Source organism: Elgaria multicarinata, chromosome 3 (genome assembly GCF_023053635.1).
Source record: "Elgaria multicarinata webbii isolate HBS135686 ecotype San Diego chromosome 3, rElgMul1.1.pri, whole genome shotgun sequence".
Classification (NCBI taxonomy): domain Eukaryota; kingdom Metazoa; phylum Chordata; class Lepidosauria; order Squamata; family Anguidae; genus Elgaria; species Elgaria multicarinata.
In genome coordinates this window covers 146,219,038-146,362,154 of record NC_086173.1, presented here as the reverse complement: position 1 = coordinate 146,362,154, position 143,117 = coordinate 146,219,038, and the positions used below count along the sequence as shown (strand labels likewise).

General features: G+C 45.2%; 7 protein-coding genes and 3 non-coding genes across 11 annotated transcripts; 7 read left to right on the top strand and 3 right to left on the bottom strand.

Moving 5' to 3' along the window:
- Positions 1 to 14,460: 14,460 nt before the first annotated feature.
- Positions 14,461 to 14,548, bottom strand: TRNAY-GUA (transfer RNA tyrosine (anticodon GUA)). Its single transcript is given in 2 exon segments — positions 14,461 to 14,496; positions 14,512 to 14,548. It is a non-coding gene; the product is annotated as a tRNA-Tyr (tRNA).
- A 6,128-nt stretch (positions 14,549 to 20,676) lies between these two features.
- On the top strand, positions 20,677 to 42,907 carry RNF39 (ring finger protein 39). 2 transcript variants are annotated; one of them, XM_063122250.1, is made up of 3 exons: positions 20,677 to 21,046; positions 40,014 to 40,039; positions 42,318 to 42,907. In XM_063122250.1, the coding sequence occupies exons 1-3, from the start codon at positions 20,696 to 20,698 to the stop codon at positions 42,319 to 42,321; spliced, it is 381 nt and encodes a 126-aa protein (XP_062978320.1). In that variant the 5' UTR covers positions 20,677 to 20,695; the 3' UTR covers positions 42,322 to 42,907. The 2 variants fall into 2 exon arrangements, with proteins under 2 accessions (XP_062978320.1, XP_062978321.1); XM_063122251.1 differs by lacking the exons at positions 40,014 to 40,039; positions 42,318 to 42,907 and adding an exon at positions 21,618 to 22,098.
- Positions 42,908 to 48,849: 5,942 nt separating this feature from the next.
- Positions 48,850 to 48,937, top strand: TRNAY-GUA (transfer RNA tyrosine (anticodon GUA)). The gene is given in 2 exon segments: positions 48,850 to 48,886; positions 48,902 to 48,937. It is a non-coding gene; the product is annotated as a tRNA-Tyr (tRNA).
- Positions 48,938 to 54,091: 5,154 nt separating this feature from the next.
- PPP1R11 (protein phosphatase 1 regulatory inhibitor subunit 11) lies at positions 54,092 to 61,698 on the bottom strand. The gene is made up of 3 exons (XM_063123477.1): positions 61,453 to 61,698; positions 58,031 to 58,139; positions 54,092 to 55,211 (listed from the first exon to the last, which is right to left on the bottom strand). Exons 1-3 carry the CDS (start codon positions 61,516 to 61,518, stop codon positions 54,997 to 54,999), a joined length of 390 nt encoding a protein of 129 aa, XP_062979547.1. The 5' UTR covers positions 61,519 to 61,698; the 3' UTR covers positions 54,092 to 54,996.
- Positions 61,699 to 65,694: 3,996 nt separating this feature from the next.
- Positions 65,695 to 129,852, bottom strand: POLR1H (RNA polymerase I subunit H). Its single transcript, XM_063122252.1, has 6 exons — positions 129,849 to 129,852; positions 72,954 to 72,977; positions 71,283 to 71,433; positions 69,489 to 69,586; positions 66,951 to 67,060; positions 65,695 to 66,046 (listed from the first exon to the last, which is right to left on the bottom strand). Exons 3-6 carry the CDS (start codon positions 71,410 to 71,412, stop codon positions 66,022 to 66,024), a joined length of 363 nt encoding a protein of 120 aa, XP_062978322.1. The 5' UTR covers positions 71,413 to 71,433; positions 72,954 to 72,977; positions 129,849 to 129,852; the 3' UTR covers positions 65,695 to 66,021.
- On the top strand, positions 75,724 to 75,824 carry TRNAL-UAA (transfer RNA leucine (anticodon UAA)). Its single transcript is given in 2 exon segments — positions 75,724 to 75,761; positions 75,779 to 75,824. It is a non-coding gene; the product is annotated as a tRNA-Leu (tRNA).
- LOC134396874 (putative olfactory receptor 2B8) lies at positions 93,003 to 97,159 on the top strand. Its single transcript, XM_063123476.1, has 2 exons — positions 93,003 to 93,012; positions 96,240 to 97,159. Exons 1-2 carry the CDS (start codon positions 93,003 to 93,005, stop codon positions 97,157 to 97,159), a joined length of 930 nt encoding a protein of 309 aa, XP_062979546.1.
- Positions 104,303 to 105,247, top strand: LOC134395500 (olfactory receptor 2G3-like). Its single transcript, XM_063121664.1, has one exon. The coding sequence runs from the start codon at positions 104,303 to 104,305 to the stop codon at positions 105,245 to 105,247; it is 945 nt and encodes a 314-aa protein (XP_062977734.1).
- Positions 120,513 to 121,664, top strand: LOC134395499 (carbohydrate sulfotransferase 6-like). The gene has a single exon (XM_063121663.1). The coding sequence runs from the start codon at positions 120,513 to 120,515 to the stop codon at positions 121,662 to 121,664; it is 1,152 nt and encodes a 383-aa protein (XP_062977733.1).
- LOC134395498 (ubiquitin carboxyl-terminal hydrolase 19-like) lies at positions 128,828 to 137,753 on the top strand. The gene is given in 7 exon segments (XM_063121662.1): positions 128,828 to 128,947; positions 129,215 to 129,554; positions 129,557 to 129,823; positions 130,987 to 131,548; positions 131,653 to 132,784; positions 134,862 to 135,650; positions 137,712 to 137,753. Coding segments are annotated over 7 exon segments (3,252 nt in total).
- The last annotated feature ends 5,364 nt before the right edge of the window (positions 137,754 to 143,117 follow it).

Here is a 143,117-nt window from a genome sequence, read left to right as displayed (position 1 = left end):
CATCAGCTGAGCCAATTGTGATGTTTTCCACAGTCGGGCAAGGTCATTAAAAACAAATTAGAAAACCTGACGGGCCATAGAGTGTGGAGTCATACAAACTGACATGCAATTAAATATGGAAATAACTGACACAATCACTTGCAGGTTTTAATTTTTACAAATCTTGGTGATCCCTGAATTATTGTGTGTGACCTTGAGGCCACGGTGTACAAGCCCATGTGAAAGAGCCTGCAGAGATTGGAAAATATTTGAAAGGGACCTTGGAGAGCATCGAGTCCCATCCCTTGCCCAATGCAGGAACTGCAATGAAAGCATCCCAGACAGATGGCCATCCAGCATCTTCTTAAAAACGTCCAAGGAAGAAAAGTCCAGCATCTCCAGAAGCAGCTTGTTCCGCTGTGAAATTTCTCTTAGAGTTAGGAAGTTTCGAGTAATGTTTAGCTAAACCAGCTTCCCTCAGATTTACATCCATTGGTTCTGGCCCTGGCCTTTGGAGCAACAGAGAGCGAAAACTATTTAGGGAGGTCGACCATGTTCACACAACATACTAACCCACACTCAGTGGTTGACTGAGGGTTGTTTATTGAACCATGATTTAGCATATTGTCTGAACCCAGAACATTTTTCACGCAGTTGGCTTGTCAACCATGCAGTGTGGCCTTTTTTCCCCTCGAACAAGCCACCTTAAGAACCCATGGTTTGTTCTTGGATTATTCAGGGTGGTTAACAAGCCACAGTGCATGGTTAACAAGCTGCCCTGTGGAAAATGTCCTGGGTTCAGACAACACACTAACCCATGGTTCAACAAACAACCCCACACTCAACCACTGAGTCTGGGTTAGCGTGTTGTGTGAACAGGGTCACTCCAAAATGGGGAAATGTGCATTAAATGGCAGGTGTGGTTCAATTTAAGCAAGTGTAAAGGGCTGCACTTTGGAGCAAAACAATCCCAACTTCACATGTATGTTGACGGGCTGACTGACCAGAAAAGGGGATCCTGGGGTAGTGGTGAACAGCTCCATGGAAATGTCCACCCATTGTGTGACTGCTGTGAAACAGGAAATTTCTATGCTGGGGATCATTAGGAAAGGAATCAAAAAATAAAATTGCCAGTATCATAATGCCTTTCTGAAAATCTGTAGTTGTGATCACATTTGGAATACATGCTACAGATCAAGACAAAATGCAAGACTCGGACAGCTTCAGGCCTCTATCATTGCAGAGAGGAAAACCATGTGCAAACGAGTTCATTTCCCAGATTGAACCAACTGTATTAAAGAGTGCAAAATGTGTGACGGTTCATGAGGACTAGCATGCTGTTGCCATATTCATAGAAATGAATGCTTCTTGTGAACAAATGCACCCTCAGTCCTTAAGGCAGGGTAAGAGAAGGGGTTGGACTGCAACAGCATCCCACACTATTGGCTAGGGCTGACGGGAGTTGCAGTCCAATAACATCCCTGCATTAATCCTTGTGTTCTATGGAAGTATGTCCAGGGTGTCTGCACTGCAATAGGTTTTAGAGGAAGGGCAGAATAGATTTGGTGTAGTGTCACTGATGCTCTGTGTAACTAATGTTTACTATGGCCATCTTTTCGGCCAGTATTAGTTCCAAAAGAGCTTTAGAACTAGAATTCCACAGAAAGGTACTTTATACTATGGATATGTTCAGGTGTTTATGACAGTCCCCTCTGGTCTCCGGTAGTTGATGTCATTGTCCAGTTTCCTCATAGTTAGGGTGACCATATGAAAAGGAGCTCAGGGCTCCTGTATCTTTAACAATTATATTGAAAAAGGAATTTCATCAGGTGTTATTTGTATGCATGCAGCACCTGGTGAAACTCCCTCTTCACCACAACAGTTAAAGCTGCAGGAGCCCTGTCCTCTTTTGTATCTGGTCACTCTAGTACAGCTCCTGCAACTGGAACTGTTGTGATGAAGAGGGAATTTCACCAGGTGCTGCATGTATACAAATGACACCTGCTGAAATTCCCTTTTCAATACAACTGTTGAAGATACAGGAGCCCTGTCCTCCTTTTCATATGGTCACCCTACTCGTAGAAGTAGCTCCCATGACAATCAGTTGAGTGTGCTTTCCGCTTTATGAACTCTACTTTAGATCAGGGATCTGTTCTACGTACCAGTAGATCAAAGGGTGATTTGCAATAGGTCAAAAAAGTATTTCTGACTCTTAGGGAATAATCCTATCCCAGCATTCCCCAGCCAGGCACAGGAGTTTTTCTGTCTAATCAGGCATAGAATTGCATCCTTATTTGTTTAATAACAACGTGACTTTACCCCACTAAATCTAGCTGCTAAAATGAAGACTGTTTAGGGTAACCTGGGGTGGACTTTTATGTAAGCTCAGCTCAGTTCTGGCACTGAAGAGAAATTCCTGGGCTCACAGTGTGCTCAGAGGCACTCTGTTCTTTAATCCTTGCACCAGGCTCTAGTTGGTGGCTCTTAGGTTTCTAGTAAGAAACAAAAGTAGATACAACAAACCTGAAATCTGCTCACCCCTGTTTTAGATACATATGGGGCTACCCCCACCCCCCAAAAAAACCCAACCATGGGTCTGTGCAGGAGCCCCATGTCCTGTGTTTTTGACCCTAAACGGTTCCCCTGTGCAGTAGTTCATCAATGCACAACAGTCTGGTTTCCCAACAGAGCAGTTGTTAATGAGTCAGATCTTGTTGTTCTATTTATACAGGTGCACCAGTTCTTAATAAACAGACATAACTACTCTTTCCCTCGGGGATCTTAGGCAATGGCTCACAAACAGCTCCTCCCAAATGTGTCAGTTGCAAGTCGTTGACTGATTTAACAGGAGGCCACAGAACAAAACTGTGCCCCCCACCCCACCCCACCCCGCTCTCCCTTGGCTGGTGATTCTCAAATTTCTTTTTGAGCCTGTGGGTGGGTGGAACCCCACTAGGGTGACCATATTTGGGAAACCAAAAAAGAGGACACCTAGTGTGTGTGGGGGGAAGCAGCTTTCTGAGTCCTGCAGAAAGCACGTTATTCCCCTGCCACCTTAAAGAACCCGATTGGAGTGGAGGAGGGGAAAGGATTTCATTCTGCACCACCACCATCCACTCCAAGTGGGGCCTTTTCTATAATGTCCACGAATGACCCACTTTCCCCTTTAAGACCTCAATTGGAGCTCGGGGTGGGGGAATGATGTGCCTCAAGAAAGCATGTCATTCCCTCCTGCCATGCTAATGGCAGCCTTAAAGGGGAAGGTGTGTCATTCCAGGACATTTTTGAAAATTATAGAAAATCCCCCCTGACACCATGGAAAGAACAAAAACCAGGACAAATCCAGGCAAATCCTGACAGTTGGTCACCCTAAACCCCACTTCATAACCTTCTTCTGCTTGCTGCACTCCTAAACCAGTGCCTGCCCATCACCTACCCCGCAGCAGAGAGTGCGGAGATCCCTGCACATGGCAGTGCATGCGCACACACACCATGCTGTGTGGATCAGGGCACTAATGCGACACTGATGTTGGAAAGGGGGATGCAATACGATGTCTCTGATCTCTCATGATTCACACAATCATTATAAGTGAAGCAGCAATCCTTCCCAAATCAGGATGAAGTGATGGAGCACTTTTGGGAGAAACTCCCCAAATCATAGAATCATAGAATTATAGAATCATAGGATAGTAGAGTTGGAAGGGGCCTATAAGACCATCGAGTCCAACCCCCTGCTCAATACAGGAATCCACCCTAAAGCATCCCTCACAGATGGTTGTCCAGCTGCCTCTTGAAGGCTTCTAGAGTGGGAGAGCCCACAACCTCCCTAGGTAACTGGTTCCATTGTTGTACTGCTCTAACAGGATATTTTTCCAGGGTTATCAGATGAGGATGACCTGTGAGAGGGTGTTCAACCCACCATGCCTTGGCTAGTAAGGGGAGGAAGGTTATTTATTTGTGTGTTGTATTCCTGACTTCTTTAGTATCTGGTCAAGAGGGCAGGGCTCCTGCAGCTTTAACAGTTGTGATGAAGAGGGAATTTCACCAGGTGCTGCATGCATATAAATAACACCTGCTGAAATTCCCTTTTCTGTACAACTGTTAAAGATACAGGAGCAAGGAGCCGTGTCCTCCTTTTCATAGGGTCACCCTACTTTTTGCCTTTGGCCCTGCTCACTGCTCAAACATGGCCCCATCCTACACATGCGTACTCAGAAGTAGGTCCCAATCCTGTAAATGTGTATTGGATTGCAGCCTGAAAGTGCGTCACGGTTCACAATTATACCAAACAAGACCCACCACTTCCACTCCCACCTCTAAAGAGAAACCAGGAATCTGGTCTCCTCACAAGTTGTGAGACTTTTTGTCTGTCTAACCATGTGTAGGATTCTACCCCAAAATAAATATATATATTGCAGATCTCAAGTTGAAAATTCAAAATATGCAAAATATTTAAAGCCTAGAGTATACATTTTAAAAGTCAAAATCCAACATTCAAATTTTGGAGAGAGATTCTAGATCCTGCCATAGAAATTACATTTTGAGGAGTGGGTCCTGGAAGTTTAAAGTTACAAAACTCGGCATTCTTGTGTTGACATTACAATGTGGATATTGAAATTTGAGATGAAGTTTTAAAAGATGTTAATCCAATTACTTTTTAAAATTTATTTATTTAGATGGCATGTCAAGCTTTCAACTGAAGCAAGAATTTGGTTCAGCTCCAACAGTATTTCAGATTGATAATTGTTTCAGCTTTAACCAATGTAATTTCACTTTAGCTATGGAGAAACAAAAGCATTTCCACCTTTCAACCGCTGAGTGCAAGTTCCACATGGTTGTATATTCCAAGAGAATGCAATCTCTCCATCTGAGAACAACCATATTATATTTTTATATTCTTTGTTGCCTTCCCAAAAATAAAAGGGAAACTAAGCTGTGTAGCAGTGCAAATGATCAGAGATTAGATGAACTTGAGTGCAGAGTTCTCTCATAGTTTCACTGGATTTCTTGGTGGGGGTTTTCTGTTTACCTGGGAAAAGAGTTAATGAAACATACAAGGATGGGGTGGGTGGGGAATCCAACATCTAGTGTTGCATGGTGACTTGAACCAAAAGCCATTGGAGGTTCGACACTGAATTATCTTAGAAATAATAATAATAATAATAATAATAATAATAATAATAATAATAATAATAATAATAATAATAATAATTTCTTTATTATTATTGTTACCTGCCTCTTCCTCTGGATCAAGGTGGGGTACAACATAAATGCAAATGCCATAAAATACATATAATTAAAACATTTTAAATTAATACATTATTAAAAGGAGCACATTATTAAAAAGGCATCTTAAAATTCAACTGGGTAGGCCTGCCGGAAGAGATCAATCTTTGTAGCTTTCTTAAAATCCAGAAGACTGTTAAGTTGACGAATCTCTCCTGGCAGGTCATTCCATAATCTGGGAGCAGCAGAGCAGCACTCATTAGCCTCCCATGAGTATACATTGTTAGGGTGACCATATGAAAAGGAAGACAGGGATCCTGTATCTTTAACAGTTGTGTAGAAAAGGGAATTTCAGCAGGTGTCATTTGTATGCATGCAGCACTGGGTGAAATTCCCTCTTCATCACAATAGTTAAAGCTGCAGGAGTTATACTCGAGTGCACAGATACAAAACAGGGCAGGGCTCCTGCAGCTTTAACTGCATTTAACTATTGTGATGAAAAGGGAATTTCACCAGGTGCTGCACGCATACAAATGACACCTGCTGAAATTCCCATTTCAATACAACTGTTAAAGATACAGAAACCCTGCCCTCCTTTTCATATGAACAAGAACAGACAATGCTGAAAAGCATACAACTATACACAAGTAGAATTGCTTTTATACAATACAACGAAAGTTTTATATAAGACAAAAAGTCAAACTATGTGATATCACACACATCTGTTAGGTTTTTTTTTTTTGCAAAATCATAGGTGAATATAAAATAGAATAATTGAATAAACAAGTTGCTTTTCTACAGGCATCCGGTGTAAATCCTGTTTTGTTTCTCACAAAACTTAGTCAGAAAAACAATGTCATTATCGTTGTAAATGAGCTATGCCGTGGCAGTGTGGGTTTGCAGACTTTAAATTGTCCTCCCCTACTGTTTTTAATTACAGCCCTCCAAAACAAGTTTTTTTTCTCCATCCCCGGCAAGTAATCCAAATGATTCAAGAACGGCTGTGCTATAGACAGGTGTATTCACCTACAGTGACCATATGAAAAGGAGGACAGGGCTCCTGTATCTTTAACAGTTGCATTGAAAAGGGAATTTCTGCAGGTGTCATTTGTATATATGGGGAACCTGGTGAAATTTCCTCTTCATCACACCAGTTAAAGCTGCAGGTGCCCTGCCCTCTTTTGAACCTGGTCACTCTAGTATAGCTCCTGCAGCTTTAACTGTTGTGATGAAGAGGGAATTTCACCAGGTTCTCCATATATACAAATGACACCTGCTGAAATTCCCTTTTCTATGCAACTGTTAAAGATACAGGAGCCCTGTCCTCCTTTTCATATGGTCACCCTAATTCACCTATGATTTTGTAAAAAACTAAGACATGTGTGTGAAATCATGTAGTTTAACTTTTTGTCTTATATAAAAACTTTCATTGTATTGTATAAACAGTTGTGTGCTTTTCAGCATTGTCTGTTCTTGTTCTCTGTGCAACTGTTGCCCTTTTGCTGTGTTAGTTTTACTCTACCCTGTGCCTGTTTACTAGGGGTGTGCATGGACCCCCCGCTCCGCTTCACTTGCAGATCCGCCATTTTTCGGATCGGGCCGCTCCGCCCTGCCCCCGCTGTATAAAGTCAGTATAAAGTCAGAGCAAAATCAAGTTTTAAAAGCTTTAGGAAAAAGAAAAAGCTTTAGGAAAAACTTTATCTTTAAGCTCTTTATCTTTAAGCTGGACTTGGCTTGGACAAGCCAAGCTCCCCTTCCGCCAGAGCACTCTCTTCTGCCGTCCACGACTCATTCCAACGCTTTGGATTTGGGGTTGCAGAAGCTGAGATCTTTTCAGGAGGCATCTATTTCTTTTGGATCCTTATTTAGAGATGTGGCTTTATGTTAAGGTATATCATTGAAATAGAAGCATTGAGTCTTTCCTTTCTTTTTATTAAAGGTGTTTTGAACAATTATAATGCTTACACGGCATGCTTTAATTTTCTTGTTTGTTTTGTGTTGGATTGCAAAACGCACGCACACACACAAAACAGACAAAACACAAAAACAACCCACCCACCCACCCCACACACACACGTAGAGCATATTGTAACATGCTCTGTGTGGAACTGCCCTTACGTGTGGTCTGGAAGCTGCACTTAGTGCTGAATGTAGCAGTGAGGTTGTTGTGTGAGGCGTCTAGCAACATGGCTGTTGAAAGAACTGTACTGGTTGCCAAATTGCTCTTGGGCCAGGCTTAAGGTTTGGGCATTAACCTATAACGACACAAACAAGATATCTGAGAGAAGGCCTCCTCCCATTTGGAGCTGCCCAGCCACTATTATTATTACCACAAGCTCTCCTGGTTGTGCCACATTCTACAGCAGCCTCCCCCAACCGAGGGCTGTCCACATGTGTTGGACTACAGCTCCCAGCATCCCCCCAAACAGCCCAATTGCCCAAAACCAGGAAGAGGGTCTTTACTGTGGTGCCATCGTTTGCCTCTCTACATAAGAACCTAAGAAGAGCCATGCTAGATCAGACCATCTAGTTCAGCACTCTGTTAACAGGCCAACTAGCTGTTGACCAGGAACCCACAAAACCTCAGTGCAACAGCACCCTCCTCTCACCCATGTTCCCCAGCAACTACTGTACATTGGCATAGTGCCTCGGATACTGGAGGTAGCATAGAACTATCAGGACTAGTTGCCACTGATAGCCTTCTCCTCCAGGAATTTATCCAACTCCTGTTTAAAGCCTTCCAAATGGGTGGCCATCACCACATCCTGTGGTAGTGAATTTCAGAGTTTAACTATGCACTGTGTGAAGAAGGACTTCCTTTTATCTGTCCTGAATCATGGGATGTCTCCCTGTCCATATTCTCCACACCACGCATAATTTTGTTCACCTCTATCATGTCTCCCCTTAGCCACCTTTTTTTCCAAGTGAAACAATCACAGGTGTTGTAACCTTTCCTCATAGGCGAGATGTTGTAGGGCAGCCTTCTGCAACCTGGTGCCCTTCAGGTATGTTGGACTACAACTCCAATCAGCCCTAGTCATGCTGGCAGAGGGTGATGGTCCAGCATATATGGAAGCTGCCATGTTGGGGAAGGCTTGTAGGGGATCCAAATACCTTTCCTCCACTAATTGGAAGGCTTTAAACAGGGGTTAGATAAATTCTTGGAGGAGAAGGCTATCAATGGCTACTAGTCCTAATGGTTATGTGCTACCTCCAATATCCGAGGCAGTAAGCCTGTGTGCACCAGTTGCTGGGGAACATGGGTGGGAGGGTGCTGTTGCACCATGTCCTGCTTTGTTGGTCCCTGGTCAACAGCTGGTTGGCCACTGTGTGAACAGAGTGCTGGACTAGCTGGACCCTTGGTTTGATCCAGCATTAATTAATTAAATTTGTATACTGCCCAATAGTCAAGGTTCGCTAGGCAGTTCATCATACATTTGAAAACCACCACCAAGGAAGGCTTTTTATATGATGGTCTTTCTTGACTGGGACAAAGAAATCAGTAGTGAGCATGAAAGACAAAGATTTCCTTGCATGGAGCTGCTGTGATAGGGAAAAGCTTGCTGTGTTGGATCGTGAACTACTTGTATCACATAGCAATTAAGAGCACAGGAACCTGGTATTCTAAAATACCTGAGGCAGGCCACACGACCTACCACTCATTCAACAAGAGGGCAAAAAATTTAGCCATCATCTAGCTGATTCATCTGTCATGAGGCTATTTCGAGTCTGCTAAACCTCAATTGATTTATAATGAACAAACCTCTGGGAGATCTAGGGCTGAAAAGGGAGTGGCCGCCAAAGCTGCTCAGGGAATTAGCTTGCTTAATTATCAGTCTAATTGCTCCCCCAACAACACAGGTGTACTGTTCCCAAGACTTCTGGCCTATTATCTCATCCTATCAGAAATCAAAAAAGCACAGGTAAGCTGTGACAGGAGAAGGAATATTTGCACCCCTGATTGCGTTGCGATTGTTATGTAACTACATTCCAAAAACTCAGCTTTTCTGGTTCTGCCAGAATGGCAGAGACTAAACACCTCGCCTTAAATAAGATCCCGTGAGAGTTTATCAGTCATTCAACAAAAAGGCCAGTGTTAAGATGAAGGTGTATTTATTTATTTGTTTATTTGATATGCTGCCCTATAACGAGATGTTCTCAGGGCGACTCATACTGCAAAATAAACAACCTTGAAGACTAACAAATTTATTTTAGCATAAACTTTCATGGAAGCTGCCTGCTTCATCAGATGTGTGAAGTGTTATCCTCAAACTAGCAAAGTTATATACACATGATGGGGTGGGTGGGTGTAAACTGTGTTGTCAGAGGGAATTGAAATGCTAAAAGTACAGATGGTGATGATTCCCTTAATGGTTGCAATTCACAAAATCTGCCAATTGTAGATTAACACTACATGCATCTGATGAAGTGGATAGTGTCCAGAAAAGCTTGTGCTGGAATAAATGTGTTTGTCTTTACAATTTCCTTGTTAGTCTTTAAGCTGCCACAAGGGTCTTTGTTGTTTTCGCTGCAAGAGACTAACATGGGTACTCTTCTGGGAATTGTTATAGTAAAACAGGTACAAAATAATAGGGGCCAATCCAGATCCTGAGACTTGCCCTGGAAGACATTCCAGGTTGTGGTTCTGGTAGCTCACCATAGGGAGCAGTTGTGCACTCACCTTTAGGGTGACCATATGAAAAGGAGGACAGGGCTCCTTTATCTTTAACAGTTGCATAGAAAAGGGAATTTCAGCAGGTGTCATTTGTATATATAGAGAACCTGGTGAAATTCCCTTTTCATCACCACAGTTAAAGCTGCAGGAGCTATACTAGAGTGACCAGATATAAAGAGGGCTGGGCACCTCTTTATATCTCTTTAACCGTGCGAAGGACCACACGGTTAAAGTTACCACTTGTGTCATCAGTGTGTGTGTCCGTGTCCCCCCACCCCACCCCCACACAAGGTTTTTGTTGAGTTCTATATTCCTGGGCTGGGCAAGAAAACCCAGAGCACCTTTCAGTCTGGGCCTCAAACTCCTCAAGCAGCTGGGCAGACTAGGTGGGTCAGAAGGGTCCTCCTGTCTGGTGGAAGCCTCTCAGGAATCCATGGGCTGCTGCTGGTGACTCTTGTCAGTAAGAGGACTATCAGTAGGGAAGTCATGCCCACAGCAAATCCGTAGCACCGGCCCACAAATATGCAGAGAGAACTCCCCTGCCTTGTCATTGCTGTCCTCCTAAATGTTGTTACCATTTAAAGGTTGCCTGCATTTAATTAAGAGAATGTCCTGTTTAATCCAGTGGGAATTATGTCTGAGGTAAACATGCATAGACACCATTAGACTGCATGTAGTGGCTTCAAACTGGTGAGGCGTGGTTAACATAGACCACACGTGCCTCCTCTGTTTTCACTGCATTGTTGTCTGTGGCCTTAGCTAGTGCTAAGGTTTATCCCGGGGTCGTCCCTGCCTACTTCCGGGATAGCCTGTGTGTCATTTACATGAACAGGGATGACCCCGGGACAATCCCAGGATAAACCTTCGGTCTAGCTAAGGCCCAAATTACATTGATAATCTGCAGTTCTCTTCTAAAGGTGGTGCTTCTCCAGAGCCTCCTGTGCTCTCGGGCAGTGCAGTCAGGCTTCCAAGCAGGGCTGGAATGGTAATATATCCTCTCCTCAAATGTTGCCTCCATTTCCTGACTCAGCGTCTAAAATTCTGGTCTGGTCACTTCCGAGCCTCAGTGTCGCCACATGTAAAATGGGCATAAAGCGATTGCCTGAGCATGCCAGGGAAGTTAATAAGCCGGCATGCACGCCAAGACAGAAATAGCTCTGGGTTATTGTGACGGCCGCTGTCTCTCAAATGAGCTGGGATGCCAAGGGACCAATCCCTTTTGTGGCATTCCACAGATATTATACATGAGAGAAGCATTTCCGTCTTGGAGGAAATAAAAACTTCGAGGAAGTTCAAAAGCCACAACCCAGGTTCCTTTTAAAATAAGATACACAAACTGCATTGTCCTAAAACCCAACACAGTGCCAATTATGATGAATCATGATTGTGAAGCAAAGGGAAAGCAGGTATTTTTCAAGGATCTGCACAGAGAGGCAGATTGCCCACCCCCATGCCCCGAATATTTATTTATTTATTTAGAAAAAGGTATTAGAAATCAAGCTATAACAGTAATGAATAATTCATTCAAGTACTAACCTTTCCAAGAATGTGGAGCTGGAGGCAAAACTGTATCACCACCACCGCCACCACACAGCAGAGATATATATCAGCAGATACCCCAGGGTTTGATCTTTAGGGGGAGAAACCCTAAAAGGATGGGGGGGGGGACAGTGACCTGATAATTCAGTGGCACGAAATGTTACATGACTGAGAGGAGGGGGAAACCAGGTGGGAATCAGAAATAGAATGAAATGACTGAAAAAAGAGAGGGAGGAGGAGGAAACACATAGAGATACAAAGAAGGTAGAAAGAATGGTTTATTTATCTGGATAAATCAGTTCCTGGTTCACATGGATAAGCTATTTGTGGCAATGGGGATCATGTTTCCTTACTGTTGTTTTTTTTAGAGAGATTCCTTTATTTGCATCAGCCACCGGCCTTAGCATTTGAAATGAAATGTACAAAAATAAAATAAAAGCAAGATTGTACTTGATCAAAATTACCCAAGTTGCATTCTAACAAATTGCATTAAATACAAATTCCCATGATGCTTCCTTTTTCTTCACACAGGGAAAGAACGTGAGAGTAAGCAATGACCACGTGGCCCATTCAGTGGGTGTTTTTATCGCACTGCCTTTCCTGCACACAGCAAGAAATGGTAGCGCATTCCCCCCCCCCCCAAATCGGATCTACCAGGGTCTTATTTGTGGCAGAAAGAAGACCAGGAGGAGAGGGAGAGGTGTGGGAGGCGGACGTCTGTCATTGTCTGGCGACACTCTATAAGTTCTACAAAAGTGGGGGAGAAGAGGTCCTGCAAAAGGCACAAGAAACAAGGGCGAAAGGACAGAATGGAGCAAAGCATGGAGAGCTCTGAAGGTATGGGTGAGGAATTTGCGCATGATAAGAAAGCCAGTGAGATCTTTGCATGACCTTACTCTACAATCTCTGGTGTTTTCTCAGCTGTTTCCTCCTGGATGAGGTCTCACTTCTTTAAAACTGTACCTTTTCCTCTCTTCTGATACAAGTAAAACCCTTGTTCATTCTTTTGCTATTTCAACTCACTCATTTACTTGGACTTCCTGCTTTCCCCCCCCCTCAAACCTCTTTCCTCTGCTTTGAATTTTCTTTCCTTCCCACCCTTTCATAACAACAGCAAAATGTCCCCTGCAGCTGCTATTATTAACATTTTAAATATGGGCAAGGTGGTATTCAAGGATCTGCAAATTGGCACGTTTAATTTGGTCCTGCGATTGTAAGCCTGGGGGCAGAGCCGGTGTGCTATTTTCATCTTGTGTAAACCATCTCGTGTTTGTAGCTGCACTAGAGTGAAGATAATTGAGGAAGATAATCATACAGATGCTCAAGGCCTGCTTTGCCTCACCCTGAGTTCCATTTATTGGCCGAACCAGCTACAATGTGACAAAGAGATGGAACTCCGGAAATGGCTTTGATGTGGGTTGACTAGCAAATGCCTATTGTTGTGATGGGTGAGGTTTGCGTGGAAGGACACGGTGGTGGTAGTGGTGGTGTCGTCTATTTTGCAAAGCACACTGCATGCAACATACGTACACACCCTAAGCCCCCTCTTAGTTAGTCTGCAAAGGGCTTTCTACAAATCTATGGTGTGACCACACTTTGAATACTCTGTACAGTTCTGGTAATCCCATCTAAAAAAAAAAGATATGGTAGAGCTGGAAAAAATATAGAGGGCAACTAAAATGATCTGGGGCAGATCTAGACAGCGTCCTGAAGTGCGCCCCAAAACTCCTTGTGTAGATCCTGGAGGCGGAGGAGGAGGCATCGGCGTCGGCCCCCATCGCCCCTCGCGGGGATGGGGCAAAAAGTTTCCGGCCTCGGCGGCTTCGCTGGGGAATCCGGCCGCCGCCGCCCACCTCCCCGCCGGCCTCCTGCTGCCGGCGAAAGAGCTACCCAGGGCGGATTCCCCAGCGAAGCCGCCGAGGCCGGAAACTTTTCGCCCCATCCCCGCGAGGGGCGATGGGGGCTGACGCCGATGCCTCCTCCTCTGCCTCCACAAGGATCTACACAAGGAGTTTCGGGGCGCACTGGAGGCGCACGCAGGCGCCTTCAGGACGCTGTCTAGATCTGCCCCAAGTGGCTGGAACAGCACCCCTATGAGGAATGGTTTCAGCAACTGTGATCGTTTAGTTTGGAAGAAAGGCGAGTAAGGAGAGACATGATACAAAATTTATGCACAATGTAGAGAATGTGGATAGGGAGACATTTTTCTCCTTCTCTCATAATCCTAGAACCCTGGGGTCATCCCATGAAGCTGGTTGGTGGGAGATTTAGGACAGATAAAAGTACTTCTTCACACAGCACATAAACTATGGAATTTGCTACCACAAAATGTAGTGATGGCCACCAATTCGGATGGCTTTAAAGGGGGTTTAGTCCAATTCCTGGAGGAGACGGCTATCAATGGCTACTAGCTCTGATGGCTCTCTGCGACCTTCAATATCAGAGTCAGGATGCCTATGTACACCAGTTGCTGGGGAACATGGGTGAGAGGGTGCTGTTGCACTCATGTCATGCTTGTGGGTTTCCTTTTGACAGCCGGTTGGCCACTGTGTGAACAGAGCGCTGGACTAGATGGATTCTTGGTCTGCTCCAGCAGGGCTCTTCTTACTCTCCTAAGGCGGAAACAAACTGTGATCAAGCCTTACTATGATGTTCTATGAACAATGAACATCCAGCCTAAGGTAGAGATTGGTGTGATCTGAAAGCTCACATATCACACTGGAAGCCATGATTGGTTCTGTTAAAAATATTATTTTATGACTTCTGGAGATTTTTGAGGATGCCAAAATCTGTTCCAGATCCCAGATCCCACATTTCCATAACTAGCACAAGCAGGGTCTATGACTTCCTGTTTATAGCTTCTCTTTGGTTAGTGAACTCTAAATGCTGCTAATGTCCACCTTGCCTTAAAACTATGACTGAATGCAACAATCATATTTATTGTATTCCATACAGGTTTTACACCTCTGCATTATCATGCTGCAGTTTTCCTTCACTACCTTTCCAAGAAGGCTTTGCCCTAAGAAGAAGGAAAATATTCCTCCTTCGAGCCGGAGTCGAACCAGCGACCTAAGGATGACTAAGGTAGCACTCTACAGTCCTCCGCTCTACCAGCTGAGCTATCGAAGGATTGAGAAGAATCTCCTGAGTCATTCCTCTTCACTTGAATTTGTGGCTTGCCTAACACCACTGGTTCATGTGGCCTTTATCTGGTTTTGACTCATTTCCTTTTTAGATTACTGTTATTCAGCAGCCTCTGCTTGAAAGGAGGGATACAACCAAGAATTAGATACAATTGTATGCAGGGCTTTATTTATTCCCAGTGTCTTATGGGAATAAATATGGGTGTGCATTAAGGGGTGGGAGGAAATCTACAGGGTGTTTTCTTTAAAAAAAAAAAAGGGGGGGGAGGGAATTCTCAAGGTTTCTGGTTTTCAAAATGTTATCCATGAGACTCTGAAATTGTTCAGAAATGACTCAGGAGTCTTGGTGAGATCAGTAATTATGGACCAACTTTCATGAAAGGTAGCTTGCCCAAGACAATCTCTTTTCTCCTGCAATGGCTAGTCTCAGGGTCAGTTCTAGGGAGCCTTCTCAGTGCATGTGGAGAAATGAAGGTGGGGTCATCTCACATGGTGGACTGAGTGTGTGCCATTGCAGACTTCACCTGGGTTTGCATTAGCTTCCCTGCTACACACAGGTCGAGGGGCTGTTTCTGATCTAATGTACACACATGCCTTTGGGGTTGTTAGAACTAGAAATTATTACCAGCACCCTGCCAGAGAGCACATTGCCCAAGGCCCATGCTGTCTGGGGATGATGGTTGTAGTCTACGCCCTCTCTCGACTGATTCAGAGGCCGATTCCAAAGAACTGAACGACTTCCAAGGAAGAAGATCCTTCACCCTATCTGAACTGACTAGGGAGGAATCCAGGGAACAAAACTGCTTCCAAGAAAGACTTCACAACTATTTGTGGGTGATGAGCAGAATGTGATTTCTCAAGCATGTACCCTCCTGAACTTTTAGCTGATCATTTGCCATCTGGTTCTCAAGGGAGAGGCCAATTTTCAATCTCAAAATCAAGCCCTGTAAACATTTGGCACAGGTTAAATCCATGTTTTTAAATGGATACTGTTGTTTTATACTGTTTTTATGTTTTTTAAATTTTTGTATACTTTTAATGTTTACTATTTTTAATTGTTGTGAACCGCCCAGAGAGCTTCGGCTGTGGGGCGGTATATAAATGTAATAATAATAATAATAATAATAATAATAATAATAATAATAATAATAATAATAAAAAAAAAATAAAGTATGTAACAACCTACAAGTCAGGCTCATGGCCATAAGTAAAGGATGCCCAATGTTTGATCTGGCAACTGTGGGGTTAAAAATCCCAGCACTAATCAAGTCTCTTATCTTTCATCACCTGCAAATTAAGAGTGATGAGGGAGATCAGGACAAACTGCACCTTTGGGTTAGGGCGGCCTACACAGAGCAATTAATGATGACAATTTGGGATCACTCTGAGCAAAGTGCTTAATTACCCCCAGCACGTGCTTTCTGCTAACCCGCTGGAAAGGACAGTTCTGTAATTTCAGACCCTGGGCTTAACGGACTTATGCGCCAACCCCACTTTAGATGGTAATGCGTATTATTTCTCTTTCTTCCCAATATGGTACACCAGCTCTGCTGTATTTGGGTGGATCTCCTGCTCATTCTGCTGTGTGGGGTCCTGGACATTTGCCCCAAAGTCCTACCCAGTGTCACGACTAGGCCTGTTCCCCTTAGGCTGGGGGAAGGAGTTCCAGGCAGTCAGTCGGAATCAGATTCTGAAGCAGAAGAGACAGCGCCAGAAACATACCAGCCTACACGGGGAGTGGAGGAGGTGACTCTCACGGGCTCTTCACCAGCTGGGAATGAACTTTTGCCAGACCTTATCTCTGAAAACGTTAACAACACACAGTCTGTGGGAAATCAGTATTCTTCCGAGGGGGAGGGAACTTCCAGGCTAGCTGATCTTAGAGTACGCCGCAGACTAAAACGGTCAGCCCGGCTAGCCTCTTGCCAACAGCTTCTCCAGAACCAGTCTCCTTGAAGGGGAAAGGACTTTCCCTTTTTCTTGAAAGGACAATTGTCTCGCTTAGTTTGCGTAGTTTTTCCTTGAGGAAAGTTCCTAGAGGTTAGACTCTCTTCAGGTGGGAAGAGACGTTTATTGCCTGAATAAAGCTTTGCGGATTACACGGCATACTTCTTTATTGTCTGCTAATAAGGCAGGAGGTTTTGGGGAAACTTGACACCCTGATGGCACCTCTGTCTAAGACTGAACCTATTTGGAATGAGACACCATTTGCTTCCCATGATGAGCACAACAGGAAGTGTAATTGGGAACATCCTTATGTAGCGAACTATCTACTTTCTCTGTAGATTGTTTTATGAATTCTTTGGGCAAATAAGGAACTTTTCAAACATCGTCATACTATCATGATAGTGTCTGTCTGCCTCTCCCTCTTCTGTATTGCTTGCTTCTGGTTCATAGAGTAAAGGATCACTCCACTGGGTTGTCTTCCCTGTTTATTGCGTTCCTTGTTTTCAGTAGACTCTGGCCTTAGCTAGACCAGGGTATATCCCTGTGCATCCACATGACGCACAGGGGATCCCGGGATCAGGGAGAGATCATCCCTCCCTTGCCCCAGGATACAGCCCTACACTTTGGGCCTGCTTTTTCTGCGGTTTCAGGCTGTGGCCCATTTCTGCAGGTTTACTCATGCGGAAACGAGGAAAGTAGTTAAAATTTAAAAAACCTTACCTTTGCGCATGAGCGTTCATGCACTCTGTCTCCTTTAAAAATAAAAAATGGTGGGTGCAACGCCTCTCTTCCTGAGGTCGTCGTGCCTTATGTGTAAACGAGGGTGAGATCTTGCGTTAATCCCAACACGAGGTCTCCCCTCCTCTCCCCCAGACTTCCAGGTAGATCTAGCTAAGGCCTCTGAGTGTCATCCCCTGGAGGAAAATCATGTCCTCCATTACTTCCTTTTTCTTCCTGGAGAGGAAAGAAGTAAACAGACCACATGGCCCATTCAGGGGGCGTATTTATCTCGGCGCTTTTCCTGCAGACCTTTTTTTTTACAAGTCAGATTAAAAGGGATCTATTTTGCAATGGAAAAATGAGCGGAAGGCGTGCGGGAGGCAGACATCGTCATCTAAAGGATGCGCGAACATCCGTAAGTGGGCAGTAGCGAGGGTGCGATAAAACCCTTGTCTGATGACACCGTCTGTTCACATAAACCTCAGAGCCTATAGCAGCTGCAGTTTAACTTCATAATTAACTTTTGCCCTGACAGTGTAGTAACATTGGAAGCGGCCTAATACTGAATCCATCTAGCCCAGGATTGTCAACAGTGTCTGGCAAAAATGGCTGTCCAGAATTTCAGGTAGAATCCTTTCTCAGCCCTAGCTGGAGATGTTGGGTATTGAACCTGGAACCTTCTGCATGCAAAGCAGGTGCTCTACCACTGAGGCACCACTGAGGCACAGCATCTCCTTATCAATTCATGAGTAGTCGACATGTGTGCTCCACTCCCCTACGTAAGGAAGGGAGCCCACAGAAACAGTGATATTTAGGGCGGAGAAGCGCCACCACATTCACATTACAAGAGTGTAACTGGAATATACTCAGTAGGTAGGAGGCTGCCAGGAATCCTGAGCCACAGTTTGTTCTCCGGTCTGCCAAAAGCTGGCCAAGCTCCCATGCAAATCTTGTCTTCTGCCAATGTATCACCATATAAGGCAATTTCAAGATCCAAGCTCTAGAGACCAGTGGGTGAAATTCTGACTCCAAATGAACTTACTGGCAAATCTACGCTTTGATGGTTTCACTGGAACTTGTAGTTCACCCACTCCTTTTACGTGTGTGTGTGTACACACTTAACTAGGCTCACACATAGTCAAAAAAACAGCTAGTACAAAGCAGGGCAAAGGAACTCCTAGGCATCAGAGAAGTCAAACCACTGTGCAGGTACTGAATCATAGAATCATAGAATCATAGAATAGCAGAGTTGGAAGGGGCCTACAAGGCCATCGAGTCCAACCCCCTGCTCAATGCAGGAATCCACCCTAAAGCATCCCCGACAGATGCTTGTCCAGCTGCCTCTTGAAGGCCTCTAGTGTGGGAGAGCCCACAACCTCCCTAGGTAACTGATTCCATTGTCGCACTGCTCTAACAGTCAGGAAGTTTTTCCTGATGTCCAGCTGGAATCTGGCTTCCTTTAACTTGAGCAGGATCTTTTTTTATATCTTCTCCCAGGCAGTTAACAACATATGCTGAGTTTTTTAACTGACCCCAGAATAGTTTGTTTTAAATGGATATTGTTGTTTTTATGCTTTTGATGATTTAATTTTTTTTATATTTGTTTTTAATGTTCACTGTTTTTAACTTTGGTAAACCGCCCAGAGAGCATCGGCTATGGAACAGTATATAAATGTGATAAATAAATAAAATGAGGTGTGTTTTTCTTTTTTATGTGTAAGTGTTATGTCTGGTTGATTGCAAGTTATTATCTTGTCCATATGAATTGTTCTGTCCCAGTATATTTTAGGGTCTTTGTTGTTGTTGATACAGCAGTGAACACAGAGCAACATATGCAAATTTGAGAGCCCCCTGCTCCAAAGAGCTTACAAGCTAAATGTTGACAACGGGACAGGAAGGGGATGCAGAGGCAAGAGAAGAAACCAGAGAGAGACGCTGGGAAATGGTGCCATCTGGGCTGGATGTAAGCAAGCTAGGTTTTGCTTCAGTTATCTGGGGTATAATCCTATGCATGTTTAGACGGGGAAAATGTTCTACAATTCCTACAAAGGCTGGCTGGGGGTGGGGGGATGCTGAGAGTTGTAGGGCTTTTTTCTGTTTAAACCTGCAAAAGATTGTGCCCTAAGCCAAAGGCATCATTGGGAAAGGTAGGTTGGGCAGAGTTGAAGGAAGAGACTGTGGGTGTCCAGTGGGGGAGGGGGGTTCCAGGCAGAAGGGGAAATGAGAGATAATGAGCAGAGACATTGAAGTGGGCAGGAGACCTGAAGGCTGGTAGATTTGGAAGCATGAATGCCATTCGGGTCACGTATCTCAAGAACCAAGGCTAGAAAGACAGGGTGGAGAGGTTTTAAAACGCTCCCTTTTGTGATAGAAAATTCCATTCTGTTGCATTCAGAACATACTATTGGCAAAACAAACCGTCCCGCAGTTGCCAAACAGCTGGGGGGAATGGAAGCACTTGACAAGAGGCAGGTAAGCAGACCCACCTTGGGTGGGGTTTGTTTCTCTGTTGTTATTGCCATCAAATATCCGTAGAATGGTGTCATGTTATGAGTAACATCGCAGGATGTGGCCTCCATTGTCATCGCTTTCCTTTCTTGACAAGTCCGGTGCAATTTTGCCATTGCCTAGAGAACTTCCAGTGTGTCTAATGCCACATGCACAATATCTCAGCTTTGAACTCTGGATTCACTAATCTGGAATAACAGTCACCACCGCCCTAGTTCTAACCTCTATCACAGCCCCCCCCCTCTCAACATTTTGCAAAGGACGAGCTGGTGAACTCCATCCACTGTGCTGTTATACCTTGCTGAAGAAGACTACACCTCCAATCATCCCCAGTCATTAATTCATTCTGCAGACACCCCTGGATTATACTGGATTGATTTATTCTGCAATATGCTGGGTTGATTTGTTCTGCCATAGCCCCTATCCTCCATTAAAAGCCCAGAGCATGACATCTTCGGGGGGGGGGGGGGAGGAAGGTTGAAACTGCAGGATGTGCACTGCATGGTGCCTTAAGTAGTTGTGCGCCTGAATTTATGCAGCAGAGGCGCTTAGCTCCATTTCCAGTTTGGGACAGATCTACGAAGGAGGCGAGTGAAGACGGGAATCAGGATTCCTGCCCTAACCCTGGAGATTAAAAACCCCAGCTGCAGCCCTGGCCCGGTTCCATTCCTCTTCCCCTTTGGCGTTAGCAGCTAGGAATGATCAGACGGCGAAATCTTTCCAAAAGCCAAACAAAAACAAAAACCCGTCTTCCACCCCAGAGGCTGTTCCTGCCACATTTTGGCACAGGAAGCCCGAGTTCGCAGAGTGGAAGGACTGGCCGGTTATGCAAGTGATGTTTACCTGCAGCAGGGAGGAGGCTCCTCCTCAGCCCTCCCTTGCGCCTCCGCCCCTTCCATAAAAAAGAAGGTACTTAGCTGGCATCAAACCACAGAGCTCAGCTCATTACACACACGCCATGGAAGGCAAAGGGCTGGTGGCTGAGCTGCAGAGAGCGGCAATCTGCCCTGCCTGCAGGGGTCACTTTAAGGACCCGGTGACCCTGGACTGTGATCACAGCTACTGCCGGGCCTGTATCACCCGCTACTGGGAGGAGGCCGCAGCAGCTGGCAAGGGCCCCCGGGTGCTGTCCTGTCCCCAGTGCAAGACCGTTTTCGAAAGGAAGAACCTCCGGACCAACGTCAAGCTGGCCGTGGAGGTCAAGATCACCCAACACCTCAATGCCAAGACAGCCCACGTGCCCCTCGTGCCCAAGTCCCGGAGGCGCCGTGGCGGGTGGGCACCCACGGCCAGCATCCAGGAGAAAAAGGTATGACATGGGAGGAATTGGAATTGGGGAGGTTCAATTGCTTAGGTCACTGCCAGGTTTCAGTCCTCCTGGAACATGTCAAGCAATCTTTAAAGGAGAGAGCATCTCTGAACATGTGCAGAGTGCCCCTCCTTCCACCCAGCCTCTAAACATCTGGGTTTGGTTATTGGGAGAAGGGCTTTCAAGGCAGAACGTTTGATTTCCAGTTAAGCATATATTGCAGCACCTTTGCTTTTAGAAACGGACACAGTGCAATTTTTTAAATTTAATTTTTACAAAAATGTGCTAAGTTTTGGCAACATTCAAATGTGTATTTGTTGGCTTGCTGTGGAAGTCAATTGCCATATCCACATTTAACCTTTATTTCAAGACTTACCTTTTTCTGAGTGTTAAAACATAAACAAAATAACGCTCTAGGGAGGAAAGTGGTAGGAAGTTTCTCAGCATTTTTGTCCCTTTAACAGTTGTGGGGCAGGCAGAAATTCAACAGGTGAAGCTTTCCCCCCCCCCCAACCCATCAGTGGATTCGGAGAAAAAACAGCTCATGTTAAATTTCTGTCTGTTACCCCAGCAGTTAAAGGCAAAGGAGCTCTGCTAGAAGAATAAGAAAAGTGACAATCCTGAAGGCAACGTGAACATTTTCTTCCTCTTGAACCACGTGTGTGATCATCAGCTCAAAATCAGAGACTTGCTAATGTCAGGAGGCTTCTACAAAGAGGAGGCTACAAAAGCTACTGCTTCACGTCCTACTTGTGGGCTGCACATGAGGTATTTCGCTGGCCGCTTTGTGAACAGAATTTTGGACTAGATGGACCCTTGGCTTGATCCAGCATGGCTCTCCTTATGTTCTGATGTTCTTACTGATGGAAATGCACTTATGGACCCAGTGAAGAGGATGTCGAGCAGGGCTTGGACAGAAGACGGGAAGATGACTATTGCCTATAGTCTCAATTTTAGGACAGGCTTGTTGAGATGACAGAAACAGTAGAGACAGGTGGCTCCGATGTCAGTGGGGTGGTGAATCCGTTCCAGGTTTCAGTCAGAACTCTAAAGGAGCTCTAAAGGAGCTCTCCAAGGTGCGGAAGACTGGAGAGGATTCACCATCCCACTAATAGGGGAGACATGAGCCTCCACTGGACAGAAATGTGTACCCTATTTCTAAGATTCTGAGACACACTTTTCCCCCCATATAAACATCTCTAAAAACAGGGTGCGTCTTAGAATCGCGGGTGTGTCTTAGGGTTTTTTCTGTTGGTGGTACTGAAATTAATGTGCGTCTTACAATTGATGGCGTCTTACAATCGAAGAAATACGGTAATTGGGCCCCCTTCATTTTGGGCGAAAGGCAACCAGAGGGAAAGGGAATCATGTGGATCAATAACATAGTGCCAGTGGACTTGGCATCAGGAAAAACTTCCTGAGTGTTAGAGCAGTACGACAATGGAACCCATGACCTGGGGAGGTGGTAGACTCTCCCACACTAGAGGCTTTCAAGGGGCAGCTGGACAACCATCTGTCAGGGATACTTTAAGGTGGATTCCTGCCTTGAGCAGGGGATTGGACTTGATGGCCTCATAGGCCCCTTCCAACTCTACTATTCTATGATTCTATGCGGGGGGAAGTCATGCTCTACCCCTGTTTTGCTTGTGAAACTCCACTCTAAGTTGCTATTTGGTCATGAGATTTCTGAAGTGGACCATTTTGTCTCGTGTGAGCCAGGGGTGAGGCTGTTCCTTAGAGTCAGGGCGACACCTTTTGCATGCAAAAGATCCCAGGTTCAGTCCCTGGCATCTCCAGGTAGGTCTGGAAAACAATCCTGCCTGAAATGATGGCGAGTTGCTGCAACTGCCAGTCCGTGCAGGACGGGGCAGGCAATGTGGTGCCCTCCAGATGTTTTGGACTACGACACACATAATCCTTGTCTATTTGAGCATGGTGCCTGGGGTTAATGGGAGTTATAGTCCAAAACATCTGGAGGGCACCAGGTTGCCTGCTGCTGGGGAAACAGCATTGAACTAGATGGGCCAAGGCATGGTGTGAGTCAGTATAAAGTACTCCAGATGCAGGCTGGAAGTTGCGAACAGTGGTTGTGTAGTGGCAGTTTCTCCCTGTCTGAGCTGTCGGTGTGGGAGGCTCTCTGCTGACATAGGCAGCCATAGCAGGAGAAGAGCAGCAGGATTGCAGTCATGTGGAAAAGCTAGAATGCCCCGAGTGGAGGCACCTTAGAGGAGCACAAAAAAGAAATATCCAAGAAAAACTACGGTACCAGCAGGATGAATGGACTATTACAGAGTAGCATAACCTGGAGGTGGGAGACATCTCTACGGAACTGAAACAACTTCATCTACCAGCCTCCCGCAACTCTTCAGATCTGTTGGACTACAGCTCCCATCATGCTGACTGGAGACGATGGGAGTTGTCGCTATGGCTGCTCTAGAAATCTGCAGTGGATCCAAATCAGTTCGGATTTCTATAAATCCAACTTGCAGATTTAGTAGTAGACCGGCTTTTTCTGAGTTGTGAGAATCTGTGGGGTTGAAAAAAACACAAAAAACTTTGTGAGGGTTTTGCACAAATGCACACTTTCCAGTGGAGGCTGGTGGCACTGATGTCAGTGGGGTTGTGAATTTGCTCTTGGTTACCGTCAGAATTCTAATGGAGCTATCCAAAGGGTTCAACCCAATCCCCAAAATAGGTTCAGCACCTTGTATAGCTCCTTTAGCGTTCTGACTGAAACCCAGAGCGGATGCACAGCCCCACTGACATCAGAGCCACCAGCCTCCACTGGCACATATGCTAATGTGCATTAGAAGTTTTCAAATGCTCGCTCTCTAGAATACCCTCCCCCCAGAAACAAAACATGCATCAACTCTGCTGCTGTTTAGGCGAATGCCAAAAACTTTTTATTCACCTCAACATTTATCGATTCATGACGTCTGGTTTTTCTATTTTTAATATATGGCCATTGATTATATTGAAAAGCTAGTTTTATTATTATTATTATTATTATTATTATTATTATTATTATTATTATTATTATTATTATTATCCACCCTGGATATGCTGTTCAGGACAGGTGGTAGAAAAATGTTTTAAAATAAATAAATAATATTCTGTCTTCTTGCACATCTACCTGTATGGCGAGTTGTTGTTGTTGTTAGATGCATTAAAATTTGCTCTCACTGTGATATCTTATCCTGGTGTAACCGACCTATTTGCATTGGTAATGAACCAAATTCATTAATGAACCAATTGCAAACTCAAGATTTGAGTTTCGACATTCCACCTGCTGGATTTCTATTCTGAATTTTCTGTTTTCCAAGAAGGAAAGCCTTGCCAGTCTCAAAACATGCGTAATCTTGCCAAAAGAGATAGAGAGAGAGAATCTGAGAAGATACAGCCTTCCTTATCTTGTGCTTACTAAAAATAGAATATGAAGAAGAAGGTCATTGGATTTGGGATGCCCAGTGGTAATGCCCCAGAGTCTGAAAGGAAGAATCCTGTGCTGTGGGAATTTCATTCATGAGATCCGCCTTTCCCTGATTGCACCAGCCGTCACTTATCTGTTGCATCTGCAAATACTTTCTCTTCTGTTGCTTCACCTTCTCCTGCGAAGGTGGAGACAAGAAGAAGAGTTGCCTTGCAGTTCTAGACGGGCAAGATATGTAAAGCGATACCGGTGCAGCAAGAGACAAGTCAGAGTTGTGAGTGACTGACGCTGACGTCGCTGAAACTCAACTGCTTTGAGCCTTTCGGGTAGGAAGGCCAGAAAAGTTCCACTTTAGGCCTTGTTTCTTCACAATGCTGCTTTTGGGCTCTCTCTATATTACAAGTGGGGTGTGTCTCCAGGTAGGCCCTTCACAAGATCTACTGGGCTAGGAGCGCCTCCCTGCCTTCTTCAGATAGGAGACAGGCCCTGTCCAGAGCACTAGTTTAGCCAGTGTGGTGTAGTGGTTAGAGTAGAGGTAGGAAATTCCGGCCCATGGGCCAGATATGGCCTACAGGGTGTCCCTATCCAGCCTACCAGCTTTCCCCCCAGGACCGGCCCTCTCCGATCAGAGATTTTCCTTGCTGCCCCACTCAAGTTTCAGCTGTTGGGAGGTTTACAAATGTAATAACTCAATAAATAAATTTAGGCAATCTTTTTAAGCCTAATGTCAGTGTGTGAGGGGCATTTTGGGGGAGATCGCTGCTGAGTTGCTACTGACTCACCCTCCCCAATGACACAAACCTCCATGGCCACTTTTTAAGAGCCTAATTGCAGTGTGGTGGAGAATATTGCGGGTGGGGAACCAATCGGGGCCAGGAAGACTTGGGTTCAAATTCCCACACAATTTCGAAGCTCACTGGATGACCTGCGTGGATGATGTGACCCACTTTTGTTTTTGAGAGACATGTTTGTAAAATAAACATAGGAAGTTGTGATGCTGTAGTCCTGTCCCTTTCCCCCTTTTTCCAAACTCTGATTGCGTTTCACAACTGTAATAGTTTAGTTGTAGGATTCAGAGATGCTCAACGATATCATACTTTATTGACTTTTAGATTCTAGTTTACAAGTCAATAAACCAGACATGCGACCAAGGCCACACCCCTTTGGGGGCGGTTATGTCAGGATGGGCACACCTTCTTGGGGGCTGGACATGTTGGGTTGGGCACGCCTCTTCGAGGGTCGGCCATGATGTCCTCCTTTTTGGTTTCCAAAATATGGTCACCCTATGCTTGGGCCAGCCAAACCTACCTCTCTGCGTTGTGATAAGTATAAAAGGGGCCGGGGGTGGGCAGCATGTATCCTGCCCTGAGCTTCCGGGAGGAAGTGAGGCAGGGGGAAATAATGGATGACTTCTGTGATACTTAGTATCCCCCTCCGCAGGACTCCTGTACTCTGGAAGAACAGTGAGAAAGGTTGATCAGGGATTGTGCTGATGCCGGGGCTCAGTTCAATTGGCCTCGTTGGCCATTCACAGCCGCTGGCATCTTGGGTGCTGAGCAACCCCACCCACCCCATTTTAAAGGCTGTTGCAATCCGCTTTGTGAGGGCTTTGTTTCCTGAAAAGTGGCTTATAAATTAATTAAGCAAGCAAGCAAAATAAATAAATAAACACTTTATGTAGACAATATCACTCATCAAACGATGCTAGACAACAAAGTATAAGTAGCCCATCCCAACCTACTCTTCCCACCAGCATGAAAGGAAGAGCCTTTTAGAGCAGCCTTCCTCAGCCTGGGGCGCTCCAGATGTGTTGGACTACAACTCCCAGAATGCCCCAGCCATGTGAACTCAGAGAGGCTGCCCACTCGCGGCCATTGCCACCAGCTGCTTTTGCTCCTTCATCCTCTTTCTCGTGGTTGCATGACAGGCATTGAGCCAGTGAACCAGTAGGCCGTGGCATCGGCTGCTCCTGCTTCTCGTTGCCTCTGATGTCTAGGCCAGAGCGAGAGGCAGGGCAACAAGGAGGTCGCCATGGTGAGGAGGAGCAACTCCGGGGGTCTTGTCAGTGGGCCTTGCTGGTCTGTCTGTCTGTATTATTGCATTTATATCCCGCCTTTTTTCGTCCAAGGAACCCAAGGCGGCATACATAAACCTCCCTCTCTCCATTTTATCCTCACAACAGCCCTGTGAGGTAGGTTGGGCTGGGAGCCTGTCTCTGGCCCAAAGTCACCCAGTGGGTTTCAATGGCTGAGTGGGGACTAGAACCCAGATCTCCTGACTCCCAGTTTGACACTTTAGCCACTACACCACACTGGCTGTGGTCCTTGGCCATGGCCCAACCTTGACACCAGCCCTATTCCCAGAAGAAGGGATAGGAGAAAAATATGTGATTAAAGTTATTTCTTTCTTTATTACATTTATATACTGCCTCTCTGGGAGGTTTACAAAGATTAAAAAGACTAGATTTAAAAAGCTGAATGTTAAAAATCAATATACAAAATTTAAAAAACAAAAACATAAACACAGCTAACATTTAAAACAATTTTTAAACACTCAGCCAGGCCGAAGCTCATTTTGGAGTCAGTGAAAACTCAACATATGCTGTTAAATGCCTGAGAGAAAAGGAAAGTCTTCACCAGGTGCCAAAAAGATAACAATGTTGGCGCCAGGCGGGACTCATCTGGGAGATCGTTCCATAATTGGGGGGGACAACACAGAAAAGGCTCTTTCCCTTGTTGCCACCCTCCGAGCTTCCCTCGGAGTAGACACCTGGGGGAGAACCTTAGATGTTGAACGTAGTGTACGGGTAGATTCATGTCAGGAGAGGCGTTCCGTCAGGTATTGTGGTCCCAAGCCGTTTAAGGCTTTATAGGTTAAAACCAGCACCTTGAACCAGACTCGGAAACGTACAGGCAGCCAATGCAAGCGTTCCAGAGTCGGTCTTATATGTTCAAACCTTCTGGTCCCTGTTACCAATCTGGCCGCTGCATTTTGCACAAGCTGCAGCTTCTGAACCGTCTTCAAAGGCAGCCTCACATAGAGCGCATTGCAGTAATGTAACTAGGTCAACCGAAAAGGGGAAACCTTTAAGGTGGCTGTGGCTATATTTTATACATTATAACAACTGTAGCAGTATGATTAACTCCACTCAGTCAAAGCAAAGATATTTATGCCTTGGCGTACATTTCTGCTATACATGCCCATTTAAATTGTTTATAATGAACAGTCACTCTGGTGCATAGAACCAATACGTTGGCAAAAGAGGTAGGTGTTTCTAAGGCATAACCGCATATATCATCTGAAACACAGGATGTACGTGCGACTGTCCCCTCTCCCCCGTTTCCTCATGGTCATCGCTTGTCCAGCCACCTACCTATCATCATATTTAACAGGGCTTTGTTAATTGCCCATCGTTATACAGGTGCAAAGCACAAGCACCTGGGACAGCAGCTCCAGGGCCAGCCTGCTTGCTGGACATATGAGATCATTGTCCCATGCCCTGGTAGACTTTCCATCTGCCCTAGATATATATCTTTTTGCTTCTATGCAGAGTGTGATGCATTATGTGCGCAAGGTGTGCAGTTTATTTAATTGCCTTGCGGCTGATCATTCACCCCCAAAAGCTTGGGCACAGAGCTTGGGATCATCTACATCCTTCCTCCAAGAAGGAGATCTAGATGATTCAACAGATTATTATTATTATTTATTTATATAGCACCATCAGTGTACATGGTGCTGTACAGAGTAAAACAGTAAATAGCAAGACTCTGCCGCATAGGCTTACAATCTAATAAAATCATAGTAAAACAATAAGGAGGGGAAGAGAATGCAAACAGGCACAGGGTAGGGTAAGCAGGCACAGGGCAGAGTAAAACTAACAGTATAAAGTCTGCACAACATCAAGTTTTAAAAGCTTTAGGAAAAAGAAAAGTTTTTAGTTGAGCTTTAAAAGCTGCGATTGAAGTTGTAGTTCTCAAATGTTCTGGAAGAGCGTTCCAGGCGTAAGGGGCAGCAGAAGAAAATGGATGGAGCCGAGCAAGGGAAGTAGGACAACAAGCCCGTTAAACCATGAATAATTGTGTAGAAGAGGGAGTGCAGGGGTGTGGTCGTCCTGCTTGGCAGGGGTCTACCCTGTTCCAACTCTTCCGCCATGGGTGGGCAGAAAGTAGGTCTCCAGATTTCTGCATTTCAGTTCCCAGTATTCCTAACCACTGGAGATACTGGCAGGAGCTTCTGAGAGTTGAAGTTCAAAATGTTGGGTGATCTACCTCCTGGACACCTCTATGCAGCATGTCCTTTCACTTGGATAATAATGGTGCGATCAGAAGGAAGTTCCACTGGCTTCAAAGGGGCTTACTAACGCGAAAGTGAGTTTAGGGTTGCAGCCTCCCTTATTTGGTTCAAGAGATTGGTTTGATGCACCCTTACAAACAGGGTCTGGAAGGACAAAAGAACAAGATCTCACACAAAAGAGAAGAGAGAAAGTGAAGAGGAGAGACAGGTGGTGGAAAAATATATCTGGCAAACTGACAGATCTGTGGGAGGCCAGGATTAGGATCCCTCTGATGAAGGCTCATTTCTTGATCTGGTTGAGCCTGTCCAGAGGTGTTCTGCAAATCTAATGATCGCTGGTCCCTTGGGAAAGGATGCATTTTGAAAGCAATGTCATCATCCAACGACAGGTTGAATGGCCTTGGATCATTTTGTTACAAAGGAGACAGAATATATGAGCAGAGTCTTTCGAAATAAATAATACATAAATAATACATGGATGGAAATAAATTATGGCAAACGGGCTCAAAGTTCCACATCAGTGGAAACGTTGGGACTTCAATAATGAATGAGGACAAGATGGCAAGAATCATTGACGACATGGAATGGTGGAAAATTGTAGATCAGATACAAAATATAAAAAAAAATAGTCAAGGAAGCACCACAAGAGATGCAGAAATCGCCATTTTAAGTTCATAGAATCATAGAATAGTAGAGTTGGAAGGGGCCTATAAGGCCATCAAGTTACATCAGTGCTTCAGTTTTCAACCACTACCACCTGCAAAATGGGGAAAGCAGGAAGGAAGAAGAGACAGGTATGTACGGAAGAGAACTGTGCATACAGCCAGATCTGTGTTTGGTAGTTTACACTGAAGAAGTCCCCCATTGCCAAAGAGACAAGTCACCCCCTAAAAGTGAATGGGAGCTTGTCTCTTTGACAGTACAAATAGGCAAGCAAATTTCTGGGTATGCAGAATTCTTGCACGTGGATGTCTCTTCTTTGCACCACCACTGTTTGGACTAGATTCTCATCTTTACCACCTTTGGATATTACCTACCACTTTGTTGCTTGCCTTTGCTCTGAGCCCTTTTAAGCTATGTTGGGTTACATGCATTGCATTACACTGATAATTCCTAAGCAATGGTACCAGCTGCAGGCTTAAGTAAGGTAAGTCTTGCAAGATCTGAGCTGCCTAATCAAAGCACAGGCCCTTCAAGGCCTAGTCAATACAGGTTAATTAAACACAAACAAGACAACATGTATTAGAACTTACAGCAGGAACAACGGCCACTCTGACTTACATTTAGGGAATTCGTTTATTTATGTACTTAATCATTTATATACTGCTAAATATAATAAAATCTCTAAGCAGGTCACATATAAATATTAAAAATTAAAATGCAATATTTAAAAGCACAACATTAAAACCATCCCAGTTACAATAAAAGCAAATACAATGAGCAGTGAGATGGAGCAGCGTGATTAATTTAATTACAGCCCAGAGACAGCTTGGATGAACAAGTTTGTTTCCAGGAGGTGTTTGAAAGATAAATGAGACCACACAGGTGGTTACATCCCACTCCCAGTTGGACGGAAGATGTTAACTTGTAACCTATATTCCTATCTTTCTACTCCCAGACTACCACTTGGGGAGGGGGGTGGAAAGCATGCCACTAACCACAACTTCCCCCACCCAGACTCTCACCCTAGGTTAGGGTCATAGGCCTGCCTCTCACACAGGAACCTGGTAACATTCCAGTTCCCAACCAATGGTGGTGGTGGTGGTGGTGGTGCAGTGCCTTCTTCCACGTGGCTCCCCAAAATGGCAACCCAAAGGAGAAACCTCCCTTGGATGTCATTCTTTTAGATTCAGTCCCACCACTCACAGAGGGGCTGATTTTATGGGATGATGATGATGATGATGATGATGATGATGATGATGATGATGATTCCACAAGGTACACTAAAATATGGTGGGAAGATGTAAAGGTACTGGAGCACACGCCCAACAAATGCATTTAGGAAGTCAAGAATTTTATACTGAGTCCCTTGGTGCATCTAGCCCAGTATTGACGCTGACTGGCAGTGGATCTTCAGGGTTTGAAGTAGGATTCTTTCTTAGCCCTCCTTCGAGATACTGGGAATTGAACCTGGGACCTTCTGCATGCAAAGCGAGTGCTCTGCCACCAAGATACAACCCACTCCGTGTAGTTGAGGATCGCAGCCTCAGTCATTGCATAGAAAGGAGAAAGACCCAAACAACTCGCCATGATGGACTGCGGAGTCTGTGACCCTCCAGGGTGTTATATAGAACTCCAGCTCCTATCGTCCCTGAGCATTGGCCATGCTGGTTGGGGCTGATGGGAGACTGAGTCCACAGGAAGGCCACGGGTTTCCCCAGCCAGGGTGCAAAGGATGGGACTTTTAATAGAAGAAGCAACCAGGTATAGTGTGTTGGGAAGGGCAGAAGAAATCTGCCTTGGATTCTGCACAACAGTCTACAAAGGCACAAGAACTTGGCCTTCCTTTCCATCTGCTCTAGACCGCAAACTGCAGATTTGCCTGTGCTCCTTTAACGACCTTATACCACCATTCCCTGACCTCGTGCCCTCCAGACATGTTGGACTACAACTCCCAGCATGGCTGGAAGGCACGAGGTCAGGGAATGGCCTCCAGGTTAGGAAAGGCTGCCTTACACCAAATCAGATGTTTATCCATTTGTCCCAGTGTTATCCAGTCTGATCAGTGGCATCCTCTCCCCCAGCATCCGAGCCTGGGGCAGGGCAGGGGGTGTCTTCCCCCTGCTCCCAGATTCTTTTAACAGGAGATGCAGGAAGTCCTGGCTTCAATTCCTGGCATCTCCTGTTAAAAGAATCTGCACATGCATGTCTGTCATGCATGTGCACTACCCCTGAGCTCTGCTTCTGCTCTGAGGCAGCTTTTCTCATCTCCCACCCTTCATATCCTTCCTTTCACCAACTACTGAAATGAGCAGGACTCCTTCTGTGCCATCCTACAGATGGGGGTGGGGGTGGGGGTGGTAAAAGGAGACGATATGTTGTTACATTTATATCCCACCTTTTTTCCTCTTGCAAGGAAACCTAGGCAGTTTACATAATCCTCCTCCTCTCCATTTTATGCTGACAACAACAACCCTGTCAGGTAGATTAGGCTAAGAGTCAGTGACTGCCCCAAAGTCACCCAGCAAGCTTCATGGCCAATTGGGGACCAGAACCAGGATCGCCCGACTCCCAGTCCAACACTCTAACCACTACACCACACGGGCTCTCTGCTTTGCTGTCTCGCAACCCAGATACTGAAGATCTCCCTTTAAGCTTTCCTACGGCAATGGGAGAGAGGGCCGCTACAGATCCTCCTGCCTGTTTTCCGGTGCCAGATCTAGGGGTGAGCAAACTGAGCGCTCGCCCCTTGCCATTAAGCTGAAGGGGGTGCCAAGCTGATCACGGTGGTGGTGTTGCTTTAGGGTATTGTCTGCAGTGAGCTAAGTGGGCCAAAAGCCGTCAGTCCCTTTAACTTTCTCTCTCTCTCTCCAAAGTTCTATAGTCATTTGGGTACTAATAGGGTGGCCATATGAAAAGGAGAACAGGGTTCCTGTGACTTTAACAGTTCCATAGAAAAGGGAATTTCAGCAGGTATCATTTGTAAATATGGAGAAAGCGGGGGAATTCCCTCTTCATCGCAACAGTTAAAGCTGCAGGAGCTATACTAGAGTGACCAGATTTAAAAGAGGGCAGGGCACCTGCAGCTTTAACTGTTGTGATGAAGAGGAAATTTCAGCAGGTTCCCCATATATACAAATGACACCTGCTGAAATTCCCTTTTCAATACAACTGTCAAAGATACAGGAGCCCTGTCCTCCTTTTCATATGGTCACCCTAGGTACTAACTACAAAAAATGAGCTTCCATCAATTAACTTAAATGTTGTTGGGTGGTTTGTTTTTTTACATTTTCCAGTTTGAGGTCATCATTCATTCTAATTAAAAAGCAGCAGAACACGGTTTTACATTGAGGCAACTTTACTAAGAGCTATAAGCTCTGGAAATACAGTAAAACAGGCCTGTTAAATCTCAGCCATGCAGTGCAGAGCTAATGTAGCCCACCTGGGGTCCCAATCCACCTCTCCAGGGGTCCCCAGATGGCCACACACCCTTCCCCATGACTCATCCTTTCCCCAGTGGAGGCTTAGCTCTGGTGTCACTCGGGCGGTGACTGAAAGCCTGAACAGATTCATCAGCCCACTGACATTGCAGCCAGCAGCCTCCACTTCCTTGTAGGACACACAGTGACATTTGTTGTGGTATTTTAGATAATGTGGAATAAAGAGGCAGGAAATAACACTATGGGGACTTCGACACAGGCGCTTTACCCTGGGGTAGCTTTGGAGTGGCGGCAGGTGAGTTACATGACGACGACGCCACTCCGAAGGGATCATAGAATCATAGAGTCATAGAATATTCATGCTATTCTATGATTCTATGAATAGTATTGTTGGAAGGGGCCTACAAGGCCATCGAGTCCAACCCCCTGCTCAATGCAGGAATCCACCCTAAAGCATCCCTGACAGATGCTTGTCCAGCTGCCTCTTGAAGGCCTCTAGTGTGGGAGAGCCCACAACCTCCCTAGGTAACTGGTTCCATTGTCGTACTGCTTTAACAGTCAGGAAGTTTTTCCTGATGTCCCGAGGCAAAGTCCCAAAGCTCCACACTAAAAAAAAAGTCAGGGACTTACCTGTTTATTAATTTTTAATCTTTAGATGCAAGGGATCACATCTTCCCGTCTCCCCACGCCCCCAGTTAGCTGTAAATGCGAGCCTTTGCATTTACAGCTTAACAAACAAACAGCTTTTCCCATTAACCCCTCCCCCCACACACACTTACCAGAGAGGATGGGGCACAGATGCTCCGAGGTGCCTCGGGCAGGCACGGCAGCAGTGCCTGTAAACCCACAACTGCGCTCCTTCCCATATAGACACTAGGAAGGCGCGTCAATGCAGCTGCACCCTGGCTCACTCTGCCGGGCGCAGCACTACCGCCGTCATATAGACGAGGGCTATTAAAGTGGTAGATGGAATATGTATGTGGCCCAACGGTTATCAGTGCACTTCAATGCCACTATAAAGCAGTAATCTAGATCTAGCACAGGTTAGGAGGTGACACCTTGTCCAGGATTGACATAAGTGCCTGCGGAGACTGAAGCCTGACACTAGGAGTGGGGAGGAAGTAGATTTTGGATGTTTTGGACTTCTCCTCCCAGCATGCTGGCAGGAGCTTCTGGGAACTGAAGTCCAAAACATCTGGTGATCCACTTTCTGCCCACCCAGCCTTCTAATAGAACGAGGCCTGTCTCCTCACACTGAACTCTGCATCCCTCTTCCCTTCGAGGCGATGCAGTCCGCTAGGCAGAACAGAGGTTGGAAACCAGGACGCTACATGGCAATGGAGCATGCAAGGGCCACGTCAGGCCAGAGGCCTTGTAATATTTCAAACATGAGGAAGTGCCAGGTAAAGACTTCCGCACATTAGCTCTGTGCGACATCATCCCCAAACAATCAGGAACAGCATCCGATACTCCCGGGGGGAACGCAGAGCTGGCACCACTTCAGCAGTGACGTCATGTGAGCTCGGATTGCAAACAAGCCCAAAGGTTTCTGAGGCAGGAATAGTATCATTGGGTTCTACGTTTTGAACATCACCTAATATACACAGATGATGCTGAGCTACATGTCCCGACTGAGCTAAACTATTATGGCTTGTAGTTAATTTAGGGTGACCATATGAAAAGGAGGACAGGGCTTCTGTATCTTTAACAGTTGTGTTGAAAAGTAAATTTCCTCTTCATCACAACAGTTAAAGCTGCAGGTGCCCTATCCTCTTTTAAATCTGGTCACTCTAGTATAACTTCTACAACTTTAACTGCTGTGATGAAGAGGGAATTTCACGAGGTTCTCCATATATACAAATGACACCTGCTGAAATTCCCTTTTCTATGCAACTGTTAAAGATAGAGGAGCTCTGTCCTCCTTTTCATATGGTCACCCTAGTTAATTACAATTGATTATAATAGGGGAAGGAGATCAGACGTTTCTGGTTCAATGCCAGATGGCAACCTAGATATTTGTACCTTTAATTAACAAATAGGATACAAAGTGTCTGAGGTTCACTTGCCTGCTTCCTTAGATCATGAAAGGGCAACTTGTGGCCATCCAGATGTTGGACTGCAAGTCTCATCATCCCTCACCATTAGGGTGACCATATGAAAAGGAGGACAGGGCTCCTGTATCTTTAACAGTTGCATAGAAAAGGGAATTTCAGCAGGTGTCATTTGTATATATGGGGAACCTGGTGAAATTTCCTCTTCATCACCACAGTTAAAGCTGCAGGAGCTATACTAGAGTGACCAGATTTAGAAGAGGGCAGGGCACCTGCAGCTTTAACTGTTGTGATGAAGAGGGAATTTCACCAGGTTCTCCATATATACAAATGACACCTGCTGAAATTCCCTTTTCAATACAACTGTTAAAGATACAGGAGCCCTGTCCTCCTTTTCATATGGTCACCCTACTCACCATTGGCTCTACTGCTAGGGCAGATGGAAGCTGTAGTAGCGTGACCTTATGGAAAGTTGGACAGGGCTCCTGTATCTTTAACAGTTGTATACAAAAGAGAATTTCAGCAGGTCTCACTTGTATGCACGCAGCACCTGGTGAAATTCCCTCTACATCACAACAGTTAAAGCTGCAGGAGCCCTGCCCTCTTTTGTATCTGGTCGCGCTAGCTATATTCTGCTACAATGGAAGTGTTGCAAGGGCTCTTTAACTAATAAAAGCAACAGGATTTATTGTATTTGCTGCAACAGCCTAGTATAGCTACTTGCGCTGGAAATTATTAATTTAAGAGGTCCAAAGTGCAGGATCAAAGCTCAGGGCACGGTCTGACACCTCTGCCCCAGACAGCATCATTAAAGCAGGCAGCTTGTAAATTCCTAGAGGCTGAGCTGGGTGTGTTTCATGACCTCATACAGCATGGGGTAGGGCTGGAGCATGTCGCAGTGCAGCAAGGTGACTGTACCATTCCAGGCACAGCACGTGCACAACTGATTAGAAGGATTTCAGGGGCACCACCCTCCCCGTGACTGATAACTCGCAGGCCAACCATTAGGTAAGGCGGCCCGGGGCAATGGCATGTTTATGTTATTACTCCATGCCTCAGCTTGGATTGTAGCCAGCCACTCCTGGTTCTCAGGAATAAACAGCACATGGGATGCCAGTTGAGCAAGTGGCATGTGGAGCCATGTAGGCCTGTCAGAGGAGGCTGGTGTCTCCGATATCAGTGGGGCAATGACTGCGGGTTTCAGTCAGAACCCAGAGCGGTTTCACCACCCGCTGGCATTGCACCTACCAGCCTGCATTGGAGTCTGCTTAATGTCTCCCTGGAAGGAGTGCCACCTTCTTTTCTGCCAAAGCCACTGTGCCTATAATGAATACACAGCAGGTAGAAATTCATCAGGGGCCACACTTTCCCACCGCAAAGATGCCAGGGGTGGGAAGTCTGCATTATGCGTTGAATTTCAGCCTGCCTTGCTACTCTTAAAGGCACAGAGAAGAAGCGGGGCTATCCTACGTGTGGCGTAGTGGAAGAGAGAAGAGATTTTCGATATCCGTCTGTTCTTGGAGGATGGAGAATAGGGTGACCATATGAAAAGGAGGACAGGGCTCCTGTATCATTAACAGTTGCATAGAAAAGGGAATTTCTGCAGGTGTCATTTGTATACATGGAGAACCTGGTGAAATTCTTTCTTCATCACCACAGTTAAAGCTGCAGGAGCTATACTAAAGTGACCAGATTTAAAAGAGGGCAGGGCACCTGCAGCTTTAACTTCTGTGACGAAGAGGAAATTTCACCAGGTTCTCCATATATACAAATGACACCTGCTGAAATTCCCTTTTCAATACAAGTGCTAAAGATACAGGAGCCCTGTCCTCCTTTTCATATGGTCACCCTACCAATGGAGAAACTTATTGCAGTCTTCTCCAAATTTATGAATCCTGCCCTCAAACCAACCAGATTTTTCATTAGGTGGACAAGAAGATTCAAAGGAGAACAGGGCCTTGGAACACTGTTGTATAAAAGAGGAAATTTAGGCAGGCACACCTGGATATACCGAGGTGAGAGACAAACTGCACTTTCTGAAATTTACTATCATTGCCGGCTTCTGGTTTTTGAAGGCCTTTTGGGACAAGGCCTCCTCAAAGGGCCCTTCCCTCAGTGAGTTTACCTGCTTACTGCTATTTTCACCAGCTGCTCTTGGTCCTCCTCCTCCTCCTCCTCCTCCTCCTCCTCCTCCTCCTCATTGCTACCACTGGTCTGCTTGACAGGCAGAAAGCAAGTAGGCTGTGGCATCTACTCATCCTTCTCAGAGGAAGAAGCAAGTTGCCATGGTGAAGAGGTGGAGCAACGCCAGGGGGATCCTGTTAGTGGGGGCTCTGCTGTGGCGTGGGCCCACAGCAGGTGCCCGACCAGGCCGACCCTTGACCCCAGCCCTGTACGCTATCCTGCAAAGCAATTTGAAGGTACTTGGGAAACTGTTCTCCTTTGGCAGCTGATCACCCTATATTTCAGATACGCACACACCAGGGGCTTGTCTATACGGGTTCTTAACCCTGACCTAAACGTGCAGATTCACATTTCAGGACACATGACGCAGCCGTCCATTCGCCGTAGCGCTGTTTTCTTAATGCGATAATGCACATATTCGCAGTTGCTATTTACCGCGACTTTTGCATCAACATCTGAGTTTGCTATGCGTTATAGTTCTGTGTCATTGGGGGAGTTAAATCGCATCTTGACATGTGAGCAGGACAAAGTGATTGGCTGGTTTCCCACCTTCCCACCTATTGCATCCTCCTCTGGCTCCCTCGTTCCTTCCCACCATTTTCATTTTAAATTATATGATTCTGCAGAGCTCTGCAAATAGAGCTTATAATATTAAACAAAGAGGGGGGAACAGGCAGCCAGAGGGAGGAGGCATGTTCAGTCCTTGTCTCGCTCCTTGGAGAAAAGCCTCCATTTTCTTTTTGGAGGGTTGTCATTTCCAATGCACTGCTTTCCCCCCTCTCACATCCTCTTTTGCTGCCTTGTTCCTTCTCCCAACCCCTGTCAGTTTTTCTCTTATGTGAATCTGCGGAGGTCCACAGATAAAATTTATAGCTTCACTCCTCTATCCTCCATAGCATCGTATGTGCGCATTAATAACTGCACTATTAAAAAAATCAGGAGATCGCTGTTGCTGCTGCAGTGTGACACTCTTTGTGTACATTCGAATCAAGATAAATTCGGGTTTATATTCAATGAGGACCAATCCCGTTGTCGTATAGAATCATAGTATAGTAGACTTGGAAGGGGCCTCTAAGGCCATCGAGTCTAACCCCCTGCTCAATGCAGGAATCCACCCTAAAGCATCCCTGACAGCCCTTGAAGGCCTCTAGTGTGGGAGAACCCACAACCTCCCTAGGTAACTGATTCCATTGTCGCACTGCTCTAACAGTCAGGAAGTTTTTCCTGATGTCCAGCTGGAATCTGGCTTCCTTTAACTTGAGCCGGTTATTCCGTGTCCTGCACTCTGGGAGGATCGAGAAGAGATCCTGTCCCTCCTCTGTGTGACAACCTTTCAAGTCTTTGAAGAGTGCTATCCTGTCTCCCCTCAATCTTCTCTTCTCCAGGCTAAACATGCCCAGTTCTTTCAGTCTCTCTTCATAGGGCTTTGTTTCCAGACCCCTGATCATCCTGGTTGCCCTCCTCTGAACACGCTCCATAAATACCAGCTTAATAAACCACAATGTGCCCGCATCCTGATTGCTCCCACTTTGCCATTAATGTTGGGTGCTGTGGGTTCAACTGGGCTGCATCAGGGGACTTGCCTTCAGACCTCTGCTGACCTTGGTTAGATCGCTTGACTTGCCTAGTTTGCAGTCATAACAGCTCTGCCCTTGCTTGGATGATTGGGAAGCTGTGCAAACCTGCCTAGATATGTATCTTGCACAGATCGGTGCACTGATCTTTGTGTAAAAAATCACGGGGGATTTTCCCATTTCCCACTTCACGGATCCTCTAGTCCTGGCATGAGTGCTGTAGCGGAGCCAGGACTTGTAAAGCTGGGACATTTCAATGAGCAGGGAGGATGACATCATTTGCCACCCCTGGGCTAGGAAGGCCAGGTGCTTTGCTTTACAGAGAACAGTCCTCTACTTGAAGCTCCGTCAGATGCTAGCGCTTTATTTAAAGAGCTACCTGGTCTCAGTCCAGATAAGAACCAAAAGGAAGGAGAGCAGCCAGCACCTGGGCAACAGGCTGAACCTTGCCACAGGCTTCCCCATTATGGGGCAATGGATTGTATATCTATTTAAATTATAACATTCCCCCCTCTAAATTTGCACCTATACATTAGTGTATGCAATTTTCGTACAGCCTTGTGCCCTCTCTTTTGGCAATGGGTAAGAGGCCACCCTACACCTCCGTACTTCCCTATTACTACCCCTGAGTTTAGCTGCAATCCTCACAGTGTCCCAATTCACTTGTGATGGCAGCATAAATCCACGATTTGATGCAGCATGTGCCACTGCCATTTTGAATATGCAGCCTCCGATCTGAGGTTGGTCTGTGACATGCGAACCCAGACACTATGGGTGAAGTGTGGGTTAAATGACCCAAAGTTAATTGTAGGTTAACTTTGGGGTGTTTAACTCATGATTAACCCATAGTGTCCAGGTTCACATGTCACAGCCCAATCTCCAATAAGGCTGATTAGAGGCTGTGTATTCAGAATGGCAGCAGCACAGGACCCTGGCAAATTGTGGGTTAATTAATTAACACATGATTTGCCAGTGTTATGTGTGAACCAGGTGAATACCTGGGGAGGAGAGGGGAGGGGTGGGGAATGGATTCTCCCAGGGACAATATGTTGCTGTAAGCACTGTGTTGTAATACAAAGTATTTTGAGGTGATTTATTCTTAAATTGATAATTAAGACTCATTAATTATCAAAAGGCCTGCTTCTGGTGGAAATGAAAACAGCTAGGACTGGTTTGTTGATATGGAAACACAGCTGCCTGAATTTGGAACTCCCCTGGTGGGTGCAGCTATAGAGTGTGTGAGGAGGAGTGTCTGCAGAATTTACCACTGTAGACAAGTAAAGATAACCATCTGTGACCGATCCATCTAATACCATCTTTTCTCTCTTTCTCTAGGAAAGCATCAGAGAAGTGTGCACATGGTAAGTCTACATACTTTCTCCTTTTGGGGTACTTTATCACTGAACCTGCCAGGGATTGCAACTGAAAGTCTCCTGCATACAAAACCTGTGTCCTATCAGGCAAACTTCTGGCTGTCCAGATGTTAGACTTAGTGGAGGCTGGTGGCTCTGAATTCCATGGGGCTCTGAATCCATTTGGGGTTTCAGTCAGAACCAGCCAGAACTCTAAAGGAGCTTAACCTGTCTTTGGGCTAGCATTCATCACCTTGGATGTCTCTTTTAGAGTTCTAACTGAAATCCAGAATGGATTCACAGCCCCACCAAAATCAGATCCACCAGACTCCACTGGTTGGACTGCAACTCCTGTCAGCCCTGGGCAGCTGAGCACCACTTAGGTATCATGGAATAATAGCAGGCTGGAGAAGTTTTAGAGCAGCCTTCCCCAACCTGATGCCTTCCAGATGTGTTGGAGTACAACTCCCATCATCCGCTGGTCTTGAGGGTACATGGTTGGACAAGGCTGTTTAAGAATCTCCTTACCTGAAACATTTTAAAGCTGCAATCCTATACCTAGGACTTAATTCTGAGTATACATGCATAGGATTGCGCTGAAAAAGAGGCATATGTCAGGGATCGCCGGTTAACAGTTTTGGAAATCTGGTGCTGGAGCAAAGAATTGCAGTAACCTTATGGTGTTTCTTCCAACATATTTTCCATGCATGAAACTTAAAGAGTGTTTTTTGTTTCATTCAGTTTGCCATGTGAGTGTAAATCCCACACCGTCCAGAATGCCCTTTTGCATAACAAATGCCCATCTTCCTCTTCTCTCCAAATAGTGAGACCTTGAAACCCACATTTCTCAAATTTCTAATAGCTAGGGTAGACTTTTTTTAAAAATAAAATAAAATAGGAAGCACTTGTACCCAGAAAAGGGGCACTTATTACATAGAGTGTGAGAACAAGAATTGCCCACCCTTGGTGGAGTCCATCCCCGGAGCTTCTGCTGGAGTTGTTGTTTGGAGGCACCTCCTGATTGGAAGATGGCATACTCAGTGCAGTAACTCATACAGAGATGCACTGGGGAACCTCCCCTGAGGGTGAGTAATTCTGCTTTCTCTGGATTATTCATTTATTTCTGGTGTGATCATAGCTGCAGAGACACAGCACAGCCATCACTCCCCATTGAGACTGATGACTGGAAAGAAGCAAGGCCAGAATAATGAATCACACAGAGACACAACACAGGAGCAACATTTGAAGCTCCTTTATGCCATTCTCCATCCATCTCAGTCCCATGTGGGCTCTGATTGGCAGAGGACAGGAAAGAGAAGGATGTTTCTCTTTCCCATCACCTGTGATACTTCTAACACTTAAATCTAAGAGTTAGATTCGAACTGGAGGTGAACTTGGGAACTCATTCTCCCTCCCCGATCACTGACTCATGCGGAAACACATGGGTGGGCTTCTCTGCGGGTGGGCAATCCTTACTCCTATACACTCAGTCTAAAAGCACATCTTTGCAGCTATTAAAAAGGGAAGTGAATTTCGAGTTTTAATTCAGAATAACATAAGAAGGTGCCTTCTACCAGGTCAGACTGTATATTCATCTAGCCCAGCCTTTCCCAAACACAGATGTTGTTGGATTACAACTCCCATGATCCCCAAAGCCCATGGTCCAACATCTGGGGTCCCGAGGTTGGGAAAAGGTATTGGCTACTATGACTAGCAGCAGTTCTTTAGAGTCTTTCAGGCAGAGAAGTTTCATGTCATCGTCCACCTGAGGTCCATTATCGTCATTATCATTGTATTAATTGCTGATAGAACCCAGGACATTCTGCATGCAAAGCATGTGCTCTGCCACTGAGATATGCCACACACACCATCAACATTTATACTAACTGGATGCATTGATAACTAAAATGTATTTATCACAGCTTAGTAACAGTTCCCTTAGTCATCGCACAGTGTGTGCCCCACCAAAGAAGCTGGTCAGTTCTGTGGCTCAGTGGTAGAGCACCTGCCTTGCATGTGGAAGGTTGCAGGTTCAATCCCCTGGTTCTTCAGGTAGGGCTGGAAAAGCTCCAACCTGCAACCCTGGAGATCCACTGCCAGTCAGTGTTAGCAATACTGGCCTAGATGGGACCCAAGGTCTGATTCACTTAGAAGGAAGCTTCCTATTTTCCTAGTTACTCCTTGAAAGGGCATGAGATTCTCTGCTCAGCAACCAACACAGACAAATGCAATCTTCTCCAATACCGTTTATCTTCATCATTTCCATTTCCCCCTTTTCTCCCTACAGCTAATGTGGTTCCATCATTCCCCAGACAACCATTTCACCTGAACATGCTGGAAATTCCGCTAGGAGCCCCTTCAAGTGGGGACTCCTGCTTGGCTAAGGCTGGGGAGCATCAACAGAATGACTCAACCAAGACTTCTCCAGTTCAGGCTGCAGCATGGAGGCAGCCGGATTTTGAGGAGAGGTGAAGGAGGCGGGAAGATGTTGAGGTTGTGGCCAAGCCTCAGGCTTTTGATTCAGAAACGGACCTGCAAGAGTTAGGGGAAATCTCATCTTGCAAGGCAATATTAAAAACAAAACCAGAAGCTCAAGCGATGGTTACTTGGTGACAAAATGCACTCTGCACATGCCCAGAAGCCCCTTGAGTGATTTCTTCACATCTTCTATGAATGAAACCTGATAGAATTGGATTTCAGTTGCCCCTGGTTCAGATTAAGCCCCATCCTGATAACTGAGCGGAGCAGATTTAAGTTAGGTTAAATCGGGAAGAGGAGATTGGTTTTGCTTTTGGCCAAGACGTCAGAACCACTGCTTGGGAAAATCCTGGGAAAACCTTACCCCAGTATCTTTCGACGTCACTTGGCATGGGAGGAGTTCAATACAACCGCTGAATCTTGGAGAGAAGTTGCTGATTTTTTTAATGATACTATATTATTGAACCCACATCATAAGGGATTGTTTTATCTTGCAGCCATGGTGGGTGTGTTGATGCAGCAGGATGTGATCTTTGCATGTAAACGGACAAAACAATGTATCTCACAGCATCACCTTTTTACTTCATCTTCCACTAGGAGGCAGGCAGGAGGGAGCTCCATCTCATTGGCTGCTTTCAGGGTTGAGTGGGTGGCAAAGGCTCCTGTGCAACCTGGCTCTCTCCTGTATCCTCCCTGTACTCCTTTTATCAATCTCTGATATCTCCCTCCACCACTTTGCCCTCTTGATGGAACTGCACACTGCCTAGACAGGGGACCCCATTGTTTCTATGTTCTTTCCAGCAGGGTCAGGCCGAAAGTAAAGTTGGGATCTACTGGTAGAATGCGAGGTTATTTGCAGTTGATCACCGAAGGGTTCTGAATTCCAGCTTCCAATGGCAGAAGAATAGCAACAACGAAAATCTTCTTCTCCCCTGCTAAATTAGGCTACCAAAATCAAGAAAGCTCAGGGAAACAGGAGTAGATGTATCTGTGGAAGGATTTGTGTGCAAGCTCCGGTTCTGGTACAGAAAATAATTTCCTGGGCTGAGTTTGTGCTCAGAGGCACACCTTGAATGCATCTTTGGGAAGGGGGATATAAATTAAATTATTAACAACAGCAGCAATAATTATAATAATAGTTCTGCAATTCTGCATCTCCTTCTTGAGCCATTGTGTTGTACCTGGTTCCTGCTGGTGGTTCTAGTAAAAAAACAACACTGAACTCATAAGCCTTAAGAAGGCCCACTCCTGTTTTACTGAGTCTAGTCCACTGCTGATGCTACATTAAATGTTGGATGGCAATAGAAACACCCAGATCTATTAGCGTTTGCTGGACAGCATTAAAAGGCATTGAAGTGCACAGTGCAATTATTTCTTAAATGATCACTGGGTGGTGCTATTTGATCATTGATGTCTTCTGGCTAAGTTAGAACGAGCTGTGGAGGAGGCTAAGATGGCAAAGCAATGGAGAGACCCACCAGCGTCTACACTTGAGCCAGGTCCTTCTTTGGGGGTGGGGAAATGCAAAGTCACTTACCTTTGCTCTCCCCATCAATGTAAACTTTGTATTAGAAACTGAATTAACATGTTTTCCCAAAGTCCCACTTTCCTTCCTACAATATATTGTGCTCTTTGCTGGCATGTATGGATAAGGAAGAGACAAATCACAGCACAATTAACACTGTATTGTTTTTATTTTTGTTTTATGTACTATATAATGATTGTAACTTGCGTATGAATGGATTTATTTGAGTCCTTCAATTGAATGGACCTTTAATTGCAAACTATGGCTAAATAAAAAGTATTATTGCAAAGGAAATTAGAACTTTTTCTTTGAAGGGGGAGTTTGGTTGGAAGGTTTGAGTGGACAGTCAGTGAAGATTTATGCCGGGGAAACAATCCTAGTATAACATATAAGCATAAAAAGTAACAATAGCTGTATAGCACACCCTCCACAAATGTTCAAAATCCATATCACGATAGCACCTTTATTAGACAGCATCTCCAGGTCACGTTAGTAGACTGGAAAACCAGAGTTTTGATAAGGATTGTTGCCTGCCTGCAAGGCTCCTGTTTCTTTGGCAGCACCTTGACAATCAGAAATGTATCAGATGGCTTTAGTGAGTGAGCCAATCTGCGAAGGAAGAGCGACCAGAGACAAAGGAGAATAGTATTTTTAATAGTTGTGTAGAAGCTGTGGCTGCAGCTTTTCTCAGCCCTGCACCACAGATATTTAAGCAGCACCGAATAAAACTCCTTCTTCTACATAGCTAAATTTCAGGAGCCAAGCTTAATTTGCATCCAGCGTGCAGCAAAAAGCCCAGGAGACCTACTAGAAAAAAAAAGTTGGCAAACCCTGCTAGTCATGCTTTACAAGGTGAGTGGGAAATGATTAAAAGGCGACAGATTCTCTTCACACTGCTTCTGAATGTGAGGAATCATGTGAGATGTCTCACCTCCTATACTAAAGTACGTTTTCCCCTCTATCCAAGTATGAGGCATCACACCAACCCCTTCAAGCCAGATCTTGCCAGATCAAGGCAATTAACAGCTTTCCCTTATAAGAACTGCTTTAAATGAATCCCAGAGGCTGTTGCCTATTTAGAAAGAAACCCCACCTGGATTTTTGCTACATTAGCAAAGCCACTCTGCCTCAGCACACCTGCAGAGGGGAAAGTGTGTGCGTGTGTATCAGCCTTCCCCAACTAGCTGCTTTCTGTATGTGGGACTGCAATTCCCATCATCCCCCAGTCAGCTTAGGGTGGCTATGTGTCCTCTTTTACAGGGGACTGTCCTCTCTTTGAAGATCTGCCCTCTTTGAAGATCTGCTGGTTTCAAGATAAAGATCCATAAGAACTGTGGCCCATCAAGAACTTGCACCTGGACTGCGGACAGAATACAGACCACCTGGTCATCCACACCGCAGTGAGATGTCCTATATTTCTCTGGAATTAGACATTTCTAAATTTGCATCTATGTATATACATCAGCACATGCAAATTATATGCAAATCAGTGTCCTTCTTTGTCTCCCCCCCTTTTTTTTTTAGCATTTCATACATGGCCACCTTAGATCTACTTTTTGGGAGCAGGCAAGGACCCATTTTTTGTTAGATATTTTCATGCAGGCTGCCAGGAGAATGCATAAGATTTAGTTGCATACATTAAGGCAGGATTTTCTTGGAAGGAGGGAAATCTCTTCCCCCTTCCCCCAAGCATCAGGGCAAGCCCAAGATATTTTGCTTCTTAAAGTGTGGAACAAGATAACACTTTGTTCCACTGCAGGTACAAAAGCTGACCAGACTGGTAATTGAATAGGGTGACCATATGAAAAGGAGGACAGGGCTCCTGTATCTTTAACAGTTGCATTGAAAAGGGGAATTTCAGCAAGCCTCAATTGTATGCATGCATGCAGCACCTGGTGAAACTCCCTCTTCATCACAACAGTTAAAGCTGCAGGAGCCCTGCCTAGCATGACCAGATACAAAAGAGGGCAGGGCTCCTGCAACTTTAACTGTTGTGATGAAGAGGGAATTTCACCAGGTGCTGCATGCATACAAATGGCACCTGCTGAAATTCCCTTTTCTATACAACTGTTCAAGGTACAGGAGCCCTGACCTCCTTTTCCAAATGGTCCTTCTATAATTGAATCTTTCTTCAACATTCCCGATAGGACAGCATCCTCCACCGCACCTTAGGTGCTAACTTAGAGGCACACCAATTGAGTAAGAGATTTCCCCCACGCTTCCTCCCCTGCAGTGAAAAGCTGCAACACGCCTGCACAGCAGCCAAGCCAGTGAAAAAGAGGGCAACCACCACCACCACCACATTAGCAGTGGTCATGTCTGCACTGCATGTGGTTTTGTAGGGTGCAGGGTCAAAGTGGGAGCGCTTCGAAAGGATCACTACACTCCCTGCTCTTGATTCACACCCTTTGCATGGTTTTAACACAAAAATGTAGCAGTGATGCCTTCCCTGCCTTTTATCTCAGGAAAAGGTTTCTGAAGTATTCCAGGGGAAAAGTTCACCTGGTAAATTTCTACATATCAGATTGATTTAAGATAAAAGAGCATACCTGTATTGTGTTTTTTTTAAAAGGCAACCCAATAATTTAAATTAGGTCCGATTGAACTCAGTGGGACTTACTTCCAAATCAACATACATAAGATGGCCATCCAAATGCAGTCGTGCAGCTAGGCAATTCTAGGGTGACCATATTTGGGAAACCAAAAAAGAGGACACCTAGTGTGTGTGTGTGGGGGGGGGAAGCAGCTTTCTGAGTCCTGCAGAAAGTACGTTATTCCCCCGCCACCTTAAAGAACCCGATTGGAGTGGAGGAGGGGAAAGGATTTCCTTCTGCACCACCACCATCCACTCCAATTGGGGCCTTTTCTATAATGTCCACGAATGACCCACTTTCCCCTTTCAGACCTCAATTGGAGCTCGGGGTGGGGGAATGATGTGCCTCAAGAAAGCATGTCATTCCCTCCTGCCATGCTAATGGCAGCCTTAAAGGGGAAGGTGTGTCATTCCAGGACATTGTTGAAAATTATAGAAAATCCCCCCTGACACCATGGAAAGAACAAAAACCAGGACAAATCCGGGGAAATCCTGACAGTTGGTCACCCTAGGCAATTCTAGACCCAGGGCATAATGGCCTTAAAAAGGGGGGGGGGGTGTATTTAGATGGCCAGGCTTATTTGTGAAGCACCCATTTAACATTTCTGTAGCGCCCTACCTGCCATTATTCCAAGCTTCACAGGTACTTCTGCATTTCTTATATATTAGAGTAAAAAACCCAAACAGATGCCAACTTCAATTTTAAAAAAATTGCAATACAGTTTTGCTTTTTAGCCTCCATTAAATCATAGCACTACTGGAATAAAATGTAGTTGACTTCTTTTGTTGTTGTTGTTATAATTTTTATTAACACAAATTAAAATACATCAACATCACATTAAAACAATCAATCGAAGAGAAAAAAAGAAAAAAATATTACATAGATTTGCTCAACTGTTAACATTTGTAATTTATCACTATTCATAATCAAACAATACAATTGCTCCCCTTCACCCTTTGGGATCTATTCCTGCTTCCAAAATCTCATTACTTCTTCTGGTGGTGGTTTTCCACTTCCCTTAGAGAACACATATACCAGGAACGGTTTCCAAATTCCCTCAAACTCATTCATATTTGATATGCCTCTTCTTACTTTTATATTACATGTCAATTTATCATTAATGGCAATATCCCAAATTTCCTTATACCATTCTTCAATACGATAATCTCCTTGAACCTTCCAGTTCCTAGATATAATTAATCTCGCTGCTGTCAGCAAATTTGTTATCAATTCTTTAATTTAAATGTAGTTGACTTCTGCTGCTCTCTCTGGGTGGTCATGGGGCAGGGGCTGGGGGAGGCTTGACTGCACGGTCCTGGAGTTTGGCCCATGTTTCTTAGGGGTAGAGTGTTGGGGACAGACAACGCTGTACACTCCTGACATTTGGAGTGAAATACACTTGATCGTTTCATTGTTTTAGACCTGGCAATACAAACTCACATTGTACAATAAAAGCAACATTCTTTTTTACATTACAAGCCAGTGCAGTTTTTAACCAATGCAACCATGCTTAGCAAAAACAAAATAAACACCCGCACTTTGCGTGTCTGTGTGGGAAGGCGGGGGCATATTCTCCAACACATTCTTTGGGAGCATTTCATGTAAGGTGCCGATGTACATGAGTCACTTGTTGACTGCAATCCAATTTGACAGCGTACTGTTGATACACTAACTTGAATTAACTGTTTTGGCTTGGTTTGGGTGCGGGGTTTTTGTTTTTGTTTTTGCTACAGATACACTCCTTAAGAGGGAGGCATTTTCTCCGCCTCTCAAAATTTGGATGACTTTAAAAGGAGGTTTGACAAATTCCTGGAGGAGAAGGCTATCAATAGCTACTATGTACTTGACATTATGTGCTACCTCCATTATCAGAGGCAGGATTCCAATGTACACCAGTTGCTGTGGAACATGGGCACAGGGTGCTGTTGCTCTCATGCCCTGCTTGCGGGTTTCCCATGCCCGTCTGGTTGGCCACTATGTGAGCAGAATGCTGGACTAGATGGACCCTTGGTCTGATCCAGCAGGGCTCTTATGTTCCTATCTACATGCTTGTTAATGAGGTGCTCTGATACCCCCACCCCCATTTAGGTTTTAGGTTTGCCGGCCAGGAGACAGGAGAGCCGGCAGACTCAAGCAAGATGCTCCCACTGAAAATCCAGTTCCATGCCTGGTAGGTACCACACCCAAAGTTAAAAGGAGCAACACAGCTCCTGAGGCATGTCCCTTCGATAGCTCAGCTGGTAGAGCGGAGGACTGTAGAGTGCTATGAAAGTCATCCTTAGGTCGCTGGTTCGACTCCGGCTCGAAGGACACATGTTTTTCTTGCCACGCGTATGAACCCAGAGTCATCCAATGCAGCTTTAACCCCCATAGTTTAAGGTGTCTTCTGAACAGGGCCAATGTCTGCCAGCTCATTCCCTCATAATGCTGGAGCTTAGTGGGATCATCCAAGGAAGCCGATTGGTGGGAGATTCAGGTCAGATGAAAGGAAGGACTTCTTCACAGGGCACGTAGTTAAACAATGGAATTCACCGCCACAAGTGTAGTGATGGCCAACAATTTGGATGGCTTTAAAAGGGGGTTGGATAAATTCCTGGAGGTGAAGGCTGTCAATGGCTACTAACCCTGATGGTTATGTGCTACCTCCAGTATCCAAGGCAGTAAGCCTATGTGCAGCAGTTGCTGGGGAACATGGGTGGGAGGGTGCTGTTGCTTTGTTGGTCCCTGGCCGACGGCTGGTTGGCCACTGTGTGAACAGAGTGCTGGACTAGATGGGCCCTTGGTCTGATCCAGCAGGGCTCTTCTTATGTTCTTAGTCATCTATGAATATGCTGAAGCTTTTCTGTGATTTTTCTTTTCCCCACCGCTGCTACTTGAGATCTTTTCAGTGAAGGCACCAGACCGATTTTAGGTGTTTCTACATCCAAGGTTGGTGCTCTACTAGTGAACTACAGCTTTAACTCACAATGTCTGGTGAGAGTAAGGTGCCATTTTCCTGAGGGAATTAAAGGCACAAACGGAAGGGAGGGACATTCTGTTCTTTCAGGGAAGTGCATTTCATGGCCATGGGGAAGGTTTTCAGAACTTTTCATAAACCAAGTTCGTTGTACACCACTTTCCTGCCCTCTAGTGGCAAATCCATTTTACAGCTTCTTGTGATTTCAATCAATTGACATTTCTTTAGCATACTTCACCCTTCCCAACCTGTACTACAATTCCCAGTATCCCAGTCCACCTACTTTACCTTTTGATAAAGTCCCCCGCCAAAGACTTCCGAATAAACTTAGTAGGAGAGGTCCTCTTATGGATCAGTAACTGGTTAAAGAACAGAAAGCAGAGAGTAGGAATAAATGATGTACATTGATGGTGCTAAATAAATAAATAAATAAATAAATAAATAAAAATAATAAATAATTCTCCCGATGGAGGGAAGTTAATAGTGGGGTCCCACAGGGATCAGTATTGGGATCAATTGTTTTCAACTTGTTCATAAATGATCTGGAATTAGGAGTGAGCAGTGAAGTGGCCAAGTTTGCCGACAAACACCAAATTATTTAAGGTTGTTAAAACACGGATTGTGAGGAGCTCCAAAGGGATCTCTTCAAGCTGGGAGAGTGGGCATCCAAATGGCAAATGCGGTTCAATGTAAGCAAGTGTAAGGAGATGCATGTTGGGGGTGGGGAATAACCCCAACTTCAAGTATAACCTAATGGGATCTGAGCTGGTGGTGACCGAACAAGAAAGAGATCTTGGGATTGTGGTGGACACAGCTCGATGAAAAAGTCCACCCAGTGTGCGGCCGCTATAAAGAAGGCAAACTCCCATGTTAAGCATTATATGAAAATGAATTGAGAATAAAACAGCCCGTACCATATTGCCCTTATACAAATTGATGATGCGACCACACTTAGAATACTGTGTACAGTTCTGGTCACCACACCTAAAAAAATATATTATAGAGCTGGAAAAAGTGCAGAAAAGAGCAACTAAAATTATTAAGGGGCTGGAGCATCTCCCCTATGAGGGAAGGTTACATCAACTGGGATTGTTTAGCTTGAAAAAAATGAGGCTAAGGGGAGACACGATAGAGGTGTACAAAATTATGCATGGTATGGATTGGAGAATGTGGCTAGGGAGACATTTTTCTCCCTCTCTCAAAATACTAGAACCCAGTGATTGGTGGGAGATCCAGGACCAATAAAAGGAAGGACTTCTTCACACAGCACATAGTTAAATTATGGAACTCACTACCACAGGATGTAGTGATGGCCACCAATTTGGATGGCTTTAAAAGGGGGTTGGATAAATTCCTGGAGGCGAAGGCTATCAATGCCTACAAGCCCTGATGGTTGTGTGCTATCTCCAGTATTTGAGGCAGTAAGCCTGTGTGCACCAGTTGCTGGGGAACATGGTTTTGAGGATGCTGTTGCACCATGTCCTGCTTGTTGGTCCCTGGCCGATGGCTGGTTGGCCACAGTGTGAACAGAGTGCTGGACTAGATGGACCCTTGGTTTGATCCAGCATGGTATTTCTTATGTTCTTATGAGCATGCTGGAACCCAAACACACCAGGAGGGTGCCAGGCTGAGGAAGGCGGTTATATTTATATCCTGCCTCTCTGCAGCACAAATCTCCTGTCCCAACATTGACAAGACCATAACCAAGATTGTTACAACATATGCCTCCAGCCATAACTTAGGATGTGTGCAAAGCAATTTAGACCTTAGGGTACAAAGGTGTTTGTAGTTCATTACCACCAACTCCTGGCCAAAACCAAAAAACAGTTGTTCTCTCTCTCCACCTCCCCTACCGACCGCAGTTTAGTGCAGTCTTTTTTATACTACAAACTACACAATGTAGCTTGCAGTATATTTGCCAAATTAATAAAATCTAGTGGTTTTTTTTTAAAAAAAAGCATGCATACTTAGTCCTCACTGTTGCAGGGATAAGCTTTAAAAGTGAGGCTGGAGCAGATGACAAGAGGCTAGACTGAAGGCATGCCTTTATTCCATTTATGTAGTTAGTTGGTGAGCAGAAAAGTGGACTTCACCGCATTTCTACATGCTCACAGTAGACTTGTGTAATTTGGCCTAACTGGCAGTTTTATAGTTAAAAAAAAGAGAGAGAATTTTTTTCACATAGGCCGGTAATTCAGGGCCTGCCTTGAAGCTGTTTATGCCAGCTAAATTGTCATCTTGAAAGGTTAGATCGGTTCAGTTTCCCATGCTTGAGTGTTTGACAGTACGACAATGGAACCAGTTACCTAGGGAGGTTGTGGCCTCTCCCACACTAGAGGCCTTCAAGAGGCAGCTGGACAACCATCTGTCAGGGATGCTTTAGGGTGGATTCCTGCATTGAGCAGGGGGTTGGACTTGGTGGCCTTGTAGGCCCCTTCCAACTCTGCTATTCTATGATTCTATGACTCTCTCTCTCTCTCTCTGGAAAGGTAATTAATTTCCCAAGCTGTGATGCTTCAAAAACCTTCCAAGACCACCCCCTCACTGCTCTCCTGAATGCATGTGTTGGCCTGTTAGCTCCTGAGAAAAGGAAGAGGCATTACCTATCATTTCATGAGCTAGGAAACATCTATAAAATCCACAGGCTTTATCCTTCAGTCTTGCTCCAAGGGACAGTGTGCACACAACCAGACTGGAGGAATTTTGTGGCTCTGGGAGAACGGCTTCTCATCTACCTTTGGTGGCCCAGGCAATCCAGACATGACAGCTTCATTGGCTGGACAGAAGTTGCAAGCTTCCTTGGTATATGTATTCAGCTGCTAAACAGAGCTTGTGTTTAAATGAACCAAAATTTAATTGCTGTATCAAACAATTACAACACTTGCATAATGTATGCCATTTGCAAAGACCTTGACAACATTTGGCATTTCAGGTTGCAGTACACTGAGCTTGTATTATATATGTATTTATATAAGCTAAGCAGGGTTTAAGCTACTGTAGTGACTCAGGAAGCTGAGACTTCTGTATGACCCCACAGACATCTGCATTTTAATTCTCAGGCAATTTTTTTAAAGGTATTGAATAAATTTTCTTTTAGGACAGTGCCAGAGTGTGTAGCCATCTTGTTGGGTAGCGTTGTGCCCAATATATTGTTGCTGCCTGTAAATACATCATTTGTGCAATTCCTGTGTGTCCAGTTGATCCCTCCTGCTCAATATCCAGTCTCCCACCAAGGGACACTGCTGATCCCCCAGATAAAATCCACCCTGGTTCTTATCACCCTAATGCCCAATATGAGCAAGTTGAACACACTACCGCACTTCCTTTGTTCAAACAGGACAGGCTGATAATAGCACCAGAATGGCAGTTACTGACCTATACAGTCCACCCACCCACACTGTCTGCATTTGGGGATCGGTAGCTTGCCCTAAGACAGCAACTTGCAAACTGTATTCAAGTTAAAGGAGTAAAGGTAGGGGAGCTCACAAGCCCCACTCCGACTTTCCTACTCCATTTTTTTTTGTTGGGGGGGGGCAAGGTATGTTACCCCAGCTGTAGTCTAAGAACAGAAGCTATCACAAATAGTAGGGTGGTGTCAAGCCCCCTTAACGACCCTGTAATTCAGACACTGCGCAGAAAGAGAGCAGTGTGCTGTGCAAACGAAACAATGAAAAAGCTTCTCTGAACCCAAAGCACTTCTGAACAGAGGTTGCCTGCTGCATCTCTGCCTGCCTGCTCTCCAGCCAGGAGTGACTGATGCAGAAATACATAGGGATAGCCTCCACCAAGGGCCAGACTTTTGAACAAACAAGGCTTTCTTGCAGAGTTATGCTTGCTTTCACCTTTTAAGTCAGACAAGAAGGGCACCGCACTAATTAGACGTTTGAGATCTGCTGCTCTTAAGGGGCTTGCTGAACTGGCCTGAGGTCCGCGTACTCATCCGAACCATTTGGGGAAAACCCTCCACTGCTTCCCTTGTTGAAAATGATGTTTAATTAGAAGCAGGCTGAGATTGGCACGTGGAGGCCAGAGAGGACTTAGAGTCACCTGCCTTGTAATACTGAGCCACAGGTAAAAAGAACAATTGAGTGCTGTGTGAGTCATGCCAGGGAAGGAAGTGCCCCCACAACACATCACAATGACAGCGTCCTGTTGCGTGATTTCAGGGTTCAGTGTAAACCTCCAGCTACAGAATGGAAATTGAACACAGGGTTGGCTTCCGTTTCCTTGTGCAAGATGATCAGGCTTGGGTGATTTGTTTTTAAAAATCAGTCGTGGGACTTCTTCAAACTGAGCCCAGCCGCTTTTCCTCTTGACTTGAGGGTCAGATGCCAGATTCAACCGCAGCATACGATTCTCAGTCCCCTTCCCCAACTACCAGATGCCTGACCCCACCCCTGAACCAGCAGCAGTTGCTACACCCCCACCCCCAGCCCAGCCATTGGACTTCCTGTTCTTCTCACTTAATCCCTTGTCCCGCCTGAAAAGAATAATCTTACAGCCTTCCGTAGCATAACGAAAAAAGAAACATTGTTGGTTGTTGTTGTTGTTTTTAAAAAAAGCAGTCACAGGAGGGGGGACGGACGTTCTTTTAAAAAGACATTTGAAGACAACAAAGGAAGGTAGCCGTGTCGCAACAAAGAGTTGGGAATCAAAGCGCCAGAAATCAAAAGACAGTGGGGAGACCTGAAGGCTGCACCCTTAAGGCAGCTGTGTGTCAGACGCAGGAACCATGCAGTGGCGAGACCTGGAGTGAGCTACAGGATACAGCAGCGGAGCTGAGGCCAGCAGGGATCAGTGAAGGCGAGAGAGCATACAAGCAAAAATTACCTGGGCAGAGCATGGAAAGGCAGAGAACATACAGGGCTGGGGAAGAAAAGTAGGTCGGAGCAGAGGTACAAGGCAGAAAGTGGAAGTGTGGACTCAAAGCCCGGGAACGGGGAGAGAGAGAGAGAGGAGACGGGGAAACGCATGTTCAACAGAAGGGGTTTGGAGGCAGCTCTATCACTGACCTTTCCAAAGCAGCACCCGTTTCCCACCTTGTTCATCACCGATACAAATATTTAATTATGAAGCAAGGGGAAAAAAACCAGCCAAAGAACCCAGAAGGCTCTGTGAATACATTCCACGTTGGATGGGGTGGGGGGTGAGGATGGGCGGCACCAGACGGACTCACCAGCCACGGATGGACAGATAAGACGACAGCAGCAGCACTGGCAAGAGACAGACGGGGAGCTGGGTGCATGTGCCCTCCCCTCCCCTCCCCCCAGAGTCGAGGCAGTGTCAGCACCAGCACAGGATGCGTGAGCCCTCCCCTCCCCTCCCTCCCCCTTGCCCCAGAGTTGGGGCGGCATCAGTCCCTGCTCAGGGTAGGAGGTGGGGCTCTCCCCCCAACCCCACGGCAGGGCAGGGTTCAGTGTTGCATGGCCGCGGCGTGGTTTTGGTCAGGCGGCTCCGACTTCTGGGGGCTGCTCTCTGCTGGGCCACCGGCTTTACCCTGCGCCTTCCCCCGCTGGCCTCTCTTGTGGCCCCGGATGCAGTGGGCGTTGCCACAGCCTTCGTCGTCCTCGTCTTCGCTCTCTGTGGAGCTCTCGCCAAAAGCCCGTGGCTTCTCATAGATGCAGCAGCCTGTGTTGCAGGAGGGAGAGGGAGGGAAACCATAAATATGAGTGGCAGTGGGAATAAGAGCCAAGGCTCAGGAGAGGGAAAATTGCAAATTGTGATGGAAAAGGAAGAGGCAATGGAGGAAATTATGAGGAAAACAAGAAGGTACAAACCAAGATGGTAAGTGATTAAGGAGAAGCAGTGAAGAAAGGGCAGAAGGGATGGAAGAATAAAAAAGGAAGAAACACAGAAATAGGAAGAGAGGATGAGGTAAGTCTGCCACTAATTAACATTCATAGAGCATTGTGAGGTAGGTGGGGGGAGACCAGCCAATTGTTCCTCCCATCTACCTGTAAAACCCACTCTTGGAAAAAAGGAAAGGAAAAAGATGCAGACAATCTCGGAACATTTCTCCCTGTACAACATTAACTGCATTGTAATTCATGCCACTTGTGAGTCTCAAGACTCAAGAAGCAGCGGCAGACTGTTAGTCTATTGTTTATTCAGATTTGTATAATACACAATAACAGCATTGTAAACCACAACAGCAATACATGCTGCATATAGTCTAAAAGGGGGATGGGCATAAGATAGATCTCGAGATGTTTTGGACTTGCTGCCCCAGAAGTCTCTGCCAGCAGGGCCAGTGGACGGGAATACTAGAAGTCAACATCCAAAACATCTGGAGTTCTACTTCCTGTCCACCCCTGATCTAAAACCAACAATGAACTGCATGCCTGCAATTTAATACACGGCTCAGCCAGCAGACAGAAGCGCCCTGAGAGAGGAAGAATTGGGTTACCACTTCTTCTCTCCCTGCTCCTCCTATGGCCAGGGCTTTGGGCAGCAGTTTTCTTTCCCTACCTAGAGATGCCAGGGATTGAACCAGGGACTGCCTGCATGCCAAGCACAAGCTCTAAGGCCTGGAACAGATTCCTTAGTCAAAACCACCCAAGTAATACCCTAAAATATCTCCATCCTCTTGGCTTTTAGAAAGGGTGTGAGGACATCTCTTTAATTTAGCCTTTTAAATTATGTAGTTAATGTTTTTAATGTTTCCTGCTCATGCTTTCCCTGGCACGCATAATCTCTGCCGCCAATGCTAAAGACAGTTGTTGTGCTCTCTTGGGTATAATATTGTAATACGCTTCTTTCTGGCCTCTCAGCTGCTATCATTCTTCTCTTCAATCAATGCAGCCAATGCAGCCCTCCAGATTTACTGATTTGATTTGTACTCTGCCTTTCTACCAAGAAAATACCACTCGAGGTGTGAAGTGCAGGACTGCAACGCCCATCATTCCCAGCCAGCCTAGACGTTGGGGAAGGCGTAGACACTGCTATGGGAAGTGTCTCTCATCCCCTCCCCCTGAAGCCACCTTCAAGCTTCTAATCGGAAATGCTGAGTCGCTGCAATTCCTGCTGGCAGCAATAACAGCTTCTCCGAACAGAACGGCCTAAGCAGCCTTTCGTCTCCAGAGCTTATCGGTTCCAATCGAAGTTTTGCCCTTGAGAGAAAGCTCGAAGAGGTTACATTGCAGGTGTGGGAAATGTGAGGCCCTCCATATGTTGCCAGCCTGCAACTTCGTTGAGCCCTAGGGACGATGGGAGGTTGCAGTCCAACAACATCTGAAGGACCACACTTTTCCCATCCCTGTTATATTAGAAGATAGACATGGGCCATTTCCATTATAGGGAGCCATTAGCTTTCCCTGGAGCCAGAGGATCAGCAGAATATAATTGCAGGAGTTCCTCACATGTATTCTACCAAGGATTCCCCCTCAGCTACTCCCACACCCAGGAAGCTGAACGCACAACTCCCATTCTTAATTCTGAAACACTAGAGTGGGAAGGGTCAACTAAGGATGACTAAAGGGCCCCCAAGAATACCAGACAGTAGCTTTTGGGCCAGAAAATGTCTTGCCAACAAAACCAAGTCCCTCATGAGTAGACACGTTTTGTAACAGAGTTAGCGCCGTCTAGAAGGAAAGGCTTCTTCATTATGGAACAGATCCACTCAGGCTCAGATATAATTAAAAACATTTTTACATAAGGAACATGTTACACCTTGCTTTAATGTACTGTGGAACAGCTTGTTTCTTAAAGCGTGGAAGTGTTTCCTTTTTCAAGTGGAACTACGGGCAAATCTTTATACATCTTGATCTAAATTTGGCAGAACTACCAGAGGCCAAATGAAGTTATCCCATAACTTGGATCTGGCCTAGAACCTGTTCGTTGGTTATCCTTGTGCCAACAGACTCCGCTTCCATATACCATCTCTCACTCTAACTACCATGCAGGTTTGTTGGAAGGATAAAATATTAAAATAGGGGTGTGTGTGTGTGTGTGTCGGGGGTATGTACATTGCCCTGAGCTCCTTGGAGAAAAGGTGGGATAACAATAGAATAGCAGTAATAAATTGTTAGCCGAAGGCCGGTAGTCCACAGGCTATATATCAGGCTTGCTGAGTCTATCCAATAAGGAAGCTAGATGCACAATGCTCCCAATTTCTCTCTGCTGTTCCAGCTACCCAGTAGTAGCTACCCAAGTTTCCATACACTACTGTACACATACGCACAGCAGCACATAGCAGTACCATATGGAAATGCACAGCAGCACAAGGAATCATGACAACTGGGGCAATGTGCTGGTGAAAGCTGGGAACAGATGTGGAGGACAAAAGATGGCTCATGCTGAGGGTTGTAGGACTTTCCCCCCTATCTAAATATGCATAGGGTTGCACCTTTAACCAGTTAAGACCAATCCAGGAATACAGCTCACACGTGGGGAAATAAAGAAGGCCCTGGTATCTCATAGCAGTAGAGGAAGAGAAGTGTGTGACTCACATTTGGAAGAGCGCCGTCCCAAGTGTTCATTGTCTACTGTGTCGCTTGACCATTCCACCTTCTTGGCCGGTTTTCGTTTCCTCAATTTGATAGTGAGGCTGCGATTCTCCTTGGAGTGGAAAGGCAGAGAAAGAGTTTGCATTACACATAACCAAAAGTGGTTTACCACTACCCCATTCAATATACGAGTTCCTGATTTTTAAACTTCCTACCCTCAAGGATCACTTTCTACACAAACAGGAAACCCTGTACCTCTGCAAACGAATCTGTGTATAATTGAAGAGGATGGGGTGGGTGGGTGCATGCATGTTCAAGGCTTAACTACAGTAGCTTCTCCTGGTTTTTCAAATCAAAACCCACCCGTGCATACCACAATATCTTCATGCCATGGAACTTGCTACAGAAATAAGAAAAAACAGAGAGATGCAACTCATTGTCTAGGTACATGATTTACATGTTCTCGTTGGAGATGCATTTTGTGTATGGGGGTGGGCAGAAATGAGAGCAGCCCATAGAAATCGATATTGAAACCCCTGCAGTTCCACATAATGTGATTTCAAATTCTTTGAATCCAATTTGCATTTTTATACTAGCATAAAGAGCACTAGCAAGGCAGCAAGAAAACGTACAGCATTACTACAATGTAATGGCATATATTAATACAATTTAATGTACTGTACCATTAATATGGCTAAAATCCATATGAAGTCTCAAAACATTCTCTGATTTCACACTAATGAGTGGCACAGTGGTCATCATAAAAACACCATGCAGTGCATGTTAATAACACACTTCTGCACTTGCACAAGCTGCTGATGCAACTCTTCTTGCAATGGTGATCTATCAGTCAATAGCAGTTCACTGCAGTGAACGGCTGTTCTATCCAGCACAGCTCATAATAATTATCTTTTGGTGACCAGCCCCAAGTTATAGACTAAGGAAGCATGGGTTGTAAAATAGGTATGTATTGCCAACAACAGACATCTTAATATACCGAAAATCTAAATCACACCCATAGAACCTGAGATACATTTAAATTTATCCTCCAAATAATTGCATAATCAGCCATGATTCTGAGAACATTAGGAATGCTTTCCTAACTTCATAGGATATCCTTTGTATGTGCAGCGTCCCGTGCTTTTATTATGAAGTGCACCACTTTTTTTGCTAGGCCACTGTGTTATATATCTTTGCTGCCACCTTTTAGGGGGAATGGGGAGAAATGCAGTAAGCCAAATCACAGCTGTGCCAAAATCATGAATTTCTCCATTGATCTTTATGAGCAACTCACTTTCAATCCAACAGAGAATTAGAAAAAAAAATCTATTGAACTTTCTGAACATTTTGGGAGGTGGGTCAAAAATGCCCCCTGAAGATTTGATTAACCTTTAGTTAGGGGTAAATTTTATCTATTTTCTTACCTTTAAATACAAGGTGGCCAAGAATTTCTCTTTTCTAAAACACACACTAATGCATTGAAGCTGGACACTATCTACATTCCTGGAACAGAATGCACCATGGGAACAACCTTATGTAATGATGTCACATTGTTCCCAGAGGCATTCTCAGAGGAAAGAAAAATGGCTGACCCCATTGGCCACCCCACTTGATGCATCTGCAAGTCTTGATTTTTGTTTTTTCTTAGAGAGAGAGAAACCTCAGTCACCTTGCATTTGGAGGTACAAAGAGAATTCTTAAGATTCCCAACAAGTCACTGTATATTCTCCCCACTTTTGTGAGGGACAAATGATCCTGCATAAGTGGGGAGAGGGATATTTAGCCCTACTTTAACTGAAGCCAGAAACTAGTTCTATGTACTAGTCTTGTTATTACAAATCGATTGAGCTTCCTGACGGAAGTGGGCGAGGCTAGGCTGAAACAGACATTTTTGTTATAGCCCCACCGATATTTGGTGGCATAAAGGTATGACAATACAGTGCAAGTGAGGCTTAGAGCAGAGCCATTACTTCAACTTTGAACTCCACAGCTCACTGACTGGAGTAGAGAAGCTGCCAGGATGTTTCATTCTCTAGTCAGCGTGAAAAGTGGCTCCCATAATCAGCAGGTTCAGTGGGTTTTGCTGCCTATTGAACCTCTATAACCTCTTCCAAGTTGCCATGGTGCCTACAACCAATTACCTACGGAACCCCCTTTGATTCTTATTATAAGTGTTCTCCACTTATCCACTTGCTGCTGCCTTTGCAACCGCAATCCCTTTGCTTACTAATTATGCTGTGTATATTTGGGTGTTGCTGCCATTTTCAGAAACTGCATGTGCACAATGGATCAAGAGAGCTAACAGCAATTAGAAAAGCAGCCATGGGAAGCAATAGGTGTAGGGAACGGTGACAAGGCGGCCTGACCACTGAAGATGTTTATTGTTTTCTAGATGGTCCATTACAAAAAAGAATTAAGTAACACTATCCATATCCAGCCGAGCTCTCTATGGTTTGATATCTTTATTGTGACATCCAGCAGCCTGAGGCGCTTGTGATAACATTCCATCTTTATTCCAATAACCGCTTACATGTAAACATATCCATGATGATCAGAGTTCAAACTTATTCAGCACAGAACATTTCCTATATGCTATGGTGGCAGTCAATCAAGATCCCCAAGCAGATTGCCAAAGTTTCCAATTCAGCAGCCAGGCTGGCTCCTACAAACCAGCAACTATTTTCATCAATAGAGAAGTAGTGCCTTGTAGCAGTTAGCAGCGCTCTGCATAAAAGAAGACACACCCAAGTTCAAATTCTCCACTCAGCCGAAAAGCTCAGGTGGTGACCTTGGGCCAGTTACTATCTCTTAGCCCTTCCCAGTTCACAGGGGATAAAATGGATGCAGTGAGCTCTGCGGGAAAGGGGAGGAATTAACAAAAAATGTATTAAAGACATGCCACTAAATTCATTGGCAAACAGCAGCCTGCTGGATCAGTCCAAAGGTCCTTCAAGTCCAGCACCTGGCTTCTCACAGTAGCAAGATGCTTCCAGGAAGCCTAAAAGCAAAGCACCAAAAGGCACAACTCTCTCTCTCTCTCTCTTTATTCGTCTCTCTCCTCGCCCCCAATCTGGTATTTAGAGAAATATTGTTAGCATGACTAACCCCCGCCAATAGACTTGTCATCGTCTATTTAAAACCATTCAAGGCAATGGCCCGGATATCACACCCTTTCCCTTCCATCACCCAGAAGATCGCCGCAGCCCGCGTGTCAGCCCGCAGCCCTTCTCACGACCACCGAGGCCCCCAACCCACGGTTGCCACGACAACCGCAGTAGACCCAGCCATCAGGGTTGCCCCCGGCGGCTCCTCCTCCTCCTCCTCCATCACCATGGTTGCCATGGCGCTGACTGTACCCCCGTCCCTCTGCCGCTTCGCAGCAGGGCCCCGCCGGCCACCGCCACTCGTCGGCGCCCCCTTCTCACCGGCTCAGTCACCTCCGTCTCGGTGACCGTCGCGGAGGCTCCCACACTAGCTGTTGACTCCGCCATGGAGGTCCGGCTTGGGGCCCTGCTCGCCGTGGCGCCGGTTGCCGGGGGGAAACTTCACCGGACACTTCCGACCCAGGGCTCGCCCGGATCCTTGCCGGCCTCAGGGACCTCTTCAGCCGCACCTGCCGCTCTCACGCCGCAGCTGTCACCGCCTCCCTCGCAGGTGCAGCGGCCGCTCCCTCGAGCTACTTCCGGCCTCACTGCTTCCTTCTTCCTCTGCGCGTCCCTTAGGTTAATCTGTCCCCCAGTTAGACTCCAGAGTCACTTCCGCCAGACGTACTTAAAGCTCCGTCCGAGCTCTCAGCGATTTCTCCTGCGCTTGCTCTGAAGCATGCGTCACAGTGAACCAGTTTTGCCAAGTGGCTGTAGGTATATGCCGTCTTCCCCAACCTGTTGGCCTCTGGATGTTTTGGACTTCAACTCCCAGCAGCCTCAACCTACAAGGACAATGGCCAGGAATGCTGGGAGTTGTAGTCCACAAGAAAAAAACCTCTACACAGCACACAGCTGGTTTGGCAACTTGTTCTGCCAGTGTTATAACTGGCCTGGAAGCAAACATAAATAAACTAAACACCTCTGAGATTAAGACAATCAGCATTATTGATACTGGACCAAATGCTTTGAAAGCATGGCAGCAAAAGCATCTTGAGATACACCATAGAGCTTTATAGTGATTGAAATCCCTAGTCTGCAAAATCTTATGCCATAATACATTTCTTAAGTCTGTAACAGTGAAATCCTATGCATGTTTAGATGGAAACAAGTTCTACAACTCTCAGCACACCCCAACCACCCGTACTGGCTGAGGAATACTCAGTATTATGCAACTGTTTTCTGTTTAAACATGCATAGATTTGTGCACTTACCCACTGTTTTAACTACCTTGGTTTTGAGTACTCTATTATTATTATTATTATTATTATTATTATTTATTTATTTATTTATTTATTTATATAGCACCATCAATGTACATGGTGCTGTACAGATTACACAGTAAATAGCAAGACCCTGCCGCATAGGCTTACAATCTAATAAGTTGTAGTAAACAATAAAGAGGGAAGGAGAATGCAAACAGGCACAGGGAAGTGTAAACAGGCACCGGGTAGGGTGAAGCTAACAGTATAGAGTCAGAACAAACTCAATATTTGAAGGCTATAGGGAAAAGAAAAGTTTTTAGCTGAGTTTTAAAAGCAGTGATTGAGTTTGTAGTTCTCAAGTGTTCTGGAAGAGCGTTCCAGGCGTAAGGGGCAGCAGAAGAAAAAGGACGAAGCCGAGTAAGGGAAGTGGAGGTCCTTGGGCAGGCGAGAAGCATGGCATCAGAGGAGCGGAGAGCCCGAGCGGAGCGATAGTGTGAGATGAGAGAGGAGAGATAGGAAGGAGCTAGACCGTGAAGAGCTTTGAAGGTCAGCAGAAGTTTATATTGGATTCTGGAGTGAATTGGAAGCCAATGAAGAGATTTCAGAAGTGGAGTGACATGGTCAGAGCGGCGGGCCAGGAAGATGATCTTAGCGGCAGAGTGGTGGACAGAGACCAGCGGACTGATGTGAGACGAAGGAAGGCCAGAGAGAAGAAGGTTGCAGTAGTCCAGCCGAGAGATAACCAGTGCATGAACGAGAGTCTTGGCAGAAGAGACAGACAAAAATGGTCGAATCCTGGCAATATTATATAGGAAGAAACGACAGGATTTAGCTACTGCCTCGATGTGAGGAGTAAAGGAGAGCGAGGAGTCAAATATAAAGCCAAGTGGCAATGAATCCATATTACGTAATCTTTAGCCTGAACTTTGGGAGCAATGCTATGGGATGGTCCATCCACTCAAGCATTCTGTTCACACAGTGGCCAACCAGCTGTCGACCAGGGACCAACAAAGCAGGACACAGCGCAACAGCACCCTCTCACACCCATGGTTCTCAGCAACTGGTGCACGCAGGCTTACTGCCTCTGATACTGAAGGGAGCACAGAGCCATCAGGACTAGTAGCTATTGATAGCCATCTCCAAGGATTTGTCTAAATTCCACTGCCTTTCCCCCCACTCCCATTTTGATCACTAAATCAAAGACAAATATAGAAAGAAAAACATAAAATACTTTATTCTACCTATTCATGTTATGAAGGGATCTTTTAACTAATCCTAGAAAGGAAAACATACATGAATAAGAATTTGAACTACTTTGGTTCAAAGTCACTTAGTCCCTCTTCACATAAAAGGTACCTTGAAGCCCAGGAGGTAGGGCTTCTGAAAGACAATTCTCTTGGCTGTCCCTCCACCCCTCATAGCTTATCTATGTGTTGCAAATCTTCATTGATTAGGGGTCAGCATTTGTGGACCAGGGGCCAAATCTGGCCCAAGAAAGACTGTGTTACCCAACCCCTTCCTTTTCCACTGCAGCCTCATGACATCAGTTCCAAAAAGAGGAACAGTGGAGCAGGAAGAATAACCCCCCTTGCACAAGGATAGGGGTGATATGACTGGCTGCTATGCAGCAAACCATATGGCTTTCCCATTTCCTTTCTTGAAATAAGGCTGGAGCATGGCCAAAAAGAAATGCATCTCCCCAGCAGACACAAAGCACAAGTAGCTCAAAAGCTTATATCAAGAGGGGGTATCAAGAGGCTAGAGGGAAATAGGAAAGCCACTGTGGTATAGTGGTTAGTGTTGGACCGGGACTCAGGCAATCCAGGTTCTAGTCCCCACTCGGCCATGAAACTCACTGGGTGAGTTTTTGGCCCTGTCGCTGACTCTCAGCCTAACTTACCTCACAGGGTTGTATTTTGTATTTCTTTATTTACAGTCAACAGACCAATATAAAACAAGAAGATACACCATTATATAAAACAATACAGAGTAGGGATAAAAAAGGAGGAGTGTTACAAAATCACTAAAGATACTAGATTGTTATTTGTTGGTTTCTGAAAAGGGAACAGAATTGGGTTATTGGGGCCTAGCATAGTGAAAAAGGGAGGGATATATAGATGATAAAATTGCTAATCTGTGGATTTAAGCGCAATCAACATCCGTAAGCGATCTGGTGCGGATGGCCAAATTCAGGAATTTGGCCACCTGCTCAGTGGTAGATTTACTGGAGCCCTGAAGTAGACTAATCAGGAGTGACTTAGGGGATCGTCCAGGGAGACGTTGCATAATAGGACATAATAGGTCTTTTCTTGCCTGTTGGTAAAAATTGCAATGGAAGAGCACATGCAGAATGGATTCCACCTCGATGTTATTACATGGGCAGTATCTGTTTTTGGATGGAATTTTCTTATATCTCCCCTCCAGCAACTTGGAGGGGAGGACGTTAAATCTTGCTAGGGTGAATGCTTTCCTGTATTTGGGAATGGTTAACCAACCCAGGTATGGCATTCCGTCTTTGCAAGAAGGGACTAGGAGACCCAATGATTGGGGGGAACATGGTTCCCAGGCAGTTCCCCGGAGCTCTTGGTGGTCTATATACAGTAGTCTCTGTTTGGTGATCTGTTTAGCGCTGTCCAAGTCCAGAGATAGCAGGAAAAAAGGGGATAGCCCTATTGAGGTTACTTTTTGCACCACTGCCCTAGACCAGTGAGATTCGGAGGGTTCTAACAGGACTTTGGTAACCAAGGAGTTGGAAGTGAGCGTTAGGTGACAGCGGAGCCAGTAATGTATGGTGAATATCCAAGCTTGGCATTTTAGTGTACTTAGTCCAGCCTCCAAGTTGAGGGCAGCACCAGAAACACATCTAGGGACCCCGAATATAAGCCTGAGGTAGAGATGTTGCACTCCTTCAAGAGAACTTTTGAAGTGTGGAAACCATATTGGAGCTCCAAACAGAGTCTGAGACACTATTTTAGCTTTGTAAACCCGGATGGCTGCCGGTAGATATTTCCCACCTTTCGCAATGAAGAATCGGGATAACGCACCAATGGTTTGTTCAGCTTTGCTCTTGGTGTGTTTGCCATGTGCCCTCCAGTTTTGAGCTTCATGAAACCATACGCCCAGGTATTTATATGCGTCAATTTGGTTGATTCTGTTTCCCTCACAGGGTTATTGTGAGGATAAAATGGAGATGAGGAGGATGGCCATGTAAGTCACCTTGGGTTCCTTGCAAGAGGAAAAAAGGCAGAATATAAATGTAATAAAAAATAAAATAAATGTTCTGGGAGATGGATGACAGCAGCAGCTACAACAGGAAGACTTGCAACAAAAGCACACATTATGTTTAATCCTGGATTGGTTCAACATATGAGGAAAGAAGAGAAGACACAAACTGGTAAGATTTTGGGCTTCCTGAAAGACAATTTTGTCATGTGCTGTTCCTGCTGTTATTTCCGTTTGTAGCCCACTACCAAAGGCCTACAGTCACCATCTGCAAATCACTCAGCTAAAGCGAGAGGATGCTTCCATAGCACCCAAAAGCATTCCACTGTCACAGTGGCAATCCAAAGCCGACTTTCTGAAGCGATTCTATCAGGATGTGAGGCGTTTCTCTGACCGTGTCCCCCACACATTTGGGCAAACTTGATCAAGAATCTTCCTTCTCTTGGAACCTGGATTTAAAACAAAAGCCAAGTCATAAATATCATGGACCTCACTGAGGTCCATAGTATCAACAACAATATGGATAGAACTATTTCACAGAGGATAAGAGAATTAATGACACCACGCAACAACACTATGAACAACCTCTCCCATTGGTTCCACATAAGTGTTGAACAACGTGAGGGGCAGGATGGATCCTTCCAGGATCTCAAAAGCCAATGACCATGAGGATATCCCGCAGATACCATCTTCTGAGGCCTACTCTCCAGGAATAATTGGAGCCATCATAAACCAGTGCCTCCAAAACCCATCCTCAGCTCATATGGATCAAAAGCCACCAAGAGGTCCAGTAGAACCAACTAGGATGCACCTAGTTTCTGGCATAGATCGTCCACCAAGACAACCAAAGCCAGGCCAGACTGAACGATGCAATCTTAATAAAGTTTGCTGCACACATTCCTCGACAAATCAACTGGAGAAGAGACAAGTCAATGCGTTTTTTAAGCAGAGTGGTGAAACTCAGGCCCGAAGCCCAAATCCAGCCCTCTGGGGCACCCCAAATGGCCCTGCTCCCTACCCCCTACCCCCTTTTCCCTCGACCATTGATCATTTAGTGGTTTCCCAGCTTTTGTGCGCTGTTTTCCCCCACTGAAAGGTTGAAATGCTTCTTCTAAGGCTTAGTTACTGGCAGTAGCACCTTTAAGTTACAATATGCTATTTTATTTTGTATTTTGGGCCCACACACTTTGCCTTTGGGATTGTTCAGCACTGGAATGCGGCTCCCGAGAACTTCTCTGACAGCCCATAGGCTGAAAGAGGTCCCCCACCCCAGCTGTAAAGCATGAACAAGTTGAATGGGGTTGGGTTGGGTTGAGGGAGCGTTGCACGAACGGTCATCAGGAGGTTTCTTACTTGCACTGGATGCAGGTGTAGAAGACCGTCTGCCCTTCATCCGCAGACCTCATCTGTCGGGTATGGTATGCCATGCCTTCGTGCCCACACTGGGGACACCTCCTGTCAATCTGAAAGGGTTGAAGAGGACAAGATCAGGGCTGTGGGATGAGCGTTCCTCTCTGCTTACAATCACCAGAGATGGGGCTGGTGTGTCAATGTCTCCAACCACTCAGAAATTGGGTCCTCATTCCTGATAGCTTCTCCATTTGTCTATAGGGGCAAGCCCAGGCATTTTGCCGATTAATCAAAAGTTGCCTTATACTGGGTCAGACCACTGATCCATCTAGCCCCATACTGTCAACACCGACTGGCAGCAATGGCTCTCCAGGGTTTCAGGCAGGATTCTTTCCTCACCCTACCTGGAGAAGCTGGGGATCGAACCTGGGACCTTCTGCATGCAAAGCAAGGGCTCTACGACACTGAGCTAGACTGCACAACATTCTGTTTCTTTATGGCCTATGTACAAAACCCAAATGAGGATCAACTGATCCACTGAACTGTAAGACCACACCCACAGCTTCTCACCCCCCAAAATGACACCATCACCACAGCGTCATTATTTTTTGTGAACTGCCCAGAGAGCTTTGGCTATTGGGCAGTATACAAATGCAATCAATCAATCAAATGAATATCATCTCTCCAATTCCTCTTTCCGATGTGAGTGGAGTCAATCCCAGCCAGAGAAACACTGCAAGGGCAGTTCTAATGTCTTTCTGCTTCCACTTTGCCAACGCAAGGAACACTGACTTGCTTTGGGTTTGCCTTATGCACATGAGGGGATTTAAATGGCAAGAACTGGGAAAAGGGCAGAAAAGGGCATCTAACATGATCAAGGGATTGGGGCATCTTCTCTTTGACATAAGGTCACAACAGCTGGGATTGCTTAGCTTGGAAAAAAAGAGGCAAAGGGGAGACTTGACAGAGGTGTACAAAACGTTGCATGGTGTGGAGAACGTGGATAGGGAGACATTTTTCTCCCTCTCCCATAATACTCCCTCATCCCTATGTTAAGTAATCACATCAGTCTGCTATTTGCAGCTTCTCGGCCTTGAGCATAATTTGAATTATATGGAGTGTCATAGGAGTCCTATTTGGGTCCCCAAAGGGCTTGATTTGGGTCCCCAGGGGGGCTTGATATGTTTAATACTGCTGACCCTGAGCTAGTCCTACAGAGCTAGACCACAGAGGCAGAGAATACAAAGATGGCAGTACTCCAGTTCTTTTGGCTCTTCTGATGTTTTTGGACTCTGACTCCTATCAGCTCCAGCCAGCATAGCTAATGGTCAGAGATTATAGGGATTGGAGTCCAAGAAGTTATGGAGGGCACCAGTTCCCCACCCCTGCTTTATGTCAAGGCATCTCCTCCCACAGCCCACAGAAAAGACTTCTAGGCAACACAAAAGTTGTGCCGCTATTGTCCCTTTTCTTTCTAGCTACAGTGCTAGGCCTGAAACAGAGACTGTGGCATCACCTCTTTCTGTGGCTTGTGGAGCTACAAGACCCAATACTGACTTGAGTTCAGTTCCTGCTGTTGAAAGCATTATCACTTTGACATTTGCATTCCCTTATAAGCTCCGATTGTAGCTCCTATGTCCCAATTCTCTCAGGCTGCAAGCACAGCTAAAACAAACTTCTGCCAGAACTTAGTATGGACCCATCAGGAATTCCAAAACATCGAAAAACATCTAGAATTCCAAGCTTAGCATCCAGATTTCAAATTTGGGAATTTCAACCCTACATTTTGTTCCTGACAGCTGATGGGTAGAACCCAAAGTCTGTTGTTGGATTCCAAGATCCACAATGAAAATTTCATATCCAAAAAATGAATTCTGAAACTTTCCAACTAATATTTTAAAACTTTTATCTAACAACATACAGTTGGTGGAATCAGATTTTAATTTAAGTAGTATCTTCTTTCTTGCTGCCCAACACTTAACAGCAGCCTTTCCCAAACTGGTGCCCTCTGGATGTGTTGGACAACTCCCATCATCCCCGGCCATTGGGGATAATGGGAGTTGTAGTCTAACACCTCTGCACGGTGCCAGGTTGGGAAAGGCTGACCTACAGATATAGCTGTAGGCAGGGAACAGCAAAGCTGTCCTAACTGATTCAACCTACATGCCGCTGTACCCCAATGCTTCTTGTTTTCCCTTAGGATTAAAGTGGTGGGGTGCTTTTTCGGAGATGCGCTCTGGGGCTCCTTCTAGTGGTGGGTGGAGCTAAAGGCAAAAGGAGTGGGGCCAAAATACCAGTATATTTTAGCTTAAAGCTCTCACTGCCAAAATGGGGGGAAACTCTGCAAATGTTGGGAAACCACCAAACTATTTAGGGAGGGGGAGGAAATCACCTGGCGATGTGGGAAAGTGGACGTGGCCTTCGGGGGAACCCCAGAGGACCAGATTTAACCCTGGCCTGAAGTTCAACACCCCTTTGGAATCTTTTGCTAGAGACAATTGGATGATTACTAATGTGAAATATTTCTCTCCATTCACTCACCAATGGTCCTTTGACTGCGTTTCCTTCACTCATTGTGGAAGATGTGGCATCTATCCTGTTGAAGGTGATGGATGTATGGATAACTCTCCTTTCAAAATCTGTGTAGAGAAGAAACATGAGGGATAACTGAGAACAGGTTAATTAAACATTATAGGTTCCCCCTAATATTCTTTACATTTTACACACATGCCCCATTTTGTGAGAGTACATGGCTAATGGCATTAAAGTAGCTTCCTTTCCCTGTGCTCCCCTCTTCCTTCCCAAAGTTCTGCTAGACATTGCTCAAGCTTTATACATTCTAGGCCTTGTTCTTGCAAACAGCAGATCCAGTAGTAACGTCATTACTTGACTGTACCACTTCAGAGTTGAGGTAGGGGTTCATATGACTGAATGCTCCCACATTAAAATAAAAAAAAATCCCTGCATATAAAAATCTAGCTTGTCAGGAAGAGTAGACTAGGCTCCTTCTCCCTGACATCTAGTTTTCTAAATGATGGGATTTCTATTTTGCTTTTTTGTTTGGTGGAGCATTCTGTCATGTGCAGTCCAATGTCGTACAGCCCAGACACAGGTTTATAATCTTATCTGCTGTTCGTAAGAACTAAATCCAACTCTGGCTTAGATAAAATGCCTTATCTTCATATTTAAACATCAGGAGAATTCAAAATTCTCCATTATGCCAAAGGAGGTGGGTAAGAGATGTGGATGAAACCAACAATTGAAGAATTCTTATGAGAGCAAGCAAGATGTTGGGGTGGGCAGAGGAGATCAACATGTCCCTTGGTCCAGTGATGTAATTTGACATGTTGAGGGAGGATGCTCTTTTTATCACTTGGCCTGCAGAACACCACACCACACCACACTCTTTGAGAGCCAGTGTGGTGTAGTGTTTAAAGTGTTGGACTGGGGACTGGGAGATTTGGGTTCTAGTCCCCACTCAGCCATAAAGCTCACCTGGGTGATTCTGGGCCAGTCACAGACTCTCAGCCCAACCTAACTCATAGGGCTGTTGTTGTGAGGATAAAACGGAGAGGATTATGTATGCCGCCTTTGGTTTCTTAAGGAGGAAGAAAAGGTGGGATATAAATGCAATAAAAATAAAATAAATTTATTCCTCTTCATTCCCTACCCCCTTTCCTTTTTGTATCATGGCATTTCGATTTTATGCAAGCCACTCTAGGAGCTTTCACAGATGAAGAGCAAGACAAAAATATTTTAAATACAGTAAATAAATAAATCTTTGGTCTCCATCAGTGGCGACTGTGCCTCATATAGGACTTTAATTCATTACAGTTTATATTGGCTCCAGCAGAAATCTCGTGTATTGTACATGGAAGAATGGAAAAAGCTGTTGGCAGTTTTTGTGGGACAGAATTGACTTTTAAGGCTGAATGAATTTAGGACAGACTGATCTGGAAATTATTGCTTCAAATGCCTACATAAAAGATCAAAGACTCAAGTTAATGGAAACTGTTTGGAATGGGGAGGATAATTGCTACCTTAACTTTTAATGAACCTAGGTTCCCAAAAGTATAATGGTGGGTGTAGGTATTTACAACTTCTGAAGTTGTGGTGGTGCAGGGTGGGTGGACGCTTACTGAGATGAATCACACTCCTACAGTTATGTCCAGATCTTGGTGTATATAGAACTCCAGTACTCCAGGAAAGCTGCTCCTCTCTCTGAGAGTTTCCATTGTGGAGGGACTGAGTCAGACAGAATGAAGTTGAACTTCATCTACACTGCTAAGGTGTCTCGTGGCGCTGGTACCAAAAGCGTCAGAAAAAGACCCTCACCTCGCACATCAATGAAGAAAAAGCAACAAGGACATGTCACCTTGTCCTGGACACTTGGCAGAGGTAGGACTGTACCACACTCAGGACAGAAATCAAGTTCTGACTCAAAGTGGGAACCAGCTTGCTCCATAATTACCAAGGAAAACAGAGACTGTAGGGGAGGAAAACAGAGGCAGTGTAAATGACAAGAATATATTATTATTTCAACTTAGGCGTAGCTAGCTCTAACTAGCTTAGCATAGATCTATCCTATGTTTCAAAAACTTCCTCAAAAATCCCCCTTTCCTATAGTCAGAATTCTGCAAATGGGCACACGTCAACATGGGCACATGTCAACAAAGGTTACGTTCAGACAGATACCTATATAATACAGAAAGAAATTCATCAAATGCTCCCAAATGACAGCAAACGTGATGGGGGAAATCATTCAAACTTCACATCTTCCAGGAACATCCTATATGCAGTTGTTTTATTATTATAATAGATGGTGTTGTGAGCTGATCTTATATAAAAAAGCTGGTAATGCTGTACCCGCTGCCTACAGCACCAGAACATCCCTGAATGGAATCTGTCTTTCACTACTGACTCTCTAGGATCTTGGGACCTCCGGGATCTTGGGACCTCCGGGATCTTGGACAGTGAAAAAGGAAATACAACTCCCATCAAACAATGCAGCAACATATCATTCAAACTTGCAGATGACCTACTGCCAGTTGGGCTGGGAGTGATGCTTCTCTACCTATCATTCAGCACTTCTAAACCTGGCCTTTAGAATGAATCTGAACAGCTCTTCCAAGCACCTCAATGGAAAACTGCAATAGCAGGTCGGACTAACAATCACTGGAGAGGAGCAGATCTTCTATTTGTATTTAGAGTTCCAAGATCCAGGCAGCTCCTGTACCTTTGATAACTGAACGTTCAAAGGTGTGGCTTTCCCCATCACAGAGCTTCTGGGAGGAGGGAAGAGAAGCCACTTTTGATGCAAGAATGTGCCCTTATGTGTAGGACTTCAAGGGACAGGAACGCAGTCCGGCTCTGCTCCTGCCAATCCAATCTTGTATCAGTCTTCCCCAATCTGGTATCCTCCAGATGTTTTGGGCTACAACTACCATTGGTTACTGGCCATCAGCCCCACCCAGCATGGGAGTTGTAGTCCAAACCCCCTGGAAGGCACATGGTTGGGAAAGGTTGCCCTAAACGACCCACTATCTCTGATGACAGGGGCGCCCTTCAACCCCTGACCACACTCTGTAAGGGTCGATAAGAGGAGAGAGTTTCGGCACTTTTGAGAATTTCTGCAAATGCTGCTTCTGCACCCTCACAGTTACTGGACGAGGAAAATCTCTATTAAAAAGCCTTCCCCAAACTGGTGCCCTCCAGAAGTTTACAACTCCCAACAGCCCCAGCCAGAGTAGCCAACGGTCTAGGATGAGGGGAGTTGTAGTTCAAAACATTTGAAGGGTGTCAGGTTGCGGAAGGCGGCTATAAAAATTTTATGCAACTCGTGCAGCACAAATCCTAAGGCACGATTACCCAACAACTGGAACAGAACTTACTCCCTACTAAAGTGCTTCAGGATTACAGCTTTAAAGGCAAAACCCCCAAACCCTGTACCAAATCGGGCTGATATAAATGGTCCGATCCCTCCCAAGCTCCCTGCAGTTCACTCACCTGTTTATCTCGCTTTCCCAAGCGTAGTTCCACGCGTGGCGCTGGCCGAGAATGGTTCCAGGAGAAACAAGCTCAGGAGCACAGAGCGTCCGCCCTTCAAGAGCAGTAGAAAAAGAAAGAGGAGAGAGAGCGTCTCCATCCATCATGGAAGCTTCCGGTTTTGTAGAGTTTTCCCCTACGCTGTGCCTAGCCAAGCTGTTGACTCCGACTAACGCTGAAATCATACGCACATTTACTTGGGAGTAAGCGAGCCCCCTTTAAGTCAGTGGGACTTGCTTCTGAGACAACACACGTAGGATCAGACTTAGGAAGCTGCCTTATACCAAGTCTGATCATAAAACTAGACTTCCCTATACCCAGGTGTCAACCCGGGCTACAACACCCACCAGCCTTAGCCAGTATGGCCAGTAGTCAGGGAAAATGTAGTCCAAAACCACTGGAGGATACCAGGTTGCCAACTCCTGCTCAACTGGTTGCAGGCATTTAACAGCATTTAACAACATATACTGAGTTTGTTTGTTTTTAACGGACCCCAGAATAGCTGTTTTTATAAGGATACTGTACTTATGCTTTTTATGTTTTTCAACTTTGTATATTTGTTTTAATGAATACTGTTTTTAACTTTTGTAAACTGCCCAGAGAGCTTCGGCTATAGGGCGGTATATAAATGCAATAAATAAATAAACTGTCCTTGATTTTCAGGCAGTTTTTCCAGCCCTATTTGGAGCGGCTGGAGATTGAACCTGCAGCCTTCTATATGCAAAGTAGGTGCTCTGTCATTGAGCTATGGCCCCTTCTCCCCATCTGTAGCCTAGGGTGGCCAGATGCACTTTTAATAGTCCTTGAACACAAGTATTAAAAGTGCAGACACAGCCCTGTCATCTTTTGCACTTTTTTTATGGATGCTACTTCGGTGCCATTAATAGCTGCTCAGTATGCAGAAATTTACCAGGTGCAGATTTTCTTGACATGAACTGGTTATGTTGAAGACATGTTTCACCTGTTTCATGTGTGCCCATCTATTAATGGCACAATGCTGCTGCTGTGAGGAAGCTCAGCCACAATACCTCAAACCATTCCAAGAAAGAGATTTGCAGAGCTCTAGCTGCTGGGTGCACAGCAGGCAAGCTGAAACTGGAATGGGGAGATTGAGAGAGATGGCTATTTTCTGAGCTGTAGAGAGAGCTGTAGAGCTCCCTGAGCTGTAGAGGGAGGCTCTGCAGCATGTCGGGATGGCTGAGTGGTATCAGGTGCCAGACTCAAGGTGTGACGTTGCTCCTGCTGGAGCGTTCTTGTCTCCAAAGGGAGGTGTGGGTTTGAGTCCCACTCCTGACAGCTGCCTTTTGGTCCTCACCAAAGAAAGTCAGACGGTTGCTGAAAAAAGGCTTTTATCAGTTTGCAGCTGGACAGGAGGACCAGGTTTTTGCTTTCCAGCTTAAGTGGCCTAAGGAGCAGAAGTGGCACTTGCATGGACATTCCAGTTTTAAGAAAGATGTGTTGGTTTGATTCCTGCTTCTGACGGCCTCCTTTTGGTCCCCTGTTTCCTCGCAGCCTGCAGAAAAACCAGGACTTACTTTTGATAAATATTTATTTTATTATTTATTTTATTTACAATATTTATATACTGATCCCCATTCAAGAATTTTGGAGTGATGGACAAATTGAATAAAAGAATAAAAACACATTAAAAGTACATTTTTATAAGAAACAAAGGCCATAGCTAGACCTAAGGTTTATCCCTGGATCATCCAGGGGTCAAACCTGTTCATCTAGGTGACACACAGGGGATCCAGTGCTCAGGCAGGGACGAACCCTGGATGATCCTAGGATAAACCTTAGGTCTAGCTGTGGCCAAACTGCATTAAAATTGTGGCTGGTCATTAAGGGAAGACTTCCTGGAAGAACGATGTTTTCAGGAGGTGCCAGAAGGAATACAAAGTTGGCTCCTGCCTGACCTCCAGAGACAGGAAATTCCATAGGATGGGAGCAAAGTAGAATTGTGGCATAAGTTTGCAACCCTCAGCACACTTACTCAGAAGTAAGCCCCATTGAATACAATGGGACTTACTTCTGAGTAGACACATCAGGATCAGATCTGCCTTCCTTTGTTGCAGGGAGGCATTTTACCCTCTTCTCCCTCAGTTTAAAGTCCTTCCTCCTTTCCTCAGCAACTTCATAATGCAATGCCAGCTTTACACACTGCTTATTCTGCACTTTTAAGGGTTTATTCCAGCTTTTCTCTGATCTATTTTAAAACTGAATTGGAGGGGGGTGCACGGGAGACATCCTGTTTGTTTACAGCATCATTTAATTGACCTGAAAACTTCCATGACTAGCCAGAAATAAACATGTTATAAATAGCTCATTTAGAAAAGCCCCAAATCCAAGGAAGCCCAACATTGAGAAAGCAAGCCTCTTTTTCAGGATACAGGCAGAGGGGAAGGCCAACAGGACATCCCTCCAACAGGACGGCCAAGTGATGTAAGCTACCAGATGAAAGCAGGCCCAGCCCAGGAGTTCTAGTTCCTGGGAGGAAGTGTGGGTTTGACCTAAGGTGGCCACTTACCCAATGCCCAAAAAGAGGGCAGAAGAGGAGACAGATTTGCATAACATTTGCAAGTGTTGATTTATATCTAAGGTTGTAGATTTAGAAATAATGATTATAATTTAAGTGGTAATACAATAGCTCTCACCATAATGGGGAAGACTGACCAGGTAAGGTTTTATGAAATTGCAGCAGGACAGGTGGGCCGATAATGTATCTCCCTCAGTCAGGATGGCTGAGTGGTCTAAGGCACCAGACTTAAGTAGCCCTGGCTGGGGAGTTCTGGTCTCTGAGAGGAGGCGTGGGTTCGATTCCCACTCCTGACAACCTCCTTTTGGTCCCCTGCCCAGGGAAACCACTTCTGCCAGCAGACAGATCAGATCTGAGGCAGCCAGCCAACCATTGCTGAAGTGAATCTTTCTCCGTTTGCAGGTAGAGGGGAGGGCCAGTTTGGGCCATTGTGTCTCCCTCCATCTGGATGGTTAAGTAGTCCAAGGTGCCGTGCCAGACTTAAGCAGTCCTAGTTTGGGAGTTCAGGAGGAGCTGTTGGTTCAAATCTTACTCCCGAGAGCTGATGGCTGCCTGAAGAGTCATAGCCAAAACTGCAGACCTTCTCACATTGAAATCATGTTATATAGAATTATGGCAAATAGCCATGGGGAAAAAAAGGCATATCAACTGAAACTAGCTAAAGGCAAAGTCAACACATCTGATTTTTATAAAACATGGCAGGATTTTATTTTTTATACTGATCAGAGACATACACAGCAGTATTTGTCAAAGCCTTTCCTCAGATTATGGAAAAATAAAAACTTGCCATACTGAAGAATTATAAAGAAAACTTCTAAGCAGCCGTGGATTCCACATATGGTTTGTTCTGTAAAGTAAAGTGGGAAAATATGAATAGAAGTTAAATATACTACCCCCTGTCATTGATTTGATTTAAATTCAATGTATTTCCTTTTATTATTTTATCTATTCATTTTTTCTTTCCATCCAGTTTATGAAGAAATTTGTGATTTTTGTAAGTCTTTCTAAAAAGAAATGAAATGTCTTTTATAAAATGTCTGCTCAGCTTGCTAGGGTGACCATATGAAAAGGAGGACTGGGGTCCTGTGTCTTTAACAGTTGCATAGAAAAGAGAATGCAGGAGCCCTGCCCTCTTTTGTAGAGTGACCAGGTACAAAAGAAAGAGGTCCTCCTTTTTGTTTGGTCATCCTAGACTACTTGGTGAAGCAAATTGTTTTGGGGATGTCAATGGAGGAGAGGGTCAGCACTTGGTGGGGAAGTGTGTGCAGAGGGTTGACAACGAGGAATGAGTAGTTCCCAATTCCATATCCCAAAAATGGGAGATCACATTGAAAGCCAAGATAGTGGTATATATCTTACTTCTAAAAGCTTATTTAGGGTTAGGAGTTTTCTACAGGAGGCTCTTAACCCACACCTTTGTGGAATTAAGATCAGCTTCTTCACATGTGTTCCCCCCCCCCCCCCCCAGGGACTTTATTTCTCTACCTTTCTATATATTCTATTACACAACGTCTAGGTGGTGCTGTGGTATAGTGGAATTGTGCAAATACAGAGGCTTCTTTAACACCATTGAGAAAAATACCAGACTTTCCTCATTACGGGGGGGGGGGGGGAACTGACAAGGGTTGCAAAGCATGGGAGAGGCTCTGGAGGAGGATGATATTGTGTAAAGGACCCACAAAGTACTGTGATTAAGGGATCAGGAGCACACAATAAAAACCTAGTGCAGAAAGGCTCTATGATTGTGGATGGTGGTCTTAAATTAAAAAAATATTGCTTATCTTTTTGAGGAATGGGTATGCATTGATTAGCATGATGGTCACCTTTTTGCTACAAAGCGGGATACTGGTTGTTCCTGCCTCTGCTTCTTCCCTACAACTTCTCTTCCCCTGGATAGTAAGCAGTAGAATGGACAAGCGAGATGAAATTTCACAGGTTGCCAGATTTGTTCTAGGAATCTCCAGTTCATGATCTCTATCTAAATTTGCGAAGAGCAACCAGCTATGGCCCAGCTAACAATACTTGTACTCACTTTTGTTGAGAATTGCCTCATTGTTTCTGCCCTCTTCCTCTTTTTTCCTTTTCTTAAAATGTTGAGTATTCCCTTCCCTTCTCTGATGCAAGTCCCCCCTCCCCTCGTGAGGCTGCTTTGCAAATGAGAATTGGCCTTTGGGGCTTCATTAAACAACACCGCTCTCTATGTAATATGTAGTTTTGCCCTAATTGTTCAGTCAGTTCTGAGTTCTGGTTCCCTGGGGCTCCTCCATGGCAGCTTTCCAGGCAATGTCCTTTCTACTTTCAGTATCTGCTGGAGATATGGGCATCAGAAAGATGCCCATAAAAAAAGCTCTCCTTGTACCCACTCATACACACACACAAAGAATTGGCTATACTGTCAGGATGCAGATGCTACAGGATACAATGCTGATCTCAACCAGAATAGCAAAGATGCTGGGCTAAAGCAGAAGGCCAACCAAGGTAGGGGTTTTAGGTTGAAGGTTCATCTCTTTTCCTTCATCTTTGATGCTGATCACCACTATGTAGCTGTTTCCCATCTTTCTGACTTTAAAAATCCCCATTTCTATTTTCCTCCTGTTCCCTGTATGATAGTATCCTTTCCCTTCACCTCTCCCTCTCCTTCTCCCTGACACACACCAATGGACATTCTCAGGCTGTCTTCTTCTTCTTCTTCTTCTTCTTCTTCTTCTTCTTCTTCTTCTTCTTCTTCTTCTTCTTCTTCTTCTTCTTCTTCTTCTCTTTCTCTAACCTTACTGCATGCATTCAACTTCTTTCTCTCTGCTTAGATCTTTCTGTATATAAGATTGATGTATAAAGCATAGACATTCAATTCAGTTATATTCTGCAGAAACTAAACAAGACCAACTTGTGCCTCTCTCCACTCTCTGCATAGCCATCTGATCATTTTTCTCTCCCATTTAGCCAACCCACCTTTTCCCACATGCTGCATCTCTTTATCCTTTTGCCTCCCTCCCTCCTTCTCTTTTTATCTTACCACATCTGTCCGTTTCTTTTGCTTGGCTCTGGCTCTCCATGTGTCTTCTGCTCTTGCTTTTCCTATGGAGTGTCTCTCTCCTCCCCCCCTCCCCCATCCCTGCAGTCTCTCTCCCTCTAGCTAACACTTTCCAACTCAGTGGGGACTGCAGGCTCCACTTTTGGTGAGGCTGTCAATCTACTCTGGGTTTTAGTTAGGACCAGCCAGAACTCTACAGTAACTATCCAAGGTGCTCAACCTAGTTTGGGGATAGGGTTCAGCACCTTGGATAGATCCCTGAGATTTCTGACTGGTTCTGACTAAAACCCAGGATGGATTCAGAGCCCCACTGAAATCTGAGACACAAGCCTCCACTGTTCCAACTCCTGTGATCCCTAACATTTCCTTCACTATAGCATCTGGAGTCTGGACAATGTTGGTCTATCCAGAGTTGAGCCAAAAGAGAGAGAAGCCAACTGTTCCAGGAAAAGTAAGTAGCAGAACAAGAGACGGAGTGATGGGCCTCTCCCTGGGTGGGATAATCAATGATACCCTAAGAAAAGAATTGGAGAAAGTGAAAGAGCTTCTCATCTAGACAGAGTAGAGTACCCAGAGGAGCTACATGCTATGGAAGAAATATGCATGAAATGAAGAGGAGAGGAGAGCCTAAATATATATATTTTCAATCCCTGAGAAGTAGCGTTTTTTCTGCCCTGATAATTTGCTCTCTTTGTTCTTTTCTAAAGGTTCCAGTCCTCACAGTTTTGAAACACATGATGGAAAAGCAGCTGGGATGGGGTGGATTTGGGGCAGAGAAACAGCAAGTGGGGGAAGTGTTAATAACCCTGTGGAATGAGCTCCCTAAGGAGGTTCGCTTGGCACCTACATTATATGCTTTTAGACGCCAGGTGAAGACCTTTTTATTCTCCCAACATTTTAACAATCTATAAATTTTAAATAACATGGTTTTAAATTTGTAATTTTGCATTGCTGCTGTTTTTATCTGGTTGAGCTTTTATATTGTATTTTATATTATGGTTTTATACTGTTGTTTTATACTTTGAATGGTTTTAATTTTTGTGAACCGCCCAGAGAGCTCCGGCTATTGGGCGGTATAGAAATGTAATAAATAAATAAATAAATAAACCCTCCCCCTCCCCCTGGCTGCTGCCATCTCTTCACTCCAAAACGCCTCTTCCTGAAACTACTTTTCCTATAAAGAGTTCTGTTATGTGAATTTGCATGCAACGTGTACTTAATTTCTACATGATCTTCTCTTTATGAACATTTTTTTTAATCCAACCTCTTTTTCATTTCCTTGCCTGTCCATTGATACCTGTGTCTAAACCTCTTTCAATTGTGATTTGGCAACCAGAAAAAGAGTTTTCAAATTGTGGATGACCATGGGCTTATTCTACAATGGGATATCATAGCTGCCAGTTTATTTTTAGTCCTTTTCCTAATCCTAACTTTGAATTGGTCTCGGCCTTTCTCTCAATCTCTTTCTCATTGTTGCAGCACATTGGCATCTCAGTGGCTTTCTAACATCAGATCCCCTCAAGCTGGTGTGTGAAGTTAAGATCTTTTTGCCCCACTAATATGGACCACTTTGCCCTCACCCTGAATCCAGGGGAGGCTGGTGGCTCTGACTTCGATGGGGCTGTGAATCCATTCTCAGTTTTAGTCAGAACCAATCAGAACTCTAAAGGAGCTATCCAAGATGCTGAACCTAGTTTGGGGTAGCAGTTCAGCACCTTGGATAGCTCCTTTAGACTTCTGGCTGGTTCTGACTGAAATAGATTCACAGGCCCACCGAAGTCAGAGCTACCAGCCTCCACTGACTGAGGCAAAGAGCTCCATTACACCAGCGTTTTATCGCACTCTCCTCATGCCTGGTTTGTGTTTTTCAGCACAGTAGTCACCTGACGTCATGCCTGTCCTGCAGTCACCCCGCCTCTTCCCCTCCATTTTCTGTGTTTTCCTAGAGCAGGGAATGTCCAGTTTATTTCCTCCATGCAAGATTAAAGCGCCCTTCCACCCCCGTGTATTGCCATCCTTGCACTAATGCGCTATGTCCTTTGTTAGGAGCATGTGCTTTGAAGGGAGGGCTTGCTGATGAAAGAGGAGGGTGGGGTGGTTCTCCTCCTCTAGCACGCTGTGTCGAATGAACAGGCTTGTGCTGACTCATTTGAACAACAAGAAACAATGAACTGGAAGGGGAAGGAGAAGGGGTGGGCTGGGGTGGGGTGGAGTGGAGTGGGAGAGCAAACAAGTGAAAGGAGATTTCACCAGTTCAGTGGTGATACCACAAACACATATGAAACAGACCATGAGCTTGACCCACTAATGAAACAGGCAAAAATCATGGAGGCAAACCAGGAAAAAAAAGGAGGTGTGATGAAGCTCTAGGTCTATAAAGCAGTAGTGAAGTGCACTGATAACTGTTGGGGTACATTACGCATTCCACATACCACTTCCATAGTGTTATTTCCTGCTTTTTATTCCACATTATCGAAGTTACCGCAACCAAAATCATTGTGTGTCCTATGAGGTATAAATGTGCAAGAGGGACATAGCTAGGGTGACCATATGAAGGAGGACAGGGCTCCTGTATCTTTAACAGTTGCATAGAAAAGGGAATTTCAGCAGGTGTTTTTTGTATATATGGATAACCTGGTGAAATTTCCTCTTCATCATCACAGTTAAAGCTGCAGGTGCCCTGCCCTCTTTTAAATCTGGTCACTCTAGTATAGCTCCTGCACTTTAACTGTTGTGATGAAGAGGGAATTTCACCTGGGGCGGATCTACACAGAGTCGTGAAGGCGTTGTGACGGCGCTTGCGTGCGCCTGCAGGGCGCCCCGAAACTCCTTGTGTAGATCCTGCCCACAGAAGAGACGGAGGAGGAGGCAGCGGCAGCAGCCCCGCATCGCCCCTCGCGGGGACAGGGCGAAAAGTTTCCGGGCTCGGTGCGTCCTTGCCGCCGCCGCCTCCCCACCGGCCTCCTGCTGCCGGCGAAAGACGAACCCGGGTCGGATAGCTCAGCGGAAGAAGGCGGGGCGGCGGCTTCTTCCGCCGAGCTCTCCGCCCCGGGTGGCTCTTTCGCCGGCAGCAGGAGGCCGGCAGGGAGGTTGGTGGCGGCAAGGACGCGCCGAGCCCGGAAACTTTTCGCCTCATTCCCGCAAGGGGCGATGCGGGGCCGCCCCTGCTGCCTCCTCCTCCGTCTCTTCTGTGGGCAGGATCTACACAAGGAGTTTCGGGGTGCCCTGCAGGCGCACGCAAGCGCCTTCACGACGCTGTGTAGATCTGCTCATAGTTCTCCGTATATACTAATGGCACCTGCTGAAATTCCCTCTTCTATGCAACTGTTAAAGATACAGGAGCCCTGTCCTCCTTTTCATATGGTCACCCTAGACATATGGGATTCCATGATGGGATTGTAATGATTTGACACAAGGTGTAGATCTAGCCTGAGTCTCGTTTATCCTTCTGTCGGCGAAAGATCCTGTTGGTTTTGAAATTCTTCAGAGTGTGCCTAAGATTTTAGAATTGTGAATAGTTTGCTGCACAACTAGCCCAAGACATTTTGCTGCCTGAAGCAAAGGATAAGATGGGCGCCCACCCCGATTTTCCCTAAATGATTTCCCATCATTTAGGGAAAATCATAAAGGTTTTCCCTAAATGGTGGCTGATGTCGTCTAAATAAGTCCATATACAGAAGCCAACCGGACTGGCAATTTAATCTTATTTTAATACTGCTGACAGACAGCATCCTCCACACCTGAAGGCAGCAGGCTAGCTGGGATGTGTGTGTGTGTGTGTGTGTGTGCGCTCAGGTTCAGAATCTCCAGGGTCAGAGGTAACGTTGTTGTTGCTTGTCACATATTAAGCACCTATAATTTACTAAACTCTGTCTGTGGGTTTATATAGCTTCATCCCACATACCTGTTTCCCTCGATCCCCAACAGCGCTAAGCTGTCGCCGTTGTTGTTGTTGTTGCTGTTGTTAGCTAAATCACACCCCAGGCAGCAGCACTCCTAAGATCCTTTGCAACCCAGGAAATGGGTTTAAGGGGGGAAATGTAAAAAAATCATTAAAAAAAACGGGTGACCCAATCCGATTCAAATTGGTATGCTTAAAGCTCTCCTTAATGTCTATACTTTGCCAATTTTGATGTCTTTATCTTTAAAGCTTACGCAGATGTAAACATTTGTTTAATTTTTCTTCAAATCCCACTCCTGCACCCCAGTGGCCACTCAGAAAACAACAAATTATACGCTCGAAAACTAGTAGCAAATTATTGCACTTCTTTTGGTTACGAAGCACAATTAAAGCAGGATGCATGGGAGTACTTCACAGTCAAAGCAGATTATAAGCTGGAAAACTTCAGAGTCCTTGGCACGCAGTTTGCAGTGATTGCACAGTATAACGCTAGTGTGATAAAGCTAATAATCTAGTGGGCATGTTAGAAAGGGGATGAAAAGGAAACGTACAGCCATCTGCCTAGAAAACATCAGTTATTGGGAGGATTAGAAACGTAATGAATGAATGAGGGAATAGGAAAGCAAGCAAATTCAGGCAGGCAGTCTGAATGCCACATAGCTGACATTACAGTGGCAGGGAACTGTTCTGAAGGATCAAAACGCCAGTGGGTCTCAGCCGACCCAAAGGAGTGGGGCTGACCATCTTGTCCTCCACTACAGCCAGAGGGAAATTGATCACTGAGGGAAACAGTTCTGGGAACATGTCCCTGAATGGCAGTAGCCAGCAAGGAACAGTATATTTATTTATTTATTTATTTATTTATTTATTACAGTTTTATACCACCCAATAGCCGAAGCTCTCTGGGCGGTTCACAAAAATTAAAACCATTAAGAACATAATAAAACATCCAACAATCTAAAAACCCAAATACAAAATACAATATAAAAAGCACAACCAGGATAAAACCACACAGCAGAAATTGATATAGGATGGAATGCGAATTTGTACAAAAATTATGGAAAATGGTGTTTAATGAGATAAAAGAAATTTTAGGAATGGAGATTGAAGAGACACCTTGTGGCATTGTTATCATTATATGGAGAACTGAACTGTAATAAAGAGACAAAAGAATTGATAACGAATTTGTTAACAGCAGCAAGATTAATGATATCTAGGAACTGGAAGGTTCAAGGGGATTATCATATTTTTATTTTATTTTTTATTTTATTTATTATATTTCTATACCGCCCAATAGCCGGAGCTCTCTGAGCAGTTCACAAAAATTGAAAACATTCAAAGTATAAAACAACAGTATAAAACCATAGTATAAAATACAATATAAAAGCTCAACCAGATAAAAACAGCAGCAATGCAAAATTACAAATTTAAAATACCAAGTTAAAATTTATTTATAGACGGTTAAAATGCTGGGAGAATAAAAAGGTCTTCACCTGGCATCTAAAAGCATATAATGTAGGTGCCAAGCGAACCTCCTTAGGGAGCTCATTCCACAGCCGGGGTGCCACAGCAGAGAAGATTGGTATAAAGAAATATGGGATATCGCTATTAACGATAAATTAACATGTAAACAGTTTCTAGAATTTGTATTATCAAAGAGGAGAGGGAAAACACCTCCAGAAGAAGCAATGAGATTTTGGAAACATGAATAAGATCCCGTGGTTGGGGGGAGCACGTTTATGTTAAGTATGATTATGTTAATAGAATTAAGTTAGAATATATGTTATCAAATGTTTATTTTATATTATTGTGTATTATGTAGTATTGTTTTATTTGTATTGATGTATTGATTTGAAAAAATAAAATTTTTAAAAAAGAAAAGAAATTGATATAGGATTAAAACACAGAATTAAAACAGCAAAGTTTAAATTTAGGTGTTAAAATACTGAGAAAATAAAAAGGTCTTCAGCTGGCGATGAAAAGAATACAGTGTAGCCTCCAGGCGAACCACTCTGGGGAGCTCATTCCACAGCCGGGGTGCCACAACAGAGAAAGCCCTCCTCCTAGTAGCCACCTGCCTCACTTCCTTTGGCAGGGGCTCACGGAGAAGGATGTCTGGGCAGGTATATATGAGAGGAGGCGTTCCTTCAGATAACCTGGCCCCAAGCCGTTTAGGGCTTTGTATGTTAGTACCAGCACTTTGAATCGGGCCGGATCTGGACTGGAAGCCAATGAAGTTGTAAAAGGACTGGTGTGATGTGATCTCGTCAGCCAGTCCCTGTTAGTAAACGAGCTGCCCTGTTTTGTACCAGCTGAAGTTTCCGGACCGAAAGGCAGCCCCACGTATAATGCATTGCAGTAATCCAAACGAGAGGTTATCAGAGCATGGATAACTGTAGCTAGGCTATCTCTGTCCAGATAAGGGCGTAGTTGGTATATCAGCCTAAGCTCTTACTTGTGGGATTCTGAGAAGGGCATTTGTTTCTTCTGTGGGGATCCTGATGCTCCTTTGGTCTAATCCATGTGGACTCTTCTTATGTCTTCTAAGACATTTGATTTTTCTGACACAGCCATTTGCAGTTTTTGTCCTTCTATGTTAATATGCACTAATAATCGAATAATTTGGACTTGATTTCTGGCAGTCTTGTTGGGAGGATTAGAAATGTAATTCAAGGTGCTGGTTTTAACCTATAAAGCCTTACATGGCTTGGGACCACAATACGGAACGCCTTTCCTGACTTGAACCTACCCGAACACTACGTTCAACATCTAAGGTCCTCCTCCGGGTGCCTACTCCGAGGGAAGCTCAGAGGGTGGAGACAAGAGAGAGGGCCTTCTATGTGGTGGCCCCCCAACTGTGGAACAATCTCCCTGACGAGGCCTGCCTGGTGCGGACATTGTCATCTTTTCGGTGCCAGGTCAAGACTTTTCTCTTCTCCCAGGCATTTAGCAATATGTAATGACCCTGGGACCCTGGATTTGTTTTTTGGCTCATCACTTTTAAAGTTGTTATACTGGTTTTAAATGTATGTGCATTTTGCTTGTTTTTGTGGTTTTTTAATCTTTGTATATTGTTTTTAAGTGTTTTTCTCTTATGTGAACTGCCCAGAGAGCTTCGGCTATGGGGCGGTATACAAATGCAAATAATAATAATAATAATAATAATAATAATAATAATAATAATAATATAATTTCTTAGCTACCTAGTCAGGGGCTGTAGCTCATTGTGATAGAGCATCTGCTTTGGTTGCAGAAGGTCCCAGGTTCAATCCTCAGCATCTCCAGGTAGGGCTGGCAAAGAATCCTGCCTGAAACCCTGGAGAGCCATTGCTGTCAGTCACTGTTGACAATACTGGGCTAGATGGACTCAGTATAAGAAAGCTTCCTATGTTCCTAGACTCAATATAGACATACCTGTCAAAAGGGTGGAGACATCCAGTGCAGTAGTGATGAATTTTGAACAAGGGTTTATCATGACAACCTTCATAGTTACATGATCTTTCGATCTATTTATCTGTTTTACTTTTCTGTTGTTTATACTCAAGGAAACTTGCATGTTTTTGTGATTTGGGGGCTGGTCTAATAAAGGTATTACTCTGGTTTTGGAACTCTGGTTAAACATAATTAAAAGACAGACATCCAAACAAACCGGCAAAGCAAATAAAAGACTAATAGAATCTCACAATTACTCTTACAGGGCATGACTGCAATCTGATGCATACTTACCTGGTAGTAAGTTTCATTGACCTCAGTGGAGGTTTCTTCTGACTGTCTTGGGGGGGATCTACACATCGTCATGAAGGTGCTTGCATGCGCCTGCAGTGCGCCCCGAAACTCATCGTGTAGATCCTGCCCTATCCTGGCCAGAAGAGGAGGAGGAGGAGGAGGAGGAGGAGGAGGAGGAGGAGGAGGCCTCGCATTGCCCCTCGCGGGGACGGGGCGCAAAGTTTCCGGGCTCGGCGGCTTTGCTGGGGAATCCGGCCGCGTCCTTGCTGCTGCCGCCGCCCACCTCCCCACCGGCCTCCTGTTGCCGGCGAAAGAACCACCCGGGTCGGAGAGCTCGGCGGAAGAATTATGTAAAATACATAATTGTATTTTAGCTATCAATGCGGCTGTGCTCTTTGCTTCAAGTGTAGTGTTCCTTGTACTACCTCTGGGCCTCATGACAGTTTCTTACGGTTACATCGCAGCTGTCGCGCTGAGGTTCCGCTCGGCTGAGGGCAGGCGGATGGCGTTCAACACCTGTGCCTCCTACTTGCTTGTGGTGTCACTCTTCTATGGCACAGCCATTTTCATTTACCTCCAGCCCCCATCCAACTACTCCCATGACCGAGGAAAGATGATTTCCCTTTTCTATACGTTTGTCCCCACCATGCTTAATCCACTGATCTATACTCTGAGGAACAAAGTGGTACGCAAAGCCTTAAGAAGAGCAATGAAGAGGAACTGAGCTCCATGGCTCCCATCTTCTCTTGGAGGAGCAGCAACATCTTTCAACAAAAAAACTAGTTAATCACCCAGGGTGCTTTTTCACTGTATGAAATGTTTTAAATTTACTTTCTCTTATATATACTTCTCAGATCTGTTACTGAATGTGCTCCTCTGGATGTATATATACAAACATATATATGTTCTCAATATACACATTGATAAAAGGATCTTTTTAACTTTGGCAAGAGTGCAACTTTGGCAAGGTGGAACCCAGTCATCCATGCACACACAAGCATCTTCAAACAATGGGAAATTTATTAAACAGAAGCAAGTATTTAAAATGTATGCTCATGACTTCAGGGGAAGTATCTTACCAGTGTGATTGTAATTCAACTGAAAGCATATAAACCAATAAGAACCTTCAGAGCCTGCAGAGAGAACTGGATTATGGGGGAATTAGTTAATGTTCTCAGAGAGCAATCCTATGGCCCCCAGATAATATCGGGGGGAGGGGGGCTAAGATACTTTGGATTCTTGGATCCAGGGTTGGAGACACTGCCCAGGAGTCCAAGCTCTCCACTCCTTTCCCCTCCACTTTGCAGCCAGTGTAGAGTGCCGGCCGCCTCTCCAAGAGCTGTACTGATGTCACTCTGATTGAAAAAGTTGGAGTAAGCCCCCAAATTTTCCAATTGGCAGCTTAGTGGGAAAGACCTGCAGTGGCTGCAAAGCTGCACCTTAGTGGTATAACTGATGCAGCAGAGATCAGCAGCCACTGCAGGGCTTTCCCCATGTATAGACAACACCTTGGTCAAATGAGGTCAAAATGAGGGGCCACAAGGAAATAACCAGGACTCCTGCTACAATTCAGCTACTCTCTTGACCAGGGAAAGCTACACAAAGTAGCTGGGGCTCTGACCAGAGGGCCATCTACATGGCGCCGTTTTCACTGCTGATCCTCCCAAAACCCACAGCATCACAGTTGTGAAGCATCAACCACTGTGGTACATGGGCAGGATTGAATGTGGAATATCCTGCCCCAAAACTTCACAGGATCAGTTACATGACCATAATGTGCAGCAAATAACAATGAATGATGGGGCTCTGAAAGTATTTCCCCCACCTTCTCAACTCTGTAGCAGTGAAAGGATGCCTCCCCACACCTGCAGAGCTTTGAATCAATGGGCGTCCACCCTTTCTCAGGTGTGCTCTTCGTAGAGGCAAAGCTTTGAATTAACAGGCTTCCCCCCCCCCACAAAGTGAAATGGAGGAGTTACTTCTGAGTAGACATGCAAATATCCACCCTTATTTTATTTATTTATTTATTTATTTATTACATTTCTATACCGCCCAATAGCCGGAGCTCTCTGGGCGGTTCACAAAAATTAAAAACATTCAAAGTATAAAACAACAGTATAAAACCGTAAAATAAAATACAATATAAAAGCTCAGCCAGATTAAAACAGCAGCATAATCATGATAGCTTAGATACAGAGATCATGCCTTGCACCAGTCTCTCTCCCTGCGGTAGGAGGGGCACCCCTAAACCCGATATTGTGAATGATTGAGCAAAATAACAACAACAACAACAACAACAACAACAACAACAACAACAACAACAACAATAATAATATCAGACCCACAGCTGCTCTTACATCTCCTTTCCTCTCCTTGTCCCCTGTAGATGTGGCTGCCTGAGGAAGAGGGGGAGCAGGAAAGGAAGAGGTGAAAGAGACGTTTACAAAGCATGGGTCCTTCCTATTAGTGATGGTTACCAATTCGGATGGCTTTAAAAGGGACTAGCTGGTTGTCCACTCTGTGAACAGAATGCTGGACTAGATGGACCCTTGGTCTGATCCAACATGCTTCTTACGTTCTTATGCCCCTGCATCCTCTCCATTTGTACAGTTTATGAATATTTGAATACAGACTATTATTACCTCCCCCCGACCCCCAATGTACTAAGACAGCTACCAGAAACATGCATCTATGTACTATAGTAGTACACACTGTCTCATAATCTGGACAATGTCTGGTATAGCTATTGTCCCTCTCAAACAGCAGAAGTGGGGGTCTAAGCCACAGTACACTAAACAACTCCTTTGAACCCAAAGTTTATCCCTTTCCCCTTTCTTACTCTTAGTGAAGGCATCAGTTTGCAGCCCCGCACAAAAGCATTCAAGGGAAACAGATATGACAATAGTTAGAAGCTTTTATTTTGCTGAACTCAGCTGCCAGTTTAAAAACCAACAGGAATGGGCAGAAGGTAGATCTCCAGATGTTTTGGAATTCAACACCTAGAAGCTCTTACCAGAATGGCCAGGAATGCTGGGAAATGAAGTCCAAAACATCTGCAGTTCAACTTTTTGCCCACTCCTGGGTAAAGCACCTTGATAGATAACAATAAAGGTGCCTGTGGGTACCACACTGCCTTCTGCTGCTCTAACCATTTCACCACACTCAGGGCCGGCGCTGCCATAGAGGCAACTCAGGCGGCGGCCTAGATCGCCAAGCAAACGAGGGCGCTGAACGGCGCACCTGGAAGCTGCTCTCCTAGAGCGGCTTCCGGGCACGCTGTTTCAAAGCCGCCGCCCCCTGGCCGCCCCCCAACCCCAGCATCCTGGCTTCGAAGCCAGTGCCCGGCCAGAAGCCACTCCTGGCTTTGAAGCCAGGACGCTGGGGTTGGAGGCAGAGGCTTCAGAACGGCGCACCAGGAAGCCACTTCCGGGCGTGCCGCTTCGAAGCCTCCGCCCCGCCCTCCAACCCCAGCGTCCTGGCTTCGAAGCCAGTGCCTGGCCAGAAGCTGCTCCTGGCTTTGAAGCCAGGATGCTGGGGTTGGAGGCAGAGGCTTCAGAACGGCGCGCCCGGAAGCCACTTCTGGGCGCGCCGCTTCGAAGCCTCCGCCCTGCCCCCTAACCCCAGTGTCCTGGCTTCAAAGCCAGGAGCGGGCGTGGGGCGGAGGCTTCAGAACGCGCCTGCCTAGGGCGCAATATAGTCTGGTGCCGGCCCTGAACACACTAGGAGCTTTATCACACCAGCATTATACTGTGCAATCACTGCGAATTGCGTGCAAAGGACTCTGAAGTTTTCCAGCTTATAATCTGCTTTGACTGTGAAGTACTCCCATGCATCCCACTTTAATTGTGCTTCAAAGCCAAAAGACCCAACCTATTTTGCTACTACTTTGGGAGTGAATCATTTGTTGTTTTCTGAGCGGTCACTGGGGGCGCAGGAGGAGGATTTGATACAAATTAAACAAATGCTTACATCTGCATAAGTTTTAAAGATAAAAACATCAAAATTGGCACAGTAACAGATATTAAGGAGAGCTTTAAGCATATCAAATTTGAATCGGATTGGGTCATCCATTGATTTTTTAGGATTTTTTACATTTCTCCCCCTTAAACCCTTTTCCTGGTATGCAAAGGATCTTAGCAGCTCTGCTGCCCGAGCTAGCAGCAACAACAACCACCATGACAGCTAAACACTGTAGGGGATAATTTGAGAGAAGCAGGTACATGGGATGAAGCCCTAGAGATCTCCAGCGATCCATTGGGAGTGTTCAATAAAACGGTAACTTTTTCTAGCAAAGCATTCCCTTCCTTCTGTCCCTTCTGTGATGCAAGCCACCTCCTCCTAGGGATACTCTTGCAGGGGAGAAGGGGCCTTTGGGGACCCATGGCTGCAAAAAGCAGTGCAAGGTGTAGTTTGTTCCTAATCATTCGGTCTGAGCTTTGGATGCCCGGAGCTCTGCCACGTGACAGTTCATCCGATAGCTGCTAAAGGCTGGTGAGTAACAGCCTCTTCTTGGCCGAGGATGGCACTCATAAGAAGAGCTCTCCTGCCCCCCTGCCCCCATAAGGTGCTGTTTTGGGTTAGAGAAACTTTAACTAGGGTGCCCATGGAGGTGGATCCTACAATGGTGAACCAGAATAGCTGAGAATCTGGGCTGAACTAGAACAACCGACCAGGGTAAGAGAGGTGGGGTGAGGAGAGGGTCACGTTCTCCTCCCTTTTCCTTCATCTTTGATGCTGACCACTCTGTACAGTAGCTGCCTGTCTCCCATCTTTCTGACACTCTACATTCCTGCCTCCATCTGACTCCTGTTTCCTTCCCCTCCTATGATCCTTTCCACTTGCAACACTCTGAATATGCTCTCTGTATCTCTCCTAACATAAATCTGCTTTAAAACTTCCCTTTAACTTTCTCTCCCCCATCATTATGGTCAATTGTTAAACCACCAAGAAACGTGTTGCATTGTGGAGCAGCTGTTCAGGTTGCTAATAAGGATATCATATGAATCAATCATTTTCTCTCCCGCTGTGTCCTTTAGCTAGCCTTCCCTTTTGCACCATTCCACTTCTTTTTCTTGCTTTGCCTCCCTCTCTTTTTATCTACATCTTTTTACATCTGTCTGCTTGTCTTTGCTTGCCTGTTGCTCTCCTATGGTTCTTCTTCTTCTTTCTAGGGACTCTATTATCCTACCAGCCTCTCTTCTTCCAATCACCCACCCAAGATACTCCTAGCATCTTCCTCACTATAGCCTCAACTATATAGAGCCATCCAGAGTTGGGCCAATAAGAGATACACCCCCATGATACACCCCAAGATAAGCTACCTGCTCCTGGAAGAAAGACTCTGCTCTCCTGCAGGTAGCAGAATGAGGCTTTTATTGCCTCATTCAAGGGCCGTAACAGGAACCCAAACAACATCTTCAATTTGTAGGTCTCCTGGTTTTCCCACTGCTGTTTCCATCTTTTTTCTTACCTGAAGAAATCCATTAAGGAGGAAAAGATGGAGTAGCTACTCAATGCCTTTTGAGTGTTAGCAATAGAAGCCCCCAAAGAGGCACAACTATGGACCACTCCCTGGGACAGATGCGTCAAAGACACTCTTAGCTGCTGTGCAAAACTAACCTGGAGAAAGCAAAGCTGCCTCTCACAAGACAGAAGTGAGGCCAAGAACGACGTGTCTCGAGAAAGGAAGGGGTTATAAATGATAGAATTAATATAACCAGAGAAAAGAGATCAAGTCTCTAATATACATTTTTCAACCCACCCAAACAAGCACTTTTCTTGATACACAGGTAAGTAATTTGTTATTCTTGTTATTTCCCTGTCCTGTCCCACCCCCCACCCCCCAAAGTTTCATATCATCACAGTTTTGGGAGATGTCTTTAGAAATGTACAGGGCAAGAGTAGCTAGGGAAGAGGTGAAGTATTGCCCTTCAAGATCCCCCCCCCCCATGTGAAGTTCCTTTTCTTTTAAGAATAAATAGCTATTGTGATTCTATTTGATACTATGAAGTTAGGTCATTTGTCACCTTATTTTTTCCAAATAAAAGAGAATAAAACCCAGATATTTGACTCTCTTCATCATTTCTTTTAGTTCTTTCTTTTTGTACTCTGTCAGGTCTACGTTCCTTCTGAGATTTGGCAACCAGAACAGTTTTCAAAATATGTGGCATATTGGATAATCTCGCTATTTCCTTCTTCCCCATGGCTGTACTAGGGCCTCAGTCACCTTCACCTTCGCTATGCAGGTGTAGCAATATTTCACAGTCAGGAGGGGTAAAATGTCCACTAATGAAATATGTATTGAATATACAATAAATAGAAGATGGCTCAACCAATACAAAATATTTTTGCTTCTTTAAAAACTATTTTAAAGTGTTTGATTCTGTTTTTATTTTATTTTATTTTATCTTGTACACTGCTCTAGAATTTTCAATGGGGAGTGGTATATAAATAGTAGAAAGAAAGAAAGAAAGAAAGAAAGAAAGAAAGAAAGAAAGAAAGAAAGAAAGAATATACAATGCTTCAAGACACATTAAAATTATCATAGGAAATCCATTAGCTAGATTATATTGTACAATCAACGTCTTATACTCTACCTGTTGAGCACCTGTTTGAGTACTTTGCCTACAATCTAAACAAGTTATAAAGGTTTCTGCATCTAATCATCTTCCAGAAACATTAGGGTATACAATTGTTGTTCTGGGAATTGATCAAAAGTGATAAGTTTAATTTAATTTTCTGGGACTGTTCCAGCAGCCAGATTTGAAATGAGGTCAAGGGTGAGCTGCAGAGTTGGAGTCAACATATTTTTCATAAATGCTCCTTAGTTTAAGGTGAGAGAAAGTATTTAAGAAAAGCACATTATATTTAACATTTTATTCTTGACTTGTTTTAGGGCAAGTTACTGCTAAAGTCCTCCTATATATGGAAAAGTGTTTTGCCCCAGTGTATATCGCTTTGCCCTTATGCTGAACTTCATCTGCTAGTTTAGATGGTGTGGTACCCTTTGGAAGTATTTCAAATACCCTTTGGGAGTATTTAGAATCTGCCTGTGATTTTTACTGTTCTGAATAATTCATAGTTATCAAGAACAAACCGGACAGTCTCACTGTTCACTGTTCACCTGACTGCTGCAGATGTTAAGTTGTCCCACTCCCACTACAGATCTTCAGGAGACCCACCTACCGTTGTGAAAAGCATTCTTTTATTTCCTGTTCTCTACTCAGAATCCATCAGAAAATAAGTTTGAATGCCCTTACAATTTCTTATGGTCCTTTTAGAAGGGATTTTGTCCAACATGTCTTCATGCTGAGTTCGTTCAAATGACGCACTGCAGCATTTTCTGGGTTATTTAATCCACAAGGAGCCACAGCATCTGCAAGTCCCAGGTTGCATATGCGAGCCACACTCAGAGGTTGTTGTGTCATGTGAACCCAGCAAGTGTGGGTTATGCAAGGGTTAAACAACACTCACATAACCCATGGTCTCTTCTAGGGTTATGCAATGGTTGATTAACACCCTCACATAATATCCCATGCTTGCCAGGTTCACACGAGCAGGAGTTGAATATGCAAAATGGGGGCTGCACACACCACAGCCTCACTATGGCTTAAATAACCCAGGGTAGGCTGTCGTATTGTGCAAACTGAACCATTGTTTGGATGGCAACCCCTGATTGGTTGCTGTAAGCTGGACAGAGGACAGGGTTGTGTTACTTAACTTCTCTGATACTGCATTAATTCACCCCAAATGGAGGGAGCTTTTATCCTTTACTTTGCTGATATGATGAAGCTCTCTCTCCCCCTCCTCTCCCCCAATTTCACCCATTTGAGCAAACTGTCAGGGAACCAGCAGATTGTATGAGCCCCTGTTGTATGATAAGAGAGTCTTGGATATGCCTGAGGGTTGTCTTTCCAAACTTTGCTTGAGTGAACAAATGAAGAAAGGAGTCTGGGGCAATTCATGTCAGGAGCTGTTAGTTTCTAAAAATTGACCACATTATACCACTATGTCTGGAGGCAAAAATTAGTTGAAAGATTGGATATATGGGCTGGATAATCATCGGGATTTAGAGATTAGCAAATTCTCCAGGTTTTATCAATGGTACTGTTTGATAAATGAATCATTAAAAAAAGGCCTAGCATCTACATTTTCCAACCATGCCTACAGCACTCTTGGGATGGCTAGAGGATATCTCACATTGTTTATTGTTTAGCCCTTTATATCAATAATAATAATAATAATAATAATAATACGTATTTCTTCGATTCTAAGACACACTTTTCCCCCTAAATAAACAGCTCTAAAAATGGAGTGCGTCTTAGAATCGATGGCGTCTTAGAATCGAAGAAATACGGTAATAATCGCCTCTAACCCTTCCACGCACAGCAACATACATTCGCAAGAGAGATAAAAGGAAGAAAAAAGGGGAGCGGCTTAATCCTTAGCCCCTGCCTCAGGGCAATCACAGCAAGCAAGCAAAGATTTGTTGGTGTGGGTTTAATAGGGCGACCATATGAAAAGGAGGACAGGGTTCCTGTATCTTTAACAGTTGTACTGAAAAGGGAATTTCAGCAGGTGTCATTTGTATATATGGGGAACCTGGTGAAATTCCCTCTTCATCACACCAGGTAAAGCTGCAGATGCCCTGCCCTCTTTTAAATCTGGTCACTCTAGTATATCTCCTGCAGCTTTAACTGTTGTGTAGAAGAGGGAATTTCACCAGGTTCTCCATATATACAAATGACACCTGCTGAAATTCCCTTTTCTATGCAACTGTTAAAGATACAGGAGCCCTGTCCTCCTTTTCATATGGTCACCCTAGGGTTTAAGGACACACTACTTCCCACGTCCTGTGGAGAAAACGGGTGGTGGTGGTGGTGGTGGGGAGACAGCAGCAGCAGCAGCAGCAGCAGCAACCATCTACTGCCCTTTGTGCCCTGCCTGCTCTGTCTCGCCTGCGAATTGCTGTTGCACTGACCTTCCTGGCGCGAGGCCCCAGCCAAATGGGCAGGGCGCGAACCCTCCCGCAACCCAGAATTGGAGAGAGAGATCGGATGGGATCGCAAAACAAAACACACACACACACAAATCCTGTCTAGGTAGAAATAGCGGAGGAGGCCACCTGCCGAGGAGCTGCTCTCGCCTCTTTCCAAGAGAGGGGGCGGCAGAGGGTCTCGAGCACGTGATTGCTCTGCGCTCCAGCCGCTCCCCACCCCCACCCCCACCCCGCGCGCAATCGCGCAGGGGCGGGCTCGGCGCTTTGGGGAGAGATTAGCGCGGGAAATTGGGCTGTATGTTACCATCCTTTTTCTGTAAGGCTAGAGTAAGAAAGTGGCTGTGAGGAATGCTTAAGGAGGAAGCCAGTTATGTTGGTAAAGTGTGTGTCTTTGTTCGTATTTCTTCTTTTCCAAGATGCACTTTTTACCCTAAATAAACAGCTCTAAAAATGGAGTGCGTCTTAGAATTGATGGCGTCTTAGAATCGAAGAAATACGGTAATAATAATAATAATACTTTATTTCTTACCCGCCTCTCCGATTGGATCAAGGCGGGGAACAGCAATCATAAAATACATAAAATACTGATTAAAAACATAGCATACCTTTTAGCATAACATCCTAAAGGCATCCTAAAAGTATCCTAAAATTCTACTGAATAGGCCTGCCGTAAGAGATCACTAGGGAGAAGTTCTTGGGGCAGATTTCAGCATCTTTGCAGAGCAAATGTGAAAATGTATTGGTTACTGCCACACTGTGATCCGTATGTTACATATAAAACAACATGGTTTGCAAAGGCAGTGGAACACATTCATGCAGTCACTCTGAACACTATCACGGTCGACTGACAATCTTGACATATTGTGTTAGTACATGCTGTTTTTAGTTATGTTATTTGTAAACACTAGTCATATAAAATAACACGTTTGATTGACTGACAGACTGACTGACACTTTTGTTTCCAGGTCAGCTTTTTACAGCAGCTTCTATTAAATGTTGGTCAACTGCTATCCATTATTTTTTATAGACAATGTCCAGAGAAGTATCATGGGAAGAAGGTAACCAGAGCTATCAAGGAGAATTCATCTTATTGGGAGTAGCTGACCGCCCACGCTTGGAGATGGCGCTCTTTGCCATTATCCTGATATGCTACACGATGACCCTTCTGGGCAACACAACCATCATTGTGGTGTCATGGTTGGATCCAAATCTCCACGCCCCCATGTATTTCTTCCTCAGCATCCTCTCCTTCCTTGATCTCTGTTACACCACCAGCCTTGGCCCACATATGCTGGTGAACTTCTGGAGAAAAAGCAAGACTATCACCTACGGTGGCTGCGTAGTTGAATTGTACATCTCTCTTGGTTTGGGTTCTACGGAGTGTATTCTGTTAGCTGCCATGGCCTACGATCGCTATGCTGCGGTCTGCCAGCCATTGCACTACACTGCCATTATGAGCCATTCCAAATGCATCAAAATGGCTGCTGTCTCCTGGATCACTGGCTTCAGCAACTCACTTGTGCAGACGGTGATGACCCTCAGCCTCCCACGGTGTGGGCAGAACCAGATAGACCATTTCTTCTGTGAGGTGCCAGCCATGATCAAACTGGCCTGCGTTGACACGTCACTCAATGAAGCTGAACTCCTTGCTTCTTCTGTGGTGATCCTTCTATTACCTCTGTGCCTCATCACAGTTTCTTATGGCTACATTGTAGCTGCCGTGCTGAGGATTCGCTCGGCTGAGAGCAGGCTGAAGGCCTTCAACACCTGTGCCTCCCACTTGATTGTGGTGTCGCTCTTCTATGGCACAGCCATTTTCATTTACCTCCAGCCCCCATCCAACTACTCCCGTGACCGAGGAAAGATGATTTCCCTTTTCTATACATTTGTCACCACCATGCTTAATCCATTGATCTATACTCTGAGGAACAAAGAGGTACACAAAGCCTTAAGAAGAGCAGTGAAAAAGAACTGAGCTCCCATCTGCTCTCGGCAGATCAGCAGTAACGAACTCTGTGACACTTTTCAGTGTACAAAATGTTTTAACCCCTTTCTCTTTTATATCATACTCACAATAATCTAATGGGTTAGTTAGGGTTGAAATGAAATTATTTAAGCAGGAGGTCTAATGGAAGAGCAGGAATTTGACTTGGGACTTACGCAAGCAAACCTAATCATCCCAATAGTACAATCTGTTGTTTTTGTTCTTCTTGTTGTTTCTTTCATTATCTCACCCTTACAAAGGTCCTACAATTTTCTAAGCATTGTACAGATACTGGCCCCATTCAGAAGACCCCTTAAACCATGGCTTTAACCATGGTGGATAAGCCAGAAAGCTGGGCTGTGTTCAGAAGACACCTTAAACCTCGGCTTTAAACGTGGTGAATAAAGCAAAAGGCCTTATTCACTGTGGTTAAAGCCATGGTTTAAGGCGTCTTCTGAAAGGGCCCACTGAAAAATAAGGCCCTGCTCACAATCTAATAGACTCAATAATATAAAGGGGGAAAGGGATGGGGAGGGAAGAAGAAAGAAGGCATTGGACGAGGAGCTCCGCTGGCCAATGGATGTGGCCAGGTTGCTTGACCTCAGTTCTGATAGGTGCTCTTTCTGGTAAGAAAGGGCAGAGCAATCTCCCTTCAGCTGCTGCTTCTCTGGCTGACACATGGGGCCAGACTGGTCTCCATCTTTCCATGATTTTCTTTCTGGGAGGCAGGAGATACAGCCTCCTAGAGTCATTGGTACCCTGGCTGAATTGAGCTGCCCTTCAACTCTAGAGTGACCATATGAAAAGGAGGACAGGGCTCCTGTATCTTTAACAGTTGCATAGAAAAGGGAATTCCAGCAGGTGCCATTCGTATATATGGAGAACCTGGTGAAATTCCCTTTTCTTCACCACAGTTAAAGTGCAGGAGCTATACTAGAGTGACCAGATTTAAAAGAGGGCAGGGCACCTGCAGCTTTAACTGTTGTGATGAAGAGGAGATTTCACCACATTCTCCATATATACAAATGACACCTGCTGAAATTCCCTTTTCAATACAAGTGTTAAAGATACAGGAGCCCTGTCCTCCTTTTCATAGGGCCACCCTAGATTCAACTCTCCTGTCCTCATGTTCTAGAATGAGCTTCCCTTCCATCCTTCACTCCCAGTGCTCCAACTGTTATCATCACTACACGCCAAAATAACCATGCATTTGATTCAGACTGAGAGTCAGGAATCATGCCCTCCCCCCATCCATGAGCTCTGAAATACTTCTCATCCTCTCACCCACTATATATATCTGTGATATTTATATACCATAAAATTCCTAAGTGGTTCAATATAAATATTACAATACAATATGAAAAACACATCACTAAAAGAAATTACAATAAAAGCAATAAAAGAGGGAGCAGCATGATTAATTTAATTACAACCCAAGGAAAGCCTGGGTGACCAAGTGTGTTTTCAGGAGGCATTTGAAAGATGCCTCATTTTCTGCCTCCCAAACTGCATGAGGGAGGGTTTTCCAAAGGTGGGTGCCAGTACCGAGAAGGCACATCATAGATTTTTTAAATTAATTTTATTTTAGAAATAACAAATAAGAACAGTTCCCTGACAATGGGACCTTAATAGGCTGTTACAAAAGCCATGGTTAATACAATTTGGGGGGGGGGGAGAAAAACAAAAATTAATTAATGTGCTGTATGATCTTCATTTAGTTGTTATAATGTCCAAATGCTTAAAGCGGGCGTATACTGTTGTAAATCTGGTTGTGATGTCTGTTGAATAAATCTCCACCATATGGCATAAAATGCTAATGCTTCTGTCTTTTCTTGAATCAAAAGCAAATCCTGAGTTATTTTTTCTGATATTGCCACAGATAATATATTCTGATACTATGCAGGTAAATTCAAATTATCCATTTTTTCCACTGTTGTGTGATTGTCTGGCAAGCGGCAAATAACAAGAATGATAGCAAATCTTTACATTTAATACTTCCATTAGATCCTTTATATACTGACAATAAAAGTAGTTCTGGTTCATATACAATCATTTCTCTGATAATAGTCTATGTACCAATGTCCAGAATCCCAGTATATGTGAACAGGTCCACCATAAATGAAAATATGTGCCTTTTTCCCCACAGCCTTTCCAAAAAGGCACTTTTTTCCATTTATGGTGGACCCATGGCCTATGGGTGGTAGGAACTGGGGACCGGGCCTTTTGATTGTGGCATCCCAAATCTGGAACAGCCTCCTAGGAATGGTGAGCTCAACCCCACCACTGCTTGCTTTTACACAAGTGGTAAAGATGGTTTTATTCTGGGGAAGGGGTGGGTATGTGATGTGGTGGGGCTTTAATTAAAAACAGCTGGTGATCCTTCTGCTATTGATGCTGGTTTTTAAATGCTAATAGGTTCAGTTGAATTGACCGGTCCATTCCAGAATGGCATCCAGTCTAATCAATATAACCTCAAAAGAAAAAGGGATGGTGGATGGAAAAAGATAAGCAGAGATACATATTACACATCGGGGTTGGTGCTGCTGAAAATGGCAGTCTTGTACCATGCTTCTCCTCCTCCTACATAATTTGAAATGAAACTTTCAGAGTCCTGGGGACATCCACATCCCTCCCAGCAACCAGCAGCAACTAATTATGTGGTGCCAGGTCAGGAAACGTAGAACATGATGACATCAAGACATAGGTAAATGTGTGGATGGTGTGTGGACAGTGTCATTAAATGCTTTAGACTCTAGATAGCACTGGGCTTAGTTTTATCTGGGTAGAGTCAGCAGTTTCCTGTTGCGGTCTCTCCATGTTTGAGAGAAATAATAAAGTTCTTGTCCAGCTACCTTATTGGTGTGTTCTGTAAGCCTTCCACAAGAATCACCCCCTTTCTGTAATTTATAGATTTTTAAGATCTCTATGCAGTTTTTTCACAAAGCCTCACAACAACCTTTCGAGCACTTTAGGTTGAAAGAAATACTCATGCGGCCAACTGGATACTGTCCTGCTTGTGGTGGTACAAAGAGCTTCATCCCACGTACCCATTTCCCTGGAATTATCCCCATAGCATAAAGCTGTTGTTGTTAGCTAAATCACACCCTGGGCGGCGGCGCTCCTAAGATCCTTTGCATACCAAGAAAAGGGTTTAAAGGGGGGAAATGTAAAAAAAATCATTTAAAAAATCAACGGATAACCCAATCTGATTCAAATTTGGTATGCTGAAAGCCCTCCTTAATATCTATTACTGTGCTAATTTTGATGTCTTTATCTTTAAAACTTACGCAGATGTAAGCATTTGTTTAATTTGCAGTTTAAAAATATCAAATCCTACTCCTGCGCCCCCAGTGGCCGCTCAAAGAACAACAAAAGATTCGCTCTTAAAGGGGTACAAAATACGACGCTTCTTTTGGCTAAGAAGCATAATTAAAGCAGGATGCACGGGAGTGCTTCACAGTAAAAGCAGATTATAAACTGGAAAACTTCAGAGTCCTTTGCACAGAATTCGCAGTGATTGCACAGTATAACGCTGGTGTGATGAAGCTTAAAGACAGAGCTCCAAGGAATTAAGTCAGGGTCAGTACCAAAGGTAAGGTCAGTAACAGCTCAAATACAGGGAGCTCCAGAGAAGAGCTGGGCTTATTAGGGAAATACAAGGCAGATACCAGGCAGCTGGAGAACAGACATTGCTCCAGCGCTCTGGGCCTAGAACTGAAGGCTTTTAAACCTGAGTCTCCAAGGCCTCACCCACAGCACAGCTTGCAGGGCACCTGAGGAGTGGTCTGCTCATGAGCACACCCTTGCTCATTGGTGTACCTTTACTGATGAGGAGTCCTTATTCCTCAGGCAGGCATTTCTTAAGGAAAACAGGGCTTCTGTATCTTAACACTCACCAAGCTCCCTTGGATGCTGGTGGCTCTGATTTCAGTGGCGCTGAGAACAGGTCAGAACCAGCCAGCACTTTCAAGGAGCTGTCGAAGGTGCTGAACCCATGTTGGAGCTAGGGTTGTGCACCGTGGATAGCTCCTTTGGAGTTCTGGCTCGTTTTGACTGAAACCCGGAATGGATTCGATGCCCCACTGAAATTGGAATCACCAGCCTCTACTGGCCTTCCTCCTCTAATCTTTTTCCTTTCTTAATTAACACATTTTCTTACTGGCAGCTGGCATCACTTGTAAGCAAGGAGAGGGCCTCCACTGCTGCCACTTTGATTTCCCATTAATGCCTATGAGCTCCATAACAGGGCTCAGAGACAGTCTCCGGAAATGAAGGTGGCTGCAGACCTGTGCTTTCCTCTTGGATGCACCCGGTCACCAAGAACAAGATGGAGACAAAGAAAAAGATGGCTGAAAACTGTGTGTTCAAAGGAGTTATTATTAACTGTCTTGTGGCTGAGACCCCACCTCTGCCTTGTACATGGCCGTTTTGGCAGGTTACTTGCCCTTTGTGGCTAGTCATGGCTCTCATGGCAGGCAGCCATTTTGTGGTGGTGCTCATGACAGTTCCTCCAATTGCCCCAAACAGGCCCCAAACAACTAGCTTGCCCTGGGGTTAGAGCTTACCCTTTACATCACAATAGCTTTCCATATAGCCATTTGCTGCACTCAAATAACCAGTGACCAATAAAACAGTAACTTCTTCTAGCAACTTTTAAAGTTGCCTCATTATTTCCTGTTTTCGAGATTGGAGCTGCACCCCCGCCCCTCCTGTCCTCCTCCTGTTTCTTTCTTCTACAAGGCTAAGTATTCCCTTCCTTCCGTCCCTTCTGTGATGCAATTCACCTCCTCCCGGGGATATCTTGCAGGGGAGAAGGGGCCGTTGGGGCTTCATTACCCATGGCTGCAGTAAACAAAGTAAGGTGTAGTTTGCCCCTAATCATTCAGTCTGAGCTTTGGTTCCCTGGAGCTCTGCCACGTGGCACATCGTTAGAGACAAGACCAGTGAGTGACAGCTTCCTTGTCCAGGATGGCACTCGTAAAAACAGCTCCCCTGCCCCCTCCCTCCACACATGGCACCTTTTAGGTTAAAGAAATGTTAACTAGGGTCTCCATGAAGGCAGAGCCCACAATGCTGAGCCAGAATAGCTGAGAACCTGGGCTGAATTAGACAGACGAACCAAGGTAAGAGAGGTGGGGTGAGGAGAGGTTCACCTTCTTCTCCCTTTTCCTTCATCTTTGATGCTGACCACTCTGTAGCTGTCTGTCTGACACTCTATATTCCTGTCTCCATCTGTCTCCTGTTTGCTTTCCCTGCTATTATCCTCTCCTCTTGCAACACTCTGAATTTGCTCTCTGTCTTTTGTTAGCATAATTTTGCTTTTAACATTCTGCGTGAAACATAGACATGTGTTAGGCGTGTAATTCAGTCATATTCTTTGTGAATTCCATTAGTATCTCTCCTTTTTCTCTACCCAGCATTTATCATTACGCCACCCAGAGAACTTTATGTTATGGGGAAGCATACAAAAGTTGTTAGTATCATTTGAATCCATCATTTTCTCTCCCACTGGGCCCTTTAGCTAGCTTTCCCTTTCCCACCATTCCACCACCCCGTCCATCTCTTTTCATCTATACCTTTCGACAGCTATCTGCTTCTCTTTCTTTGGCTGTTGGTCTCATGTGGTTCCCCCTCTTTTTCTAAGGAATCTCTCTTCCCACCACCACCACCACCACCACCACCACCATCATCATCATCATCATCATGACAATAGCCACAGGTGACAGGTACAAGTTGTAGCTTTCATCTTTAGAAGGAGCATCTAAACAGGAACTTTTTTCATTAGTGATTGAAGACATTAAGAAAGAGGACTAAGCCAGGGTAAGATGTTCCATAGTCTGGGTGCAACTACGGAGAAGCCTCAGTCCAAGTAATCATATCTCAAACGGAGGTGGGATGTACAACTGGGCTTCCTCTAAGACAGAAACATAATGATCCTTCGTTATAGTTGTTCTAAATAACCTCTAAGCTTCCTCGCTCTTTTATTTTCCTATCTTAAGATCTTAGCATTGTATTTTATCATCATTCTCAAGACAAGCTTCTTCTTTTATTAGAATCTATGCCCTCCAACATAAAATGTGGCACAGGGTGTGTCCCACTAGAATTCTGTATCCAAGCTGGCTTCTGATATAGGCTGCTTCCAGACAGGGGCCCCTCAAAGTAGCAATCAGAAGGCATTGCACAGTTGTTCTGTCTTGTCTCTCTTTAACAGATTTCCTGTGTTAGTTATCAGCATATCTATTAGAGAATAAGGCCACAGCTAGACCTAAGGTTTATCCTGGGATCATCCAGGGTTCGCCCCTGCCTGAGCACTGGATCCCCTGTGTGTCACCTAGATGAACAGGTTTGACCCCTGGCCGATCCAGGGATAAACCTTAGGTCTAGCTATGGCCTAAGACTCACTAAAAGCAATACGGTTTATTTCTGGGGCCTAATCTACACCAAGCAGGATATTACACTATGAAAGAAGCATATAAAAGGCAGGAGCCACACTACTGCTTCATAGCGGTATTGAAGTGCACTGACAACTGTTGGGGCTCATTGACACATACCGCTTTCATGCCACTTTTATAGTGCTATATCCTGCTTGGTGTAGATTAGGCCTTAGTAAACATGTATCAGATTGCGCTGCAACATGGCTATTTTCAATGTTGATCCCTGTGGATGTGTTCCTGTACTCTTGTGGCCGTTCTCAATCCCTTCAATAGAGTTCTGGTAGAAAGGCTTGTCAGAAAAGCTGAAGAATTTCAAGGGGCGGTGTGTTGGTTTACTCTACCCACATATTCCTGTAGCAAGGTATGAACAGGATCTCCACTCTTGTGAATATTAGCATGTTCCCTTCCGAGGTGAATAATTTCTGGTTCATATTCATACCCAATAGATCCAACAGCACTTTTGGTAAAGAAAGCAGTTCCAATTTAAAAAAAATGTAATAATAAATAAATAACTGAAGCCTGGACCAAGATTTTCAGGGCTTCGACTGAAGTTGCAGTCCAGGTATGGAAGTCATTGCATGGTCTGAACAGATCACAATGACATCACTGTTTCTTCCATGTCACCTGTTTCCACTAGCTTCCATTTTGTAGCCATATTTTGCTATTCATTATTTTTGGTGTTTTTTGGGGTTTATAGAAAATGTACAGAGAAACATCATGCGAAGAAAGTAATCAAAGCTACCAAGGAGAATTCATCTTATTGGGAGTAGCAGACCGCCCACGCTTGGAGATGGTGCTCTTTGCCATTATTCTGATATGCTACATGATGAACCTGGTGGGCAACACAACCATCATTGTTGTGTTGCTGCTGGATCCCCATCTCCACACCCCCATGTATTTCTTCCTCAGCAACCTCTCCTTCATTGACCTTTGTTTTAGTACCAGTTATGGCCCTCAGATGCTGGTGAACTTCTGGAGAACAAGCAAGACCATCACCTATAGTGCCTGTTTGGTCCAGCTGTACACCGCTCATGCATTGGGCTCTACAGAATGTATTCTGTTGGCTATCATGGCCTACGATCGCTATGCTGCAGTGTGCCATCCTTTGCATTACACAACTATTATGAACCACTCCCTCTGCATTAAAATGGCTGCTTTCTCCTGGTTTAGTGGCTTCAGCAATTCACTAGTGCATACAATGATGACCCTTAGGCTTCCGCTGTGTGGCCAGAACAAAATAGACCATTTCTTCTGTGATGTGCCAGCCTTCCTCAAATTGGCCTGCGTTGACACCTCACTCAATGAAGCTGTACTCTTTTCTGCCAGTGTGGTGTTCCTTCTAGTACCACTGGGCCTGATCGCAGTTTCTTACGGCTACATTGCAGCTGCCGTGCTGAGGATCCGCTCAGCTGAGGGTAGGCGGAAAGCCTTCAACACCTGTGCCTCCCACTTGGTTGTGGTGTCGCTCTTCTATGGCACCATCATTTTCAGTTACCTCCAGCCCCCGTCCAACTACTCCCGAGACCAAAGCAAGATGATTTCCCTTTTCTATGCATTTGTCACCACCATGCTTAATCCACTGATCTACACTCTGAAGAACAAAGAGGTACACAAAGCAATGAGAAGAGCAGTCAAGAAGAACTGAGCCCCACAGCCCCCATCTTCTCTTGGCGGAGTAGCAACATCTTTTAACAAAACCTCCTCATTAATAACTTACGGCACTTTTCACACTACAATATGTCTTCTTTCACACTACAATATGCAGAACAAAAAGGATGATGCTTTTTGTTCTGCATCATCCTCACAATAGTCCAATGAATTACGTTAGGTTGGTATGATGATTGACTGGATGGCTTCCAGGAAGTATCACAGCTAAACATGTTAATTGTAATGTGTTGTTCTATCATCGGACAATTTTTTAAACAAATTACGGCCACTGCTGAAGTCTATTCTGAAGAAGAGTATTCTACTGCACAAAGCGTTATACCCAAATTAACAAATTAATCTTTAAAGTACCATAAGAGTCTGTTGCTTTTCCATGTAGTTTTCTTACCTCCCCCTTCCCCACTTCTAAACTTACAATAACCTTTTGGACACTCAAAGCCAGCACTAGTGATTTGTTCCACAGGTGAACAGCTTGCAATCCTTGCATACAGCCATGTTGCATTTGGCCTACTGCTGCACGGCACTGAAACTGCCTTGGTTGCTCTGTCCAGGTGACAGACAGGGGGAGTGCTACCCTGTTGATCTTATAGAATTATAGAATCATAGAATAGTAGAGTTGGAAGGGGCCTAAGGCCATCGAGTCCAACTCCCTTGCCTGGAGTACTTGGGGTCAGCTTCAGCTGATCTACCTGCTATGACCCTTCCTGGACAGGGACAACCTAGCCACAGTAGTCCATGCGCTGGTAACTTCCCAACTAGACTACTGCGATGCACTCTACGTGGGGCTGCCCTTGAAGATGACTCGAAAGTTGCAGCTAGTGCAAAATGCAGCACCGGAACATCCTATAAAGCTCATAACACCAGCCTTAAAAGAATTGCATTGGGTGCCTATATGCTTCCAGTCAGAATTCAAGGTGTTGGCAATGACATTGGGTTGGGACCTTGGTACTTGAGGGAGTACCTGTCCGAAATTTGAAATCTGATGGAGGAGCCCTCTTCTGTGTCCCACCAACATGAGACATACATTAGGGTGGGACATGGGAGAGGGCTTTCTTTGTGGTGGCACCCCGGTTGTAGAATATTATCCTCTTAGAGGCCCAACTGGCGCCGGCACTGGCTTCATTTCGGTGCCAGGTTAAAACATGGCTTTTTATCAAAGCCTTTGAGAGCTAAATTCTCCATGTTTACACATAGTTTTAATTTTTTTTATTGCTTTTTAAAAAAATTCTACTTGTTTTAATTAATTTATTTATTTATTTATTACATTTTTATACCGCCTAATAGCTGAAGCTCTCTGGGTGGTTCACAAAAAAATTGTTAATGATTTAATACATTTTTAGCTGTGTAAATTATTATTTTTATATTGTTCTGAATTTGTCTGTACACCGTCCTGAGATCCCAATAATAGGGCAGGATAGAAATGTTTTAATAAATAAATAAATAAATGGGAGGATGTGTAGACTTGGATAATAATGTGAGACAGGAGCTATAAGAGGAATAGAGCAGAGTATTTCTCATCCCACCCAACCTCCCCCCACCTCTCTCAGCCACACAGAGTGAAACATGAGAACAAAGTTGGAGGTCTAGTAGCTCCATTCTTCCATAATAATTTTGGAATGATAGGCCGGTAATGGTGCAGTTATTGCCACAAATCCAGATAGCTATTCAGATCTCAGCTGGTGGAGGTGAAATGGACCACCTAACTCAATCCTATCCCTGCCTGGAACTTGCATGTCACCTCCAGTTAAGAACAAGAACATCAGAAGTGCCCTGCTGGATCGGACCAAGGGTCCATCTAGTCCAGCACTCTGTTCACACAGTGGCCAACCAGCTGTTTGGCCAGGGACCAACAAGACAGGACATGGTACAACAGCACCCTCCCACCCATGTTCCCCAGCAACTGGTGCACACAGGCTTACTGCCTCAGATACTGGACATAGCACATAACCATCAGGGCTAATAGCCATTGATTGCCTTCTCCAGGAATTTATCCAACCCCCTTTTAAAGCCATCCAAATTGGTGCCCATCACTATATCTTGTGGTAGTGAATCCCATAGTTTAACTCTGCGCTGTGTGAAGAAGTCCTTCCTTTTATTTGTCCTGAATCTCCCACCAATCAGCTTCATGGGATGACCCCGGGTTCTTTTTTGGTTTCCAAAATATGGTCACCCTATGAACTATGATATAATGTTATTTTATGGATGCTCCTTTAAATGCCTGCTGGAAATTTTGCAGAAAGTGTTTAACCAAAAGACTGGGTGGCCGGGGGATGTCAGATTGCTTAAATGAAGTGATTATATATGTAGTACCTGAGACTTACCATGAAATCATTCCATAATAGGTATATATGGCTTAGATACATACTTCTGATACCCCACACTGCTTCACCCAGCAGCATGTACATGAATAAATGAAATTAAGGACATCATTTTCATTTAAAATATTAGGAAGAGTGAGGACCCTCCTTGCCAAAATGTCATTTAAATATAGATAACACAAAGGGAGCAAAGGCACAGTGGAAGGGCGGGGGGAAAAACAAATTGATTAAACCTAGGTGTGGTATGGTGGACTGGTCCTTGACAAGGTCCAACAAAGCTACGTAAGTAGGTTAATAGTTGCAGCAACCAAAAAAGCAACTAACTTACTCTCTCAAAGCCTGAAAACCAACTGAGGGCCAGATCACCCACACAAGCTCCATCCTTTCCTTGAAGAATGGAAGGTTTAAAGGGTTAGGCCTCTCATCCTCCATTTTGACAAGTCCCTTTAGGCATATGGGTGGGTTGCTATGGGGACACAGGTCCCTAGTGTAGAGGTGATGTAAAAACTAGAATGTCCATTTCCCCCTGACACGCATACACACAAGCACACCTGGGGAGGGTACAGAGATGCACAGGGCAGAGAAGAGGAAGTAGTCAGATGCCCTAGTGGAGTCTCCATTTACCCCCATGTAAGCAGCATGTAGGTGACTTCCAAGCCCCTTTCTTGCCAGACGATATTGTTTAAGCTAATCCTGCTGAATCCACACTGCTGATTAACTGCCAGGACAACACCATAGGTCAGTTTCAAATGAAACTGACCAATCAAACCCAGCCAAGTCCTTAGGACTGCCCCCTAGCCACATCACCAATAGGAGAAGGGCTACAGGTGCAAAGCACACCTGGGAAAGCATATGGCGATGGCAGCTGAGTAATTTCAGCTGCAATTCCCCTTTCTGACCACTGCATGGAAGTACATAAGCTATTGTCCTGCCCCAGCCCAGCGTGACTCTGAATTAGCAGTGTGAGCGAGAAGAGTGACCTTATTCTCGAGAATAAACGTTTGGAGCCCAATGCCTTGCCTGTGATCTTTCATGAGTGTCTCAATATTGGATTTGGGCACACTTGGATTTGGCATAATTTATGCAACAGAGGGAGACGGTTCTTTACGAGGGCAGGAGGAACCAGGTTGCTTGTATGGATTCCCTAGGTCCTGACTTGGAGGTCTCGGTCTCGGTCTCGGTCTCAAGAGCCTCTGATCTGCTGGGTTTGGGCAGTGGCTGAAGCCTGGCCATGTTGCTAGGACCTGGGTTATCATCTGGTGCTACCAGAGAGAGATGGATCAGATTGGACCCTCTTTAGCTCAATATGAAAAGATCCTTGCTCACAGTTATGTGCATGTAGCCTGTTGCTGCATGCAAGGACCTGAGGATTGGGGTGGTCAACTCCCTTCTTCACAAATCACTTTGTGATGATGGGGCCATAAGAGTGCAGCCTCTCCTCAAGTGTAGAAGGCTGGTGTGGAAGGAAAGAATCACTCATCTCAGGATCCTTTCCCTCCCTGGAACTTCACCCTCCCACACTAAGATGGCCACTTACAGATTCCCCCCAAAAAGGATGTTCATGACCCCAAAAAAGAGGACCAATTTGCATAACATATTGTATGGGTACATGTGACAATTTAAAGATAAGTAATATGATTTAAATAGAAATACAATACATGTCACCATGACTAGGTGACCTGTGTGCCTGCTGAGTCAACTATCCAGGTACAAACTGTGGATTGGCAATTTCAAAGCGTCTGCTACTCTCCCTACTTATTGTTCTTTAAACTGAATTTGGATTGGACAGATCTTCAAATAGAGGACTCCTTCAAATAGAGGATGGTCCTCTGTAAAACAGGACACAGCCCCCCTTTCCCACACATGTACTCCGAGTGCCCTGAGTCCTACAAAGGGTGGCCACCCCTCACAGTTTGAGAACCACAGTTGCCTCCTCTAACTGCTGCCTTTCCAATGGCAGGCAAAGACCTCACTGGTCAAGCAGGCCTTTGGGATGTTGAGTTCGTCTGCTGGGTTGAGTGCTGTTTTATTCTGAAATGTGTGTGTGTTTTATCTGTGTTTTTAATCCATTTGTTTTATTAGCATTATTTTTTTGCCATTTTTTTTTATCAATTTGTATGTTTTTTTTAAAAAAAGTTCCCATAATTGCTAGCCACCATTTGTGCCATTTTCTTGGCAGAAAGGCAGGCTCTGAGTCAAATAAATAAATACTTCCATATGGAGAAGTTGGTACAGCTGAAGCCACCAGATATTGATGCAATAAACATCTAAATTGTGCAGATTTCTCCACCAAGAAGACATTGACTTATGGTTCGATGGACTCAGTTTTTGTTTTGTTTTGAAGGATTTCTAATCAAGAATTATATACGGGTTCCAGATTGCGGTCTTAAATCTCCTCAGATGTTGGCAATTATTTGCATTTTGCCACTAGGTGGCAGTAGCCACCTGGCAGAAATGCCCAGAATCCACATGGTGGGGAATACTACCTTTCAAATAAAGGCCATCTTCATTAATTATATGCAATCTTATGCATAACTACTCAGAAATAAGTCCCATCTGATTTGTTCCCAGTTATGTTTGTGGAAGATTGTAAGCTTAATCGATTAAACCATCTTATGCAAGTGTCTAGGACAAAATCTTACCCTGGATGCACTTTTTGTCGCAGCATTTACACAGAAGTTGATCCACAATGTAATCCTTGCAGGACGTTGCCACCCAATTTTCAGCCACTTGCCACTTCTTTCCGTAAACACAAAGGGACCTGGGACGTAAAACATCCAAAGAAGCCTACTGATTTTTGCAGTTTGGGATGGTTCCCCACCCAATGTAATGTATTGGGGAAGAAAACTTACTATAGCCATTTTCAATCATAACTGATCCAGCAACGCAGATTTAAGTGCTTCCAATTCAGAGAGAACCCACAGTGTCAACAGCCACTATCTGCAGGCTTGCCTATTGTTGGGCTCTTCCTGCCAGTAACTATGCTTTAGGAGAGACATTTTAACTAGGGTGACCATATGACCGGATTTGTCCGGGTTTTGATGGCAAATCCGGGAGGGGGGAGGAGAAATCCGGATTTTTTTTCAAAGAGCAGCTCTAATGGGAATTAACAAACATGCTTATAACTCTGTCATTTTTTAAGATAAAGACATGAAACTTGGCACAATGGTAGCTCTTAGGAAGGGCTTTAGTCATACCATATTTGAAACAGATCCGTTCATCCATTGATTTTTTAGGATTTTTTTAAAAAATGAGGTTTTAAAATTATTATTTTTAAACTTTATTTTAAAGATAAAGAGCTGAAATTTGGCACCATGATAGCTTGTAGGTAGAGCTTTAGCCATACCAAATTTGAAACAGATCTGGGGCCAGTAGCAAACCCTGTTAACAACAACAGCAGCTTGCAATGAGTGAAGATAGAGTCAGAAAAGATATTTGAGGGAAGGGGAGAATGTAACACACAGAGTATAGCAAAAGCTTCAAAGTACAGCAAAACCTACAAAAGTAGGAGTGAGTGAAGTTAATTTCGGATACATTGAATCTCTCACGTTCTTTATTTCAGTGATTTTAAGATGTTATGTAGAACAGATTTGTCTTACATGTGTGCTGTAAAATCAGACATGTGACCAAGGCTATGTTCGGGTGGGCACGCCCCCTGGGTAATGGACACAGACCCTTGGGGGCAACCATGTTGTCCTCCTTTTTGGTTTCCAAAATATGGTCACCGTATTTTAACCTTTTAGAAAAGAGCAGGGAAACAAAACACCCAGTGGTTGGGGGACAGGGGGTGCGGCCAGAGGAAAGGGTGGGGCCAACTGGGGACCCAGGAAGGCCAGACAGGGCCTCTGGGCCTGATGTTCTGCGCTCCAGCTCTAAGTATATCCCAGCTGAATAGCTCTGTGCAGAGTAACCGACCAACACACCATATCCCTCTGCCCTTCCTCCTATATTGTTCCTTTGATCTAAATCGTCCAGCTCCTGAAGCTGCTATGAACCCCTCTGAGGAAGACATTCTAGCACCTGGAACTACAGGGAAGGTAATTTAAATTGAGGAAACAGTGCACTAGGAAACGGTAAGCCCCTTATGTTGTTTCTCCATTAAATTAGCAGCCATGTGGGGAGAGGACGATTTTAAGTAAGAGAAAATTTTAGAATTTCTGTAAACTGCCCAGAGAGCTCTGGCTATGGGGGCAGTACATAAGTGTAATAAATAAATAAAATAAAAGATGTTGGGAGCCACAGTGGCGGGTCTCCTGATTCCTGACTGGGACAACTTTGTCTATAGAGGCACTTGAATTGGTTTGAAGCGAAGTCCCCACTGGAAGCCGTCATTACAACCCATCATTCCTCATTAATTGTTATGTTCTGGCACGGCGGGCCTCATTAGCATCCCTCTTCTGGGGAAAGCACTGGGAGAGAGCTCTGGTTCTCATTAATGCTGCTCGTTATGTAAAACTCCTGTGATGAGTCCCAAGGCGAGATGCAGAAAGTGACAAAGTTACTGAGTGGTTTTAGCGAAGTTTTAATGAGTAGCAGGAATCCAAAGAGAATCCCAAGAAAACCACCAGCCAGGGCCGGTGCTACCATAGAGGCCACTCAGGCAGCCGCCTAGAGCGCCAAGCTAAGAGGGGCGCTGGGGACAGCGCAGCACTCACGCACGTTGGCTGTGAGCTGGCCCGGCCCGAGGATTCAGCTGGGCCTGGGTGGGTGAGATGGCGCCCCGCGCCCGCCCAGCCGAAGCGAAGCCAGGGATGCTGGGGTGGGGGTGGAGCAGCTCCACGTTCGGACTTCCAGAACGTGCCTGGAAGAGAGAGAGAGAGAGAGTGAATGTATGGGTGAATGGTGTGCATGGGGTCTTTGAGTGAATGCATGTGTTCATGCGTGTGTTTGTTTGGAGTGTGTGATGCTGTGTGTGTGTGTGTGCGTGCGTGCGCGCGCGTGTGAGTTGGGGGGGATGATTTGGAGATGATATTCCTATTTAAATAATGCATTTTAGACCCATAGATGTTCCTTTCCAATTTGTTTGCTATAATTGGCATGACATATTTCTTGCACTTTAAAATAAATTTAGTAGTTTCAAGTTTTGTGCTTCTTATTTTTTCCAGGAAACATGCGTTCTTAAAAATCAAAGTTGGCATTTTGTGTGTGTGTGTGTGTGTGAAAGTAGCTCTCCTTGCCTAGGGCGCAAAATAGTCTGGCACCGGCCCTGCCACCAGTACCACCACCAAGAACAAAACCCTTCTGCCTTTAACTACTGCAGAATGGGCAGAGAATGAACCGCATGGAGACTGGAAGCTTCATCACGCCAGCGCTGTACTGTGCAATCACTGCGAATTGCGTGCAAAGGACTCTGAAGTTTTCCAGTTTATAATCTGCTTTGACTGTGAAGTACTCCCATGCATCCCGCTTTAATTGTGCTTCATATATAAATGAACCAACCTCTTTAACTACCTCTTTAGAAGTGAATATTTTGTTGTTCTCTGAGCCGCCACTGGGGGCACAGGAGAATGATTTGATATGTTTAAAGAAAAGTTAAACAAATGCTTACATCTGCGTAAGTTTTAAAGATAAAAACATCAAAATTGGCACAGTAATAGGTGTTAAGGTGGGCTTTCAGCATACCAAATTTGATATTTTATGATTTTTTACATTTCTCCCCCTTAAACCCTTTCCTGGTATGCAAAGGATCTTAGGAGCGTTGCAGCCCGGGGTGTGATTTAGCTAACAACAACAACAACAGCTTTATGCTATGGGGATAATTTGAGGGAAACGGGTACGTGGGATGAAGCCTGCAGTGACGGGGGGGTGGGGGGAAACCTCGCCAGATGAATTGATGCTAATTTTGCAGCCTGTAAAAGCTTGGGCTAACCATGTATTTATTTATTTATTGCACTTATATACCACCCCCATAGCCAGGGCTCTCTGGGCGGTTTACAGAAATTCTAAAATTAAGATAAAAACGAGTATACAAAATTTAAAATTCTAAAACACAGAACATACACACATAAAGCATTAAAAACCGTTAAAAAACTAAACATGCGGGTGATTAAGATGTGCCGCCATATGCCTGGGCAAAGAGGAAAGTCTTAACCTGGTGCCAGAAAGATAGCAGCGTTGGTGCCAGGCGAGCCTCGTCAGGGAGATCATTCCACAGTCTGGGGGCCACCACCGAAAAGGCCCTGTCCCTTGTTGCCACACTCCGAGCCTCTCTTGGAGTAGGCACCCGGAGGAGGACCTTAGATGTTGAACGTAGCGACCAGGTATATTCACGTCGGGAGAGGCATTCCGTCAGGTATTGTGGTCCCAAGCCGTGTAAGGCTTTATAGGTCAAAACCAGCACCTTGAATTGGGCTCGGAAACATAGAGGCAGCCAGTGCAAGCGGACCAGAGCAGGTGTTATATGGTCGGACCTTCTGGTTCCCGAAATCAATCTGGCCGCTGCATTTTGCACGAGCTGCAGCTTCCGAACCATCTTCAAAGGCAGCCCTACGTAGAGCGCATTGCAGTAATCTAACTTGGAGGTTACCAGAGCATGGACAACTGAAGCCGGGTTATCCCTGTCTAGATTGGGGCGTAGCTGGGCCACCAACCGGAGTTGGTAGAAGGCACTACAACAAGAGGAAAGATCCACCTATCATTTAGCACAGGGGAAGCAACAGAGAAGAGGAGAAAAATGGAAGCAAGGTGTAAACGGGGAAATTCTGCATTAATTTCAGTGACTCATATTAAGGCTTGGTTACAACAGGGTAAGGGTGGGGAACCTATTCCAATCCAATCTGGGACAGGTCTCGAGGGCCACATTCCAACTGTGGGCGGTGCCAAAGGCAAAGTGGGCAGGCCCAAAATGTGATTCTTACCTATTTTGAGCCCGCTCAGAAGCAGGCAGAACTGAACACCTGCTGTCTCTGGATGTCTACTCAGAAGTAAGCAGGACTGAATCATTCAGCATCTTCAAATTAGGGATGTTGGAGAACTCCATTTGGGAGGGTGGAATTCGATGTGTTTTCCTAGGCTTCGCCCCCCGACTTTATTTCAATTCCCACTGCAGTGCCTGGCATGATCTGCAGCGAGTTGGTCCAGTTTTTAGATTTTCTGGGAATTTTGTGCATTTTGTTTTGGATGTTTCTCCAATTTGTGCACATTATGGCCAAAGTTGCACAAATTGCTTAAAAAATTGCACAAATTTCAGAACCTTCCCCCTACCAAAAAAATGTGCCCAAAAGTTCCCAGAGTTTGGAGAATGGCCCACAGCTTGGCTTGCAGATACAAAATGAGTTGTTCACGCTGTGGAACTCCGTGGAGCCCAAAAAGAAAGAAAAAAGAACTGGATTTCCCAGTGATAGGCATCCTTACTTCAAAATAGCATCCCAAATACCAGGCTTCTACATATCTACTAAAAAGTGTGAGCACAAGTGGCATGTCTACTCACAAGTAGGCAGAGCCAGATTACTAAGAAGTAAGCAGGACAAGCCTCAGAGGTAAACAGAATGAAATCACTCAGCAGCTTTCCTCCCCAGGCCCCTTTCCTTGGCAAGGGAAAGCTCTTATCTCCAATCAGCAGCTGATCGGAGATAAGAGCATTTCCCTGCTGGGAGAGGGGACAGACCTGGGCACAAAGCTGATGGATGGGGACATTTTGCTGGCCAGTTGCCTTCCATGCCTGCAGTAAGGTATGGGGACTAAAAGTTTGTGCCAAAGGCTTCAGAGAAATGGTGGCATCACACAGGTGTTCCGTTCCAAGCCTGATGGGCATCGAGGAGGAAAAAGCAACATCTTTTGAGGAAGCAGGAGTCATCTGGGTAGTGGATGGTGGTGAAGCTGGAGGAGCCAAGATCACGGACAGGGCTGTATCCTAATCATCTGGGGATGGGCTTTTGCATGTACACCTCTACATGTCTGAGTGCATGTAGAGATGGGGAGGAAGGGAAGCAGCCCTGTCGAGTACAGTCCCTAACCCCCGCCCTCCAAATATGAGAAATAGTGAGTTAGATACCTCCTCTTCCTTGCACTATGGCTGACATTATACGTACACTTCCACGACCTGGTTCCCTCCTGATGTTTTAGATTTCAACTCCCAGGATCCTGAGCCTGGCTGACCAGTATTCAGGGATGCTGGGAACTATAGTCCAAAACATCTGGAGGGCACTAGGTCGAGGAAGACTGCACAAGAGTGTTCTTTGTAGCTCTTCCAGACATGAAGCATGTTTGCTTAGCCCTAGATTATTATTTCCCCTCAGGGCTGTGTGTCCAAAGAATGCTAAACCACCCTCTGAGCATACAAGCACGCACGCACGCACGCACGCACGCACACACAGAAAGAGAAGACAGTTTCAATCTCTAGGAGCTTCTTTCTGCATATAGGACCTGGAAGCACCTGTGAGAGGTACAGGCAGCGACAGGTAAATACTTACTTCTCCATCCACTCTTGGACAAGCACTGAAAGCTTTATTCATTAATGTGCATTTTTTAGGTCAGAGATTCATTTTGCATCCATAAACCCAGCTCCCCCACCTTGCAGGGGCATGGTTGCAGGGGAGGATGCAACAGTCGGAGGGGCGTACTTAATTCTGCCCATGCTACAGCTTTTCTCCCAACCAGCCTGGACTCTACTGAGGCAAGAAATAACTTCGTGTGCGTGGAGGGGGCAGGGGCTGTAGGAAAACAGAGGCAGATGGAGGAGGGCAGGGAAGTCCTGCTACCTGCTATGACAGTCTTGCAAATCCTCCCTGCACCTGAATTTGTGTTATTCAACAGAGATGGTGTTAAGAACTTGTCTTTGCTGGTATACTGTATAGTTCTGGCCTAAATCGGCCAGCAGGATATGAATGATTAATAGTTCACTGGCTCTTTCTTGTGGCACTCCAAGGGGATGGGAGTCTGTAGATGGAGACTAATCGTAGTGTGTTCAGCATAATAGCAGAGAAGCCAACACTTAAGAACAACCAGGGGTTTTGTTTTGCTCCTTCAAAGCGTTGATTTCCCCCCCAAGAACCTGGGTGAAGAGCAAATAGCTTCATCCCACGTACCCGTTTCCCTTGAATTATCCCCATAGCGTAGGGTGACCATATGACTGGATTTGCCCGGATTTGTCTGGGTTTTTGAGGACAAATCTGGGAGGGGAGGGGAAATCCGGATTTTTCCAAAGAGCAGCTCTAATGGGAATTAACTAAAATGCTTATAACTCCGTCATTTTTTAAGATAAAGACATGAAACTTGGCACGATGGTAGCTCTTAGGAAGGGCTTTAGTCATACCAAATTTGAAACATATCCATTCATCCATTGATTTTCTAGATTTTTTTTAAAAAATGAGGTTTTAAATTATTATTTTTAAACTGTCATTTTTAAAGATAAAGAGATGAAACTTTGCACCATGATAGGATTTAGGTAGAGCTTTAGCCACACCAAATTTGAAACAGATCTGTTCATCCATTGATTTTTTAGGATTTTTTTTAAATGGAGGTTTTTAAATTATTATTTTTAAGCTGTCATTTTTAAAGATAAAGAGCTGAAAGTTGGCACCATGATAGCTTTTAGGTAGAGCTTTAGCCATACCAAATTTGAAATAGATCTGTTCATCCATTGATTTTTAGGAATTTTTTAAAATTTGAGGATTTAATTTTTTAAAAATATATATATATTATTTTTAAAGATGAAGAGATGAAACTTGGCACCATGATTGCTCTTAACAAGGATTTTAGCTATGCCAAGTTTGAAACAGACCTGTCCATCCATTGTTTTTTTAGGATTTTTTTAAAAGTTCAAAGTTTTAAAATTATTGTATTTTAAAACTGCTGGAGCCATATCCTTCGAACTCAGGTTGTCAAACCTCCTCTTTGGGGTTTAAGACAAATCTGTTATACATAGCATCTTAATGTTAAAATCACTGAAATAAAGAACAAGTGAGAGATTCAATGTATCTGAAATTAACTTCACTCACTCCTACTTTTGTAGGTTTTGCTGTACTTTGAAGCTTTTGCTATGCTTTGTGTGATACAGTCCCCCCTTCCCTCAAATATCTTTTCTGACTTAGTCTTCACTCATTGCAAGCTGCTGTTGTTGTTAACAGGGTTTGCTACTGGCCGGCCGGATGGCTGGCTTTTTTTAATTTCAATTTTTTTAAAAAGCTTGTGTATAATTGTCACAAGTTTCTCTACTCTAACATTAGGGTGGGTGTTGTGGCAGTTTACCTAAAGACTGGAGATCCCCTTAACGCCAAGGGCTGAAACTGCTCAATATGCAAAACCCCAAAGAGGAGGTTTGACAATCCTCAAATTTTAAAAAAATTCCTTAAAATCAATGGATGAACAGATCTATTTCAAATTTGGTATGGCTAAAGCTCTACCTAAAAGCTATCATGGTGCCAACTTTCAGCTCTTTATCTTTAAAAATGACAGTTTAAAAATAATAATTTAAAAAATTCAATTTAAAAAAAATCCTAAAAAATCAATGGATGAACAGATCTGTTTCAAATTTGGTGTGGCTAAAGCTCTACCTAAATCCTATCATGGTGTGAAGTTTCATCTCTTTATCTTTAAAAATGACGGTTTAAAAATAATAATTTTAAAACCTCAATTTTTTAAAAAAATCTAGAAAATCAATAGATGACCGGATCTGTTTCAAATTTGGTATGACTAAAGCCCTTCCTAAGAGCTACCATCGTGCCAAGTTTCATGTCTTTATCTTAAAAAATGACAGAGTTATAAGCATTTTAGTTAATTCCCATTAGAGCTGCTCTTTGGAAAATCCAGATTTCCCCTCCCGGATTTGTCCCCGAAAACCTGGACAAATCCGGGAAAATCTGGTCATATGGTCACCCTACATTACCTCTTTCAGGAATTAACCTTCAATGGCAAGGGAAACTCTTTCAACCTGAGGGCTGAACCTCTGGGAGACACACCCCAGTGGTGGGGGAAAGGCAGAAGGCAAAGTGGGCGGGGCTAAAGGCAAAAGTGTGTGTGGCCAAAATACCAGCATATTTTAGCTTAAAGCTCTTACTGAGGGTAACTAAGGCTTAAGAGAGGCATTTCAGCCTTTTCTGAATGGGGATTTGGTATTTTGGCCCTGTTGCTTTTCCTTTCAGATGCATAGGCGTGCACAAGGGGTGTGCTGGGTGTGCCCAGGCATATCCTAATGTCTCAAGCAATAAGTGCCAAATTGAGGGGGTAATTGTGTGGGGATCCAGAGGGGGATCCAGATGCAGTGGAAATGGTCCTCTGACTTCTCCGCCACCACGTCAAAGAAACACTGCTTCTGAGACAGCATCTTTGCTCCCGGAAGCAGGAGCAAAAAGGCACCACTCTGCTGGGACCCTCTTTCCCAGGAGCTACACTTCAAAGAGGCCAGGAGGAGGGCCCCTGAAGGCTAATATGTCTTCATAAGCCCCACCTCTGGCGAATGTCACCACAAAGTCCCACCAATGTTGGGATTTGAGGAGCGTCTTCTCATTTCGCGCCCTCACCTAGAACACTCTCCCTCCCCCAGTCAGGCAAGCCAAACACAGAGTAGGGCATCTGTGTCTACAATGTTTAATAAATAAATGAATAAAAATAATGTCTTTTATTCAATAAATGTCCGCCTTTAAAAAACAACAACAACCTTGATGCACACCCTAATGAAATGTGGTGTGAATGCCTATGTTCAGACGCACCCACCACTGGAAGTGCTTCTCCAAAATGGAATTTGGCTCTTGGGCTGAAAGAGGTTCTTTTACTTCCAACCTGCAGTAACTCTGCAAGGTCCGAGAGAGAGAAAGAGAGGTCTTTCACAGCTCTGCTACCAGAGAACTATTTAAAAGAGGATGCCTGGGACTGAGCAGAAGACCTTCTGCATGCAAAGCATGTGTCTCCCAAGGAGCTACAATCCCTCATTGTTGGCTTATTTGTAATATGAATTACTCGCTGCACAAAACAGTGAGCTGGCCAGAAATACAGGTGTTGCTAAGGCAAGGATGCAAAACCTGTGGCTAGAGACTGGGCATTTTAATATGAATTTACCTAATTTTGCATTTTGAGTCCAGACACAAACTGAAACGTAGATATCCTGCTAAATTCACACATTTCCCCATTTTGCCATTATGTTTTCCAATCAAAAACCGCATGAAAATGCATATATCAGGGGGGAAGTGCACATATATTAGTGAAAATAATGTTCAAAGATGCATTACATTTGGAAAATTCCTTGCCAAAAATGTATATATTAGCCAGCAACATTGCATACAAAAATGCATGTATTAAGGGAAAAATGCACAAAAATTCAAATAACTAGTCATGCAAACTATATATATATATATATATATATATATATATATATATATATATATCAACGTCAAAGCAAATTTAAGATTGGGGAAAATCTCAAAGTTCAGGATTTACCAAATTTAAGATTTGAAAAATGAGAAACTGTAATTGACAGATTTCTCCATCCCTACCTGTGACCCTCCAGATGTTACTATGCATCAGCCCCAGCCAGCATGGTCCCATGGGAATTGGAGTCCAGCAGCATCTGGAGGACTACAGATTCCACACCCCTGACATCAGGAGTACACATACGATATGTCTGAATCATAGCAGGGAAGCGATCCTCTTTGCCCGGCCCCTGCTAATTAAGGCCCCGGGATCCAATTCATAGCATCGTAGAGTAGTAGCGTTGGAAGGGGCCTACAAGGCCATTGAGTCCAAGCCCTACTTACTGCAGGAATACACCTTAAAGCATCCCTGATGGATGGCTGTCCAGCTGCCTCTTGAAGGCCTCTAGTGTGGGAGAGGCCACAACCTCCCTAAGTAATTTGTACAAATCTGTTCCAAACACATAGCTGAGGTTTCCTGGGTGCAGAATCTGTACTTCCATACTATTCTATTCCTCTAGCCGCCTCCAGAGCTGTCTAACTGACTCTTGTTCTGTATCTGTTCCCTCTTCAGCCTGGCAAAATGCGCTTTCGGAACAGCAGCAGCAGCTCCCAACTTCTCCTGGCCTTGGCCTTGCTTGTGCTCTTTTTGTTCTTGTCCCAGAGGAGGCTAGAGCCTCACCATGGCACTCAACCTCAAACCAAGACCCATGTGCTGATCCTCTCCAGCTGGCGCTCTGGGTCCACTTTTGCAGGGCAGCTCTTCAGCCAGAACCCAGAGGTCTTCTACATGATGGAGCCAGCCAAGCACGTGTGGAACCGCATGCCCTGGGGCAACCCCGAACTCCTCCATGGGTCCCTGCGAGACTTGCTGCGTTCCATCTTTCTGTGTGACATGGCAGCCCTTAGCACCTACATCAAAAGTCCCAGCAAGGTGAATCACCTCTTCTTGTGGGAAATGAGCCGGGCCCTGTGCTCCCCTCCAGCCTGCGAGGCCTTCAGCCGCTCTGACATTGTAGACTTCGAGGAGTGCAAAGCCCAATGCGGTGACACCCCTTTTCGGAAGATTTCAGAAGCTTGCGCCACCTACAGCCACGTAGTGGTGAAGACCGTGCGCTTCTTCCAACTGGAAGCCCTCTTTCCGCTCCTGACGGATCCCTCCCTCCATCTTCATGTCATCCACTTGGTCAGAGACCCGCGGGCTGTCTATGCCTCGCGGAAGGTCTTCTCTCTTCTCCCGGATGACCTGCTCCTTGCCAACGCTGTCAACGCCACCTCCGGCATCCAGGGGGTCATGCGCCAAATCTGCCACAGCCAGGCTGAGATGTACCTCACGGCCTTGCACTACATGCCTCCAGCCTGGAGAGGGCGATATCTCCTCACCCGTTACGAAGACCTGGTGAGAGACCCGCTGGGGCACATGGCCAAGTGGTACCATTTCACTAGCTTGTCTTCCTCCCCTAAGCTTGAGGCATGGGTCTACAATATAACTCACTGGCCCACCAGCAGTGACGACGCAGATCCCTTGGGAATACAGAAAAATGCCAACATGGTCTCCCAGGCTTGGAGGAAGCATCTCAGCTTCCAGGAGGTGCAAGAAGTCCAAGCCATCTGCAGACAAGCCATGGAGGTCTTTGGTTATAAACCCGTGGGATCAGGGGAGGAGCAGGGAGATTTGGGACTGGATCTTGTTCTTCCTCAAAGAATAATGAAGGACCATGCAAAAGGGCTGTAAACATAACACAAGAGAGAGCAGGAAGGGTGGAAGACACCTTCATGCGAATGCTGGCATATGCCAGTGGTGGATGGGACAGGGGACAAGAGCCAAGAACGGGCATGGGTGTGGTCATCCTCTCTCTCTCTCTCTCTCTCTCTCTCTCTCTCTCTCTCTCTCTCTCCCATTTCCTCTCTGCCTTGTTAGCTATCAGAGGAGGAACCAGTTACTCTTGCCATGTGCCTGAGCAGATTGCTTTTAGAGGCCTTTTAAAATAAGGCAAAGGGCTACAGGTTGCCCACCCCTGATAAAGAGGCTGAGCTCTGTAAGAAAGGGAGGAGCAGGGTTGCCAATATTCTGTTTTTGTATGGACTAGGAGGACCATATGAAAAGGAGGACAGGGCTCCTGTATCTTTAACAGTTGCCTAGAAAAGGGAATTTCAGCAGGTGGCATTTGTATGCATGCAGCACCTGGTGAAATTCCCTCTTCATCCCAACCGTTAGAGCTGCAGGAGCTATACTAGAGTGACCAGATACAAAAGAGAGCAGGGCTCCTGCAGCCTTAACGGTTGTGATGAAGAGGGGATTTCACTAGGTGAAATTCACAGCACCCTCCCGTTCATGTTTCCCAGCAACTGGTATACATAGGCATACTGCCTCTGATACTGAAAGTCACATATAGCCATCAGGACACATATAGCCACCAGGATTAGTAGCCGTCGATAGCCTTTCTCCTCCATGAATTTGTCCAGTCCCCCTTTAAAGCCATAAAAAGGGCCATCACTACATCTTATGGAACTGAATTCCATAGTTTAACTATGCGCTGTATGAAGAAGTGCTTCCTTTTATCTGTTGTCTTTTCTTTAAACCAAAGAGTCTCAAAACAGAAAAGCTGTTCTGGCCCTGTGCCCAAAAGATTTTTTTAAAAAAACATGCCAAAGACCGCAAAATACACACAGTTACTAAATACAATGAACGATAGCTAGAATTAAGATGCTGGCATTATGGGTCATTACAACCTCCTGTACCGCCCTGTAAGTTAAACACTTGAAATTGAATAAACTCTCTTGTTTGCTAAATGGCTTGTGTGATGACTGCACCTTAAGACACTTTGAATTTGTGTTGGCAGCTTTTGCAACTGGGTGTGAGTGGCATTTGTGAATGGTGGAAGTAGTTTGACTTTTCCATTATGCCTGAGTTCTGTGCATCTTAAAAGCTTTTGCTAACCATCAAAGGTGGTGAACCTTTTGGGGGCCGAGGGCTGCAATGCCACCTGGGAACCCACCACAAGAACCCAAAGTGGCTGTATCCACTCTGCTCCCTTGCACAAACACCATTCACACATGGGACAAACTCCAAGTTATGTTAACTGTGTAACTTGTAGGTGAGCAATGGAGACTCCCCCCTTTAATTCCAACAGGGGGGGAATTTTGGATTATTATTATTATTATTATTTATTTATATAGCACCATCAATGTACATGGTGCTGTACAGATAACACAATAAATAGCAAGACCCTGCCGCATAGGCTTACAATCTAATAAGTTGTAGTAAACAATAAAGAGGGAAGGAGAATGCAAACAGGCACAGGGAAGTGTAAACAGGCACAGGGTAGGGCAAAACCAACAGTGTAAAGTCAGAACAAACTCAATATTTGAAGGCTATAGGGAAAAGAAAAGTTTTGAGCTGAGTCTTAAAAGCAGTGATTGAGTTGGTAGTTCTCAAGTGTTCTGGAAGAGCGTTCCAGGCGTAAGGGGCAGCAGAAGAAAAAGGACGAAGCCGAGTAAGGGAAGTGGAGGTCCTTGGGCAGGCGAGAAGCATGGCATCGGAGGAGCGGAGAGCCCGAGCGGGGCGATAGTGTGAGATGAGAGAGGAGAGATAGGCAGGAGCTAGGCCGTGAAGAGCTTTGAAGGTCAGTAGGAGAAGTTTATATTGGATTCTGAAGTGAATTGGAAGCCAGTGAAGAGATTTCAGAAGTGGAGTGACATGGTCAGAGCGGCGGGCCAAGAAGATGATCTTAGCGGCAGAGTGGTGGACAGAGACCAGCGGACTGATGTGAGACGAAGGAAGGCCAGAGAGAAGAAGGTTGCAGTAGTCCAACCGAGAGATAACCAGTGCGTGAACGAGAGTCTTGGCAGAAGAGACAGACAAAAATGGTCGAATCCTGGCAATATTATACAGGAAGAAACGACAGGATTTAGCTACTGCCTCGATGTGAGGAGTAAAGGAGAGCGAGGAGTCAAATATAAAGCCAAGACTACGAGCTTCCTTGACCGGAGTAAGCGTGACATCGTTGACAGTAAGGGAGAATGAGAGGTGAGGAGAAGGTTTAGGAGGAAAAACTAGCAGTTCAGTCTTTGCCATGTTAAGTTTCAAACGACGATGAAGCAGCCAGGCTGAGATATCTGAAAGACATGCCAAGATACGATCGTGAACATCTGGAGAAAGTTCCGGAGATGAAAGATATAATTGTGTATCATCGGCATACAGGTGATATTGGAGGCCGTGAGATTGAATGAGCTTGCCCAAGGGCAGCATGTATAGAGAGAACAACAACGGGCCAAGCACCGAGCCTTGCGGAACCCCAACTGAAAGGGGAAAAGAGGAGGACGAGCTGCCGTTAGCCGACACGCTGAAAGAGCGACCTTCTAGATAGGAGGCGAACCAGTTATAGACAGAGCCACAGAGTCCAAGGTCGTGGAGGGAATCTAAGAGAAGATCGTGATCAACCGTGTCAAAGGCTGCGGTTAGATCAAGGAGAATAAGAACAGAATAATGGCCTTTAGACTTGGCAGTAAGAAGATCATTGGTGATCTTGGTAAGGGCTGTTTCAGTGGAATGCAAAGGACGGAAGCCAGATTGAAAGGGATCCAGAGCAGAGTTATTAGAGAGAAAGTCAAGACAACGAGAGTAGACCAGACGTTCCAGGATCTTTGAGACAAAGGGCAAGAGGGAGACAGGTCGGTAGTTAGACAGGGATAGTCGATCAAGAGTGGGTTTTTTGAGAATGGGAGAGACTGTAGCATGTTTAAAAGCAGAAGGAAATGAACCAGAGGACAGAGAAGAATTAATGATGTGAAGCAAGGACGGGAGGATAGCGGGGATAAGATTAATAAAGACGCGAGAGGGAATCGGATCACGGGAACAAGTGGAAGGCTTCGACGAGCGCAGTATTTTAGACAGTTCATCAGCTGAGACCGAAGGGAATGCCGAGAGAGTTGAAGGAGGAGCTGACAGGTGAGGGACAGGAGCTGGAAGCGGAGCAGAGTTGGCTAGGTAGGGCAGGAGGTTTAATCCCCCCCTTTCTAGGGCACATCTACACGAAGGGTTTGCCCAGGGGTGGATTCATAGTAGCGGCACGTCATCTACATGACGCAGCCGCCATTGCGAAGCCATCCGGGGGCAAACCCTGGAAACACCATTCCAAAAAAGTCGGGTACTTATCCCAACTTTTTTTGGCAGTGGAGCCCATGGCGCCCCCGCGTCTGTAAAAGTAAAGAAAATAAAAATAGGGGGGGGAAACAGGGCCATTTCTCCCTCCCCCCTTTTTAAATTTTTATTATCTGTATCTGCACAGCTGCGCAGATACAGGGAATTAAAAAATTAAAAAATAGGGGGGATGAATGGGCAGCCAGAGGGAGGAGAGGTGGTTTGCCCCAAGTACCTGCCCCCTCACGTCCTCCTCTGGTTGCCTCGTTCCTCCCTACCCCCACTTTTTTTAAAATTATTGCTATCCGCGCAGCTGCGCAGATACAGACAATAAAATTTAAAAAGGGGGAGGAATGGCTACATTCCTCTCCTCCCATTTGTTTTTGTTTGTTTTTACTTTTAAAGACCAGGAAAGTTCACACTTGCGTTCCTTCCCGTGCAGATGCTGGGAAGGAACACAAGTGTGGGAGCAAGGTGCCTCACAGCGCCAAAGCGCCTGGTGTTCAGTGGTCCTGATCCCTGCATGTGCTTTCTCTTAAAAAAGAAAAGAATAGGCTCAACTACATGCTACACAATGAACATGATGTGTAGTTTGACCAAGGGGGGATCTACACTACTGCTTTGAAAGCGCTTTAAAGCACTTTGAAAACGTTTTGAAAACTGTATATGCAGTGTGTCCTGGGCCCCAACAGTTGTCAAAACTGTTATAAAGCGCTTTAAAGCAGTAGTGTAGATCCCCCCCAAGACATGCACATGCAATTCACACACATACACACAGTTCTCCGCTACCCCTCGTCACGTGTAGGGCTGGCCTGAGACATTTTGCTCCCTGAGGCAAAGTAACAAATGTCACCCCTTTCCCCAAGTCAAGGTGTTTAGTACTGAAGGCTGGCCAAGTTATTTTGGCGCCTGAGGCAGAAAATCTCACAAGTACTTTTCCCTGAAAGGAAAAATACAACAATAATAAAAAAATAACAATTTGCTGCTTTTTTATGTCACCCCAAATCTGAGGCCTCAGTTAGCTGCTTCACTTTAATGATAGGACCGGCCCTTCTTCCCCCACCCCATCATGGTGTGCTAGGAGGGGGGGAAATGCCTGAGGTCAAACCTATGCTAGGGTGACCATATGAAAAAGAGGACAGGGCTCCTGTATCTTTAATAGTTGTATTGAAAAGGGAATTTTAGCAGGTGTCATTTGTATATATGGGGAATATTTATTTTTCATGTTTATATGCAGCTTTCTGCCAAAAATAAGTTCAAACATATTTTAAAAATATATTACCACAAACATAGTGTGGTTTGGGTTGTACATTGTTCATTTATTATTTGTATTTATTTACATCGTCGTCAAGTTAGTCCTTCAGCTAAAAAGATTCCCAGAGCAGCTTACAAAGATAGATGTCATGAGAGTCCCTGCCTTCAGGCTTGGAATCTAAATTTAAGACATGACACACACAAAATAAGGAAGAGGAAAGATATAGATATAGATATATAGATATAGATATAGATATAGATATTCAAGCACAATCCCATGCTGGCTGGGGAATGCTGGGAGTTGCAGCACTTTCTTTTTTGTTGTTGTTGTGTAAACATGAATAGAATTGCACCCTTAATTTTTATTTTTATTTTTAAGCCTGTTTGAAGAGATGGTGATGGTGACAGTGTTATACGAATTTCCACTGTTTATTTATTTATTTATTTATTTAATTACATTTATATACCGCCCCACAGCCGAAGCTCTCTGGGCGGTTTACAACATTTAAAAATAGTAAACATTAAAAGTATACAATTTAAAAACACACACATACACACACACACACACACACACACACATAAAAACAGTATAAAAACAACAGTATCCATTTAAAAACAACAATTGTGGGGTCCATTAAAAACAAACTTAACGTTGTTAAATGCTGTTAAAATGCTGTTAAAAATGCCTGGGAGAAGAGAAAAGTCTTGAACAGGCGCCGAAAAGATAACAATGTTGGCGCCAGGCGAGCCTCATCGGGGAGATCATTCCACAGTCGGGGGGCCACCACTGAAAAGGCCCTCTCCCTTGTTGCCATCCTCCGAGCTTCCCTTGGAGTAGGCAATTATCTGTATTATAGTTATCTGTATTATAGGTTGCCAGGCAATGCCTAACAGGAAATCAAAACTACTAACCAAAGAAGCTGCCCGGAAAGTGTCTCCTAGGAAGTGGTCCCACATACGGGGACTTCGCCTCAGCGCTTATGTAAGAGTTACACGCACGCGCGAGGAAGAAATACAGATCAGTAAATGGTCTGAAGTTTGGGGAGGTTCTCACAGTCTGTGAACAAAGAAACGTGAACGGCGCAGGCTCAATGGCATAAATCATCAGGTGAACCAATAGGGTTCAAGTGCTTTCTGAACCCGTAAGCTGTTTTTGCACATGCGTGTTTACAGATTTCAATCAATGTTTGATTGCACTAACAAGCACACATCAACACTACTAACCACATGATAGATCACATGGACCAATGAATAAAGGCTGATGGCAGGGCCATCTTAACAGCATTATAGGCCCCCAGGCAAAGCAGTGCACTGGGCCCTGCCTACACAACCACTCACAGGAATAGAAATGTAAATTATCGATAAAATAAACGTATATTTATTGGTACCTCCAACAAAATCAGTGTTTTGACATTAAAAAAAAAACATGCTGTACAGCAAAGATTAATCAATACAAACAATTGGACAATATAACGCGAGCCTTGAACTTGAAAAACAACAATTTCAACATAAAAATGGTACTTAGTTGGTAAATCATACTGACGGAGATGCCATAGGCACACAGTATGAAATTACTATGAATTATTTATTATTGATCAAGTGTTCAACACAAACATTTGCGAACTTTCTTTGCAGAGAATTCCTTTATAATTGGCTTGAAGTCAATGGTCTTCAGGATGTCATTTTTCATACACATGAGTGAAAGCCAGTTCAAACGCTGCTGCCCACTTCCGCAGTTCACGTTTGAACACAGTTTTTGATAAATACCTTGTCCGGGTATTCTCTCCTCCATCTTCTTTATACACTCTGCGTGAGTTTGAAAGGTTGCTATCATGATTCTGACATGATGTCGGCCCACTTCAAATCCAGTAATCCGCTGTGTTAGTATTGCTAATGTCCCATAATCCAGGATCTGTGTCTTGGATCGCAAACTCCTTTACAGTTTCACATTTGGGCATTTCCTCTTGTGGAATGTCCTCAGCTGCAGGAACAGGTAATGATACCATTATGTCTGATGGAACTGGAAGATTGGGTGCAGGAGTGGATGTAGATGTGGATGATATAGTTGAAGGAGCAGTACTAGTGGCTGACATTGCACTTGGATTGAACCAAGATGTTAATTTTGGAAGTTTGCTCGTTTTCTCTTTCTTTTCTGCTGCTCTTTTCCTCTTCTGTGCTCCGCTCAAAACGTTGTGTTTCATTTCTGCAAATGTTAAAATTAGTGTTAAATTCTGGTCTGTGCATAGATTAGCATGGGGCCCCTATGCTCGTGGGGGCCCCGGGCAACTGCCCAGTGTGCCCATGCGTTAAGACGGCACTGGCTGATGGTGCTGATAACATGAATGCATAAAACATCCCCTCAACTAGGGAGGGGCATGACATTGCATATGCGTGAGCAACAATGTTTACCCTTTACTCGAGTTCAGTAAACTGAGAAAACCCAAGGGGCCTCCAAGTCATCTTTCTACCCAGTGCATACACATCCGGACACACTGTTGGGCATGATTGGTGGGCACAATACAGCCTATGCCCGGCTTCCCAGTGACAAGAACAGCCAGCGCACTGATGTGGGTTGGAGGCTCTTTGACGATTGCACTGTCACCATAGTAGATGAAAGCCAGGTGGTGACATGATATGCTTATGTGCTCTTCTACCGCCGACGAAACTCCCCCGTAGAGAGACCCCCACGAGGGCCACCTCATCCCTCAGACCCTCAGGCTGACTTGGCCCCATCTGCTGAGGCAGCAGCCAATCAGGGAATTAGCTCGCCACCCTTTGGAACCAGCATCGCCCCTGAAGTTGCAGAGCGCCCCACTCCATCCTACAGCAACATGGAGGAAGTTGACTAAGGCATTCTGCACTGGGGGCATTTGTTCCCTGTGAGAGAGGAACAAAGAGTCGCCAAGATAGCTGGCTTGGCAGAGGAAGTAGATATGTCTTTCACAGACACCAGTTGTGTCGTCAAGTTACCTGATGGCCGCCAGTGGAGCTGCCGGTTTTACGCAGACATCGAGAGTTCCTGCAGCAAAGTCCAGTACAAGAAGGGCAATGTCATGCAGCTGGTGCTACAGAAGAAGATCCCTTTGCACGCTTGGCCTTCGCTCTCGAAGTGGTGCAAAGATGGCTCAAGGGAGCAGACCAAGAGGGCTGCATGTAAGGGGAACGGCAAGGAGAAGCCCCCTTCTGGGGGGGAAGGACCTGTGGAGCCTCAGCCTGATAGCGCCATGGAACCACCCGGGGGGAAAGAGAGCCCTCCAACCCAAAGCGAGTCCCTGAGACCTCAGGAGGGAAGAACCCAGCTAGCTTGGGGCTGCCAGCTGGCCCGTGTGCCAAAAGGGCAGTGTGTGTCAATGCCACTCCGTCTGCGGAGGAAGGGAGCGGCAGCAGCAGCAGTGTAAGCACCACAGGGCTCTGTGAGAAGGTCGACAGCCAGAGGAATGGCTGGGGAGCCCAGGGAAATGCTTCCTTGAATGTAAAGGCTGACAACCTGGAGAGTCGTGCCCAAGGAAATACAGCTGCCTTCAGCTCCTGCAGAGACATTGGGCTTTGCTAGACCTACCAGGTGTTCCGTCGTTGAGGAGCGGTGAAAGCGGATTTTCCCGTTCAGCCGTGACGCCTCATGATCCACACCTGCCTTCGATTTGTGGCGGAAGTTTGAGGTTGTGCTGCTGCCGCCGCGAACACGGTTGCGCAGCCACACCGGCCTGATTGCCGCGGCTTTTTTTTTTGCTCGCTGCACGGTTTGCGCAAGTCCAAAAGACCGCAAACTTGCGCAGCCGTCAGCGATGCGGCGCTGAGCCGCCGGCGGCGGCGACAGTGGCAGTGCCAGCTGAAGTGCTGCTGGTGCTGTTGAGGGTCAACATTGATGCGCTCACTTCCTGATGGGGGTCATGGCGGGTGTCATATGACCCGAGGTCAATCGTCTGCATGGCCACTCTGTGCCTACATCTCCCATCATGCCTCTGAGGTGTCGGCGGCGATGACCGCCTCTGTGCCCTGTGCCCCATCCCAAGAAGCCAACCCACATCTGGCCGTAGCCATGGCAGCAGCCCACAAACAGCTCTGCCCTCTGCCAGCCTGGTACCCACACTAACAGGCAGCGTACAGCACCGCCATTATGCGGCCACGGTAGCTGCCCACCGCAAGGAGTCACCAGCCACTTTTCCGGTCCTCTGTTCCTGCGCAAACTGTCACTGGGGGAATAAAAAAAAAAGCCGCTCCACTGCGCTGCCCCAGCTGGCGGACTGCATGCAAATGGCGGAGGCGGCTTGACCGAAGCCGCTGACCACTCCCCCTTAGCACGCCTTTTCCTGCCCAGTGCGGACCGCAGTGACCTCACATCCTCCCACATGTACTCCGAATTACCACGGGATGGCAGGAAAAGGCGCACTAGAACTCACTTTTTTAAAGTCGGGAGAAAGAGGCTTCACCGCAGGATAATGGCGGATCCTCGTGAACGTCATCTGGAAGCCTCGATGTGACTGCAGAAGGTAACGCGCGCTAGAGTCTTGTCTAGTAACGCCCATTGTCCCATCAGCATGTGCCCTGCCCAGAGAAAGAGATCCCACCGCCTGCCAGTTCCTCTGAGGCTCCACAGGGGCTAGAAGCTGTGTCTGCCTTCAGCGAAGGCCTCAACTCCTTTCTCCCACCCAGCGGCCAGACGAGGTCGTTGCAGAAGAGGCCTGGCAGCGGCACAAACTGAGGAACGATTCCTTCATTGTGGACCTGTTCCAGGGCCTGTACAAATCCAAGCTAGTGTGCCCTGTGTGCTCAAAGGTGTCCATCACGTTCAATCCTTTCCTGTATTTGCCAGTCCCCCTACCCCAGAAGCAGAAAGTGCCAACTGTCTATTACTTTGTAAAGGAATCCCACAAGAAACCTGTCAAGTTCCTCGTGAGCATCAGCAAGGAGAACTCTACTGCTATGGAGGTGCTAGACTCGGTGTCTCATAGCACACGGGTGAATCCTGAAAACCTGCGCCTGGCTGAGGTGCTCAAGAACTGCTTCCCCCGCATGTTCCTGCCCTCCAGTTCATTGGACACGGTCTCCCCCACTGACCTTCTGCTGTGCTTTCAGGTGCTTTCTCCAGAACTGGCCAAGGAGCGTGTGGTGGAGCTGCAAGTTCAACAGCGTCCTCAGGTGACCAGCGTGCCCATCACCAAATGTGCTGCCTGTGAGAAGAAGCAGCAGTCAGAGGAGGAGAAGCTGAAGCGCTGTACTCGGTGCTACCGCGTTGGATATTGCAACGCAACGTGTCAGAGAACACACTGGTCCGACCACAAAACTTGTGTCGCCCTGAGAACATTGGCTTCCCTTTCCTCATCAGTGTGCCCGAGTCACGCCTCACCTATGCATGGCTGGCCCAGCTTCTGGAAGGCTATGCCAGGTACTCGGTCAGCATGTTCCAGCTGCCCCTGCAGGTGGGCCGGCTGTCGCCCGAACAAGGCTTGCAGCCCCAACCTCCTGAGAAACAAGCACCACCGGCCAGGAATAGCAGTGCTACAGCGGTGTGTGCTGCTTCTGCTGCTGCTGAGACCACCATGGAGTCGGGAGGTGGTGCCAGGGCCCCACACCTGTTGCAGGAACTCCAGGCATCCCTCTCAGCTCCGGAGCTGCAGCCTGAATTAGGGGATACCAGCACTGTGAGGCGCAAGGTGCCTGCAGGGAGAAGCTCGGGGCTAAGCTTCCAGACAAGTGACGTCAACTTTCTGCGATTGCATCCAGGCTGTGGCTCTCATACAGTATTCAGGTGGCAAGTAAAACTCGGGAATCTCATAGAGCCAGGCCTGCGCAAATATAACTTCACCCCCGCCCGCATCGACGTCTGCTTGAAGAAATGGCACAGCCAGCGCTGGGGGGGCCTGGAGGCTCCTGCAACACGAGGTGCAGTGGGTGGTGCGAAGGTTGCCATGCCAACAGGCCCTACCCTGCTGGATAAAAGCCAACCTGGAAATAACCAGCAACCTCTGTCCACTAAAGAGGAGGCATGAGCGGGTGAGAAGGAGAAGCCAGGAGCAGAGGGGAGAGGCCTGGATGGCGTAGCTGCTCAGAGAGTGTCTGAGCATGTGCCAGTGAAGCAGGAACCGCTGGTGCCCTCACCGAAGCCAACGTGCATGGTCCCACCAATGACCCACAGCCCTCTCAGCAGCAAAAGTGTGGAGGAGGAGGAGGAGGAGGAGGAAGAGGAGGACAAGAATGTGTGTCTGCCAGGCTTCACAGGGCTCATGGAAGTGGGCAATACCTGCTTCATGAACAGTGTTATCCAGTCTCTCTCCAACACCAGGGAGTTGCGGGACTACTTCCATGATCACATTTTTGAGTCCGAAATAAACTACAATTACCCACTGGGAACTGGGGGGTACCTAGCTATTGGCTTTGCTGTGCTTTTGAGGGCAAACTGGAAAGGCACAAACCACACCTTCCAGCCTTCCAAACTGAAGGCGATTGTGGCCAGCAAGGCCAGCCAGTTCACAGGGTATGCTCCACACGGGACAGGAGCAGGTGGAGGAAACATCGCGGCCTGCTCCTGTTGGACTCTTCCCCCAACCCCACAGGGCAAACTGTCATCTTGGCCCTGTGGGGAAGAAGAAAGACCAAGGGGACAAGAGCAGGCAGAAGAAACATTGTGGCCTGCTCCTGTTGGACTCCCCTCTTTCGGGAGCAGGACAATCCCATCAGCCCTGTTCCCGGTCCACTTAATTTCTCCCTCTTCCCTCCTGGACTCCTTTTTCCTTGTGTGTCATGTTTTATTAGACTGTAAGCCTGAGGGCAGGGACTTTTTTGCTAAGTGTTAGCCGCTCCGAGAGCCTTTTTTGGCTTAGGAGTAGGGTATAAATATGATAAATAAATAAATAAGCTTGGATTCAGGCTTCTCTGAGCCAGACTTGGACACACGGCCTGAGAGCTGCGTGGAAAGGGAGCTGCCTTATGAGGCCAGGAAAAGACACCCTGGTTTTTAGAGGAGGCGAATTTCAGGTTGTCTCCCAAGTTATTAGCTGAGTTTGGACAACACGCTAATAATAATAATAATAATAATAATAATAATAATAATAATAATAATAATAATAATAATTTCTTACCCGCCTCTCCATTTTGATCGAGGCAGGGAACAGCAGTAAATATAAAATACATGAAATACTGATTAAAAACTGATGTGGGTTGGCAGCTCTTTGACGATAGCACTGTAGAATAAATTGCAAAATGCCTGCTTGAATTAGCTAATCACAAGACCCTGAATACACATTCGTGCCTAAGAACATAAACCTTTGCTGGGAGCAAAGGTTTATGTTCTGAGTGCAAACTCTGCCCAGCAACAGCAACGTGGCGTTTAAACGTGTGACTCCGAAGTAACCTCACATGATTGTCACTCATCCCCATTGTTCGTATGCTAATATAAAAAATTACTTTTAGATTGTTCAGGGCCAGACCCTGCAGGGCGTTAGCTTGCTGGTTGTCTGGTCTTTCTCGAGAAATAAAAGTTAGGTTGCATCCGCTGAAGGTCTACGAGTCTGATTCCACCCTGAAGGATAAAATTGGCACAGTCCTCCAGGGGAACGAACCTCTTTCTGCCATTTCAGCAACAGCACTGTCACCATAGTAGATGAAAGCCAGGTGGTGACACGATATGCTTATGTGCTCTTCTACCGCCAACGAAACTCCCCTGTAGAGAGACCCCCACGAGGGCCACCTCATCCCTCAGACCCTCAGGCTGACTTGGCCCCATCTGCTGAGGCAGCAGCCAATCAGGGAATTAGCTCGCCACCCTTTGGAACCAGCATCGCCCCTGAAGTTGCAGAGCGCCCCACTCCATCCTACAGCAACATGGAGGAAGTTGACTAAGGCATTCTGCACTGGGGGCATTTGTTCCTTGTGAGAGAGATTGATCACAAAGAGTCGCCAAGATAGCTGGCTCGGGAAGAAAGCGTCGAACCCCTGGCCCAGACCCCGTCACTGACCCCGGCGGGCCGTTTGTTTCATCCAAATGGCTGAAAATGTCCAGTAGTGCCTGGGCAGCATCCCTGGGCAGAGGAGAACAGCACGGGGAGTGGAAGATGCGACCAGCAAGAAGAAGCAGAAGGACCGAACGAATCAGGAGAGTAAGGAAGGCGAGAGGCCAGTTGGCAGTGACTCAGAGAAAGACCTGCTGCTGGGCTGGAAGCAGAACAACCACGAGGTCATTGTGAAACATGGACAATGGGGTCCCCAAGGCAGAGGAAGTAGATACGTCTTTCACAGACACCACTTGTGTCGTCAAGTTATCTGAGGGCCGCCAGTGGAGCTGCCAGTTCTACAAGGACATCGAGAGTTCCTGCAGCAAAGTCCAGTACTGCTTCATGAACAGTGTTATCCAGTCTCTCTCCAACAGCTGGGAGTTGCAGGACTACTTCTATGATCGCACCTTCGAGTCTGAAATAAATTACAATAACCCACTGGGAACTGGGAGGCACCTGGCTATTGGCTTTGCTGTGCTTTTGAGGGCACTCTGGAAAGGCACAAACCACACCTTCCAAGCTGAACACGATTGCGGCCAGCAAGGCAAGCCAGTTCACAGGCTATGCTCAACACGATGTCCAGGAATTCATGGCTTTCCTGCTGGATGGGCTCCATGAGGACCTGAACCATGTCTATATCAAGCCCTTCATAGAAACGGTGGACTCGGATGGACAGCCAGACGAGGTCATTGCAGAAGAGGCCTGGCAGCGGCGCAAACTAAGGAACAATTCCTTCATTGTGGACCTGTTCCAGGGCCTGTACAAATCCAAGCTAGTGTGCCCTGTGTGCTCAAAGGTGTCCATCACGTTCGATCCTTTCCTGTATTTGCCAGTCCCCCTACCCCAGAAGCAGAAAGTACCGACAGTCTATTACTTTGTAAAGGAACCCCACAAGAAACTTGTCAAGTTCCTCGTGAGCATCAGCAAGGAGAACTCTACTACTATGGAGGTGCTAGACTCGGTGTCTCATAGCACACGAGTGAATCCTGAAAACCTGCACCTGGCTGAGGTGCTCAAGAACCGCTTTCACTGCATGTTCCTGCTCTCCAGTTCATTGGACACGGTCTCCCCCACTGACCTTCTGCTGTGCTTTCAGGTGCTTTCTCCAGAACTGGCCAAGAAGCGTGTGGTGGAGCTGCAAGTTCAACAGCGTCCTCAGGTGACCAGCGTGCCACTGGCCAGGAATAGCAGTGCTACAGCGGTGTGTGCTTCTGCTGCTGCTGAGACCACTGTGGAGTCAGGAGACGGTGCCAGGGCCCCACACCTGTTGCAGGAACTCCAGGCATCCCTCTCAGTCCCGGAGCTGCAGCCTGAATTATGGGATACCAGCACTGTGAGGAGCAAGGTGCCCGCAGGGAGAAGCTCAGGGCTAAGGGGACAGGAGCAGGCGGAGGAAACATCATGGCCTGCTCCTGTTCGACTCTTCCCCCACCCCCACAGGGCAAACTGTCATCTTGGCCCTGTGGGGAAGAAGGAGGACCAAGGGGACAGGAGCAGGTGGAGGAAACATCGTGACCTGCTCTTGTTGGACTCTTCCCCCACCCCCGCAGGGCAAACTGTCATCTTGGCCCTGTGGGGAAGAAAAACCACCATGGGGACAGGAGCAGGTGGAGGAAACATCGCAGCCTGCTCCTGTTGGACTCTTCCCCCACCCCCGCAGGGCAAACTGTCATCTTGGTTTACTTTTAAGGTTCCTGTATGATATTTCCTGAACATTTCTTCTAAAAAGATTAGTGGTTGAAATAACCCCATAACTTGCTTTATTTTTGCTACACAATTTACAATTATATTTTGTTTGAAAAAAAATTCTAAACCAATAGCCCAATTAATGTATTAATTTTCTCTATTGCTTCATAGTGATTTATGAATAGACTCAAAATGGAGCCTGTGTTTGATGTTAACTTGAAGAAGAAAAGGAAGGCAGACAATAAGCCATGCTGTTTCATTTGTAGTTCTCAATCATCCAAGGGATGAGTTTCACAACCTTCAAATGACAGTTATGAAAAAATTGTTGAGTGCCTTACAAAGCGAGCAAAATATGGCAAAGTAAACAGTGACAGAATTGTGAAAAATTTTTGGCATTGACTTTAATTTTGAGACACTGAAACACAACAGTGTGAAGTGGCATTGATCATGTTACCAATCTGTTATCCACAAAATATTAATTGAAAGACTTCAGAAAAGGTACGAGTTTCTGCAATCAACGCCTTCTACAGAGTGCATTCAACCTCAGGGACATTCAATCTCTGCACAGAATGCTAAGTATACTCGGTCACAAACTGTAGCTTATGAAAAGGACAAGTGCTTTTTTTGTGATCAGCCAGCCCCAAGGAAAGAAAAACTAAGGGAGGTTTCAACTGACAAAACTGGTAGAAACTTACGTCAAGCTATAGAACTTAAAACTGATGATAAATTTAGTGTAAGGTTAAGTGAAGCAATAAATATGAATGATGCATATGCAATTGTTGTAATGTATCATCGAAAATGTTGGACCGAATATGTCATGAACATTCTTCGATCTCAAGAGCATAGATTCAATGAAGAACATTCCAATAAGGGAAGATGTGTTTCGTTAATGGCAGCAAAGTCGAATTCATCAATATTCTTGAAGAGAAACTTTCAGTGGGGCAAGTTTTTGGAATGGACATCCTTGAAGAAACATACAAGTCTATTTGTTCTTCAAATAATGTGCAAGAGTCAGCTAATATGTCACGTAAGCAATTGAAAATATTTATTGAGACAGAGCTGTCAGACAAGGAAATCGAATTCTCTCAACCCAGGCAGCATAACAAATCAGAGAGAGTTTCAGTGAAGTGTACAAGGGAAGAACTGATAGCAGAGGCTGAAAGTTACGGAGATCAAAAGATGAGAGAACTGAATGTTTTGTTTGAGTCTGCAAACATCATCAGAAATCTTGTATTACATTCAAAGCCATGGACATTTGATGGTTCTGTACCATACGATCTCACTGATATTATTCCAAATGAACTTAACAGCTTCTTTAAGTGGTGCATTTGGGGGAAAAGAGACATTTCATCAAAGAAGAAGGAAAAACATGAAGAAGTGGAAAGGCGAGCTTGTCACATGTCACAAATTCTGATGTCAAATTGTCTCTCTCGTAGGCAAGTAGAAAACAAGCAGTCTACTCAGTTTCATCATACGAGAGACTTACCACTTCAGGTTGCCGATGGTCTGACAATTCATGGGTCAACCCGCAGCCAGTTCCTAGAAAATATCGTGCATGGTGTCGGCTGTAGCATTGGTTATAAACGGGTCCTATGGTTAGAAATGCAAATCGCATCAAGTGTTTTGAAAAGCATTCATGAAAATGATGGCGTTTACATCCCACCAGACATTGTGCCAAAAAGTTCTGACAACCTTGACTTCTCTGAAGACACAGCAGATGGTAGAAGAACACTTCATGGGACCGTCATAACGGTGTATCAAGTTATGAAAGAGTGTGATCCCATTACACCACTGTCATTAGCTTCGTCAAAGGATTGGCCAGGAGAAACCTTTGACACTGCTCTACCAACTGTACTTGCATGTCCAAACCCACCCAACTGGAAAACCTGCTGCCCACTGCCTGTGGGTTCACGCAAACAAATGAACTCCCTGGCAATTCTTAACAAGGCTGTACTTATTGATGCTGCTTGGTTTTTTCTAAGAGGTTACATACTGACTGCCAACAAGACATCTACTACATATTCTCTAACGTGGTTTGGCTATAACAGCCTCATAGTAGATGAGAAACCTGATAAATCGACCTGATAAACCTGATAAAATGATAAATTGACATGTAATATTAAAATGAAAAGAGGTTTAGCAAAAAAGAATGATTTTGAGGGAATCTGGGAAAAGTTCTTAGTATTTGTGTTTTTTAAGGGAAGCGGGAAACCACCAACAGAAGAAACTATGAGTTTTGGGAAACAGAAATGAGATCCCGAGGTGGGGGGTGCACTTTTATGTTTAGCATGAATATGTTTAATAGATTAATTTGAATATATGATATAAATGCTATTTTATGTTTATGTATTAGGTTTTTTTTTTAATTTGTTAACTGATGTAAAAGTCAATAAAAAGATTTTTTTTTTTTTTTTAAAAAAAGAGAAACCTGTCTCAAGAGCAGCCGTGCTACCTATGATTCCAGAGTCACCAACCAATCATTGCAGCGTACTGTCATGAGGAAACTGGAGAAACTTAACAGTACAGTTCATCGCAGCAGTTTAGTGCATGACACCAGTTCAGTACCTCACACCAGTTCAGTGCAGGCCATGAAAACAAAGATAGTTGTCACAGTTGACATGGCTCTTTACAAGCCACTGAAACAACTTAAAATGGCTGTCGAAGACTATAAGGGAAAATGTCTTTTGAAACCTGTTGAGCTACATATTATAATTGCTCAACTGCGCACAATCGGAGAACTTAAACAAGGATCTGGTATACCTGAGTTATGGGTGGAATGTTATTTATATTCTGCAGCAACGATGAAACAAATCCTTTATGGAAAACACATAAGAAGAGCAATTGAAGCTCACATAACCACCGTCGCTGCATTGACTAGTTTGCTTCTAGAAGAATTTGAGGAAGAATATCCTGGAAAACTAGACTGTGTGAAGACTCTTTTCCAAGAAGTGGTTGAGGGCTTGACAGCTGGAAATAAAGAAGAGCTTCAAACGGCACATGCCACTTTAATTTCTACCATAAAAGAAAAAAAGATTGTTGTTGAAATAGACAAATTTTCCACAACAATAAAGGCCAGAGAGCCTGTTTTCAGACTAGCGTGCACATATATGGATATGGTGCAAACAATGATGAGCTTCATAAGAGCTATAAGAACATTGGATTGGACACTGGGCTTGGCATCCCTCCACGAGTTTGTGAAGTATTCTTTGCATTTAATTGCCTGAATTATGCACGGATGATCGCCCTATACCTTTCAGAGATGGAAAACTTGGAGTCAGAAGATCCAGAGATTTGGAAGCAATTCATGGAGGGGAATTGGGTCGTGAACAGAAGTTCAGTGCCATTTTGTGCTCTTGGCGCTGATGAAGCCCTAGAACATCAAAATTGAAAACTTAAGGTACACGGAGGACTTGTTGGTATAACACTTAATGAGACTGCTCGGAATCAATTCTTTCTTGCTAATTCGGAACTAACTAGAATTGCAAGTGAAACTGATAACATGATAGGCTTTCGAAACACAGAACATCCATGTATATGTCAGTTGAATTGATGGCCCCAGGGAGAGATTTCATGTCTCTAATGAATGTAACGTGCCAAGAGTTAAAGATGGCTTCTCTGCAAAAGGGTGGCTATATGTGGCTATATGCCAGCTTTGCATTCCTTAATGCTAGACATCATGTCCTAGCAGACAAAGGGAAAAACTTTCGACCAAAAGAGCGTTGAATGTAACCTATGACTCGTTGAGATTGTGCACTTGAAAATTGAATGTAACTTAACTTGCTAATCCAGAACTGACCAATAGAAGGGTTAGAAAGAGACTAACACCCTCTTGTAGTCAGGGCCTATATATACTGTGAGATTCCTTTGTTCTGGGTGCCTCCATCTTGTGGAACTGGAGAGCACCCCCATATTGCAGTATCGGAAGTAAATGGATTAAGTGTATTCTCTAGCTTCATGTGTTTGATTGGCTATTAATGTGCCTGGGAAGCGGGCCTTTAAATTTATTTATTTTATTTATTTAGAATATTTATATACCGCTCCCCATTGAAAAATTTCAGAGCGGTGTACAAGGTAAAATGAAAATAAAAACAGAATAAAACAGTTAAAACAAAATTTAAAAAGAAGCAAAAATCAGAAATCCAAGGCTGCATGTTAAAGAAAGGCTTCTTGGTATAAAGATGTTTTCAGGAGGCGCCGAAAGGAATACAAGGTCGGAGCCTGCCTGACCTCCAGAGGCAGGGAATTCCACAGGCGGGGCGCCACCACGCTGAAGGCTCTTCCCCTGGTGGATTCCAATCGGAGGATGGATCTAGGTGGAACCACCAGGAGCAGGCCCTCGGATGACTTCAGTGACCGGGCAGGTTGGTAAGGGAGAAGGCAGAGCTCTCTCAGGTATCCTGGTCCCAAGTTGTTTAGGGCTTTGTACACAAGTACAAGAACCTTAAACCTGGCCCGGTAGCGAATAGGCAGCCAGTGCAGTTCCCTCAGCAGAGGAGTTACATGCTGGAAAGGGGCAGCTCCAGACAACAGCCGAGCTGCAGCATTCTGCACTAGCTCCAGCTTCCGGAGCAGCTTCAAGGGCAGCCCCACATAGAGCGTGTTGCAATAATCCAATCTTGAGGTTACCAATGCCTGTACCACCGTGGTCAAGATATCCCTGTCCAGGAGAGGCCGTAGTTGGCGAACCAACCGAAGATGGTTAAAGGCACTCCGAGCCGTGGTGGCTACTTGAGCCTCCAACGACAGAAATGGGTCTAAGAGTACCCCCAAACTACGAACCTGTTCTTTCAGAGGCAGAGCAACCCCATCCAGAACAGGCAATGAGCCTGTCTCCTGGACTCGGGAACCACTCACCCACAGGGCTTCCGTCTTGCCAGGATTCAGTCTCAGTTTATTGGCCCTCATCCAGCCCATTACTGAGTCTAGGCACTGGTCCAGGACCTGCACAGCCTCACCTGATTCAGTTGTCACAGGGAGATAGAGCTGCATATCATCAGCGTATTGATGGCATTTAGCTCCAAATCCCCTAATGACCACTCCCAACAGCTTCATATAGATGTTAAATAACATTGGGGACAAGATGGTGCCCTGCGGCACTCCATAGCTGAATTGCCAAGAGGCTGAGGACTGGTCACCCAATGCTACTCTCTGAAAACGACCCCGTAGGTAGGACCGGAACCACTGTAAAACAGTGCCTCCGATGCCCATCCTACGGAGTCGATCCAGGAGGATACCATGGTTGATGGTATCAAAAGCCACTGAAAGATCGAGCAGGATTAACAGGGTTGCATTCCCCCTGTCCCTCTCTCGATAAAGGTCATCCATCAGGGCGACCAAGGCTGATTCAGGCCCGTAACCAGATCGGAACCCAGACTGGAATGGATCTAGATAATCAGTATCTTCCAAGAGTGCCTGCAGTTGCTCCGCCACCACCCTCTCAAGTACCTTCCCTAAAAAAGAAGTGTTAGCAACTGGGCGGTAGTTGCCTAATACCATCGGGTCCAGGGTGGGCTTCTTCAGGAGTGGTCGCACTACTGCCTCAAGGACAGCAGGGACCATCTCTTCCCAGAGAGAAGCATTTATCACCCCTTGGACCCACCCTGAGAGACCCCCTCGGCTTGCTTTTATAAGCCAGGAGGGACAGGGATCGAGAGGGCAAGTGGTCGGTCGCACTGCTGCAAGCACCTTGTCCACATCATCAGGCCGCAATAACTGGAATTGATCCCACAAAATTGGGCAGATGGTGGCATCGGACACCTCAACTGGAGCTGCACTAAAAACAACGTCAAGCTCGCTGCGGAGAGAAGCGATCTTGTCCTCAAAGTGTGATGCAAGAAGGTCACAGCGGGTCCTTGACAGAGCCAGGGCCCCATTTGCTGGGGATGATGTTAGCAGCCCCCGGACCACCCGGAAGAGCTCCGCTGGACGGCTACTCGAGGATGTAACGAAGGCAGCAAAATAAGCCTTCTTAAATAAATCCCTGGTTAAGGGACAACAGTATGGCTTAAGGTGTACCGAGATGTGTAGATGTGAAGGTGATCCTGACCAATGTAATAATATGGGACAGTTCAAAGATGATGATGAAGACGACTTAGGACTAAGTGAGATTTGTAATGAAAGCGATGACTGTAATTAAAAATATGATTGCAGTAGTGAATAAGTATTTTGTTTACATTTTTAAAATATACTTTTTGATTCAATTGTTATCTTTTAATTTCATAGGGCTGTACTGTAAAAAATATGGGGGCATGAAGAATACCCGTGCGGTATCACTACTATCCGGTGTCCCTAGAAACAGTGTCATACATATCAATATGCACTGGCTAAACTCTCATGAAAGTCTATTATTGTTTAATTACACATAATCTTTATTGTTTCCACGATTAAGAGATGACTGAGCGACATCAATGTTCACAGAACAACTTTCAATTTTTAGCACCATTTTCGTTTGGAAACCTTAAAAGTAAACTTTTTGATAAAATGGTAGGTCCTAAAAATATGTAATGACCTTTTTTGTGTAGAATTAAAGGAGAAACATTTTCTTTATATATGTTTTTTGTATTAAACATTTACTGAGGGAAAAATGAGGGAAAGTGTTTGCGATGGTGGCCATTTTGTTTTTTGCCTGCAGCACTCAAACGCACCATTTTCAAGAGTGACACCATCAAAATTATGTTTCCCCAAGGTCAAACAAAAAGATTGAGATCACTCCCACACTTGCATCATCAAGGAGCCCAAGGGAGCCTGTTTTTGTGCATTTGACAGCCAACTAGGAGGTGAATTTCAGGTTCTCTTCTCTCCCTACTTTATTAAGCGCCTTACACAGCCTAGCGAAATCTCTTGTTTCAAACGGCCATTCCGATCCGCTAGAGGGCGCAAGAGACTCGCGGACTGGTCTGCCATTCAGAATCAAGTCATCGCAAACGGGGAGGGGGTTTCCACCCATAGGCACAACTGCCGGCGGGCTGCTGGGTGGTGATTGGAGCAGGGAAAGGTGGGAGGAAGAGCCATGTACATGCGAATCTACGGCTCTTACGTCGCCACGGTGCGCGCGCATAAATATTAGAAACGAGAGTAGTGCCATATGCCCCCGTACCCCGCCCTTCTTACGAAG

Bases quoted from the DNA above. Each gene is read 5' to 3' on its own strand.
- RNF39 (XM_063122250.1), top strand. From the start codon at position 20,696: ATGGAAGGCAAAGGGCTGGTGGCTGAGCTGCAGAGAGCGGCAATCTGC. The intron at 21,047-40,013 runs GTATGACATGGG...CTCTTTCTCTAG, and splicing joins CCAGCATCCAGGAGAAAAAG to GAAAGCATCAGAGAAGTGTG.
- LOC134395499 (XM_063121663.1), top strand. From the start codon at position 120,513: ATGCGCTTTCGGAACAGCAGCAGCAGCTCCCAACTTCTCCTGGCCTTG.
- LOC134395500 (XM_063121664.1), top strand. From the start codon at position 104,303: ATGTACAGAGAAACATCATGCGAAGAAAGTAATCAAAGCTACCAAGGA.
- POLR1H (XM_063122252.1), bottom strand. From the start codon at position 71,412: ATGGAGCAAGCTGGTTCCCACTTTGAGTCAGAACTTGATTTCTGTCCT. The intron at 67,061-69,488 runs GTGAGTGAATGG...CAACCCTTTCAG, and splicing joins ACGCAGTCAAAGGACCATTG to ATTGACAGGAGGTGTCCCCA. The intron at 66,047-66,950 runs GTAAGAAACCTC...TTTTAAATCCAG, and splicing joins TACACCTGCATCCAGTGCAA to GTTCCAAGAGAAGGAAGATT.
- PPP1R11 (XM_063123477.1), bottom strand. From the start codon at position 61,518: ATGGCGGAGTCAACAGCTAGTGTGGGAGCCTCCGCGACGGTCACCGAG. The intron at 58,140-61,452 runs GTGAGAAGGGGG...TTCCACTCCAAG, and splicing joins AGACGGAGGTGACTGAGCCG to GAGAATCGCAGCCTCACTAT. The intron at 55,212-58,030 runs GTGAGTCACACA...CCTGCAACACAG, and splicing joins GGGACGGCGCTCTTCCAAAT to GCTGCTGCATCTATGAGAAG.